Raw genomic sequence first — 144,179 nt, forward strand, 5'->3', positions numbered from 1 at the left:
AGAAATAGGATTTCCAGCATCCGGGGCTTTCCAGAAAAGGGCGCGCCTCGCCCCAGATTCGTGGTGTTTAAACAGTTGGTGGATCCACGTTTGAAGATGATGTAGCCACAGCCTCTGTGGTTTTGTGAGCCAGCAAAAAACAGTTTAATGGTTCAATTAGCTCCTCGAGGAGAGACGCGGTGCTTGAGATCTGCCAAGTAAGCAGCGTGTAGCCTCTGTGGGAGAAAAGGAGTCAGCGACTTCTGTTGAAGATGCTGCTTCCTGCACAGCCAGATGTAGTCTGCCTTTCCTTATTGCTTTTTCCCAATAGCTGTGCTCAGGGGGGATAAACTTTACTTAACCTAATTAATTTTAATCACAGCTTTCAAATCTCATACTGTGAAAAGAATTACAAATTGGAATACATTAATAGAAGCCATAGTTTATGCTGCAAGCTAATCATGAAATGTGCATTTACATTTTCTGCATGAGTTTGCAATTATCATTAAAATAAAAAAAAATCTGTTATGTCCTTTTACATTACCAAAATGCGAACAGCAGATTGAATAGGCTCAGTGTGTGTGTGTGTGTGTGTGTGTGTGTGTGTGTGTGTGTGTGTGCGTGCGTTAAATTGCTAGAAGAATGTCTAAATTTCCAAGAAAGAGATGACTACCTCCATTTGAGTTACCGTGAGACAGGATTGGCAGCGCTCTAGGACGTTTTTGTTTTTTTAAATAACCTTTAAAAGCAAGGACGCTGCAGAAGCCTCACCTGCCTTAACAGGCAGTCCTCCGAGTTCCGTCCAGAGATACATATATTCACATATCTTCATTCTTCCCTCCCCTCGCAGTGATACCACACACATGTATCTTCACTTTGGGGTTCTCTGAAGATTTCCACATTGTCAATATAATATAACTGGTTCCTCAAAGGATTAGAGATAGTTTAAAGAAGACACAGGAAGCATACTCCTAAAATTCTAATAAAAATTAGTTTGGGGCTGGGGTGGTGGTGGTGGTGGTGGTGGTGGAGGTGGAGGTGGTGATGGTGGTGGTGGTGGTGGTGGAGGTGGTGGGTGGAGGTGGTGGTGGTGGTGGAGGTGGTGGAGGTGGTGCATGTCTTGAATCCCAGCACTTGGGAGGAAGAGATAGGCAGATCTTGGTGAATTTGAAGCCAGCCTGGTCTACATAGCTAGTCACAAGACAGCCAGGGCTATACAGAGAAAACCTGTCTTGGAAAATAAAACAAAGCAAAAAAGTTGTTGGGCTGGAAATACAGCTTAGTTGGTAGGAGTTTGTGTAACAAGCACAAAGGGTTCAGTCTCCTGCACCACTTAAAACTGGTTGTGATGGCGCACCGGTGATCCCAGAACTGGGGAGGTGAGGGCAGAAGGTTCGGGGGTTCAAGGTTATCCATGTACACACACACACACACACACACACACACACACACACACACACACACACACACACACACATATACATATATATACATTGTGAGATATATATATATATATATATATATATATATATATATATATATCAATCATGAGTTGAAGGCCAGCCTGGGTCCTTGGATTATAGCACGGGTGTGACTGTCCCCACCACACACACAGGAGACCTAGAGAGTGGCCACAGAGCTTGGGTCTAGTGAGGAAATAGAAGAACAGAACAGCTGGGTCAGGTGGGCTGTGTGTACTCTGACGGAGTGTCATAAACTGCTACATCAACTAGAAAACTCAGCCCCTTGATTTCTGAACAGCGCAGAGGGAGGGGCTCACTCCTCTCAATAGGAGGTTTCTGGAGGGGAGCAGTCCATTCGCAGAAGGAGAAAGCTGCAGTTGCTGGCTTTTGCACACATTGACCACTCATAAACATTTGCACTTGCACACACTGTCAATCAACATTTGCACTCAGACAAGAGGAAGGCTAGGCCAGTTTCCCATGGGTCTGAGGCCTTGATCGTGCGTGACATGTCAGACAGTTCATTCCCTCAGGGCTTCCTCAGTGCCCATTGAGAGAATGACCTTAAATAGTAGGATTTGCACCTACAGTCTTAGGTTTTGACCTGGATGAGTTTTGGTGTTTGTTTGTTTGTTTGTTTGTTTGTTTACTTTTTGTCAACTTGACTCAAGCAGGGATCATCTGAGAAGAGGAACTTCGGCGGAGTTCCTCCATTAGATTGCCTGTAGGTGTGTCTGTGGAGCATTTTCTTGATTGGTGATTGATATGGGAGGGCCCAGACCACCGTGGGCGATGCTACTCCTGGACTGGTGGTCCTGAGTCAGATAAGAGAGCAAGCTGAGCAAACCATGGAGAACAAGACAGTAAGCAGCATTTCTCCATGGCTTCGTCTTTAGTTCCTGCCTTCCTCAACCCCAACGTCATTCAATGACGAACAGTGCTGTGGAAGTGTAGGAAAAATGAACCCTTTCCTTCCCAAGTTACTCTTGGTGGTGGTGTTTTATCACATATTACACATATATAATATACATATATATTCAATATACATATATATTCAACAGTGAATGCCCTGACTTGGATGCCTGGGCCCTTATTTTCTTGCCCCTCTGAATGTTTAACCTGGATGCTGGAGAGATCTAGGCCTGTTTCTGAGCACTAGCTCATTCCAGTTTCTACTTCCTGTCTCTCCATTCTTCCAATCAGGAATCAGCAATCCTCCGATCCTCCGTGCAGGCCCCTGAGGGTCCGCCTAGACTCCGTAGATGAGCGTAGGAGGAGATAGCGAGTGAGGGGGTAAGGCCTGGCTCCTCAGTGTGGTCATCAGCGCAGATATCACTATAGAACTTGTAAGGAATACAGACAGTTGAGCGCAGACTCTGTGTGCATCTCTACAAGTCCACAGGTGAGCCCTGTGCTCGTGGGAACCTGGAAAGCATGGGGGTTGGGGTGGGGCTCCAGAATGCTAGAGGTTCCCAGCCATTGCCTAGAGTTTTAGAAGACCTGGCTTTCCCCCGCGGGTGCCCACATGCTATGCTGTTTTTCCCTGGCCCCAGGCTTAGCGGGTCTCTTCTGAGAGCTGTCCTTGCCACTTTCCTTAAATGTCACGAATCTACAGAAACCATCAGCCCAGCCCGAGTCTCCATCTTATTCCCACAAGCTGGAGGGAAAATGGCATTATGACGACATTTCTACTCCAGCATGGTATCATAAGTTGTGTGTATCGTTTGCACGCTCGGTAACCCTGCAGGCACACCGGGGAAGACGTAGTTAATCGTCTTTCGGTTTCTGACACCCAATGTCAGGCACATCATGGATACCCTAAAAATGCTTATTTCGTAAGACAAAGCAAGCTAAGCCTGGTGCGAGGGGCTTCCCTTTGTCCGTTGAAGTTTAATTACGATGAAATAAAATTACTGCCGAGTCAAAGCATTTGGGGAATCTCTGTAAAACCTTACAACCAAAGTGGGAAAGGCAGATCAAAGGGAAATTAGATGGCAATTAGAGAGAGAGAGAGAGAGAGAGAGAGAGAGAGAGAGAGAGAGAGAGAGAGAGAGAAGAGAGAGAGAGAGAGAAGTGGACTGGCATTTTAATTAGAGAATATTATTCTCATAGAAATGAGGAACTCCCAGGGAAATACTTGAGACCTTAGAGCATCCCCCTCATGTTTCCTCTCCAGCTAACACAGGACCTGCTGAGAGGCTTTGGTCAACGCAGCCAAGAAGAGCACTTAGCACTGTGCTTGCTAACGCTCACCTTTCTCCCCTCCCGGCCCAGCAGGGTTGAAAGCTCACATCTTGGTCAGCATTTGCTGCTGAGAGGTTAGAGGCACCGAAAATAAACTTGCCAGTCTCCGTGCGTGTGAGCCTTCACATGGGAAAATTAATGTTTATCTCGTTTAACAACAATGCTAGTAAAACTGAAAATTTATGACCAGAATTATGCCACAGCAAACAGATACCTTACACCAAAAATTAGGAATTGTCTCGGTTTAGGATTTCTTGGTTGTTTGGCTGCTGGGACCAGAGGTATAGCCAGCACTCACGGTCAAAACCTAGGCATTTCCAAATTTTTAAAAAAGTATTTATTTTACGTGTGTATTTTGCCTGCGTGTTTGTCTGTGCGCCGTGTGTGCCTGGTGTCCCCCAAAGGTCAAAGAGTGCATTGGATCCCTGGAATTGGAGTTAGGGGTGATTGTGTTAGGAACTAAACCCCGATCCTCTCTGTAAGAGAAATAAGTGATCCTTTCTGCCAAACCTGCTTTCTGGCCCTGAGATGTAGGTTCTAAAAATAGAATACACTTCACTTTATGGGATTCTCACTCTACTGTAATTTTTCTCATTTCCCTGGAGATTGATGAAAACCAGTTTGGATCTGTGCTTGGGAACATCTCATTTTAATGACCCTTAATCCACTGGATAGACGCACTAAAGAGCTAAACTAGCTCTCCCTCTCTCCCCTCCCTCTCCCTCTCCTCCCCTCCCCCTCCCTCTCCCCCTCCCCCTTCCTCTCCTCTTTCTTTTTCTGAGACAAGCTCTTGGCTGGCCTTGAAATCACAGAGATCCACCTCCCTCTGTTTCCCCTGTGCTGGGCTTAAAGATGTGCACCGCCATGCCTGGCTTACTTAACTCGGCCTGTGTGTTCTGTTAAAACTGCAAAGCTCGGCTTGTAGAAAAGAGAGTTAGCCTGTCTGTGGTGGCCTTTGCAGTGTGACCTTGGCCTCTCCTTTACAGCATACGCTATGGGGTAGGATTTGCTGGGAATCAGTCTTGCAGCCTTGCCAGGCCAGGTCCCAAATACCAATCAAAATAAAAAAATCTGACCTGAGAAATCGGGAGAGAGATAGAGTGAAAGTGGAAAATAGGAAGAGGAGGGAGAGAGAGGGTGGCTTGTGTGTCGGGGAGAAATAGAGGAAGAAGAGGATGTAGGGATGAGAGAAATGGGGGATACAGAGAGAAAGAGAGAAGCTTTAGCCGCTCAGTCACTCTAGTCTGAGTCTTCCAGAATTATCTCTCAGGTCCTGACCTGAGCCCACTCTCCCTTTATACTCAGATCGGTCTTGAGCCATAGGCTCTAACTCGCACACGTGCATGGTTACAGAGGCTTGTGAGTTGTACCAGGCTCTGTGGCCACTGGAAGTCCATTTTAGTAAAAGCAAGGGGGCAAACGAGAAGCCAAACCCAGTGGCCGTGGATTAATCTGTGCTGATTTTACATCTTTATTGTGTTAAATGTAAGGTTTGGCCAAGTGTGGTTGTGCACACCGTTAAGCCCAGCACCAGGGAGACAGAGACAGCTGGATCTCTGTGATTTCGAGGCCAACCTGGCCAATATGGTGAGACCCTGTCTCTGAACTACCTAAATTAACAAATATAAATACATAAAGTTTACCTCTTCAACAACTATCTAGAGATTAAGGAAGTCCACACTGCTGTGCAGCCATCTCTAGAATCCTTTCTCTCCCCAAGCTGCATCATGGAACCCATCAAATCCAGTTCCTTGCTACGTATGGTGGTTTGGATATGCTTGGTCCCTGGGAAGTGGCACTGTTAGGAGATGTGGCCTGGCTGGAATAGGTGTGGCCTTGTTGGAGGAAGCGTGTCACTGTGTAGGTGGGCTCGGAGGTCTCCTAGTGCTCAAGTTTCACCCAGTGCAGAAGAGACCTTCCTCCGGCTGCCTTCAGGTCAAGATGTAGAACTCTCAAGTTCCTTCTGCAGCACCACGTCTGCCTGGATGCTGCCAATGCTTCCCGCCATGATGATAACGGACCGAACCTGTGAAACTGCAAGCCAGCCCCAGTTAAATGTTTGCTTTTGTAAGAGTTGCCTTGGTCATGGTGTCTGTTCACAGCAGTAAACCCTAACAAGACACAGAGCCCTTCTCCAGCCTCTGATCTTCATAGGTCCCTCCTCTGAGGGGAGTCACGCCATTTTCTCGTGGCTGGCATGTCTTAGACTTCTCGGTGCTTTACAGGTTTACGGACTACAGCATGGGCCAGAGCACCCTTCTTCTTAAAGGCTGGATGATATATCATGATGTGTACCGACCATCTACTTTCATCCAGTGGGCTGACACCTTCTGGTCGCAGGAATGTGGGTATACAAATTGTTATTTGAGACTGCTTCCAGTCTCTTGTCTCTAGATCCAGCAGTGGAATTCTGAATTGTACAATTATTGTCTTAAATTCTTTGCAGCAACTCTGGCTGTAGTTAAGGAACGTAGTAGCTATTTGTAGGAATTTTATCGAACTTTCTTGTTTGATTTGCAGTTTCCCTTTTCTTGTTTCTTACCCCCCCCTTCTTTTCCCACAGGATCTCTTGTAGCCTGGGATAGCTTTGAACTCCTATGAGTCAGAGGACGGGTCTGAACTCATCTTCCCACCTCTATTTCAAGGTGCTGGGATTAAAGAGATGGACCGCCACACCCAGGAAGATCTGTTTGTTTGTTTGACCATCCAGGTAGAAATACAGAAGAGGCCATCTGTGAACTCACTGAATGAGTGCCGTGCTCCAAGACCAGGAAATGAGGTTCTTCTTTGCCTTTTAGGTCAGTGTACTAGATGGTCTCGCATGTCACTAATTAAATTAAAAAGAAAATCAATGAAGTGGCATTTTTCTCAAGTATGGCAAAATAGCTACCTTGACATTTTATAACAAGACAGCCCCAAGTGGCCTCCGGCTGAGGTGAGCACGATCTCTCTGGTAAGGTTTGAATGTCAGTGAGAAAAACGTCATTGTTCCCAGAGCCTGGCCTCCTTCGCCTGCATCACCCTCTGCCCTTCTGGAAAGAACTTAGACTAAGGGAGGGGCTGTCTCCCATTAAAAGCCTGTTTCCATGGCAACTGGCCTTCATCTTCAGTGTAAACCAGGAAATTCTATTAAAGGATCAGCCAGGCAGTCGGCTGCTTCTGAAATGGGGTTTGATATCGGCTCTTGGCTTCACTCACCCGTGCTGCCCAGTGAGCTTTTGGACTTGGCAACCTTGCTTTTGTCCAGTGTGAGGAATTACATAAAACCACATGAAGCTGAGTTTCAGACTGGGTCCTGTGGTGTGCCTTCAGTGTGACAGTGTGAACTGGCTTGCTGGAGAGGAACTGGAGTCAGCTGGAGAGGAGGACGCCATTGGACGCCATTTCATCTTGGCTATGAAAACAACCGTATCCAAACATGAACAAAGAAAGCAAATAACGGAATTGCCTCACACTGAGGATTTACGTGTTTCTAGAAGCATCTTTTATAGCTTCCCCACTATTGAACACTGGGTAGGAAGTTTGGGCAGCTTAGATGGACCAACAACACCAAACCCAGACACTCTTCTTGATGCCAAGGAGCACTTGCTGACAGGAGGAGCCTTGTATAGCTGTCCCCTCAGAGGCTCTGCCAGAGCCTGTCAAATACAGATGCAGATGCTCTCAGCCAACCATCAGACTGAGCCCAGTGGAAGAGATAGGGGAAAGACTGAAGGAGCTGAAAGGGTTTGCAACACAATAACATCAACCACCCAGACCCCCCAGAGCTCCCAGGGATTAAACCACCAACCAAAGAGTACACATAGAGTAATCCATATGTAGCCGCATATGTAGCAGAGGATGACCCTATGTGGCATCAGTGGGAGGGGAGGCTTGATGCCCAGTGTAGGGGAATGCCAGGGCAGAGAGGCAGGAGTGCGTGGGTGGGCGGGTAGGTGGGAGAGCATTCTCTTAGAGATAAAGGGGGAAATATTTGGATGGGGGACTTGCAGAGGGGAGACAAGGAAGTAGGACAACATCTGAAATGTAAATAAACATAACCAATTTTTAAAAAATGGCCAATAACTGCATTATATCTCTCAGCAGGATGGTACTGAGGGAGTAAGACAGTAATATGTGCTAGCAGATGGGCGATCTGAAAACATTGTGCTAAGTGAAAGTGAGAGGCCAAACCTACTTCATCTTGGAACTGGCCTCCATCTTTTTTTTTTTTTTTTTTTTTTTTTGTTTTTGTTTTTTTAACTTGAGTATCTCCCATGTACATCTCGAGTGCCATTCCCTTTCCCGGTTTCCGGGCAAACATCCCCTTCCCTCCCCCTTCCTTATGGGTGTTCCCCTCCCCACCCTCCCCCATTGCCGCCCTCCCCCGACAGTCTAGTTCACTGGGGGTTCAGTCCCAGCAGGACCCAGGGCTTCCCCTTCCACTGGTGCTCCTACTAGGATATTCATTGCTACCTATGAGGTCAGAGTCCAGGGTCAGTCCATGTACAGTCTTTAGGTAGTGGCTTAGTCCCTGGAAGCTCTGGTTGCTTGGCACCGTTGTACATATGGGGTCTCAAGCCCCTTCAAGCTCTTCCAGTTCATTCTCTGATTCCTTCAACGGGGGTCCCGTTCTCAGTTCAGTGGTTTGCTGCCGGCACCCGCCTCTGTATTCGCTGCATTCTGGCAGTGCCTCTCAGGTTCGATCTACATCCGGCTCCTGTCGGTCTGCACCTCTTTGCTTCATCCATCCTGTCTAATTGGGTGGCTCTATATGTATGGGCCACATGTGGGGCAGGCTCTGAATGGGTGTTCCTTCAGTCTCCGTCCCAATCTTTGCCTCTCTCTTCCCTGCCAAGGGTATTCTTGTTCCCCTTTTAAAGAAGGAGTGAAGCCTTCACATTTTGATCATCCGTCTTGAGTTTCATTTGTTCTAGGCAACTAGGGTAATTCAAGCATTTGGGCTAATAGCCACTTATCAGTGAGTGCATACCATGTATGTCTTTCTGTGATTGGGTTAGCTCACTCAGAATGATATTTTCCAGTTCCAACCATTTGCCTACAAAATTTCATAAAGTCGTTGTTTTTGATAGCTGAGTAATATTCCATTGTGTAGATGTACCACATTTTCTGTATCCATTCCTCTGTTGAAGGGCATCTGGGTTCTTTCCAGCTTCTGGCTATTATAAATAAGGCTGCGATGAACATAGTGGAGCACGTGTCTTTTTTATATGTTGGGGCATCTTTTGGGTATATGCCCAAGAGAGGTATAGCTGGATCCTCAGGCAGTTCAATGTCCAATTTTCTGAGAAACCTCCAGACTGATTTCCAGAATGGTTGTACCAGTCTGCAACCCCACCAACAATGGAGGAGTGTTCCTCTTTCTCCGCATCCTCGCCAGCATTTGCTGTCACCTGAGTTTTTGATCTTAGCCATTCTCACTGGTGTGAGGTGAAATCTCAGGGTTGTTTTGATTTGCATTTCCCTGATGACTAAAGATGTTGAACATTTCTTTAGGTGTTTCTCAGCCATTCGGCATTCCTCAGCTGTGAATTCTTTGTTTAGCTCTGAACCCCATTTTTTAATAGGGTTATTTGTCTCCCTAAGGTCTAACTTTTTGAGTTCTTTGTATATTTTGGATATAAGGCCTCTATCTGTTGTAGGATTGGTAAAGATCTTTTCCCAATCTGTTGGTTGGAACTGGCCTCCATCTTAAAAGAAAAAAAAAAGGCCTGAGGAATTGGCCAGAAGCTGTGCCCACACTGCACCGATGTACCAGGAAGGACTCCGCGTCTTGTCCTTGACCAGAGTTCCTCCTACATACTTCCTAGCAACAGTTAATGGGAGATTAGTCTGATCATTTCAGACGTACTTTCAGACCATCATGATTGTGTACCGCCTTGCTTCATGTACCAAGTACCCTGTAGGCTTAAACAGTCATTCAGTTAGATGCCTGACAGACTAGACCCCACCTCACGCATTTCCGTTTCCTATAAAACCTTGTTCTGATGACAGGTCGGGCTGCCTCACCGAAAACTGTCCTGGGGGCTGGCAGTGAGTCAGCCCAAGCTCGAGTTTATAATAAAGAGACTGCAATGTCAGAAATGGCTCGTTGTGGTCCTTTGGAGTTCATGAACATTTCCTGGCACAACAGAAGGAGCTAGACACAAGATTCCTTTAATAAGAAATATCCTGAGTAGGTAACCCACAGATACAGAAAAAGTAGTGTGCTCCACAGGCCACAGAGGGGAGATGAGCGAGAGCTTAATTGGGGGAGAATGTTCTGTTGGGATGTAAAATGCTTTGGAATTAAGATAGTGCAAGTGGTTGAAGATAAGTAATTTCTAACTTAGTTATTATGTTTAAAAAGCATAGCAAGGAGGAAGATAAGGGGAGGTAAGGGAAGATTCCTCTGAGAAAGTGGCATTTAAGTTCAGACCTAAAGATCAAGTACAAGTGACCTGGAAAGGACAGTTGTGACCACTGGCAAGAAGGAAGTGATACTCTGTCATTCAGCAGTGTCTCCATTTTACCCCAAAGATCAAAGCTAGTGAATGGTTACAGGGTGGAGATCAGCCATACTGGGCAGCCAGAGAGAAATTACCATATGCAAATTTGAAATTACCATATGCAAATACAACACAAGATCGCAGAAGGGACCTTGTGCTGCAAGAGTGGTGTTAATTTGAATGCGTGAGGGGAGGACTCACATAGAGGATGTTTTGCTATGTAGTGTGTTTTGCACAGTTAACCACTGTAATTTGAAGTGATTGGAACACCCCATTCAGCTCCCACTAGGCTGGGGAGCAGTGTCTGTCAGGTTTGATGGGGGCTGTGTGAATGCGGCCCTGTGCTTTTCCGCTGCGCTTGTCATCCTGGCCCAGAGAAGCAGCAATGTGGCTTTTTAGTGCTAGCTTCTGGATGCTTGACTTTTGGTTGCATGAAAGTTCTTAGGCAAGATAGGGTTTTTCAAAAGGATCATGCAACATTTACACTGACATAACTGTGTCTGTGGGAGGCTTTAGCTTGTTACAAAAGAAGGAATCAACAAATTCACTCTGAGTCTACTCCCCTATTTCAATGAGTTTTATAGCAGAGAATGAAGGTACTATAAGCAATGTCAAGGGACTAGACACGTCATAACTGGTGAGGTGTTTTGCTGTTTTTAGTTTTTGAGATCTCATACAACCCAGGCTAGCCTTGAACTCAGTATGTAGATGAGGATCACACTGAACTTTGGTTTCTGCAGGCTCCTTCCCTCTGAATGCTGGGATTAGAACCAGAATGCCTGCTTTCTACAAGATGGGGATCAAAACCTGGGGACTAAAAGTCTAGCCATGCATTCTACCAACTGGGTTCCATCCCCACTCCCTAGACATCACCATGGGATCCATGGCAGCCCTCTGAGCTTAGTTTCTGAGGACGAAATTGAGCTGGGTTTAAGACAAGATCAGACTGTGAGGTGGCTGTAGCCTACTAGGACCAGGGCAAATCTGCTTCTACCTGTTAATCCTTCTCAGTCAGCTACTACCTTCTTAGACTTCAAAGCAAGCTTCATGAGGGGCCTGCTGCTACCAGGCACCCTGGAGCGATTTCATGACCGCTGACTTAAGGCAGAACAGCAGGTCTGCGGCAAACCTTTCTGGTTACCAATCGTGAACCCTAAGGCTGTGACATTGTGACTCCATGGCTCTGCCTCATTCCCTTTTCACTCTTTTTCTGAGCACATGCTAAGAAGACAGTTATTATTTAGTAAGGAACAACAAAAGGCACCTATGTGCTTGCAAAGCCCGCTCGAGCAGGACATCCTTTAGAGGAAAGATGTCACGCTTCAACGGGTGATGTTTCTCACCGACAGGAAAATAAGACAATTTGGAACAAAGCCGATAAAAGAAATCTTTGAAGTAGCACATCTTTCTAGATTCCATTAGGCCTTTAAGATATTAAAATAAGACATCCCTCACCCCCGCAAGTAAGCAAAGCCTCGTGTCTGAGCTGTGGCAGCTTCCCTTTGACGAGCCCGCCTCTCGCTCACACATGAAGTAAAACACAGCCTGCCTGAAGTCTTTGTATTTCGGATCAGCTTCCTCTACACTTGTCACTGTGACAGGTTGTTATTTATAGAGAGTGGCGCCCTGCTCAGAGACGCCATGAAGAGCTAAGGATCGATGACAGCAACAATACATTGCAGGCAGCCACGTTGGCTCAGGTGCTGGTTTACTTAGGCGAGGAAAAGAAATGTGTGCCTTGCTTTCTAGGCCTCCCCAAAGAGCTTGCGACACTGGTCTGAAGTCACAAGGGCAGCACACAGTTTGAACTGCAAGCTGACCAGGCCAGTCCTGGACGAGGTAGACTCATCTGATATCCCATCATAGTGGATATTGTGGAATGAGTGGAGCCGGCTTCGAAACCAATCCAGCCTTCCGTCCTGTTCCCAGGCTTTTGACACCAGCCCTTGGCCAGCCTCTCATAATCTACTCAGTGAGCAGTCAACAAGGCTGAAGACAAAGCAAGGTAAGCTTGAGGCAGGCTCCCTGTGTGGCCTCTAGGTCTGCTGTTGGGTTATACGCAGAGGTGCATTTGGCTACACGACTTGCTGGTGTGCGGGTGAGTATTCTGTTGGGGAGTCCGTGCACACATAAGTTTTGTGTCTCAAGGGAAGAAGAAACTAGAATTCGTCCCTCAGAGACTCATCACTGTCCTCCATTCACTTCCCTCAGAGGACACACAGTTCCTGAAGATTTTTCCGTGAATGCGTCCAATGATCAGACCTTTTCTGGGGATATAGAGAGTTTATAACTCATCTTTGCAGAAGCCCCTTGCTCATGTGTGAGTCTACAACAGATTTGATATTTCCCCCTAAAACTGTAAAATCTACCCAGTCCAGTTTAAGGGAAAACATTGAATCCATCGTAAACACACAAGAGCAACCGATGTCCGAGAAGGGGCTATGACAGTGCTATGGATGAGTATAGCATTGCTGGAACGAGACTCCACAGCTGTTGAGTGAAAAACCCCCAAACCATTGATTCTTGCTTCACCACAAATATGATAACTACAGTACACCTAAATTTAAAAGCCAAACAGAGTAGGGAAGTCTCTGGTTAGGTGATTAACTTAGGTGGTAAGTAGGTTAGGTGATTCTTTTTTTTTTTTTTTTTTTTTTTTTTGGTTGAGCCTAGCATTTAACAGGCGAGCCATTTTTATCTCTACGCAGCACGTGAAAAGCACATACACTTAAAAATGGACAAACTGTCTCAACCCTTTTCACATCCAGACCTGTGCATTGCCATAGCCCCCCGCCCCCATTGGGTGCCTTGCCCTGGCCCAGGTAAAAGACCATGTCTCTAGTCTCAGGTGTGGGGAACCTCTGCAGAAGTTGGCCCAAGAGGCTCCAGAGGATCTTCCCCTCCTCCAACAATACAGGCTCTGGCCAGTCCTTTGTGTTGACCAGAGAACTGGAGGATAACCCCCGACACATACACCTTGTTGCAAAATATAGAGAAGCCAAACTGGTACTGGGTGATAAAATTCTCCCACGCTGGCTAGCTTTCAAAGTGCTGGAAATTACATATGCTCTCTGCTGGGTAGAAAGGGCATCAGTGGTTTTACTCAGCTGTGGACCCAATGAACCACAAGAACAAATAAACTGATTGGACAATATGCTCCCACCTATGGTACAGTATAACAACTGGTGTGGGGGTGGGGGTGGGGGTGGAACTGCCGTTTGACTGGACTTGAGACCTCCATGGGAGGGAGTCCATGCCTGGCATCGTAAGCCTGGCATCAATACTTGGAAGTCCAGACCCAACTGTGGAACTACAAATCTTGTTTAACCAAATTGACACAACATCTACCTACCTTTTAAATATCCAGTTTACACTCACAGACTAAAGCTTCTTCTAGCCGTAATCAAAGAAATGTGAATTAAAAACCACAATCAATGAGGAGTTAGGGATCTGGGAGGAGTTGGAAAGATAGTTGATCAAGATGTATTGTATGAAATTCTCAAAAGGCAGACCTAAGCCAAGACACAATAATGTGCCCATTTGAATGGCTATGGAGAGAAAGATGGGGCTGGAGACGTGACTCAGTCACTAAGAGCACTGGTGGCTTTATCAGAGGAGCTAGGGTCAATTCCCAGCACGCACATGGTGTCTCACATGGTGTCTCACACATGATGCACAGACATACATGTAGGCTGTGTGTTGGCAAGGTGATGGAGCAACCAAGTGGGATTATCATCCTCTGTGAGCTTATGAAATTATACAACTACGTTGGGAAGACTTGTGAATTTCCCGAGCACTTAAAGACATACATGCTTATAAGGTGACTAAAAGTCTACAGAGAAAACACGTCTATGTGAAGACAGGTGTATGTTACAAACATGTGATCTGGTTTAGCAGATTGTTCTTTGGTGACAGGGTCCTGATGGGGAGGTGGCAAAGGATGAGAAAAACAGAGCCCTACAGTTCGTGGAGGAAGCATTGCCATCTCATGTGGCATAACTTTCATTTAAACTACGTTTCCCTAAAGCTTTTACAAACATTCTTAGTGTTATGTTTCCTTCCTCCGTTTCTAACCTCTCCCCCAGTTTTCCCGTTTCTTCCTTCATAGCACCTGTCCTACCATCCCCCTTGTGAACTCCTTCCTCCACATGGCTCCTGAGGTTACTTTGGTTTTATACTCACTTCTGGAGATCTGGAGCTCGGATCCACAAATAAGAGAGAACATGGTGCCTCACCCAGTTCCATTCATTCATTTACCTGTGAACCTCACTGTTAGAGCTGAACAGTATTACATTGTGTGTATATGCATTTCATTATGCAGGCATCAGCTGAGTACCACTTAGGCTGCTCCCATTTCCTAGCTTTGTGGCTAGAGCGACAACGGAGCCGGCTGAGTAACCACCTCTGTGCAAGAAACTGCAACCTTTGGGTGTATGCCAAGGAGTGGTACATACCCCCCAAGTCTTCTACCGATCCACTGGCTTGAGGCAAGGCCTTACTATATGGCTTAAGATGCCTCCCACAGAGCTGGTCCCGCCTTAGTTTCCTGAGAGCGCAGCTCATCAGCACGTGTCCACACTTAGCGCTGATTATTATGGTGATTTTCTGTTGCTGTGAAAAATGACAAAAGCAACTTAGGGAAGGAAGCATTTATTTTGGTTTCACAGCTCCAGGTGGCAGTTCATGGCAGGGATGCACGGTGGCTGGAGTTGGAGGCAACTGGTTACACTGAACCCATCCCAAAAGGCAGAGCTCTGCACTCTGGTCAGTTCTGATTCACCGTTAATCCTGTTGCAGCACGCCCACAGGAGCCCCCCTTCTCATTGGACCACCATCCACCAGGGATTCTGTCTCGGTGCAGAACTAGGCTCCCCTTTGTTCTATTACTCCCTTTGGCTTTTCCTTAAAGCCCATCTCAATTCCTTTGTGACACCTTTGAGAACCCTGGTCCTCTGCAGTAGTGAGTCTAACTGCTGAGCCATCTCTCCAGCCCAACGACAGCCTCCAGCATCATGATTATGGTACATCGTGCTAAGTGTCCTAGGAAACTGGTGTCAGCGATTTGTCTGCATAAGGTAAACACCACTGGGCAAACCCACAGCTCAGTCACGCAGAGAAGCCAGGTACCATTCCTACATACCAGCCTGAAATAACAATCTCAATTTTATTAAAAACAAAAATAAATCAAAAAAGCCTCCTTCAGTTACATAGTATGCACAAGAATTTCTGTATCACATCACCTTACAAACAATGCTTGAATGACAGGAGTAAAAGGAGAACTTACTAGCTTGTGATGAGAGGAGTTGAGTGTTAAAGGCCACATACACACACTGCACTCACACCACACACACACACAAACACACACACACAGACACACACACACACACACACACACACAGACACACCACACTCCTCACTCCTCACAGACACACCAGACACACACACACACACACACACACATACACACACACACACACACACACACACACACACACACACACACACACACAGACACACACACACACACACACACACAGAGGGAGGGAGGGGAGGGAGGGAGGGAGGGAGGGAGGGAGGAGGGAGAAAACAAAACCACCTGTAACTTCTGGCTGCAGGAGGAATTGAGCATGACAGAAATTTGAAGGAAAGACTACTTAACACTACTTAAAAAATACTTCAGCGAAAACAGTCGCCCAGTTGTACTAACTTTAAGCAGATGTTTTCAGTATGGCAGGCGACTGTAAGGTAACGTTTTTAACTGACTTTTCTTCAACCCAGAGCACAGCTTCATTGCTGAGGACCACTTCCCTCCACCTTACACAACCTTGCTTCCTTTCGTGGAAGCGAGAACAAAATGCCACTAATGTCTGTGCAGGGACTGTCTGGTCCTTGGACATCAGCTTACAAACCTGTCTGCCTGCTTTCTACTTCCACTGTAGACCAGTAGTGGACATCTGGCTCCTTGGCATGATGGCTATTTGAAGGTGTTATAGGTAGAGACACTGAGGAAATGGTATGGATTTCAAGTATGGCTGGTGTGCTCACCTTCAGGGAGAGCTGGAGCTTTAAAGGTACATGTGGGTGTTGCAATGCACTTAAGGCTGTCCAGGACTACAGTATCAAGCATACACAAGCAACTAACTGCTAGCGATCTTTTGACATCTCCTTCCATTTGCCTGTGAGTATTTTCACCAAGTGACTGCACATGACGATGACAACAAACCTTCCTTTTAGCTGTAGGAGGATCTTGCATCCATGTGATGTGGAATCCTGGAAAGTCAAGAGGCTTTCAACATGCTGCACTCAGAGACCAGAGCCCTTCTGCCGAGTGACAGCTGTGCGCACAGGCAGCAGCGGCAGGGCGGTGTGGTCGCCGTCTCAGTCTACAGCTATATCGTCTGTGCCAGTTTTATTTCACTACTAACGTTGAGCTCAACATTCATGTCACCTAATAGAATTTGGGAACATACTCTTACTGCATACAGAAGGGATTCATTACAAAACTCAGAGGGGGAAAAGTTAATGGAAAAAAGGTTATCTGTTTTAGCCTTGAAGAACACCTTCGAAAGCTTCCTGTGCTCATCTGGAGCAGAGCAGGACATGCTAGATCATGTCTACGGACCATAGCAACCATGCTTTCAGTTCCAAACGTCCTCTTCACAAACACCAACACTATAAAAGCGAAGCTGATGGAGTCGGATTTGAAAGGCATTTATGTACTGGTATCAAAATGTGTCAACATGGACTGAAAAAATAGATCTTAGGGAGTTTTCGATGGTGTTTTATTGTTTCCTTTAAGTTACTTTGAGGGTTGGTAGTAAACTCACTGTTAACAATGTGACTACTCTCTTTGTAAGTGCTCAGCCTCTCAGAAGCAAGGGAGGCAGCAGGAGTCCCAGAAATGGCTTCAGGGGAGCCAAACCCTCTAAATGTCTACGAAAAGTGCACTTGATTCTACTCCTTTATCTTCCTCCTTCGCCTCTCCTGACCTGCCTGCATTGTTCCTTGTTTAATACACAGACATCTAAGCTCAAGCCTTTTTTAGCTGGGCCAATTATTATTATTTTTCAATTTTCTTCAAATATATCATAAAACAATTCAGTAACTGTTGCACGAAGGATAATTGAAGCTACATCATGATCTTTCAATTTCATTTCTACTAATATTAAAAGTCAGAAAAGCTCCTGCTTTCACACAGAATTGAAAATCCTTAGGGCGTAAAAAAGAGCATGTTATTCAGTATCTCAGACGATGCTCAACCTTATGAAAATCAGTAAACTTGCTCTCATTAGACACAGCTGCCACCACTTACCTTTAATATTAACAGGTGGGACTACCTTAGTATTGATCCAGGATGTGTCGGCACAAAACCCTGTCTTTGGACTTAGCCTCAAGGTCTGTCCCTCCGTAATGTACCACCAATTACTTTAATACCCTGTCTTTACGTTGGTGCATGCCATCTATTGGGATAAAATAGCAGGTCTTTTGAGATGAGTGCTATGAGGAGAATCCTTGAGGTCCCACTTTGTATTAGAGAAAGGTCGGTGCCTGCACACAGTAGCCGGTGATGCCCCACCTGTCAGGCAGCTCACACCGGAGCACGCACGTACAGCTACGTTCACTTCATGTGCTCTGAAGCTGAGAACGCTGGCCTCCCAAGCCGCGGGTGCTATCATCTGATGCAGCGAGACAGTGGATTTGATATCCACCCTAAGAAGAAATAACTGACATAACGAATGCAGCAAAGAGAGGCATTTGGCATTCAGAACACGCCAAAAAGCTAACACTCATCAACTGTTATAATGGTTTGTCTTTTCTTAAAAAAGGTCTTTGCATATTTTAAAATTTAACGGTCCCAGAGAATCATGAAGTGCCTTGTCGTTTCTGCTGTTGGCTTCTGATGACCTCTAGTTGTTTTTTGCATTGCTGGTAATAAGTAGAAAGGCTTTTGTTTTCATCTAAAAGCTTTTTATGTTCCTGTACCAGGCGAGATGTATTTTGCTGGTCCTTTTCATCCTGGTCCAATTCTGCAACTAGTTCTTGCCTATAAACAAATCACACAGTAAACATTATGCATGGCAGGGAGATCCACACCGTTAGCTGAAGAATTAGATGATCAGAGCCTTCCCCGTCCCTCTGCAGCTCGAGTGTGCTACTCCAGTAAGGTCCTAGACAGTGGTAGCTACCTCCCCCATCTACTGTGCTCACAGCAGACCCACAGCCTCTCAATGAGCACAAGCCATCAGCGAATAGAGAAACACTGCACTAAGTTTCAGAAAGTTTCATTTGGTACCCTCTTTTGTATAGGAAGGAAGGGAAAAAAAGGCTCAGCTCCAGAAGGTGGCAGTGTCACAGTTCATATACACACGCCAATGTCCTCCAGTCCTCATTCTGAAGTCTCAGTCCATTTACTACAGCTGTAGTGGCACTGACCAAACATCTGCAAGCTAATTCAAGGGGATGCTACCCCACCTAAAGCTCCTTTTTCTTTTGAAAAGCAAGAACAGTACCTCCAAACATTTTCGGGGGCTTCTCATTCTTACAGACAGGTAAGCTTCAAGTCCCTTAACTCTGAGGATATTAAATATTTAGCTCCTAAAGCAAGAGTACTGGGTATAAATGAATAATAACATCTTCTTATTATCAAAAGTAACTTCTTACCACTTACCACTTAAAGTAAGTGTCATGGCGGTGGGATGATCAGTGGGTAAAAGGCCCTGTCACCATGCCTGATGATGACTTCAGTCTTTGGACTCACATAGTGGGAGGAGAGAACAGACTCCCACCAGCAGCTGCCCTGTGACAGGCACACACATGCACGCCATGCTGTGTCCACATCCACTGCCCACATAATAGATAACTACTTACAAAGTAGGACAGGGCAGGCCTCCTCCTCCACATACAAAGTGCCAGAAGGTCCACAGCTACTTCTCCAGCTTTCAGACCATAATGTTCAGCTTCCCCTTCACGGTATTTTTATGGTATAATCATTTAAATTATTATACTATTTTCCCCCTTTTCAAGCTTGTTCTTTGATTATTACATCTTTATCATTTACTTATTACGTGTGCAGGCAGGTGGGTGTGGAGGTTAGAGGACAAACTGGGGAAGATGGCGTCTTCTCCCATCAGTGGGTTCTGGATATGTCAGGCTTGGCTGCAAGCGCCTCTACCCATTAAGCCACCTCTCACTGTCCTAGACTCCATTTCTGAAGCACAGCATGAGTTACTCTGAGCACAAGAAATTTTACTTCAATGCCAATTACTGCTAGAATTCTACTTCCACATACACATTTATATTTTCCCTACAACATTTTAGTTGTCATTCTTTATAAGTCTAAAATTTTATAAGGGTCATGCTTAAGAAAAGTGAACACCAACCTCTTAAAAACAACCACCTAGCTAAAAAGTAAGACAGGAGTTTTTAAAAACAGAAGGCAGGCAGTTTCTATGGCTCTCTGAGAAACGGAGACACAGCTGACTGACATTCCCTCCAAAGCAGTCACAATTACATAACAGAGCCCTGGCACAGGTAACCCTGCTCTATTCAACACACAAGTCTGCGCAGACGAAACGCCTCAAAGACCACCCGGGAGCACTATCTTGCCTTTGGTGGAGAGACTAAACCGTTGTGGTGGTGACTCTGAACAGCCTCTGGCGACATAAATGTGAGCATGTAACCGGCTTATTTCCTTTAGCTATGTGACATTGTTATCAAAATTACATTGGATGAAACCAGTTAAGGGGTCTTATAGTTTAACATGGAAATACCTTTTCTCAAGATCCATATGCATTCATTAATTATTCTTTGAGAAGGGTCTCACTGTGTAGATAAGGATAGCTTTGAACTTACAAAGCTCTGCCAGCTCCACCTCCCAAGTGTTAGGACTAAAGGCATGTGTCACCACCAGCCTGAAGACTGATTTTGAAGTGTGTGTGTGTGTGTGTGTGTGTGTGTGTGTGTGTGTGTGTGTGTGTGCGCGCACATGCACAGAGAGTTCATTGCGCTCAGAGGCTGGAAGAAGGCGTCGGATATCCTGGAGCAGTAGCTACAGATGCCTGAGCTGGCCAGGGCAGGCGTGCTTCGCTGTAAGAGCAACATGTGTGCTCTTTCTTTGCCGAGCCATCCTCTAGCCCGAGGAATTCAGTTTAATGACTAATTTTAGGACTTTTAAGACAAAAATTTCTTAAAGTCTTTTAAAATAATGTTCCTACCTCAATACATTTTAAATCCAAAATGCCAGTATTTTATTTTAACTTAAAAAAAAAAGTATTTTAGCTTTTGTTAGAAGGAAGGGGTGTGGGACTTACTTCCTCTGTAGTAACAATGCGATTTCGGTTTGAACTTTCATATATTCCTGTGCCATTTTACAATGCTGTTCGAACACTGCCATGGATTCTTTGGAGTTTGGGCATGGTGCTAGAGGCTGGAAAGAAAGCAGAACTGTTAAGACTTAAACCTGGTAGAGCGCTTGCCTAGCAAGCGCAAGGCCCTGGGTTTGATCCCCAGCTCTGAAAAAAAAAAAAAAAAAAAAAAAAAAAAAAGACTTAAACCTCCATGTCTACCTAAGGTGACAGCCAAGGCAGAGACTATGACGGGCATTTTTATAGCTCTAAAGCAATGTAAGCGAGCTGAGAAGCCCCAAGACCAATGGTCCGTGTCAAAGCCACCGTGAGCCAGGTTATAACTTGTGAACAAAATGAGGCAAAACATATGGGTGTCAGAAAGGGACGGATAGGGGGAGGGGTGGCAGGGTGAAGGGGCAGGAGTGGGACCAGAAGTGAGCAGCTAAAGTGATCAGAATGCACTTCCTCCTTTCACAAACAGCCCAAAACAGATTCACTGAAAGCTGTTGTGTAAGTGTGATGCTGTGTCCTGGCTACCTCTGTGCTCTCGTCAGCCAGCTCAGAAGGAGGGCAGGTGAGGAAGGCAGGGGAGGGAGGAGGGCAGGGGAGGAGGGCAGGGGAGGGAGGAGGGCAGGGAGGGAGGAGGCAGGTGAGGGAGGAGGCAGGGGGAGGAGGGCAGGTGAGGAGGGCAGGTGAGGGAGGAGGGCAGGTGAAGCTCTGGCATGGTCTTTCCTGCTGCAGAGCTGGAACACACTCTGTGTGTGTGTGTCTGTGTGTGTGTGTGTGTGTGTGTGTGTGTGTGTGTGTGTGGCTTTTGGGGCCACTTGGCAGGAATTTGGCATCGGGCCAGGACCCGGAAGTAAGCTCAGGCAGGAATCTGATTTTGGGCTTCAGGCAAGAGTGTGCCTTTGGCCTAGAACAGGGAGGTGGCTCAGATATCTTGGCCACCCTGACAAGACCCTAGAAACAGTAATCGTGCGACTTTGTTTATTGCCTTGCTTGTTCCTTGACTATTTGTGTGTATTGTCTTTTTGTTAAAATGGTATAAAAGCAAGCTGGGAAAAAAAATAGACCTGTTTCACCCTCAGCACTGGCTGGGATCATACTACAGTGTTGTCTACTGTCTTTTTTCTTTTTCATCCTTGCTCCTCCGCTGGAGAACCTGCTGACTGACTGACTGGCTTGGTCACATGTGGCCTGGCTCCCGAGGTGCTTTACTTCTTTACTCATAAAAAGCATTAGAGTGCATTACTCATACTTTCAGTCACTATGAACCCAAGGGTGCATCACAAATGTCTTCAATGGAAAGGAGATCATGAGCTTATATCTCAGTGCACTAAACACTGAGGGATGGAAACGCCATCTGCCGCAGTGTGACAACAGAGAAGGATTTTAAGAGGACTGTTGGGACAAGAACATACAATTATGTCAATCCTAAACCTAGTTAACTTTAAAAGAAGGAAAAAGAAAGAAAGGCAGATTTTCAGATAGACTCTCTTGAGGTTCAGGATGGCCTCAAACTTGTTTTGTAGCTGAAGTTGACCTTGAACCCCTGACCCTCTTGCTTCTGCTTCCCAAGTACTAAGATTAGAGTTGTGCTCACCATGTCTGGCAAAGACATTTGTGCTGCTTTGATTTTAAAGGTGGGCAACTATAAGCAGAGCTGAGTAGACAGGAACACACTGTGACTGCCATCACCTCCCTCAGGAGTGAAAGCAGAGTTCTGCTTTACCTGCAGCTGGTGATCCAGTGTAAGATACGCCATTGGGATGGAGTTATCCGAGCCATTGGTATCTGGAAGAAAAGCATGCATTTCATTCATTAATTCATGAGTGTAATTACTCACTTGCTGAATGATAACAAGTAAGAAGTATGGGATGTCATTCCTCTCCCTAAATATTATTAAATAAAAGTTATGTTCTTGGAAATGGACAGGGTCTAGTTATGAATTCTGAAACACAGGATCATGTATATTAAAACACAAGCATGGTCTACAATTGAAGTTGGCTATAAACTAAATAGGATACTACATATTAAAGATCATAGGCCCTTGTTTAATTAAAAACAAAAAGACATGACACATAGCCTTTGTATTTTAAACTCAGTCGTAGACGATCCTATGCCGCTCCAGCCCACATTTTTTTCGTCATGTTGTTTACCAGGAGGGTGGGTCAACTATGAGCACCAGTGTACACAAGAAAGGGAAGAACAAGTGTTCTAGATTCTCCAGAGGTTCTTTTCTGTAGGTGCAGATACAGACATGAACACCCCAGCCTGTCTCTCATCAAACACTGGGGAGAGTATATGACAGAAACAACAGAGGACAAAAAGGCATTTAGAACTCTGGCTTAACACCATGTTCCAAACACTTACACTAGTGAATTCAAGCCACCAGCCAATCTTGTCAAAGCACTCAGAGGAAGAACAACTGCCCTCCCACTGACAGACTGGGAGGGATTACAGCAAGGTCACATATGATGACAGTGGAGACACTGCTCGGGGTCCAGCGAAAAGAGCTAAGGAAACTCAATGACCCACTCAAACACTGCTTTCCACAAAACTCAAATGAGAAGAAAATGACAGACCTAACCAAGAGGAGAATGAGCTGTCTTGAAAAGTTTCCTCAGTTAAGCACTTCCCTCCCATAGCTCTCCTCAACCACAGATACTCTGTCCCTCACTGTACCCGCACACAGTCTCTCACAGGTACTTCAGAAGCACTGTGCTTGTTCATGAAGGGACAATCAAGGGACAATCTTTATTGGACTTCATGTCTAAAATCAACAAGTGGCATTTCACTTTCTCTTTTCTGCCTAAATTGGAATTCAGCTTCTAGTTTCTAATATAAACAGCTGGTCACGAGGTAGCATAGTCACTGCGTGAAAGTTTATTTTTATACTTACTCCTTAAACATGACCTCCTCTCATAAATATTAAAACTCACACTTGTTTAGGTTAATTTTACTAAGGCAAAATGTCTGTTTTTTCCAACACAACAGATGTTAGTGCCGTCGTTCCTTTACTACACTCCCTTAGCGTGGTCTGAGTGAGAATGGCCCGCTGGCTCATGTACTTGAGTATCTGGTACACTGAGCTGCTTGGGAAGAATGAGGAGATGCGGCCTTGTTGTGCCTGAGGGTAGACTCTGAGGCGTACCATTTCCATGGTCTGTCTCTTCCTGGCTCTTACTTGTGGATTAGAACGTGAGCTGTCATCTGCTGCTTCAGCACACGGCTGGCTACCTGCTGCCATGTTCTCTGCCATGATGGTGATGGACGCTAATACTCTGAAACTGTAGACCCCCAGTAAGATGCCTTTGTCACAGCAATAGCAAAGTAACTTCGACGTACTTCTTACGGCTGTTTCCCTTTCTCTCTGATATGTGACTGAGAGTATGAAAAGCCACGGAACTATCAGGTCTTATTTAACTAGTCTGCGTCTTAACCACTAAAGCATTTGGCTTGTCTATAAAGTTTGCAGCTTACCATGCCATACTACGGCAAGTTTACTGCTTCTGTGTATCACAACTCTAAGCACGGTCACCACACATGTGTTACATCTTATATTTATCTTTGCAAGGTTCTAAGCACAGAAGAAAGTGAGTCTGTGTCTTGTAAATTCTCCTAAGTTGTGTCTAGATATTGCTATTTCTAGGCCTTGGGGAAAATGTTTCACTTTACACTCATAACAGTGTAAAGTAAAACAGGAGAGTACTCATTTGCTAAGATTTTAAATTGTTATGTTCTTTAGTTTTTCTCTGGAAGTATATAGAACAATTTAAAAATGAAAAGTCTTAATATTTATGCTGTTTATGTTTACACTTGTGGTTTTTTTCCTGGGCCTGGGAAGATAAACGTCTTGATTCATCTGCTCTTTATAACCTATCCTGTGTAGTGAGTGACACATAGCAAAGACAAGCTTCGGTGGGCCTGGGCCCAGGTAAAGCATCCAGTGACTGGTGGGCTGCAGTCTAACTTGGGCCACACGGGTTGAGAAGGATACCTGTACATGTATGTGTAGAAACCGGTGGAGAAGAGACACTTAAAGAGATATGACTTCTTCCTGGGAATAGATGTACCACATTGTTGATTCACATGTACAAATCTAGACTGAAATTAGGAAACCCCGCCAAGGCAATGTTAGGGAGACTAGTCCCTTAGTTTAGGGGATCATCATCACCATCACCATCACCACCATCACCAACAACAACTCAACAACAGCCAACAATAACAACAGCAGCTGGTGTCACCCCAATGGCTAGAGCACTTCACTGTGTCCCACTGGAGAGGGATCCTGCGGAGCTTTGCTACTATTAATGTTTAACTTACCCAGAGGGGAGAGTCCACACCCCTTGCTAAACATAGTTCTAAATTATACGACACAGGGAAAGCAGCTCATTTCATTTTTAAAATGAAACTATAAACTTGACTAAGCCACACCAGGTATCTATAAATACTGAAATAATTTTTTACTTTGTGACGACAGAAAACTAACTTCAAAATTTCAGTTTAATTGGCACTTTGTTTTTCTTTTGGTTTTGGAGACAGGGTTTCTCTGTGTAGCTTTGGCTGTCCTGGAACTCTCTTTGTAGACCATCTGGCCTTGATCTTACAGAGATCTGCCTTCCTCTGCCTCCTGAGTGCTGGGATTAAGGGTGTGCACCACCAAAACCTGCATAACCTCAAATGATTTCATCTTCCAAAGTTTAAGAGACCACCTTCCCTCCTGATGGACTGAAACACAGACCGAGATCTTCCTTAGATACAGTGCTAAGTGTGTGTTAGGCATCACATTACTTCTGCGCGCTCAAGATGAAATGCTATCCTTCCCTTTGGACAGGTATTTTTAATTCGTCATCATGATTGAGCTATTCACACCGGAGTTTTAATAAATTAAAGGCTTTCAAATGTCTATGCATTTGAAATGAAGTCTCTCGTGGGCTATGAAAGGTTGCCAAATGGATTTTTCTCTCACTTGGGCACATATTTTGTGTTCTTAAAAACCAGAGGCTGACACTCGGGAAATAACATCAACAGCTGACAAAAGGGGTCCCATGAAATTTCAAAGCTTCACAGCAAAAGAAATAGTTAGGCTGGGCATGGTGGCCTTTAACCAGCACTTGTGAGGCAGAGACAGGCAAATATCTGTGAGTTTGAAGCCCATAGGGTCTACCATAGTAAGTTTTGAGAGCAGCCAGTAACAAACACACTGTGAGGTCCTACTCTTCCTACAAACCAACCAACTACCAACCAACTAACCAACCAACAAACCACCAACCAACCAACCAACCAACCAACCAACCAACCAACCAACCAACAAACCACCAAGCAAGCAAGCAAGCAAGCAAGCAAGCAAGCAAGCAAGCAAGCACAAGTTAAATACAGTCTATAGAGTGAGGGGAAAAAAACCCCTTTCATGTATATTTAGAATAAAAACAATAGACAAAAACCCTGAAGAAAGCAAGCAGCCAATCAAATCAGTACACAGACTGATGATTAGATAGTTCTTAAAAGATATAACACAAATGGCTAACAACACATGAGAAATGACCAGCACTGATTAGGTCATAGGTCCTAGAGGAGAACCTAATGTTATCTTCTAAAATAACATGCTGTCAATCCGCCTTCTAAATAGTGGTATTTATTCCTATAGATTGCTTCCAACCTTGGCCAGAGACGTGGCAGTAGCTAATGCAGAAAGTGGGGGACGGGACCGGGACTGGTTAAAGTGTTAAGAATCAGTAATTGTGAATGCCCAGTCCTAAGTGGAACAGTTGTATCAACAACCTAAGGCTCAGGGAATATCACAAAAGAGCAGGAAAGAATCTAAGAAGCAGAAGGTCTCCAGGAGGCTGTGAAATGCTGTCTGATGAACAGGGTCTAGGCATTATACTCATGAGTCCAATGCAGCTGTGGCTACCCACACAAGATCAAGCCAGTCAACAAATGAGCATAGATGGGGAAGAGGCTCATGAGGCCCCACCCTTAGCTGAGCAATTGATTGCTGCTGGAGGAAGGGGAGTTATAAGTATTTTTCTTGGAGGGATGCAACTGTTGCTAGGTTGCCCATGCTTGGTATTAGGGGGAACAGTAATTGGATTCAGTGGGCCATAAATAGAAGACACAAAGGTGGAAGGGACATTGGGGACTGGATCCAAAAGGAGAAGGATAATGGTGCTAGATGAGCATGCTCAAGATACATTATACACATGCATCAAACTGTCAAAGGATAAAAGATGCTCAACCTCACTAGTCACTAGGGAAAAACGCAAATTGGAACTTTATTGCAATCACATTTCAGCTGCCAGGAGAGCACCCTATGTCCACTGCTGGTAGAAATGTAAACTTGTCCAGCCATCATGAAATCCCATACAAAAGTTCCCCACACCAATTATACACTCCTGGGTATGTAACCAAAGGACTCAGCTCAATGCACAGCAGTACTTACACATCCATATTTGCTGCAGCTATTCCTAAGAGCAGAGTTATAGAACTCACTGGATACCCAACACTGAGGATAAGGAAAATGTGGCATGGATACACAATAAGAGTTTCCAGCTGTGGATACAACTGGAAACAAGTTGAACTAGTCTTTGAAAACTGTTTGTTTTCTCTCTTTGTGGTTGCTTAACTTTACAGATACATATAATCATGTCTGTATAAAAGACATAAGAGAAGTGAAATTATCTAAGGGGAACAAGGAGGACTAAAGGAAGGAGGATGGGTGAAGAGAGAGGCATGGGGTATGTTCATTATGCATGAGATCCTTTTGTGAAGACGTCCTTACACAACCCAGTCACGTCGAGGAACACACACGGTAGAAGATGAGGTAAAGATGTTGATGGTTACTGTCATCGATATGGGACTGCCGTTACTGAAAAGTCCAACAGGAACGATCATGGTACAAAAGCCACAGAGGGAAGTATAAGAACACATGTTTCTGAACTGGAAAAATCTTTTAGTTTAGTATGTGTGTTTAGTATGTGGGAGGGAAAAACATACACAGGATAAGGCAGCTAGTCTCGGCCATAATACTCCAAGGGCATTTTGAAAGTTACTGCCAAGTAATTGATTTTATAAACATGAAAAATCTAAATAATGACATCATGCTTCTTGTCTTTGTAAAGGTTAATGCCTCTCAAGTCACCCCATTTCATATTAGAAGGAACTAGACTGGTCACCTGTGGAATCATCAGGGGTCCAAGGATGACTGCGAGCTGGCTTCTCTGAGGTTGGTCCTGAGGTAGTGATCATCCTGACACTAGGGCTGGATGACCTACTGCTCACCTGTGAAGAAATGGCAGGAGGAAAAGGTGTCACTTTTTTCTTTTCTTAGAGAATGACAAGACACATCTTCATGTCCAGTGAGAGGCAAAAAGAATCCATTTGTACCAGTAGATGCCTAAGACTCTTGAAAGTGGCATTCTAAGTATAAAATCAACATATATCAAACTCACTATGCATTCGTACATAGCATCTCCTCAAAACCTCTCAGCTGGGATGAAGGTAAGTAGAGGAATAAGGCTCACCAAGCAGAAGTAGATGGGGAGCCCTTAGCTGCCAGTGCAAAGACTTCACAGCCCAGAGCCCTGGGCTGTCTGCTGTGTTGAGAAGAATTAGTAATAGAGCCACCAATTCTTGGTAGGATAAGAAGGCCCGCTAATCCCTGCTTAAAGTCAAGGCTTGGGAATGCTTTGCTCTCTTGGAAAGAAAACTAGCAAAAAATGATAAACCTTCCAACAAAAGCTGAGGGCAAAGAGCATGGTGGCAGACCACTGTGGTGAGCACGTGGAGGCAGAAGCAGGACAATCATGTAAGTCCCTTGTAGGGGGCACTCAATGAGGGGAAGACAGGACCGAGCAGACACACACACACGGAAGTACAAGAAATCAGACAAACCCACATGGTCAGATACGGTCAAATTCCAGAAACTAGACAAGCCAAAAATAGAAGTGGCCTCCAGAGGGAAGTGGCAGCTACAGGTGAAGTGTCCCTAAGTCAACAGATCTGAAATTAGAAATGCTTTGAAACCTGAAACTTCGAGTGCTCCTAAGATGCCACAAGTAGAAACTGTGTACCTAACAAACACCTCATGTGACAGGCGGCAGTCAAAACACAGGCACACTGAAGCCATCATTTAAGTGACCGTATTGTATATTAAGTGATGCACATTGTACAGAGCCAACAACTGCATGTCAAGTTTAGGCCTGGGCCTCATGACCCAGGTGTTCCATCACATACATGCATATATTTCAAAATCTGGGGAGGGGACCCTCAAAATTGGAAACACAACCCATGTCCCGCTTTTCAGAAGAAATATTCAACACAGACACTCACAAACCATGAGCTACAGCCACCACAGAAGCCAGAAGAGTGGGTACTGGCTAGAGAGCGCTGGCAGGAAACTGGAGTAGGTGAAGAGTGTGCTCAGCACAGCGTCTGCAGTGATCGACCTCGCCTCGCCACCCACACACTCCTACCACAGAAACGTCACTCGCGAGAACTCTCTCCTGGTCCAAAGGGCCAAGAAAATACTGATAAAAATGGGCGCTGAAAACCATACTGAAACATACTGAAAACCACTGAGGGTGGGGGCAGTAATGAACTTACCAAACTACCAAGCAACATGGAAATACAACGTAATAGAACCAGAATAAGCAAGAACATTGTTTTTAAAATGCTTGTGCTATTCAGGCAGAGTAGAGGTGTTAAGCAGGCTGGGTACAAATGTTAAAATCTCAAAGGTATTTACTAACAGTAGCTCGGTCTAACTCTTAACCCAGAAAGAGGAAGGTGATGAGAAATGAGAAATGTACCTATTCTACTTCAAAGACATAAGAAGATACAGAAGAGTCTAAAGTAAGATGGGACAATTTTACCAGTAAAAGGAACAAATACAAGCTACAACATTCAAGTACAAAATGAACGAGGCAGAATCCCCAACCATGAGGTGGAGAGATGGCTTGGTGGTTAAAAGTGCTTCCTGTCTCCAAAAGCCTTACTTTCCAGAGGGCTGATGCGGTTCAGAACTCCAGCCCCCAGGGATCTGATATCCTATTCTGGCCTTTGTGAGGACCCGTGCACATGTAGCATGTATATGTGCACATACACAGAGACAAACACATGAGTGAAAAAAAAATTAAAGCCCCAATCAAAGAGTCAGGATGAATTAAATGTGATGCAACAAATCTAATTTACAGAGGCTGGAAAGATGACTCAGTTGTTAAGAGCAGTCACTGCTCTTTTACGGGACCCAAGTCAGGTTCTCAGTACGCACATCAGATGATTCACGTATGCCTGAATCTCCTGCACCAGGACAGCTAACATTGCCTCCTCAGCACCTCCACGCTCCTGCACATCTACACCTCCCATTAGACACAACAGCAAAAATGTGAAAAATTAGAAAAAAAAAGAAGGTAATCAGAAAAGACAAAATAGGCAAAAAAATCACTCTGTTATAGTGACAGAACATCAATAATAGAGACTAATATTAGAAAATATATTTTAAAGCCAAACAAATTAAGCAGCACTGATGTGAGGTGCTCTATGGTGGGGAAAATCTTGGGGATGTAAGCAGGGAGAGGAGCCTCTCCCCAGCAGAGAAGCCCGCATTAAGTAGTCAGCAAGGTAAGGCCCTTCTCCCTTCCCTGGCATAGGTTTCCATAGGCATTTCTCCTGAAACTTCACTTACAGAAAATGATGTGAACCGATCTCCTATACACCAGGAGCTTGGTGATCATCTAAGGGACCTGTAATTCTACCCTATAATCTTGCTTTTCCAAAGAGAAACAAGGAAACAGAAAGGATCTTACCAACCCTGAGCTGTAACTCGAGAGTGACCATATGGTCCACACGGCTAAGACAACTGTAACTGTCCCATCCGCACTCGATGTCTCTGCAGCATTCCGAGAAGCACGTGAGCTTTCCCCTGACAGCTAGCCCTACCATTTTTCCAGCATCAAAACTACAATTCCTGGTTTGGCCCATGCTGATGTCCGTAGAGTCTAGAGGAACTAATTCTTCAGGCTGCTGAGGGCAGCAGTGTGGAGCATGCCTCTGCCCACTCAAGAGTCGCAGCCTTAATTATGTCCCAAGACATAACAGTCAAACGCAGGCACATTAAAGGTCGTGACAAAAGAACACAGTTCTTGAAGTTGTGTCTAGAAGCTAAATGACAACACAGCTGAGATCATGCAGTGGTGTCCAGGTCCGTCCTGCATCACATGGACGATTCCCAAGGACAGTTCCTTGGGTTCTGGTTATATTTATACTCCACTCCTACATAAACTTAGGACTGATATACTTTTCTACTATTACCAAAGATTCCTCCACAATTAACTTCTCAAGGATAGAGGGAAAAACTTGAGTCCTCAAATCTAAAGTTCTCAAAAACAACCTTAACTGTACTTTTTAAAAGTATCTGAAAAAAAGTACAAGGCATAAATAAGAAAATTACATAACATCTGACATTAAAAGCTCAGCTCTGGCTCGCTTACATTAGAGCTCCAAACCGTCATGGAAACACACTTTATAGGCTCTGCTCTTCCAATATGGCTGGTAGAAGCCTGATGGCCTTAAAAAGTGCTCTCCAACTGTTAGAGCTTAGCGACTTTTCTCCTGAAGACATTCCCAGTTTACCCTCTTCTTACAGAGTTCACAGATGCAAGCGCAACACCTGACAGAGATGCCGCATGGCAACCTGGGGCAGCGAAAGAATGTGAGTCAAATGTAAACTCCTGGGGTGGGCTGCCAGCAGGCACAGCGTGTAGCTGGCCTTTGGCTGGAATCTTATCTCTGTATTTATGAACTGGGATGGAAAGTGATTTTACAGACAAAAATAAAGCTTATGCGTTTATGTCTCACTGGAGACCAGAAAATAATTCCATTAAATCAAGAACTTTCATGCTCAGTGCTATTACACACATTTGAAAGCCATTCATACCTTTCAGAATCTTAGTTACTGAAGTCACAGAAGCACAAAACAGAGCCTGGGGCTGCTGTTTGTCTTACAAACTTTAAAGCATAGATGCGAGGGGTTTAAATGGGTACCTTCCTCTACGGCAGTCCTGGGTACTCACAACAGTTCCTGAAATGCTCTTAAATCACATACACTTTCAGTTTGAGATTTGCACCGTTATAGCCTTTTATTTTGTGAGATAAGACCTCACTACACAGTACACTCTAGCTTTGAACTCACAGGGCATCAGGAGCTCTTATCCACTGAGCTCGTCCCTCCCATGCCCACCCCGACACAGAAAGAACAGAGCATAAGATTTAGCTGCTTTCTCAGTGTTACCTGCATTTCCTATCTGGACAGCAAGAATGCTGTCATGAAGACAAAGGAGCATCACCAAGAGCTCTGGCAGGCACATACTCACATCAGCACCTACTGTGTGTCTGTACGCTCACGTTCTGTAGGAACTCCACATAGCAGGTGTCTCAGTGCCTAGTTGCATAAAGACTGGTAAAGCTCAGGACACTTACGGAGCACAGGACACTGTGTGTCTGATTCTCTAAACAATGGTAGCTGTGTCCCTGTGGAGTGGTAGACGTACGCTGGATGGAATCCCAAAAGGGCTCTGAGGTCTACTTTACAGTGTGTCATTGTAGTGAAACAGGAAGGCTCACCTACATGGTTCACAAGTAAAGGAGTCTGGTCACCGGTCTGGAGTCACTATTCTAGTATTTAAAATGGGTTAGCCTGGCTCAGTGATATAATTAATCATTACTGGAAAACTACTTAATGAAATTACAAACAATGTGAAACGTAGCATTCACTAGGATCACTTCAGTGGAAGTTACATGTAGTGTTTTGGTTATTTTGTTTGTTTTTTGAGATGTTAGTCTCAAATTCATCATGCAGAAGAATGAATGGTGACCTTGAACATACTATCCTGCTACCCCCACCTCCCAAGCACTGGATTATCGCCCATCTGGTTCTCCATGTGCTGAGCATAAAGCCCAGGCAAGCACTTACCAACTAAGCTAATCCCCCACTCCTGTACTGTAAGGCAGAACAACGATAAAGTTTATAGTGTGGCACTGAATCTGACCTGCATTCCAAACCCCTTAACAGGGAACTGAAAACATGGTGGAAAATACAGAGACCTAGGTTCAGGGTCCTAATTCTCAGCTGACCCGACTGCAACGAAGTATTCAGTGTCTAGGCTTAAGATACAGGTGGTGTCTACTAAGGGTCTGCCTGGTACCAAAGTCAGTGCTTAACAAACAACAGTATTATCAATAGTGGTTCTCCAACTGTAAGAAAAATTATCAGGTAAGTATGGTCTGATTAAAAGAGACTTGGCTCTGGGGTGGGGGTGATGTTCGCCTAGCACAAAGAAAGTCCTGGGTCTGGTCCCCGACACCATACATAGATAAGATATGGTGGTGGACACCTATAAGCCCTTGGGGGGTAGGGGCAGGAGAATCAGGAGGTCAAGGTCATCTTTTGCTACACGGTTTGAGGCCAGCCAGAGATATAGTAGACCTTGCCTGAAGTCTGGGTGCAGAAAAAGCTCTACTAAGACCGGGCACTTTTGTTGCTGCCAGTCTCCAGCCAGCGGCTGCCAGCAGCACACTGGTAGAAGAAAGCTGGGTAAACTGCTGTTGTGGTGCTAAGGGTTCTCTACGGGGCACCACAGAACATCTCCGAAGAGGCTTTAGAATAAAATTCACAGACTTTGGATGGCTGATTTGGGGGAAGACAGAGGTTCGCTCTCAGTTGCACTGCTGCCAACAGGGGCAATCCCACTGACAGACAGGACAGAACTGCATTTGGCAAAGCATCTGTTGCCTTTCTCACATGTGTAGGGAAGGACGATGTTTATGTTTGGCAGTGACCCTCATACATTAAAGTGGACTTGCTTTGCCTTATTTTCCCAGGGCTGAGCACAACCATTTTTGATACAGATAGTAAATAGGGTTGCTTTTTTCTCCCCAAAGATACTAAAAGGCCAGATACCTTTTGAGTGCTTCCTAAGTGTCCCAAATTAACTGTAAACCATATACACTGTAAGTGGTAAAGAAAGCCTTTTACATATTTGCATTAATATATGTAATTAAGTTTGCTTTGCTTTCAATAGAAAGGGAAGTTTCAAAAAGCCCTACATTTTAATTTATAGGTAAAAGTAATCTTATTGAGATTATTTTTCAAGTCACAAACCCAAGTACACACAAATGGCCAGTTTATTTTTTTTCTTTGAGATGTAATGCTAAGCTTTATTAATAAACCCTTCCTTTTCATGACAACTCTACTACCTGGGCTCGATTTTCTGGTTGGGGTCTTTCCCAAGGGAGAAGACTCAAAATAAAAGTAAAACCAGAAGCAATCTCCCCGAACATCTGCCAATCACTCCAGCAATCCTGGAAAGAAGCCCATTGTAAACCATGGAAACTCATGCCGAGGGCATGCTCCCTCCACAGAGTGAACGCTCTCCTCATGAGTAATCACACGGGTCCAACCCAGTGGTCACCCAGACACTTTCCTGGTGAAATGCTGTCACAGTGCACTAGGATTATTCTTCTATCCTATACTAAAGTACACACATGGCACCTTGGGGTTATAACACTTCAGTAATCTTGAAAGAGGATGCAATTTAAAAACTGGTTATATCAACTATGTGGTTATTGCCACATCAAACCTTCTCTTCCCCCCTTACCTTCCAGGATGGATATGGCAGACAGTTCAGGCCAACGACTGTCCACAGCTACAGTCTGCCCCAATCCCTACATTTCCCTACGTTGAAGGCACTGGACATTAAGGGTTACTCGCCACGTGCCTTGCTAGGTATGTTCAGTGGAAAAATAAGCAAGGCTTAGTATGTGAGCATTCACACAGACGCTCTTACACTAGTTGCTACTCTGTGTCTTAGAGGAGAGGCTCACTGTCCGAGAACACTGGGTTAGAGCTCAGATAACTGGAAATATTGATGGCAACGGTAAACAGAGCTTGGGAGTTTGTGTTCACCAAGACTATAGACTCAAAGGAAATAGCAGATGTTAATTAAATGGGCTGACTAAAAGCCTTTAAATATCAGTGAGGGAAATGGGGAAACTTAAGTCAAATAGAAAGTTCTAAGGTATACCAACACACAGAAAAAACATTACTGAGTAAGTCCAGAAAGGTTTAAATTTAATAATGACTCTAAAGTATACATATAAAGTAATTTATATATCTATATTTTACCTATGTATCTATATTTCTATATTTTAGGATTATATGCGTAAGTATATGTATACACAGTATGGATATATACAGCATGAATTGTCATAAAATATTACCAGATTTAAATAAAGTCAAGGTATTTTTAAATTCTTTTTTTCTTCAGACAGGGTGTCTTTATGTAATACTAACTGTCCTGGAATTTGCTATGTAGATTGGGCTGACCTCAAACTCAGACATCTATCTGCCTCTCAGGTACTGGTATTAAAGGTATGTAACATCATGTACAGCCTATCAAGATATTTTTATGTTTATATATTATAGAGAACTATAAAACATTATTCTATTAGAAACTACAAAGAATTTCATAAATTCTTACAAAAATGAAATAATAAAACTTTCTATGATGAAAATGTATATTTTCTCAAAGTAAATTACATTGATATTTAACATGTATACATGAACCATTATGCAATAATTTTATTACATATGAACACTGTACTCACATGAAAACAAAAAGAACAAAATACCTCATACTTAGTCCTCACTCTGTTAGAAGACATGATAAAAGTGTCTGTCACGATTGGGAAAAGATCTTTACCAATCCTACAACAGATAGAGGCCTTATATCCAAAAATATACAAAGAACTCAAAAAAGTTAGACCGAGGGAGACAAATAACCCTATTAAAAATGGGGTTCAGAGCCAAAGAATTCACAGCTGAGGAATGCCAATGGCTGAGAAACACCTAAAGAAATGTTCAACATCTTTAGTCATCAGGGAAATGCAAATCAAAACAACCCTGAGATCTCACCTCACACCAGTGAGAATGGATAAGATCAAAAACTCAGGTGACAGCAAATGCTGGCGAGGATGTGGAGAAAGAGGAACACTCCTCCATTGTTGGTGGGGTTGCAGACTGGTACAACCATTCTGGAAATCAGTCTGGAGGTTCTCAGAAAATTGGACATTGAACTGCCTGAGGATCCAGCTATACCTCTCTTGGGCATATACCCAAAAGATGCCCCCAACATATAAAAAAGACACGTGTCCACTATGTTCATCAGAGCCTTATTTATAATAGCCAGAAGCTGGAAAGAACCCAGATGCCCTTCAACAGAGGAATGGATACAGAAAATGTGGTACATCTACACAATGGAATATTACTCAGCTATCAAAACAACGAATGAAATTGTGAGGCAAAATGGTTGAAACTGAAACTATCATTCTGAGTGAGCTAACCCAATCACAGAAAGACATACATGGTATGCACTCACTGATAAGTGGCTATTAGCCCAAATGCTTGAATTACCCTAGTGGCCTAGAAACAAATGAAACTCAAGACGGATGATCAAAATGTTTCACCCTTCTTTAAAAGGGGGAACAAGAATACCCTTGGCAGGGAAGAGAGAGGCAAAGATTAAAACAGAGACTGAAGGAACACCCATTCAGAGCTTGCCCCACATGTGGCCCATACATATAGAGCCACCCAATTAGACAAGATGGATGAAGCAAAGAAGTGCAGACCGACAGGAGCCGGATGTAGATCGAACCTGAGAGACACAGCCAGAATACAGCAAATACAGAGGCAATGCCAGCAGCAAACCACTGAACTGAGAACGGGACCCCGAAGGAATCAGAGAATGAACTGGAAGAGCTTGAAGGGGTTGAGACTCCATATGTACAACAATGCCAAGCAACCAGAGCTTCCAGGGACTAAGCCACTACCTAAAGACTATACATGGACTGACCCTGGACTCTGACCTCATAGGTAGCAATGAATATCCTAGTAAGAGCACCAGGAAGGAGAAGCCCTGGGTCCCAAGACTGAACCCCCAGTGAACTAGACTGTCGGGGAGGCAATGGGGGGGGGGTGGGGAGGGGAACACCCATAAGGAAGGGGGAGGAAGGGATGTTTGCCAAATGTAGAAATACTTTTCAAGTTAATAAAAAAAAAAAAAAAAAAAAAAAAAAAAAAAAGTGTCTGTCACGTGCATTTAATTTTAATTAACAGAAAGAAAACCCTTAATGACTGAGCTCCTTTTACATACCTGATTGATTAGAACTCTATGGTAGAGTTCTATGGCCTATACTATAGCATTATCTGACTATTTACAAAGAAGCTATAATGAAGAGACGGGAATTTACAAGAGCACTGAAAAGCTGTAATGACCAGAAGTTCTCTTGAGTTTAGCCATGAGATTAGTACATATTTTCAAGGGATATTTAAGAAAAATATAATGCCACTTGGATACATCAAGTGAAAAGACGTTTAACATTCTCCAGGTGGCCCCAGGAGAACATCTTATTAGGGAGGCATTCTCTCATTAGTAAAGGTAATAACACTAATTATTCACTCTAGAGGACAATGGTAACGATGCTTTATTAAGTTACAGAACAGAATGGTTTCTGAGAAACACATGATGCACTGCTGAACAACATGCTTCCTCATGCAGACCAAACTGAATTAGGAACACTAGTGCTTTTGCAGTTTCCTATGGACTGATGCTCTCAGCAACAATCAACTTCTCAACCACATTTTCAGGTTACCCGCTTTTGCAGAGGACATTAGGGTTCATTCTTGATCTCTGTCTATCCTAGTTGCCCACAGACAGACAATTTGGATGTTAAGTCTTACCTGACCAGGTTCTGTCCCAGTAACAGTCAAGTCTTGGATGGATCTACGCCTTGGTTGCCCGTTGCCTTAAAACAAAACAACAACAAAAAGTAAAACTTCAATCTAGCCAAACAAGCGAGAAGGTGTAACTGCTCAGAGGAAGTGTGGTCTGCTGCTCCTGGGATCTAGGTAACTTGCTGCAGGAAAAAGAATGAGTAAATTTAATGTAAAAACCCACCAAGAGAAAATCTGAGGAAGGAAGAGACAGAGAGGAAGCTAATGCATTAACTCAAGAGTTGCTGGCCCACAACAGAGTATGACCTGATACGATGACACTCCTGACGAAGGAACAGCAGCTCAACTGTCTCCACCATCTTCTGTCATGTGTTTAAATAGATGACTGCTTGGGGGCTGGGGCTGATGACGGCATCTATTTCAAGGGCCTTACGTGACAGTTTCACAGCAAGACAGCTAGCAGGTTGTAGGACACATCTGACTTAGGCTGGCAGCAGTGCCTTGGAGGATGCTTAGGTTTAAATCCTTGCCCTGAGCATTTAACCCCATTAGTGTCTGTCCAAATGCTGTAATTTATCATTAAGGAATAACAGCTCACTTCCCCCTTGGAGACAGTATTCATTCTATGCTCAATACATAGCTTGTTGAGATGGCCTATTATGAACATTAGCAACAGTTAAAAAAAAAAGATTCTATGAGCAAGTCTTCAGCAGAACAGAATGACCTAAACAACAGATTCCCACAGCACCTTTCCTTCCCACAGAGTTGGTTTGTTGATACAGTATGTTTTAACAGGAGAGTTCAGCTGTTAGAAAAGGAAACACTGAGAAACAGCTGGTATAATATTCACAACTCCTTTGACCCTGAGAGTGGGACCATGGAATTCTGCAACTAGTAGGCATCACTCAGAGCACACACACACTAGCAGTTGTACTCTGACGAGCAATGAATCATTTCTACTTTTTACACTTCATGATCCGGGATACAGAAATCTTAAACCAATTAGTACTGTTTAATATCTTAATCCATGTGACTTTACTATTGCTTTACATATAAACTAAATTAATTTTACACAGAATTAAGAATGTTTTATGAAATAACACATGTAATATAAAACTCAAATTTATAGTCATTCTTGAAAGGATAGCTCGTAACTTTTCCCATTTTAGACTGTTTTAAAACTCTTTGTATACTTTGGATTCAAATTTACTTCAAGTTTCAATTTATTCTGTAAGTCCCACATTCTCATTACGAAGTAAAACAGCAAACTGCATTTACTGTACTGACAGCTCCAGGGTACTTAACTATTTCTGTTCCCCAACAGAAAAGATACTGCTATGAGTAATGAGCAATTTTAGGCACATTTCACTCAACACCCTCATCCTAAAATTAGCACATGGGACAGTCTATAAAAGTGTCTGCAACTCTCTTTTCAGATCAGCAACATCTGTGAATCTGAGGAACAACCCATCATGTGTCTATACACCATGACATCGCCATCACAGTTTCCCCAAATATGAGTTCAAGTCTAGCTGGGGGACAGAGAGAAAGGGGGAGGAAAACTGTAAGGAAAAGGATAAAGAAGAGCTGACAGTTAACAAATGCCATAAAATGAGAGTTTTCATGCTACAGCATGAGTGGAAGCAAGCAGTATTAGGCAATACATTTTAATGAGCACGACCACGTCAGAAACCACCTGGCAAACAGCTCAGACAAAAGCAAGAGGACTGCAATCAACAAATACTTGTTGCTCCAATATTAAGTTTAAAAGCCATAATTTAGAAATATGAATATGAAATAACTCAAGCTCCTTGTGTTGCCGATGAAAATTACTGGGTGAGTCCTTAGGAAATTTGAATTTTCAATTTTTTGCACTGAATACTAATTTAGAAATATACTCATTTTACACTTCAAATATGTCTTATGTGTGTTTGTATGTGTGTGTACTCCTGGTATAGCATGGGTGTGGAGGTGGGGGGACAGCCTGTGAGAGGCAGTCCTTTTCCTCCAACCTGTAAGTCTAGGGGATCAAACTCACACTGTCAGGCAAGGCAGCAAGTCCCCTTCAGTCCCTGCTGGGCCATCTCAGTGGCCCTCATTCTTCACGTTTTAAAGTTATTTGATATGTGCACACCTGTACTACATGTGCTCTAGTAAACAAAAAGGCAGGAACCCCTAAGGCAGCATGACATAAGCAATAACCAGCAGTCTGCACATGACGCCCTCAACACTGTCACTGTAAAAAATCCTCAACTTCTGCTGGGCTTGGTAGCACATGCCTGTAATCCTGGCACTTGGGAGGCAGAGGCAGGTGCATATCTGTGAGTTCATGTCCAGCCTGGTCCACACAAGGAATTTCACGACAGCCAGGGCTCTGTAGAGAGACCCTGTCTCAAAAAAAAAAAAAAAAAAAAAAGACAACTTTAAGAATATTTTTAAAATATATCATTGGCAACTTGTGCTATGCACCCTCTTCCAGGCATCAAGGTAAAAAGGAAGGCAGTAATACCAGACACAATCAAAGTCTTTAAAAGGCTGCTCTTTTAACCACGGGTGAGTTCCTAAGCAAGTGTTCAAGTCATTCCAGAACACGTCCAGAGATTACTGCCTGAGCCCCTCACACAGTTCACCCCTGCTTTCACTTCTAATACACTAAAACTTCAAAGTTCTTGTGGACTCTTTTAGACTCTTCACTTCAAAGCAAACTATTATCCTGGAGACCCTTCTTGCCCAACTTATTGAAAAAGTAAGATTTTTAAGTTCTAAATAATAAAAACTACTCATGCATAAGATAAGATTGAAAACACTGTATATATAGCATTTTCTATGTACGCATTAAACTACTGCTTAGCAGTAAACTGAAGGCATAATTTAAAATATGTGCCCACTAGGTTGCCATGAATGTGTTACTAATTTCTACAAATTATGACTTGGAAGGACACCAGATAGGTTTCTCAAAGCAATTAGTAGAGACTGATGATCTCTGCCTTTGAACTAGCTTTATTAGACTACAATTTGAAGCTCAACCCATTTTATTTTCTTCTTTCTTAAAAAAAAAAATTAAATCTTATTTTTTAGACATGGTTTCATCACGCCAACCCCTAGTTGGTAGCCCAAGTAGCTTTCTTTCTTACATGGATGATACAAATAATATATAATGTTTTTGAAAAGCAATGGTACGTAGGGGAAGATTGGGATTTCTTGGTTTGTGTGGACCTGTGCCAGACCTTCTACTACTTCATCATGATGAAGTCATGAATGTCAAACAAGGTAGGAAGGAGATTCGTTTGGAAGGAGGGACTCAGTAAGAGGAAGATGACAGGGGGTGAGGGTAAAAATGAACAAAGTTGGGGTTGGGGATTTAGTTCAGTGGTAGAGCGCTTGTCTAGCAAGCGCAAGGCCCTGGGTTTGGTCCCCAGCTCCGAAAAAAAGAAAAAAGAAAAAAAAAATGAACAAAGTTCACTATCTACACGTATGGAAATGGCAAGGAAAAGACAAATACACTCATATCAAGTCTGTGTGTGAGTTGAAGCAGAGCTGTTACGGAGAGGGGGAGCTTGTGTCAACCATGGACTCTTTCACTCAAACAGCACCGCTGCCCTAGCAATTAGTAGCAGAATTAAGGTAAGCTAATCTCAAGAGGACCCAATGTCCTCGTCTTCCTAAGGGAAGCCCACCCCACAATGGAAGCACTAGGGAGGCATGGAATGCTCTGTCTTCTGTGACCGCAACAAAAGAGTCAAAAGCACCATGTGATCTGAGAGTCAGAAGATCCTGTCTGGGAAGACTCCCCCATCGTCAGATTTAAACCCGTCATCTATGATACAGCTATCCTTTCAATCTAGGTACCAGGGTGAGAAGCCATTGAGATGACTACTCTAGCCAAAAAAACCAAAAAAGGCATTTTACCAGGCTCTCCCCGCTCAGCTCTACTGGCGTTTCAGATTAGCTCCACAGCAGGCTGCCTAGAGCTGTTCGAGGTCGTTAGGTGCATCTGACCTCTGGTCACCGTACAGCACTAGTTCTTGCCCCTCTAAACTATTCTTTCTTGTCTGCCCTTTAGATTTATAAATCTAATTTAGGATTAAATTGCTATCTGTCTAAATTTTTCTGACTTTGTAACATATTCAAGCTTATTACAGCTCTATGTAAATTTAAAGTCTGCCATCTTTTGGACAGTATATTATTCCTCTATGTTATACCTATCAGTAGTGAAATAAAATAATTGCAAATACTTTGCTAATTTCTAAAAAAAAATTATTTATTTCAATAAATAAAAACTAGTGCATGAAAAATGAGTTAATATTTTCGAACTTGGTAACAATGTTATAAAATAGAATATCATTTTAATAATTAAAACATCAGCTATAGTTAAAATGCAATGTTAAATAAGTATTATCATGGGCAAAAGTATAGAATGCTAAAGAATCCATCCAAATTGCACATATGAGAAATATATTCTCCATCAAAATGTTGGGAGTGAAGCGACCCAAGGAAAATCTTTGGTTTTTTGACACAGAGATAAATGACCAATTTAAAAATATCTACCTTGGGGTTGGGGATTTAGCTTACTGGTAGAGCGCTTGCTTAGAAAGCGCAAGGCCCTGGGTTCGGTCCCCAGCTCTGAAAAAAAAAAAGAAAAGAAAAGAAAAAAAAACCTCCTTTATTTTATTTGTCTTGTCCAACTATGTGTGTCCATGTATGTGTGAGTTGTGTTTGGGAACAGAGAAGAGCTTTTCCCACCTAAGGGTCCTGGGGTTAACCTAGGCTGTCAGGCTGAAGGGGAAACGCCTTTACCTGCTGAGGTAACTCCTGGCCAGATGATCATTTACACACATAGAGGGTGCTTATGCCATTTACGTTTTTATTAAAAATGGTGGCCTTTATTCATCTATGATATTACCCCCATAAGATATAAAAGCGTTTATTAACTGATACCCTGAAAAGTCATGTGTGAATCGGGTATAAAACATAGCTTGCTGACCTTCTTCTTAAGAAACTAGCAACAGAGCTAACTAGCTGGTTGACCATACGAAAAACTGACGAGCCTCATCTGGCTTCAACTTTCCGCTCTCCAGGTAGGACAACACTGTGCAGCAGCTCACCCACGGGCCCCCCAGAGACAGGCTGGATAGTGAGGAAGAGGGCCAGGAACAGAAGTTCCAAATAGTTGATCCTCTAGTAAAAGGGACCTAGGTGTTGCTTATCTGTCCCGTCCAACAGGAGAACAGGTAAAGTGGGGTGGTGTTCTCCCTTCTGCTATTTTCCTTTCCCTTGAATCTTATTGCTGGAGATGTGAAATTATGTTTGCAAATTGGTTTCAGTGTGGCAACATACATTTTTTACCCATCTCCCTGTTGACTGCATGAGAGATATCTATGCTTATAGCCTATGAAAATTGGAGCAAGAAGCATTTAAAAGTACCAGGATCATTAATCCAGTTCCACAGCTGTTAACACCAACACAGGTGGTCTATGATACCTGATATGACGATCTCAGGGACATCCAGAATGTTGCCAAATGAAGCGGTTTTACGGTGGCCCCGTTTAGGCTTGGTATAGGCTGAAAAAACACACATGTACAGTATACATGCAAACAACCACACACAGTAACACAGGAAATGACTGCACAACAGAACAGTTCTGAAACAGTCATGTGAATTACATCTCATGCAGAATGGCATGCAGAACTATCTAACTCTTTATCCATGCTTAGGGAGGGATGTTAAAGAGCAAAAACAGTTTCGGAAGTTACATACAATGGTTTTAATTAGCAGGAAAAAAAATCAACAACAAATAAAGATAGACAAAGCTGCAGGACAATGAAGGAACTAAATTTCCAATGTATTCTTAGAACTCTCCTACCTAAGTGAGACCAATGGGATGAGGTGCAGGGAGGGAGGAGGCAGGGCCAGACGGGAGGGGCGGAAGTTAGTAAGATAAGCCACCATGTTTGTGTTTAGGACACAAACAGGAGCAGAAGAGCCTAAGTTAGGTTTCGTGGAGTGTGCTATAAATTAGATTCTGTGATTATCAACAGTTATCAAATCAAAGCATAAAACATATGGCCCTAAGCATATCTACAGTGTTTCTAGTAACTGAATACTTATTACAGTTCTAAAAGTTTAGAGAATATAACTGTTAAACACGAAGGCTGTTGAAAGTGGGAGTATGAACCTTTCAAAGTGAGACAGTTCATTAAAAAACTCAATTACTTCAAATTCAAGGGATGTATTGTCCGACATTTAGGTAGCGGGGGCAAAGTAATTTATTTACGTATGATTATCCTTGAACTGGAAAAATGTCCTTCCTATAACGTGTAATTACAAATCTGTATCTGATTAGAAAAACAGGCTTAGCAAAATCATAAACTATTAGCATAACATTACTTTCCCTTTTCGGGCAGAATCAATATTATGTGTTTATTCTGAATGACACCTGTGAACTGAAATGGATCCCCGACAGTGTTGGGGTATGTCTCTATCTACCAAGACAATTGTGCTTCATGGAGACCAGAAGGCCAGTCGATGGCTGCTGACCTCTACTAAACCTAGCATTTTCTGAGCCTTTACCTGGGGTAGAGACAGCTATTTCCCCACTAATTTCTAGTCTTCCTTTGCATGGACTCTGACTTTACTAATGTAGCAATGTCAGCTATGGCTCAGACCCCTTGTGGCTAATAGTCGTATGTGGAAGTTGCAGAAATCATTTTCAAAAGCTTCTACCCTTCTGCTATCTCCTCTTTCCTGCTACGTGAGCTGTGGAAATGATGACTTGAGCTGTCACATGTAACCTTGAGGACAGAAGTTAAACAATAGAGATTATGACACAGAGACACAGAAACCTTAGCTACCTAAAGATCATGAGGCATAAGTAGACCTGTCTATGTAGGATCGATAGCTTATGTTTAGACACTGTTATCTTCAGATATTCCTTCCTGTATCTAGGCTTTTAGTGCAGGTTGATAAGACCAGTGATTGTGATTAGTTTGGACAAATACAGTACAGTTCATCTGGATGCCACTTTCTACAAAGAGAACACAGATAATCAGAACATTTCACTTAGAAAACAACTAAGCTTTTTCAAAAGTCTGTGTATTTATAAGTAAAAGATATGTAGACAGATCAAGCATATCCCCAAAGAGGAGAATTTATGCATTTTTTTGTTGTTACTTGTTTACACTTCCACATGCTTCAATACAATGTTCATGTTTACAATTCACTCTTGTCTAACACTGGAGGATCAGAAAGAACAAAATAAGACCCAAATTAAATTGGCACCACTAAAATGAAACCCAGTTTAGAAAGGTGCTGGTTCACCAGGTGACGTCACTCGTATTTATTCTGGCCACTTTGTTGTACATTTTAAGAGCTAACAAAATGAAATTTAAACACTATGAAAACCAATGTCTGATGAAACTACGACTTCCTTATTTCATCCTCAAATAAGCAAAGCCTCGCTGGGCCACTCTAGTGCTGGCAGGAGAGAGCACAGACGCACAGCTCCTGCCGCACAATGGTCTGCAATGCTTGTCTCCTGGGCTCAGCACAGAAGCAGTGGGATTACTCGGTCATCGAAAACATTCTGGTATTGGCAGAATTTTGATGTCTCAGAGCTAGTTTATATTTGAGGAGAAATATATTTGATATATTTATTACATTTGACAAACTCTATAATTAGGAAGGTGTATTTCATAATTCAAATAAATTTTAAGCCATACTTGTCTTATTGAAAATTTGAACCAAGTAAATTTACTGCTGGAGGCTTAGAAAACAAACTGTAAACCCACCATCTGCTTAAGAAAGTAGATATGACACAGGCCCCACCCCCACCCCCCCACAGCCCCATTGAAAACAACGGCGAGCCAGCACCAGCACCACGTAGAACCATGGCATTCTCTCTTTGGGCTTGTAGCCCTTTACCTGCAGTCGCCACGATCCTCGCTTCTATTTCAGACATGTCAGCACTCATCCTCTTGCCCTCAGAAGTCGGGGGCAAACTCTCCACACTGCTCCCTCGAGAGGCTCCCAAACTCAGGCGTCCAGAGTCACTCTGTTAGAATTATAGGTCAATCTCAGTTACTGAGGTTCTTTTCGTGTAGAGATCCTGGGCAGCCCAGGACGAAGACGGCGGGTGGCTTTTTATGACGATGGTACTGTTCTGAAAGAGGGAACTTTATAATGAGAGGGAGCTAACATAGGGCGGCAGGCTCAGGTGTATGCCGCTCACAGCAATGAATTCTACATCTACAGCCAACCTGAACAGGATGAAATGGTAGCCTTGTAAGAACTCCTTAACTGCCCCAGAGAACCATAACGTACTCCACACTGTTTGTAGGACCCTTAGTAAGGATGGATCACAGGGAGGAAGGGGCAGGGTTGACAACAGCCACAACCAGGAGAAAGGAAAACAACTTGTTTGGTAAGAAATGACAGCAAAATCTCATGTCTCTCACCATAAGCTGTTTGTCTGGTACAGAAAGAAAACTCAGGATTGTTACATATGAGAAGACGGCAGTAATGCACACTGTTAGCACAATGTTGTGACTACTGGTAAACAAGTCGTGCAGGTTTATTTTTAAGAACAAACCTGTTGCTTTGCCTGGTTTTTCAACAGTTTTGACTCCAAGCGTTTAATAGTGTCGTTTGTGGCAGGGACTTGTTCCATATTTGTGTCACTTTTATTACTGGTATTTGTAGAAGCGATGTCCATGAATGAGCCTAGAAAAGCAGACATGTTTATGACTACAGGTTGGGAGTAATATGAATGCCATATTCAGAAACTGACAAGACATAAATAAAAATATGACTTCCACACCAGTGAAAACACCTGAACGAACCCATTTTAATTACAGACAGCACAATAAAGAATCAACCAGTCTTTTACATAGCTGTGACTAACAATAACCTAAAGGTTTAACCCTGAAGCAGAACTGAGTGTTATCAGCTGAGATGGCAAGACCTGACAATGAGTGAGTTTGAAGGAAGAAGCTGGAACTCAGTTTGAAAAGCATCGTGTCAGTCCCTACCAGACATCAGGTTCTCGATCTCTGAGCATGGAATTAAAGATGAAAACAAATGCTTTCTCTTCCAGTCCCAGGCACTCAGGAGGTGTTAGCAGATACAGCCAAGTCCAAAAACCACACCACAACCAACCAACCCCCAAAATGGCACAGGAATAACACCAAGAACCACAGTTACAAAGATACAAATCTTTAAGGAGTTGACCCCACGTTCCTGAGAAACATGCCCTTTGCCAAGAAGCACAGCAGGAAGGCCTGAGGAAGATGCAGACAAACACTGCAAATGCAATGAGTGCATGAGCAGAGGCCATCAAGGCCTAAGGTGGCTAAGCCCAGTGTGCCACAGGGCCCTAACCGCAACCGTAGCTGTCTTGCTTTTCTGCTCACCCCAAGCTTGGGAACTGGACTTGAAGCTAGTGAGCTACATGGCCAAGGGTCTTAGGCTCTGTCAACCAAAGCCCAAGGTTCAAACCAAGGCAGAGGCTGCAGCTCCAGCTCAGGCTCCCAAAGGTGCCCAGGCCCCGGTGAAGGCCCCATAGGAAAGGCTTCTATCAGATGGGCTGCTCTGACACACCTAACTACACACTATTTGCAGATGACCAGTGGCCTACGCTGTTTTACAATTACTTGAGGCCACATCTGTTTAAAAAGATAGAGAAATGAAAACAAAGAAAGCCTTGGTATTTGAAGAGGTAACCAAGGAAATGGAGATTAATGGCTACACAAAGAAGCTAATGGCCAAACCCTTGGCACTCCAGCACTTACAGCTGAGGGGCAACCAGCAAAAACAAAACCAAGGATAAACCAAGAACAAGCTAGCAATGGTCTCCAAGACATGCCAGCTGCTTGCATTAAGTCTCTTCAGAAAAAAGACAAAAGAAAACACCAAAAAGCAGAATGGAGCTAGTGAAGAAACAATCTGTAGTAGTTTAGCCAGCAGTGCCCACAGAGAAACAGTCAGGAGTGGTGGCGGCATGTGTCTTTAGTCAGAGAACCCATGGTTTTTAGGCTGGACTATGAGTTTGAAGCTAGCCTGAATCACACAGTGAATTCTGGGCTAGCCTGGATACAAAGTGAGACATTATCACAAAAAGATAAAATTAAGAATCAATGTAAGTATTCATGGCAATATCATATCTAATCCTCTAGACTTAACTAAGCAGTAACACTAGCCATGGAAGCAAAGCCTGAGGACCTGCATAGTGAGCGAGGAGTGAGGAACTAAAGTGCAAACAAGACATCGCTCCTTTCTTCACAGCAACGTCATGGGATGGAGAGAGACCCCGAGGTGGCTCTGAGTTGCTCACCTGTGCTGGTGGCTGAGTTGCTCTGCCCTTCATCAGAGTACTGACAGGGGTACTGTAACGGCTCATCAGCTCCTGGAAAGTACTGTAGTAAAGCAAGTCACGATTTAAAATGCCTTCAGTACACGGCAGACCCTGTCACATGACAAGAGCTCAAGAGCATGTCTGCGCCACTGCAGCAGTTTAACATGCACCCGAGGCGGGCACAGCTCAGTTCCCTTAGGCATGGCTGAGTGTGGAGCAACTTCTGTTTTCTGACCAGACAAAGATGATGATAGGTGTTCCTTTTGGAAAATTTAGCTGCAGACAATGCCATGTGCCCACACAAGCACTGAGATGACAGGAAAGAGAATCTCTCTAAGGGGATAGTGGGTCACTGTTCACAGTGCACTGGACTAGATGAGTGACATATACTGCAGATTGTTGCGAAGGCTATTAGCCTGACAACTGGGAATGAACACTTCTGAGTCAGCTTTGGGACATATCTTAAACATTAAGAACATGCCTTATGGAAGAAGCCCTCTTATGAACTGGGGGCATAATGCTAACGTATTTACTGAACAATGAAAGTAAAATTTAGGGCAAGACTTTTTTCAAATTACACAAAACATGAGAGAACAGTTATAATTTTACTTATACAGCCTAAAGTTTAGGTGTATGAACTTAAGCCAAAGCTACCACTTATAGCTCTTGTTTGGAAAAAAATTTTTTTTCAATAAAACAAAAAAAATCTAATATTTGAAATAATTCTAAAGTGCTTAGATTTGTAGAGCAGGGAATTTGACAATTTTTCTGAAAGTTTTTTTTCCTAAGTTAGGATTCTTTAAATCTAGAAAAAAAGTGTAGTTTTTATTGGCATCTAAAAACATACATCAAAAAGCCCAAACAGTAAAACTTAGCATCAATCCATGTCTCTTAAGCACACTGTAGAAATGACTGTACTCTGATGGAGATCTGACAAGCTGATCTAGTTCAGCATGTTATTAATCACGCATACACAGGCACTGCAAAGCTTGGACACTTCTACCAGCATCTCTCACACAGGGGACTCTGGTCCCCAGAAAAGAATCTTGCCTGTAAACATTAGTATAGGACAGCAAGCCCAGGTACCTAGTCTAACTATCTTGCCATTACAGAGAGCTAGATATTTCTCTACAGTAATGCTTTCTCTTCTAATTATATGAGTAATAAGTGCCTCTCCTAACTGATTAACATGGAAAAGCAGAATGCAGAAAACGGCTACCATTCCTTCACTTTAAATGCCAATGAAAAGCTGGCAAATACTGAGGCTCCCTCTAACCCAAAGCCCCCTCAAAAGAAGGATTATACCCGCATCAAGTGAGTCATTATTTTCACAATTTCCTCCATTGAAGGGCGCTGAGAAGGGTCCTTAGACCAACAGCGGGTCATCAAGCTCTCAATGGGCTTAGGCAAGTTTTTGATCAGTGGTGGTCGAGTACCTATAATTGAAAATTAGAGAAAGAAAAGAATTAACTATCCAAAAGGCAGTGCCAAGATTTTTAAAGTTTATTTCTAATAATACGTGAATTAGCATTTTTATTTTTTAGTTTATCATTTGTTGTTTGTATGCATCTATCTATCAATCATCTGTCTGTCTATCTATCTATCTATCTATCTATCTATCTATCTATCACTATCTATCTATCACCAACCCATATATCTATCTATCTATCTATCTATCTATCTATCACCCCACCCACCCACCTATCTAGCTATCTTTGTTGTATCTATATCGATTTTTTTTTTCACACAGGTCCAACTACAGGAAACCTTACATTGAAGTCTGTAGCACACAGTGATAATGGCAGTGAGAACTAAGACTGTTTCACTTGGGCACTTGTGAGGCAGAGGCTGGCAAACCCATAGGTCTCCTTCACCCAGGACTGACAGTGAGACCATCTCAAAAACCAAACCAAACTGTCTCATTCCTTCAACAAGCAGCAAAGGCTAAATCCATTAATTAAGAAAAACAAGTATCTGACTTGAGGAAAGATGAATTTTTAGACTACAAAATTTTCAAATGTGTTTGAAAAAAAATCTTCCATTTACAGAAAATGGCCAAACTGGTGTGACACTCACTGACTTCCTTCAGCTGTAGTGTCACACTCACTGACTCCCCTCAGCTGTGGTGTCACACTCTCTGACTCCCCTCAGCTGTGATGTCACACTCACTGACTCCCCTCAGCTGTGGTGTCACATTCTCTGACTCCCCTCAACTGTGGTGTCACACTCACTGACTTCCTTCAGCTGTGGTGTCACACTCACTGACTCCCCTCAGCTGTGGTGTCACACTCACTGACTCCCCTCAGCTGTGGTGTGTACACTCACTGTGGTGTCACACTCACTGACCCCCTCAGCTCCCCTGACTCCCCAGCTGTGGTGTCACACTCCTTCAGCTGTGGTGTCACTGCTGGTGTCACTCCCCCCTCAGCTCTGCTGTGGTGTCACACTCACTGACTCCCTCAGCTGTGGTGTCACACTCACTGACTCCCCTCAGCTGTGGTGTCACACTCTCTGACTCCCCTCAGCTGTGGTGTCACACTCACTGACTCCCCTCAGCTGTGGTGTCACACTCTCTGACTCCCCTCAGCTGTGGTGTCACACTCACTGACTCCCCTCAGCTGTGGTGTCACATTCTCTCTGACTCCCCCCCTCAGCTGTGGTGTCACATCAGCTGTGGTGTCACACTCACTGCTGTGACTCCCCCCTCAGCTGTGGTGTCACACTCTCTGACTCCCCTCAGCTGTGGTGTCACACTCACTGACTCCCCTCAGCTGTGGTGTCACACTCACTGACTCCCCTCAGCTGTGGTGTCACACTCACTGACTCCCCTCAGCTGTGGTGTCACACTCACTGACTCCCCTCAGCTGTGCTGTCACACTCACTGACTTCCCTCCACACTCACTGCTGTGCTGTCACACTCACTGATTTCCCTCTGCTGTGGTGTCACACTCACTGACTCCCCTCAGCTGTGGTGTCACATTCACTGACTCCCCTCAGCTGTGGTGTCACACTCACTGACTCCCCTCAGCTGTGGTGTCACACTCACTGACTCCCCTCAGCTGTGGTGTCACACTCACTGACTCCCCTCAGCTGTGGTGTCACACTCACTGACTCCCCTCAGCTGTGGTGTCACACTCACTGACTCCCCTCAGCTGTGGTGTCACACTCACTGACTCCCCTCAGCTGTGGTGTCACACTCACTGACTCCCCTCAGCTGTGGTGTCACACTCACTGACTCCCCTCAGCTGTGCTGTCACACTCACTGACTTCCCTCAGTTGTGGTGTCACACTCACTGACTTCCCTCAGTTGTGGTGTCACACTCACTAGTTGCAGTTACCACCTTACAGGATGAAAACTCAATTGTTTATAGTTTTTCAAGATGGTGATAGTATTCTTAATAAGCCTCCCTACTCCAGAGTGGCTTCAGATACATCACAATCTTTTTGTTTATTCAATCAACAATCATTTACAGAACTGATAGAGGAATCACACTGTGTAGGTCAAGGCTCCTATCGTTTCTCATCTATGCTCTAAGATGTAGCATTACAGTTGGTAGAGGAAACTGATGAAACAGCTAAGGTTAATTTGGTGATGGGTTGGTTTAGCCAGTCTACAAATGCTCTGAAGAGTTAGTGTTTGTTCTGGGGTCACGGGAGGACGGTATACAAGTATGTACTGATGGAAGTGATTAGAGGCACATGAAGTAACAGTGACTCTGCTGTTCCCTCACGGAGACTTTCTCAGAGAAACTGAAGTGCCCATTAGTGAAGAAGACTTCCTGGCTCATTTACAGAGGCATCACAGGAGTTATGTGACCAGACACATAAGAACTGAGTCCATGAAGTCACTATGATGTCAGGTAAGAGCACGTACGTCAGTCAGAAGGACCTGGACTCAGGCCCCGGTTCCATCACTGCCTACTTGTGACATCAGTATATGTATATGTTGAGAATCTATAAATGGCATGCATGTGAAGCACTCTGCTGTGCCTTTGACTGTACATAACTACTCCTACCAGAGCAGCTTCGCTTTCTCTCCTTCATGGGAGACTTGTTTCTTAGGAGGAAAGCTTCCCAACTACAGACTTTCTGTTGATTCCCCCAATGTTTCTCTATCCCTGAGAGAGATATACTGCTGGTCTTTCCCTCATCAGTGCAGCTAGCAGTCTTGGCCCTGTGTGGAGGAGTCTGAATTCTCCCCACAGGAAGCAGATTCAAAGGTATGGAGAGCGGTCAAGGAAGGTGGTCTGGTAACAATGTCAGATACACAGGGTCTGTGAGGGAGAGGATGGGAATAGTTTTCCAAAGATGAAATATACAAAATATATTAAAGAAAAGTTTCTTAGACAAACCATTATGAACAGCCCACATGATTCTGAAAGCTGGGCCACCGATCTCATCAAAGGGTTTCCGGCGTGTTATCACCTCCCACAGGATAATGCCCCAGCTGAAGACATCACACTTTTCACTGTAATTGCTACCTACAAAAAAGGCAAGGCAGCTTGAGACCTGCTCCACAGAGTCACAGAACAGCCAGTCATACATTTGAAAAGAATGGGGATTTTGGGCAAGAGACTGTCAAACACACACAGTTAAGCAATTACTTTCTTAAATATTGAATATTTTTACTAAATTAAGTAAATATAAACAATATACTCAAAATCTACAAGAGAAACCAGTTATTGTCTACTTGTTCAACAACATGCACTCGCCTTTCTGCTTCTGTGTATAGACTGATCCCTTTCACCCATATATTTCTTTCTGTAATTTTTCAATTTCCCTTTTAAAAGAAGGCTTATTTCATTTTTATTTTTTATATGGTGTTTTTATGATTTTATGAATGATTTTTTTTCTATATGTATGTCTGTGCACCATGTGTAGCAGTGCCCATGGAGGTCAGAAGTCATTGGGCACCAGGGATCTGGAGTTATAGACTTTTGCGAGCCCCCACATAGGTGCTGGGGATTGAACCTGGATCTTCTACAAGGGTAGCAAGTGTTCTTTGCCTCTGAGCCACTGCTCCTGCCACGCAATTTCTCTTAAGACTGCTCATTTGGGGAATGTAACTCAGGGACTTTTTCATACAAACTGTATGTTCTATGACTGAACTGTATTCTTAACTCCTGTAATTTGTTACGACAGCACTCTTTGTTATCAGAGTAAAGCACTGTTTTAATTTAGTGGCTTAATATATAGTTAAAATTCTTAATTTAAAAACTACAAAGAAAACTTAAGTGATTAAAATTGTGAGACACAAATGAAAACTGAGAAGATTATGAACAAAACTGCACTAGTAACACACCAATATAATAGAAATACCCAAACTACTACCACCAATAAAAATGCACACCCTAACTATCACAATGATAGATCCTTATGCAAAACAGGAAACAATAATATAGAACAGCCATCACATAGCAATCTAACTTAGGCTGCATTTAGGGAGCCTGATGATACCTTTCAGAAATTTAGAAATTTACATAACCTAATACTCTGGGTTTTGTTGTCCTCAAAAGAGAAATGATTGATTACTCTTCATAACAAACAAGCCCCTTTGATTTATTTACTATAATAATATTGTACCATTGTAATGCATAGAAATAAGTGATTGAATTATTAGATATCTACATTATCCAGAAGACATTATTTAATTTTATGTAAAATAGCTTTAGTTTAACACTTGCTTTCTTTTTTTCTTTCCTTCTTTCTTTCTTTTTTTGAGATAGGGTCTCTCTGCATAGCTCTGGCTGTCCTAGAACTTATGATGTAGATGAGGGTGGCCTCAAACTCAAAGAACTCTGCCCATCTCTAGTATAAGACATTGTAATTAGACTTTAGGGAACAATAGTCTTATAGTCAAGCGACAAGCTGCATAGCATTTCCCTCTTTCTTGGGATGGCTAACTTTAAAACAGTAGAAATGTTTAAAATTCACCAACAACTTGAATGCTTAAGAGACTGCTCTCCCAGAGGTCCTGAGTTCAATTCCCAGCAACCACATGGTGGCTCACAACCATCTGTAATGGGATCCGATGCCCTCTTCTTGAATGCATTTTGAGTATTATAGCATTCATACAAATTCACACGAAGTCCATTTCTTTAGCTCAATGTCTCTCACTTAAAAAAGAATTTCGTTTCATTCTAAATATACAGACTAATCTTATGAATCCTGAGTGAGCTATGGAGATGTAGAAGAAAGCAACCTTTAGCTTACCCTTTACAAGTAGATCTCCGTAGCTTATGTGCACCCAGCGACAGGTGGCCATTTTAAGGCATGCTGATTTAAACCTGCTGCGCTCTTTTTTACCAGATAGCAAATCAGAGCAAAGGCCCAGCTCTCTCCTTATTTTGGGTGTATACAGTCTACTAAGAAGCCTCCCTAATGCTTGAACCGCTGCTCCTGGGAAATCCAGGGCTAGGTTCCATTGTGCCTTGGTCATGAACACCTGTCAGCTGGTCACTGTCTTCACCTGGGTCTCTGTGGGGCTTTAAGGACTCCTCACCTAACACATCAGTGGCTAACTAGCTCCTGATCACGGCAGTCTAAAGCATGTTGAAAGAAGGCCCTCTAATGTATTTTCACGCATCTCACATGTTCAAAGCCTTCTTTTACTTAAGCAGCAAAACCACCATGACCACCCAGCATGGCTCTGAATAAGATGTTTATTTTACCAAGGAAACAACCTTGGAGAGTGCTGTGTATGACTCAAAATGTGTACTGTTGTTTCTGAACAGTTCTGAAAGCATCTTAGCCACAGGTGACCCAGTGGACAGTTTCTCGATCACACAGCCTGTGAATGGTGAGGATCGACGGTGCATATGTGTGAATCTGCACAGAAGATGCCAATGTAAATTCTGCCCTAAAATCTGGGGTCTTAGACTATATTCACTGAAGATCCTTTCATGTACTCTCCAGAAGTGACGCTATATGAGTGTTATGAACGCATCCTGGATTTACAACAACTATGGCCCATTACCAACCACGCCATGCTTTTGTGATTGTACCTTCGAACACTTCGGGTGCCATCCAAGCAGCACTCCCTTTATTATTGGTCATGTGTGTCTGGATGTCACAAGCTGTACCAAAATCGCAGATTTTTAGAACTGTCCCTCCTGCAACCAGCAGCAAGCTATTATAAAAAGTTCAAAATTCACAAAGTCAGTAATTGATTTTATAAGAAAACAAAAAATAGTTATGGAACTGGTAAAAGCTAAGTTAAAGAAACACTATTATTAAACTTTTATAAAACATTACTTGGTCACTGTAATAGACTAACATCTGGAGGAATACCAGCAAAAATTAAAAGGCCATAACCTAGAGAACTCGGGGAGAACATCCTATTCATATTGTGATGTCTTCCTCTCTAGTTCCATGATGGTTCCTGACCAAACATCCCTTTGGCTGAGCTCTGTGGTTTCTGGAGTGTAGCACTATAGTGTGCTGAAGTGAGAGTTTGATCACAAACACTTATTACTAAAAGAACAGCACCATTCTACAGGACAAATAATCTAACTGAAGATAAAGTAAAATACATCAACACAGAAGGAAACACTGAATCATGGGTGGCCCTGTGTGTACCAGATAAATATTCTATCACTGAGTTACAGCTGCAGACCAATGACTCTTATTTTACGTCTTTACTTTGGAGATATTTCTCAATGTTTAATCTCAAAACTGTTTCTGAGTTTAGAATGTGTGTGTGGGGGTGGGGTGGGGGAGGTTATTATGAATCCCCTATGGTTAAGACAGTCTAATAAATGCTAGGAATGTTTCCGAACTTCAGCCTTCTAGGTGCTATGATTCAAACACAATTACTAAATAGCAGCCTTTTCCTTACAAAGTTTTACTTTTGATAATAAACAAAAGTAGAGATGGGTTATAAAATGTGCATAATCACACTATAGTAACGTTCAAAAGAAATAAATAAAAACACATCATAATTAGATATCTTATTAACTTCTTGCACGTAATGTTCTACTTAAACTAGAAATCTAGGAAGTGAATTCCCTTTTAATTCAATGTAATTACAATAGGCAGATAAGCCCCATCCCTAATGCTATACTACCAAACACTTCTGTCACATTTCAACTCTTGGATGTATGCATTTCAACAACAAAATTCCCATCACCTCACTGTTCTTGTTTCTCAACGTTTTTAAGGGTTCTTTTGAAGTGTTAGGATTCTCAGTCACTGTGGGGAAATCTGGGCTGTTTACACCTGTACGCAGATGCAGAAATGCTTTTATCCCCTGTCTAAGAATAAGAACACCACTGGTACAGTTCTCCATCATGTCTACCACACGCAGATCCTGTTCCTGTTAGGAATGTAGCAGGAACAGTAGTCAGACTTGTCTCTGCTCTCAGAAAATGATGCAGTTTTCTGAACAATTTTATATACTACAGGTACAAAATGGCACTTATAGGCCACCAGATTCTAATTATTACAGTGTAAAGTTGGCAATAAAAACATCCCCCATAGACAACATTCTAAATACAAGTTTGGATAAACGGCTGGATGATAAAAGCACGTAAAACACAATAATGTAAGCAAGAAGGGAAGTGAAAAGGGAAGTCAAGAGCAACAATTAACCAATTGAACCAGGGATGGCAAGACAAGGAGAGAAGCAATGTCACCCAGCAGAACTTACTTTGGAGGCTTGAGGTCCCTATGAATGAGAGCTTTGGGCTGCATGCTATGCAGGTAGGCCACTCCTTGGGAACACTGTAGACACCAGCTCATGGCATGAGCAGCAGTGTAATAAGGCAATGGTTCAGCACCGTGCAGCACTGTAAGAGAAAGGCACGACAGACTAAAAAGAACTTTACTGCATAATATGAAACAATACAGATGCAAGCACCATCAAGACACACGAGTATCCCTTCACAAATATTCCAGTCCCACTTTTAAACCTTCTCTAGGAAAAAAACTTACTATTTAAACATTTTTAGTAAATAACTCCCATATGGTCATTCAAATAAAGTTAGTATATACTGTCAAACTTTTTAAAATGGTTATTATCTTTCACACAATTACATGAGCTATATGTGATCCTGTTCATTATGAGGGTAGAAGAAAGAAACAGTACCGAGACAAGATGGTCATATCAGATGCTTACAACTGTCCTGTCTATTGTAGCTAAGGAAGTAGCAGTTCTCTCAAATAGAATGAGAGTACTAGACACAAATCAACAGCGAAGAATCCACAGCAGTGGGTGTAATAAATGTGTAGGTAAGATAATGGTAACTTAAAAGTAAATGCTATCAATTTTATAAAGCTCTCAGGGACAACTCAGACATACACAAAGTTAGTATTTTTAAGGTGAGAGCTTTGTTCCACAGCGGTAATTCCAGTATGGAGTTCTGTGTGTGTGTGTGTGTGTGTGTGTGTGTGTGTGTGTGTGTGTGTGTGTGTGTAAACACTGGTAGTTTGAATGGGAATGGCCCAACACACTTATGTGTGAAAATTTGGCCTCTACTTGATGGACCTGTTTGGGAAGGATTGGGCAGTGTGGCCTTGCTAGAGAAAGCATGTCAGTGGAGGCGGGCTCTGAGATTTCAAGACTCAGCCATGCCCAGTATGTTCTATGCCTCCTGCTTTTAGATAGAGATGTAAGCTCTCAATTGCTGCAGCTAAATGGTTGCTGCTACAATGCCGCGCCCTCTGAAACTTTAAGCCCAATTAAACTTTCTTAAAAGTTGCCTGGGTCATGGTCACAAGAGGAAAGTAACTAAGTGAAAGCTGAAGATGCTCTGTGAAGTTTGTTTTCCTCATTTTATGTTTTGAAAAGGAAGCACCATAAAGCAGGCTGACTTGAAGTATGGCCAAAGAGTTCTACAACTGAAGGCTCAAAACTAAACAGACAGAAGAAAAAAGTCTACACACACATACTTTAAAATCTATTTTAAAGAGAACTGTGACTTCACAAACTTTGAACATAATATGTAAACTCAAAAATTTATAAAAATGTCATACATCTTTCTTGGCCTAAGTCCTTAGCACTGAAAACAAAACGAACAAACCCAAAAACCAAAATGACTTGGTCTGAGAGCTCTGAAGATAAATTGTGACTAACAATAGGTAATTTAGTTCTTACTAAAAGCTTTTCAGTTGCTTCACTCTAGTAGCTAAAAGCAGGGCTGGCTGATACTCACCATTATACAACGAGCCTCCCTCAGCATACTCCATCACAAGACAGACCTAAAGAAAATATATGCCGGAATTTACTGGAGTGGCAACATTGTTGGGCCCTCCCTGCCTACAACTTAGTTCAACTTCCTGATTGTCCTGAAAATTACTCTTTTGGCTCCTAACACTAACGGAAGGAAAAGGTATCTGTGATCAAAGAACTTGTCTTCTAGGTGCCGGCTAAAATTTGCATATTACTATACATTAGATAATATCACTAAATTAATATCTATAACCTATAATAAAATATAATATTACACAGGACTATATTATAATTGTATATAAATTTATATATTATACATAATTATATGTGATATAGTATATTATAATATATATTAATATATAAAATGGATCACAAGCTTTTGGGGAACAAAATAGAATTCCAAGACTTTGAGGACCAGTGCTAATAAAGCTGTGCTAGAGGACATGGAGTCTTATAACAAAGTGAGTTATGGGTTAACCTAGGTTGGTGACAGACACGGGTATGCACTACTCCACGACAGCACAGGCTTTTACTCAGATGGGCTCTAGTAAAGGAAGCAGAACCCACTGACTGCTAGCAGGTAGGTAGTTACAGGGCAGAGGAAGGGAAAGGACAGAGGCTCCTCACTGGCCACTGTCAGGTTAGCTAAGGAAGGAAGAAGAGTGGTAACTAGGAATGTCCGGTGATCTGCCTTGGCTAGCATTACATGGTCCATCAGTGGGGAAGGTAAAATTTTGGAAGAACAAATTACATTTTTTCTGGAAATTAGTTTTGAGAATTGTTTACTCAAAAAGAAGGAGAATTATAAACTGGGGTGGCCAAGGCTAACAGGTATCTGAGACGACAACAACAACTTACTGTTTTACAAGGGCTAGAAGCAAGCGAATGCGGGAAGGGTAAGCATTTTCAGAAGTAAAACAACTGAACAGATCCAAACAGCTTCATAAATCATATAAACCGACACACTTGCCACTGTCTCCTACAGGGAGATGAAGAGGGACACTTACTGGATTCAAGCAGGCTCCATACAACTTTACAATATTAGGATGGTTCACACGGGACAACTGCCGGAGCTGTAACAAATTATGGATCCTTAAAGAGTGCTTATGTTACCACGCTGTTCAAATCTTACTGTCACACAGAACATCTGTTTAACTTCTATTACCAGGTAGCAAGCATTATGGCCACCGGCACTGGCAATCGTACAGTTCAAGTGGGGACACAGACATCATCAAATATACGAAGATCGTTAAACAATGCATAAGGTGCTGTAATGGGAGCTAAGAACAAGCCAGGATAAACAGGAAACAAGCCGCCCTAAGTCAGGGCACCGTCTCAGTTATGGTGCTGGCTGAGCCACCCTCACCAGAAGCTGGGGCACTTCCTACAGGTGATCAGTTTACCTATTCTGTCTGTATTCCTGATGTCTTCAGACTCTGAAAGATAGGTACTATTACTTCCATCTTAAATATGAGACCTTGGAGTGGAGATCCAGAGAGGACAAAGCAGCTGTTAAAGATTCTATAGTCAGATCTGAACTTCTGACTGGAAGTACAGTCTTTCTGCATGGTCGCCTCTAACTCCATTTTCTGTCTTGTAGGTGCTGCAGAGAGCTTGGAGGGTGGGGGTGGGGGTACCATTCAGTTGACTAGTATGCCTTAGGCTCTAACTTCAACCACCGCACATTCCAGGTCAATCCCCAGTACAAAAAAGTGGAGAGGAGCTTCGGTGGTAGGAGAGACGGACTGACACTCTAACTTCCCGTTTTAAGTTTCCCTGAGCCAGTAATTACACTAAGGCTTCACCCCAGCTCCATGTTTCAAATCTCTGCACTGTGTCTTTCTCATAAAACATCCTGTTGTTCTTTCTCACCCCTGTCCTCTGCCTTTCCCTTGCTTTCTCCTTTTCTCCACATGCTACTGGCCCATGTAAAGCTCACTAAGGTCTCTTAGCCATTTTTATTATATATCACTTGATAGTTTTCTTTACACTTGATATTCATGGATCTTTCTGCCTTAATAGACAATTAGCTGACTCTCTTTTGCAATGTTGTTTTATGTAACTTTTTACTGTTATGTATTTATTGTATACAAACGCATTCCACCTTGGTAAAACTCAGCATTAACTTCACATAGCACATTATTCAAGCATTTATTTCTGTTTTCTCTGAGTCTCATAAATAGGTGAGGTTTTTGTTTGTTTGTAAGGCATAAACTCAGAAGGATGAAGAGACTCTGCAATGAGGTAACCGTGTACCACTGGAAGTTGACAAACTAGTGATTAGTAATAACTGACCCAGCAGACCTAGACCAAGCATTGAAAACAGGAGAAGCGACACGATTAACTTCACAAAACCTGTTAAGTAGAAGAAACTGAGAAGTAATGAAGCTGATGTATACGGGTTTACTGATAGACTTTCCACAGTAATCACACGAGAGTAAAACTGAACTAAGGCACTGCTGTCTCCAAAGCACCCCAAAGCTATGAGCAGGGCTCACCAGCCACTAAGCAGTGTGCTAACCAGACCTGTGCTGTCATCTAAGTGTCCGCTCACAGGGCTCACCAGCCACTAAGCCCATCCCCAGGGAACAAGCCTGCAACCGCAGCTCCAGGGGCAGCATAAGGCCACAACTAAAGTTAAGTCCCAGGCTGTTATAAAGTCCTCAGTTCTCTTCTAGAGAGAAACATAATTCTGCCAGATGGGCAAGAAGACCCTAGGTAACAACCATTTGAAAAGAAAACCACTGGTTATTAAATAATTCTGGTGCTACACAAATCTCTCATCTGTGTAAGTGGCCAGGCTTGGGCCCGGACCTAAAAGAGATGAAGGATGACAGAGGATGTGGAATGCGTAAGTCTGAAGTGTATTTAAGTTAGTAAAGTCTTTGATGTGCCACAGCTAGCCACACCCTTTCAGTGAAATACTTTTCCTTTATTAATCTAAGTGTATGGAGTAGTTTCTCACAAGAAAGGTGTATTATTTCTACAACATTCTAAGAGATTCTTACCTTTAGGTGATAGGAGAGAATACCACTTTAAAATTAAGATATGATACCTTGAAATAGATTTGGAGTCCATGGATGAGTGCACTTGAATTCATGGAGCGATTCGTGTAAATACACTTCCCCTAACAACTTTTAACCAGAACATAAAGAAAAAATGAAAAACATTCCTACGAAGGCACTACTTTCAGTCCAGTCAAACTGTGACGACCATGTACACAGAAAAATGGAAATTGAGAAATGCTGTGTTTATAATCTTAAGATCAGAGTATCTGGTGAAGAATTACTGGATAGAAATGACGTTTCAGCTTACCTCCACGATGAAAGCCTTCCTCTCAGATTCACTTTCAATCTGTTTAATAGCAACATCTTTTGCTCTCCACTTAGCTTTGCAAACCACTCCAAAAGCTCCTCTCCCGACAACCTGAGTTACAATCAGAAACCCAAAGTCAGAAGCAGACCCAGCTCAACATGACGTAGGCAGTTTTTAAGTTTCATCAAAGGCTTAGAAACCACCATTATTTGAATTTGCTAAGAATAGGCTCTTCATTAAACTGAATGTAAAATGCAGTTTTAATCTTTGAAATAAACCTTTTCGTTCTAAAGCGAAACCAAAAAAGATACAAGAAGACATAAGGCTATTTTTAATCACAGTAGTGGCTCAGAGAAGTGGTTCAGAAAAATAAAAAGGAGCATATATTTAAGAAATTAAAATCAGCTTTCAAATAACCAATTAGGGATAGGGAATGGAGGGAGAAAGGCTAAAGATGTGTATGATAAAAGGCCCACCATGAAGGATATGCAAAATATGTTACTGTCTGTAGAATGACCCCCAATTCCTCACATTGCAATGCCCATTATAAAATGCCTAGGGGAGAATCTAGGGACAGCAAGCAGGTCCGTGGTTGCCTTGAGATATGGATAAAATGGGACTATTGTAAATGGCATCCTGCCAAGGTAATGACATGTTTGAAAGTTGACTGTGATGGCTGACAACTGGGTAAGTTCACAAAAAAATCAATAAATCACATTTCACATGGGTAAGTTCTATGATAGTTAATTAGCTTATTACTTTTCAAAAAAGTATAAAAATACAGATTAACCACATGTCACATTAATGCTAAAACTAATGGCTACCACCTGGGCACATTGCTCTGTCAAGCTCCTCTATTTTTAAAAATATTTGGGAAAATCCAAGTATCTTTAAAAGCAATAAAAACAAGAATGAAAGACTAGCTTGGTATCTGCCAGATCAAAAGCAACAGCCTGCTTCTGTGACGGGCACTAGGTAGCACCTGCATCTCCAACCTCCTACTTCTCTGTATCTAAGTGCCCGGGCAAAGGCCCTTTCCTTAGGCAAAAGTCTACCCTCAATCATTACGTTTTTGTGTACTTTTACTAGTGGGCATCGAGAGAGCGCTCTGCCCACATCCCTCTCCACAGACTAAAGAGGAGGTGCTAATGTTCTTCTCATGTTACACATAAAGCACATAGTTTTAAACCAGCAAACTCTCACTCTCTCAACTCTACACAGGTAACAAACAGTACAGTACAATTAATGGTAGGCAGCCCAACACTAGAATGTCAGTGGTTCTAACGGGTATGACATACTTCATATATCAGGAATCAGTTATATTCCCTTGGTGTGACTCCACTTAAGACACATTTATATAAAACTCAACAACAAAGTTGGGAGTAGCTAGAGTGATCAAAGAGCTGTTCTTCAAAATCTACACTGGGTCACTGCACAAAGGGAAAAGGGGAATGCACTAGGGCAGCAGTAAACATGGGGTACGTGAACTAGCTAGCCATGGCTCCAATTCTAGTTCATAAGTTGTATAAAGCAGTATAACACTTCTCATATTCAATGTTCCCCATAAGATGGGTACAATTTGTTGTGTTTTTCACAGATTAGCACATGTAATCCTTTTCCATTTTAAAGGTAAGTAGTCATAGGGTTGCAACTTACTCACATTACACTGAACGTATTCGGAGGCAGGATCTGAAACCTACAGCTCAGAATTATCAGCACATGCTATGGTCTATACTCAGCTTAAAGGTAACAAGGCTGCTTATAGGCAAAGTCCCAGGAAAGCCTGGCTCTCTTGGAGACTTTTTCCATTTCCTAGTCTTGACCACTCAGAGACCATCTTGTTCTCCAAGGCTCAACAATAAAAAACACTGGTAATTTACTCTCAGAACCCAGTTATTTTAAGACGACCGGAGGACTGGCCTGAGTTTGAATGTGTCTGTCTGTACTCACCCTTACTGCTAGGTGCCCTGCTCACTCTGTCAGGCAAATTCACATCTGAGCTTTTCCGGGCAGCGAAGCAGAGATGCTTACGTCTTCCTCACTGAGTAGCTCTAGAGCTCCTAAGTTATTTCCCCTTTTATCAATGGAGATAAGTGTATCTCAGGGGGTTACAGAAGTCAGGCACTTCCATAAACATTATAAAACACAAAGTTGGGTCTGAATTAATATAAGGAGCCAAAGCACTCATTTTCCTCACAGGAAATTAGCAGTGAACAGGTCCTACAAAGTTTCAACTTCATAGTCATAATCAGCCTAGATACTCTCAGATCAGTCGCCTGTTGACATTATTAACCATGACTGAATGATTATAAAGCAGTTCAATACACTTCAGTCATGTGCCCACAGACTAGTCAGGGTGACTGGTACTTAGTACTCTAAAGAATGACCAATCCCAGTGGTATTTGTATTTGGGATTCTGTACTTGTCATAACTGTGTCGAGTATGCATGACCATCTGTGGTCCACAGGTGCCACCTAGTGATGAAATGACGACTCACTCCGAGCTCCCAACTTAAAACAGGAGAACTAAATGTAAGTAAATATATGATAAACTCTCCTTTGCTATGAGAAATCAATTTCACAAAATAATCTGAATTAAAAATGGTCACATTCCTATCTGAGAACCCATGGTCTCGAGAACTCTCCATTCTCATTTGAGTCATAAGTTACTTCGTGTACACAGTGAAGTTAACAGGTCCTAAATGATAACACGGAAAGGCATGTTGTCAAAGTTGCTGAAATGTCTGTTAGAAATAACTGTCATAGTTTCATAGGAGTTAGTTTAAAAGCATGGAGCCAGTGCTTAAAGAATTATAGTTCTTTAGATCATAAAGATTTCTCTTTTTTCATATGGCATTATTAGGAGTAAAATATTAGCTGCTAAAAGTTAAAAGTAAAAGATTATGTAAGAACTGGCTTTTTGTGCAATGAAAATGAGGCAGGGAAGAAATCCAAGGCTATACAACAAGAGTACTTAGATTTCTTTTTTCTAACACCTTTTTAAAAACATTTAAGAATGCCAAAGGCAAGCACTCACAATATATTAAAGACCTTGGTAGCCTCTCTTTCCTTAACAGGCTTGGAGTTTCAATGGTAGAAAGCAGTTCAACGACCCCCCTTCCCCCCAACTCTTCCCTTAGCTTAGCCAGGGCAGCAGCTTCACAGAATGTGCTTGTAAGCACAGGCAGCTGACAGAGGCATAAGAACACTGATAAAAGAGCACACAGAGGAGGCTTTACCCCAGGCTACTTTGGCCCCAGTTGAACATGACAACGATTCAGAAAAAATCTTGCAAAAGAAACAAGATAAGTGAAATTAAAGTCTGACCACAGGGAGGAAGCTACTGCAGGGAGAGTTGAGACCTGAAATGGATTTACAGTTGCTCAAACACAGACCGACCGTACTGCAAAGTGCAGCTGGATTTCTGAGGATTGAAAAGTGAAAGCCAAGTCAGGAAGCATGAAGAAACATTTCTTCAGAACTGCAAACTACATTTCTTTAATCCTGAAACATTTCTTGAGTACCTAGTACGTCCACCTGCTGAGTTTTTATATCAGAAATGGAAGAAATAAATGTTCTTTAGCTAAATTGACAAATCAAACTGGAGGAAGCCAGTTGGAAGTAGAAAATATGCTATGCTCGAAACCATCTATTTTTTAAAGCATCACATTCAACAGGTTAACTGTTGGAGAAGGGATTTCTGAAAGGTCCCTGCCCTTTCAGAAACAGGAGTGACTGGGATGATCAATCTTTCCTGTCCTGGTCTATCTTTACCACTGCTCTACTGAGGAGTTCAGAGCTTCTTCCCTTGAGTCGAGCCGGTCAGGAATTGCTTTTATAGTAGTATAGTAGTATATATATGCCTTTATAGTAGTATATAGTATATAGTAGTATAGTGGACTTTCTGGAATTTCAAAACCAGGGCTCAGTAAGTTTTGGCAACTTCCATTTCCTTCCTCTTAGAATCCAACATCATAAGATAAAGGCCCAAACTGACGCCCAAACAGCCAGGGGCACTACTCTGCCAGGCACAAATAAGCAACCTTGGATGCCCCTGTTCCGTGTGAGCAATATGTATCAAGGTACATGTTTGGTTTCCACCCAGGAGCAAGGGATTGAAGTGCATATTTTACATATCAAAGCAGACCTGGCCTCCAGGTTCTCCCAGCATCCCTCAGTCTCTACTTGGCATACTCTGCTCTCAACTCTGAGGGGCTGGGATGCCCTTCCCCATGAGGCTCTTTCTCCTTCTTTCTTTCTCTCCCCTTTATTCTCCTTCTCTCTTCTCATGGTGACTTCCTTGGCCTTGGTCCTTGGGGCCAGTGAACTTGCTCACCTCAGAGCAGCTTCCCAATAAACCTGCCTCTATATAATCTAATCTGGCTTGAGTTGGCTCATCTCACCAGTGGAGAAATATCCTGTCACTACATGAAAACAAGTGTGACCCTCTGACACAGCAACTGGACCCCTGGAATGAATTCAAAGAAACAATCAGACAGGTATGAAAAGAAATGTTTATAGTAACCAAGAATAGAGACCAGTGTTAATCATTAGGAGATCAATTAAGAATAATTCCATTTCAGTCTTCTTCTCCAACTCTTTTTCCTCTGTTCAGCTCTTAGACTCTGCTACTTTTTAGGTTATATCTGAGCCCCCTCCTCAGTTTGTGCTCTAAACTCATGACTTCATCCTCCCAAACCATCTTCCCATCCGGGTGTTTTGCCTAAGCTCAGATATACTGAAAACTGCCGTCATAAGTTATATGTACTTTTGGTGGTTTGCATGACAATAGCCTAGCCCCATATTTTCAAGTATTTGAATGCTTGGTCCCTAGTTGGAGGAACTGATGGGCTAAGGAGGACTAGAAGAGATATGTCACCAGGGGTAGGTAGGGGTGAAGTTGGGTTTGAGCTTTCAAAAGTCCATGACAACACCCCACGCCCCCAACCTCCAGTCTCCAACTCGTGGATAGGATATAAATTCTCAGCTACTCCTCCCAAGCTCTGCTAGCTGCTAGCCTGCTGCCAAGCTTCCTGCCACAACGGACTCACCCTCTGAAACTATAGCAATCACCCAATAAACTCATTCTTGTATAAATTACAATCGTTATATTCTGGCAAAGCCTGTGGCTGCTCTGCCTTTGTCCCAAGAATCTACAGAATCTACCTGATGTTAAATTGAAGAGTTTGGACTAATGTCATTGGAAAAGGAGATTGCAAGACCATATAGTGTTGATCCAGTTACTGGACCACTCTTATGCAGATGTACAATAAAAAAGAGCAAGCAGGGGAAAAAGAAACACAAAATGCACTTTGGGGGATAGAGAGAACTAGGAAATATAAGACAGTTTGGTTTGTGCTGAAAAAGATAAGGAGTGGCTGGCCTGATTAGAAATGGAATTAAGAAAGTGGTGCCCCCAGAGCAAGACTCCATTCCGCTAATTCTGCAACCAGTAAAAAGGAAATGTATGAGAAATATCCTAATGCTAAGGAAAGTATATTCAACAAAGCAAAGCATCAACAGATCAAAGCTTGTGCAAATGTAATCCCTGGAGGGAACAGAACTTGACAGCTTCACCAGGATTCAGTCAGGAATAATACAGGAGCAAAGGGATTGTGGGATCCTCCTCTGAGTTAAGGAAGGCTAGAACATCAGATGTGTGGCAGGAGTCCCTGCACTGGACGCTCAGAAAGGCCACTGTGTGAAGCTTATATTGTGATGGAGAAGCCAGGGTTTTGGAGCTGTGGAATGACTGGCTGCTGAGGAGAGATAATGCATCGGAGTTGAGACAGCCCAAGAGAGAGAAGTGTGTTGTAGTCAAGAAAGCCAGAAAGTGTGGGAGACAAGAGACCTTTGACACTGAACATGGAGCTATAGGATTTAGAGTATGCCCTGCTGGGTTTCAGTACTGCTTTGTTACTATGGCCTTTCCTCCCTTTTAAAATGGTACTATATATCCTGTACCACTGTATGTTGGAATTTGTACACTGTGTATGTAGTTTGCTTTTTGAACAGGGGTTATAGTTGAGAGAATGCCTTGAGACACAAGGTGGACATGTTGGATGGTTAGTTAAACAGTGTTGAGACTGTGAAAGACTTTCAGGGCTTTTGAAGTTGATTAAGTGTGTTTTGCATTATGATATGACCAGGGGTTGGAATGTGGTATTTTGCATGAGGATTGTCCCCAGAGGCTCATATATTTGAATGTGTGGTATCTAGCTGGTGGAACTGTTTAGAGAAGTATTAGAAGTCATGGCCTTGTTGGAGGAGTGTCACTGAGGGTAGGGTTGAGATGAGGTTTTAAAAGTCTCTCTCTCTGCCTCCAATTTGTGAGGTAATCTCTCAGCTACTACTCCAGCACCATGCCTGGCCTGCCTGCCTGCTGCCATGTTCCCCACCATGATGGTCATGGTCTTACCCTATGAAATTGTAAGCAAGCCCCCAATACACTCTTAGAAGTTCCTTGATCAGGGTGTCTTTTCATAGCAATAGAAAAGTAACTAAGGCACTAATAAAGTTATTAACTAACAAATGTTAAATACCAACTCGAAGCTTGCATGGCTAGTGCTTTTACCCAATGAGCCATCTCTCTGGCCAGCCCAAGCTCAATCTTGGAACCCACACAAAAAGCAAGGTGCAATGGCATTCAGATACTGCAATCCCAGCCCTCCTACAGTGAGACAGGAAGCAGAAAGAAGACAACGGCCTAGAAGTATGAAACACAGCAATAGAAAAAGAAATGGAGATGGTCTCAAATAAAATGAAAGGCAAGAACTGACTCCTGAAAGTTGTCTCCTAATCTCTACATGTGTTTTGTGGTGAGAATGCGTGCACTTGGGAGCAAATAAATAAATATTTAAACACCGACTGCATTCCCCTTACTTTCAGTGGATCACATTTCCTTTAACCTTATTAAGATTCACAAATTATGTTATTTCTCTAATTATTCCAATTCCCACATTCTTGAGAAACTTTATTTGAAGAGAGTTTATTACAACTTGAGCCATAATCAGATGCTAGTAAGTTAACTTCAGGTGTTACCGTACCTTTCATTGGATTAACACACTGTATGTTCTATAAAGGGCCACACATCCCACAATACAGACACAACAGAATGAGTTTTATTTCATTCCTATGGAATGACCAAACCATGAAGACTCTTACCATTACAGGACTCACTGGTTAAGAAAGTCTATTTCTAGGGATGGAGAGGGCTCAGCAGTTAACAGTGCTGGCTGCAACTTAGGCTTCATTCCCTGCACCTCCACATAGGCTCACAACCATCTAATAACTCCAGTCTCAGGAACTGATGCCCTCATCTCACCTCTGTGGGCAACAGACAGCTATGCGATGCACAGACATATATGCAGGCAAAACACTCATACTGATAAAATAGTATAAAACAACAGAAAGTCTACCTTGTCTCTCTCTCTCTCTCAGTCTTGTAATATAAAACAACACTTTTCTGATGGGGGTAATATTCCTAACTGTAAGAATTAAAAACAAAAAGTTCTTTTTAAAAAAGTGCTAACAGCTTGGTAACAAATTTTATTTTTGTACCAATTGAGACTTTATAGTTTTATAACATCAGATTTTCATGAGAGAAACTAGCCTGTTTACAAACCAAAAACATAAAAGAAAAGTATGCCCATTGTTGGAAGAGTAAATCAATATGGCAAACTGCAGATAGCAACCCAAAGAGTGGCAGAAAAGGCAACTCTTAAGATACATGATGAACTGGCAGAGACAATTACAAAATATTAAAGTCATACTTTATTTGCTACCTCATTGCTAGTTCAAGCTGATAATGTGTTTGCTCTACAAGCTAAGGACTCAAGTTCAAACCCAGAAGCTAAATATAAAACATTTGGTGTAGTGGAACACATTTATAATTCCAGCACTGGGGAGGCAGGGATGGGCAGATCCCTGGGATTCACTGGTCAGCTAGGCTAGCCTACTTGGTGTGTTTTAAGCCAGCAAGAGGGCTGATGGCACTCAAAGAACACAGAAGGCTACCTGACTTCTGGACTCCACAAACATGTGTACAGGCGCATTGACACAGATGTTAACATGCACATAGGCAGCCTAATTCCTTAAGTATTAAATATTACTCTTTTCCTTCATGCAAATAAGATTTAAAAATCTAGCAACTAAACATATGGAAACAGTTGAACTGAGTGTGCACTTAATTTACTATTAAATGATTCATGTTATTGTCTCTAATTCATTATTTAGTTCAGTGACTACGGCTGTTGACCGAGTGTAGCTCTGTTCTACACACAGTGTGAATGGATCGCTGGCTATGCTGCCATCATAGAAAGCTGGACCATGACAGAAAAGCAAAGGCCCCGAAGTCATCAGTTAGGATGCGGTGTCTCCAACTATTCAGAGCTTCGATATCTATTAATAAACCGTCAGAGTAGAACTGCTGACAAGACGGACTTGATAACACGAGTGAAGCTTTGGGCTTTTGCTTTACTACAGGCTTTTAAAGCCTCCCGTAAAATGTCTTCACCACCAACACCTAACTCTCTAGAACTGTAAGGCACAATACATTTCTCCTTAGGTTGTTTTTGGTCATATTTTATCATTTGTAAAAACAACTAATACCACACCTGACCCACTTACCTAACCTCTCCTTTAAATGATCTGTCAGACTGTGTGTTAACCTGCATGTACAGGACACACAAGTAATCCCTGTAGCCATCTCTTCACTGTAACCACTCCGGATGTCTACTGAGATCAGTGGCCACCAATTTCACATACAAGAACTTACTGATTATTTTTTGATTATCCATAACTAACAAATCCATAGACTCGTGTATCCAGGCCCTATAATTTCAGGCCCTCTTCTAGTATCCACTACCTACTAGTTTATAGTCACTGTTAAACTTCTACCTAGTCCCATCCTAGTCTATTAAAGCTTTAAAAACAAAACCTTTTCTGTGTCTCTTCAATAAAGCATAAGCAGACATGTAAAAGAGTAGTTGTACATGCCAATATGCTGAGCTGTGGCCAACAGTTTGGGACTCCTTTACAAAGTAATCTCTATAGATACAGTCTACGTACTTAAGTGGCAGCCCACCAGTGGCGGATACTCATGGCACCTGGCTCTTTATGGTATCTTTTACTCCTGCTTACCATAAGTATTTGTTAATAAAACAGAACAGAAGGAATCAAAACTGGAAGAGTCAGCTCTCATTTCCAATGTAAATTCCAGCTTAGCCTAATTATGTAAAATAACCCTTGGTTTACCACACATTAGAAAATCAGCCGTGCATCCAATTCTTATAATTATGCTGTGATAGTTTTATTTACTGGTTTAACAACTACTTAGAGAACTTTTAGGTGTTACGCACTCTGATTAGAAATACAAACAAGATACTTCACATCTGTCTGAGATGGGAACGCGATTCAGTCAGAATTAGGTGCCACGAAGGGCAACAGGAATACAATGTCCCAAGTTCCTTGAGGAAAGCTCGCTTAGGAAGGAACATTTGTGATGGGACTTGAATGGTGAGAAGGAACCAGTCACGTGATATTTTGGAAGAAGAGCACAAAGGCAGAAGAACAAGTGCAAAGACGACTAATCACTAGTGATATCTTGAACCAATGAGAATGAATTTATTTGGCATGTGGCGTCAACTTTATGTGCCAGTTTAACACTGTGATTCTGAGAAATCTTAGGATTCTTCCATTGCGCCTCAGCTGTACTGTACAGAGAAGAAAATGTTAAATGTGCAGGACCAACTTCTATGTTGGAAATGAGTATTCTGAATCTTTATTCCTAGAATTAGGTCCCACTATGGACACTACAGTGACACTGCAAATCTCATGAGTGAGAAAGTTCAAATCCCAGCTCTATCACTGACTGAGACAAGAGGCTTTTGGCAAACCGAACTCCAAGACCAGTTGTCAGTATTTGTAAAGTGGGATAGCATGTGTCTGTCTACCCAACTCCATTTCCTCAGAAATTATGACTGATGTCTAAGAATGCCTAAACTTACTTTGGAAAACAAGATAATACATGTTGGAAGACAAGGTATTTTATTTTTACAACAGGAATAGATTTCTAATGATTTTGTCCAATCTATCAATGTAAGAGAGAAATCGCAGGTACAAAATGAATGACCCACCTAAATACATTCTGACATAACCAATACAGTGTCTAATTTTCTAAATGTGAGTACACTTTCCAGCAAACCACAGTTTTCTCTTTTTAACCATCCCATCCTCAAGGTATCTGGTCTACCTTCTGACTCTTTTCAGTCAAGTAGTAGAAGGTTAAAACCTGAATGACTTTAAAAGCTTAGTACCCATGCAGATTTCTTAGGCAGAAAGCTGACATAATTGACATGAAAGTGAAGAACTCAGTACTAAGACTGTGACAACCAGCATCTGCTCTCTTAGAAATAAATACGAATCTACTAAACGATTCTACATCTGTCTACAGCGAGATGGCTCCCACACGGCTTCCAATTATCTTTGTGTAATGCCGATTCCATTTTATTATTGTTCGAGAAATGAACGATGCGGTTCTCTTAACTTACTGTTTTGCTTTCTGTGGTGCTATGATTGAAGCCAGAGCCTTGGGCATGGAGGGCAAGAACTCCAATACTGAGCTGCACACCAAGCCATTAGTTTGCCAATTTAAAAGGTGGTATACTTGTCCATATAAAACACTGAAGGCATGTAAGATAGTTTTCCTGTTGGGTCATCTTTCTGTTTTCCTATTTATGATTTAAACTAGAGGTGGAATGTAAGTTGAAATAGCTCTTGAATGCCTATGATGCACCGCTGACTGTACAATCTGTTTAATATGCTCACATGAAGACTATAATGGAAATTATGTAATGGTTTTGCCATCAGAAAGGCCCGAATTAAATCAAGACTATAAAAATAAACTAGATTAAGACAAAACAAATTTCAAAAATGCACCAGCTTTGGATTGAAAGCATCAAGTTGATTATTGTCTCCCTTAGCAGCTTGAAGGCCCTAATGAGGCAAGAATGTGAAAGCTTCAAAGAGTAGTGTGCAAAAAACCAAGGTTGCAAAAATCAAACAAAGTAAGTTTGTGGAAACATGTGGTAGACCATGCAGTACAAGTTATTATTATATAACAATTTGTAGTCTACAAGGACAGCAATTCATAAGAGTAGACGTAAATGCTTATTTAAAAATCTGCGATTCTTGTATACTGACTCACTGAAGTTTTAGTCTTAAAAAAGAATGTTATCCAGGAAAGCTGGATCAACTACCAACTTCTGAAAAAAGGAATTTATCTAAGCTCCAATGGGGGTGGGGGACATATAAAATATTTCCCTCTTCAAAAACAGGCCTTCTTTTAGCATATGACCTTAAAGCAGGTCACCCTTCCTGTCTGGAAGGTTGCTTCCTAACAATGTCAGGCACTACGTTGGATTTTCTGCACACACTGCTTAGCTGGATTTGTCCCACTGATAAACTAGGAATTACCCCCACCTTACAGTTAAGGAAACGAACACACAGAACATAGTAGAAAACCAAGTCACACCGTGCCCTGTCTATGCCACTCTGAACCTCCCTCTGTCTCAAACCTTCCTCTTCCAGCACACTTCTCAAAAGACAAACATGTTCTCAATGAACACACTGATCTCTGGTTAGTTTTTGTGATAAAAGATGTGACTTAGTAGTCCTCCAAGCTAAAGATGTATTTATTGAATATTAATTAGCTTGCAACTTTTAACACCTTACTATAATACTTTAAAAATGAAGACGAAAAGACTACTCAGTCTAGATTTCAAAAAACAAAAACATAAACAAAACAAAAAACCCCCACATTATGGTACAGAAAATGCAGTGCTTTAAAAAAGGATTAAATTCGTAGTAACTGCATGAAAGCATTTCTAATCAAAGCTTTAACGAGTTCTAAACTGCATTTTGAATATAGGTACACAGTTTTTTCTTTTGTAAATATTAAGACTCCTAGAAGTCACTGACCCAACTGTGAATCTGAAAATAGGTGATGCATTGAAGACACTCTTCCAACTGAAGATTTAATTTACTCGGTTTTCCTAACAGCAATTTAGTGTTATAGTCTGCTGTCACGGTAATCACTACTTGCCTCTTCAGAATATGCTACTTAAAACATGTTTTCATAACAGACTTACGTTACTAAAGATGAAATTCATTTACGTTAGCCCAATAGAAGGCAAAACTATCTGCAGTATCAGAGAACGAATTCGGGACCAGGGAAAGCACCGTTCGACGTTCTTTTTACCACCCTGTACCGAGCACGGTCCCGAGCATCCTTTCGAGTCACACACTGCACTAGAACACACACACACACGAACACACACACACACACACACACACACACACACACACACACACACACACACACACACACACACACACACACACACACACACAAAACTATCTTGGCCTCTAACACCACTACCAGAGAGAGCTGAAACCCCGCAGCCACCAAACTTTGCTCAATCTATTTACGGATAATCGAACTGCTGACCACATATGAATCAGTTAGAGAATCACAGATTCAAACTCAACCATGAAGTTCATCGGGAAGCCGCCTCCCGCCCGGGATCGGAGGCAGCGCGGGGCAGCAGGGCTCGGCCTCGCTCACCTCTTCCACCTCGATCTCCTTGTAGTCGATCTCTTCGAAGTTAAGGACCTGCGATGGCGCTTCGATCATCTCACTGGCAGAAGACGAGGAGGAGGACGAGGCGGCGGATGCTGTCGACATGATCTCCCGCGGCGCCCGGGGGGCCGCGCCCGCCCACCGGCCCGCACACCACCCTTCAGCCCGGAGCCCAGCAGCCCAGCCGCCCGGCGCTCCGTGGCGCGGGACCGACCCGGGCCACCGCCGAGTCCCGGCTTCGGCTCCTCAGCGCTTTCCGTCGCCGGGCCCCGCCCACCACACTTCCAGTTCCGGTTTGAACTCGGAACTGGGAGCGAGGAGGCCCGCTTAAGGGAGCGGAGCGGGGAATTTTGTGACTTGGAAAGAGAGAGAAAAGCCAGGTTAGGGGTGGAGTGGAAGAGGGCGAGAGTGGAGCCGTGGGGCCGAGGAACTGGCTTCGCGAGACTTTTGTGAAAGGGCATCAGCTGCAGGACGATACCGCGATACCTGGCGCCGTGACGTAATGAAAATGCGCGATCGGAACTGGCGCGGAACTAGACCGAAGGCGGTTCGGTTGGTCCCGCAAGATCCAGCGGGAAAGATAAAACCTGTAGCTTTTTGCCTATTTCTTTTGTGCCGTGTCATGCCTTCCCCTCCTCTGTTCTGAGCGGTCCGCAGACAGGCCGGGTAGGGTTTGGGTTGTATTCTTTGGGCGCATCCTCATGTTCAGTTTCACCCGTGAGCTGTTGAAGTTTTAAGCTTTGCAAAAATGTTTTCGCGCATTGTGTCTGCTGCTTCAAGCGAATTCCTGAGCTTGTGAGGGATTCGAAATAAGAAGTTAGTGCTCGCCACCCGGAGTAACACCGTGAAGTGTGAGCCCTCACTGATAGAAGTTAACATTGTGGTGTAACACCGATAGCATCTTACGCAGTTCATAAAGCAATCCAAATTGCCTCGCTTTGTCAGGTTCCCGCGACTGCCATCCACAACAGCCCCAAGAGTTTGTTTTGAGAAACTTACCTGCATGCAAAACTGGATGGATCCTTGGATACACCAAGGAAACTAATTTTAAGAGGAGTCAATATGGAGCAAAACTGAAAGAAGAGTCACATTTCATTGTCCTTACCGTATTTATGTACAGCATTTTGGTGACCTTTGAAGGCATTGTCTTTGAAGGACTGATGTCTTTGAGGAGTTGCTGGGGAGTTTTAAAGATCACAGGTGGTTCTGAAGACTACCCAGCAAGATTGCGGTGGATATTGTAAAACCCCACTTTCCAGGGTTTGTTTGAGTTAAGATAACTTAATTGGAAACAAAGTTAATAGTCTAACAGCTAGGAAGCGAGGAAGGGCATAGAGGCTTGAACCCTAAGTAAAGAATCACTGCTAGTTTAACCGAAGATATCTCTATATGAAGGAATGTTGCCTTTGCGTTGGCAATCTTCGTAGCAAGTATTAGTTGTACTGGAATTATGTATTTTAACCTGGCGATGGCTTTCAACTCCTTTCCCTTTTTATGTTCCCATAATTTTTCCTTTCTCTCTTTTAATGCTAGTGCTGTATGTTCATAAAGTATTCATCAGTAGCTTGGCGATTCAAGTTTGAGTGTCACAAGTTAGGTCAGAGAACCCCAAGTACTATCCATATTGTATGACTAGCACAATTTTTAATTTAAGAGAAGTATGACCACACAATTTTTAATTTAAGAGAGGTGTTGAGTTTTAGTTGATTTGACTTGAAGCCAGTGGAACCATTGGAGTTACATTTAGTGACAACGAATGTGTTCTTGAGAATGTGAAGTCCTGAGTTTACTAACAGTGACTGAAAGTAAAGAGAGAGTAGGGATCCCAATTGTGCTATAGGGGAGTTTTCTTATAGAACAACTTAAAATAATGCAAGTAAAAGTAAATTGGACATGCTTGGGGTTGCAAGTAGATCATTGTATTTGACAGGAAGCCATTGTGAGTTACCATTCTCATTTCATAAGTTAACAACAACAACTTTTTAAACGGATGACAAAGAATAGTTTCTTCTTGCTGCACACATTTTCTAGGCACGTTTATCCTGGGTCTTGGCCTTCAGTATCACTGTTACGACTGATTTCTCATGTATTCTAAATATTAAATTTTACTGAGTTTTGGACCTGGTAGGCATCTGTATCTACCAAAAGATGTAATATAAATGCCCAAGCTTGACTATCAGAGTGTTAATTCACCATGAGGCCAATGAACTCCTGGGATCAAACTTTCTGTGTTGGCTGGGCAGATATGGGTTGGGACTTGGGGTTAAGATATTTGAATCTGCTGTTTCACAGGTAATGAAGTTTCTGGTGAGACTCTGACCTGGTTTATGATTTTGAGACAAGGAAAAGTAGGCCTTTGGAAGTGAGAATCTGGGAATTGACAAGGCATATTGATAGGTCATTATTCATTTATCTGCTGTTTTTTTCTAGTTATGAATATTACTGAGATGAACATCATGTGATTAAATCTGGAGTTAGGATATTGTTAGGCAAAAGCTACTCTGGTTTTCTAGCAATTTGACTTTCTCTGGGACAGTTTTAGTTTGCCTATGTTACAAAAAAATGTGCTAATTGCTGTTAAGATGCATGTCTCTTCTCTTAAAAGCACAGGTTTTAGGATTCTGTTATAATCTCTTATTCCAATCTCTGCCACACTCTCTTGAATAAATTAAACTCTCAACTTTAATATGTCTCCCTAATACTAACCTCAATGGATTATGAAAAAATTTAGATGAGTGGCTATAGATTCAATCAACCCTGAAATAACCATTAGTTTATTATTTTCCTTCCTTGGGGTGAAACAATAGAGGAAACAGTTATCCACTGTGGGGCTGGGGGGCTGTAGGGAGCAGGCCTGGAACAAGAGCGGGGTCAAGGCATGTCCAGACCCCAGAAATCTTGTCTTGAGGTTGGCCCTGGCCTCCATACCTCTGAGCACATAGCCCTGTGCCCGGACCTTTACCTCACCAGAGGAGATCACAAAACCCAGAAGCCAGGTTAAATTTCCTCTTCCCTTATAAGGTCATGTGCAGCAGCACCTTCTCCTTATGCAAATGAGGCATCTCCTGCTCCCTGTCCCTGACCACAATGTACACTCACCCCATAGCTCCTACTTACACCCCAAAGGTTTAAATAGCCTTTGTTCCTTCCAGTAAACAAAACAAAACAAAATAAAACAAAACAAAAACTTTCTCCCTGTAGCCAGTCTCCGAAGCGTCTATTCTCTTCACACTGTTTGTGACCACAGAGGTCAGGTTCTTATGAGAAGGGAAACGGTGGGTATTGAAACAGGAACGAGAATAACATCTACCACTGACAGTAGGTCCTAGTGACTAGGAGAATTTGTTGTCACAGAATAGCTTAACTGCTGACCGGCTTACACTTGAAAGTGGAGTCTGGCTTAGGTTGATAAGTGGTTGAAGAAGAATGTATGAACGAGCTTGGATGAACAGTTTGGGGTACTCGAATATGGGGATGGGTAAAGCTCCTTGTGGTGTACTTTGAAAGAGGACAAGGGTTAGAGGCTAGCTTTTCTCAGACCACCATACTCTGGTGAAGACAATGTTATTAAGGTAGGATGGAATACATGTAATATATTTCTTAAACAGTTTGTTACCTTGAAATGTATAATGTTTAGACATTTAGTATGCTGGCCTCTGCTTTACTCTTGCTCTGGGTCCCTCAAATGTTAGGTCTGGCTTTTGGTGCGTGTTTGTGTGTTTGTGTGTTTGTGTGTGTGTGTGTGAGAGAGTGGGGGCGGAGGGAGGGAGGGAGGGAGGAGGGAGGGAGGGAGGAGTGATTTCTCTTTCAATATGCTGGCAGGTTATAGGTCAGGTGTTCATAACTTGGATGTCATGTTTGTGACTTCCCCAGGAATGTCTATCTTATCACTTGGAGCTCAGCCCAATCATTACGTCAGAGATAATGATGCTGTATTTCCTTACCTCCCTACCCTTTCACTTTCTATACATTACTGTTTATTTCTACGTATTTAGTTATCTGCCCTCTTCAGTTATTTTGTTCCTGGCTTATTTTCTGTCCCAGTCTTCTCAACCTTCCTGTTCTAGTTAACATTAACTGTCAACTCGACAGTCTGTAATCTGGAAAATGCCTCCATTGAGTAACTGCCCTCATCAAATTGTCCTGATTGATGTAGGAGAGCCCAGCCCACTGTGGGTGGTGCCACTGCCTAGGTCCTGAACTGCATAGGAAGGCGAGCTAACTATGAGGTAGAGCAAACCAGAAGCTAACCAGAAGCAGTATTTCCGTGTCTTGTCTGGATTCCTGCCTGACTTCCCTCAGTGATGCATTGTGACCTTAGGCTAAATAAAAACTCATTCCTCCCCTGAATTGCTTTTGGTCCAAGTGTCTTATCACAACAACCAAAGGAAAGACTAGAACACCCGCTGGTCAGGATTTAGAGCAGTGCCTGAAGTTCAGTAACCACTGTACCGAAAGTGAATGAGATAATTCCTAATAAATACCGTGTTAATTTATTTCACATACAAAAGTTAACTGGTTATTTCCTAAAACATCATTGGGAGAAGACCTAATAAGCAGGTAAAATAGATGTGTAATTGGCATACCAGTAGTTTATTAATGAAAGTTTGCTTTTAATTTACCTCAGAGTTTTAAAAATGCTTCCTCTCCTAGCATGCAGTAGCCAGTTTAGGGGACTCTTCCTAGAGTTTCCAAACTTAAACTAGATCTCCTTTCCAAATACTAATACTATTTAGCCTGGTTTGATAGATTGCTTGCTAAAGTTTACTATTATCATGGCATTAATGATTGTTTTCAGAGATAACTGGTATTTTAACTAACACTTAAAGTTTTTTTACTCCCAGGCAGGCCGAAGCATCATCCTGTAGATCAACATTTTTGTTTTGTTTTGTTTTGAAAGGTAAAAAGCTACACAGATAAGAACTTGATTTAAAAAGGAAAATAATCTTCATGGAAATAGTATTCTTGAAAAGACACATCCATCAAATGTCTTATTTCACTGGCAAAAATGTCAAGTAAATGTTTTAGATGATCTTTCTCGGGAGACATTACAGAAGCAAGTTGGCTGTTTTCGGGGATAAATAAGATTGTTTCATCTCCCACAGCCTTGGGGAATCAACTCCCCACTTTAACCATGCCATCTACTCTTCATAATTTCAACCAACAACAACCTCCACAGACCCCACCAAAGCCACAGTCAGAGTAAGGGATTGGAGGGGGAGAGGCCCACTCTGCATCCCCCCGCCCCCCTTCCGAAGCACCCCACAGAGTCACAGACACGACACCAAATGAGACATTCCCATCTGAAAGACATCTCTGGGAGCCCAAAGTGCTCTAACAGGGAACCAACTGCCGACTGTTAATCAAGACAATTATTTAACAGACCCCACACACAGTATAGGCCAAGTAACAGAGCCTCTTAATTATGCCCAAAGGCATTCAAGTAGTTAAAGGAAGTACTCTTAACAGGAGACTCAGCCCTGAACAGCGCCTTCTTTCTATCTTCAGTATCCACTTCTTTCACACTGATGAGTTCGGAGAAGAAATACTAGTATCCAGATGCTTAAGGAAGAATTAGAAGTGGAAGAAGGCATTCAGGAAATGGAATGGTGGCAGGCATTCCTTAATGGGATGACTAACCTAAAGAAAGTGCAGACGACAGCCTCAGTGTGGACTATTAAAGCCCTGCAGCTTTAAATCGAGCCTACAATCGAAAAGGAAAAGCAGGTAAACTTTTGATATACAAAGCCAGAGTAACTATGCTAACTAAATATCAACACTATCTGAGCTCTGCTTATTCCTATCGGTGTTAAAATGTTTCCCTGGTGGGACTTACAGGAATTAGTAGGCACCGTAGCAATTATGCTAAATATTAAATATTAAACATCTACCTCTAAACCTTTTAATGTGTAAGAAGTGGTATGTGAAATTAGTACATTTCTCCAAAAAATGTATGACATTGGAAAATCTTAGCATGATGTTCTCTATAGAGAAGCAGAAAGAGGTGACAGGATTCAACAGAACAGCTGGTCACGTCTTATCAATGAGTTAACATTCTCACCCACTACATCTCAGGCAGCTTTTGTTTAGATGTTATTGTCCAGTAAATGTTAACTCTTATGTTAGCTTATTGCTAACATAACAGTAAGTATAGCCAGAACAATTATCTTATTAAGTAATTTGACGATCATTTTGAAGAACAAAAATTTGCCAATTAGATTTTAATCTTGGGTCCATTTTCCTTTTCCCTGAAAGGGAAAGAAATCTAGTGTTGCTGTAAAATTATTAAAAATGCTGTCTTTTTTCCCACACTAGGTCTGGAACCATAGTGCCCCAAGACATCTGTTAGAGATCTTCATCTCAGTCAGCAAAGCGTCTCACCCGCTTTGCTCTATCCAGTATCACACTGTAAAGGCTACTCTCTGAGCCTGGCAACGATCTCTCTACCTGTCTACTTCCCAAGGCAGGCTGCCACCATGCCAGAAACACACATCCCAATTTCGCAGCAGGCTAGCATGTCTAGCCATCACACACTCTCTTGAACTTCAATCGCCACATGAAAGAACACACAACACAATAACCTCTGATCCAATTGATAATATGTAATTTGCTCTTCTAGACGTACAAAGCCCTGTACATATCTATCCCTTAAGAATATTCATAACAACCTGTAAATGTGCAGAGAGGAATCTTAACATCAGCCTCCATGTTCTCTCTCCTGCTTCTCCTCCTCTTGTTCCAGTCTTCTCCCCTCTCTAAAACTTTCTCCTGTCCATCCTTCCTTCTTGTCCAATGGCAGGCCTCATTCTATCTTGTACCTGCCTTCACCTGTATAATGACATCATCCTATAATCTGGCATTAGCCACTTTGTTTCAATTTGTAATATGTTTCTTTATATTCAAGTTTAAGACTTATTTCCAGTTGGTTCCATAGGACTGTGATACGGACACTCTCTTTTGGTTGCAGTCTTCTGTTTTGTAATTTTAGTAACTTGGTTGATTGATTTGTTTAAAGAATAATTTGGCTCTTAATTCCTTCTTGTCCAGATGGCTAGCGACCATATAAAGAGTCAATACTAGTCTTTTCTTGAAAAATTTATATTATGTCTGTCTGTCTCTGCCTTCCTGCCTGTCTGTCTCTTTGTGTATACACAGTGTGCATGGATTGTGGGTAAAGAACAACCTGCAAGTTGATTCCTTCCATCCTGCATGTGGGGCTGAGCATCAAACCCAAGTCACTGAGCACTGTGGCAAGCTCCTCTACTCAATGAGCCATCTTTCTAGACCCTGTCGTTTACTGATCTTGAGAGAGACGCTGGAGAAAGGAATTCCAGTAATCAAACTCCAGTATTGATGAACTCAGTGTCCTAGAAAAGTGTTCAATCATCGACTGGATCGCTGAAAGACATTAACTACCTCGATATACAGAGGAAGATATTTCAGTTTAATCCTCTCTTAGGTTTTTCTAAGTCTCCAAACTGAGTTTTCGAAAATGTTGGAGAGTTAGATTGACAGTTCTAGTCTTCAACTAAGGTATCAGATGGTATCTCTTTGGAGGTATATTGGGTTCCCTTAAGGTAAATGATTGATTGATTGCAATTTTTTTGTTGTTTGAAGAATGTTATTTTGAGTATTATTCTTCCCAAGGAAAAAGCATTGACTTATTTTAGGGGATAATATACTTTGAATTTCATATGATATTTCTTCTTATATGATCATTCACTAATTAGTCAACCAAGTGTACTTGAACCTTGTAGAATAAAATGGAGAGAAGCTTTGGTTTTGGGGGAAGGGATTGAGGTTGAAATGGAAGCAAAGTGAAATATGTTAGAGACCACAATCTCACTAATACCCAGTGGTGACTCAGGAAGGTTTAGGAAGATGATGCTTGCTGCAATGAGTAGACCAAATGCATCGCTAATGGTGGGCATAGGAACCTGGGCAGAGGAGTGTACACATGCTATCACTCATTTACCTCTGAAGTTTGAATCTTTCCATTTCTTCACTCTTCTGATAAATACACCTTTCTGGCTTCTTGATAAATGACAGCTGCCTAAGGTTAGTAAGTTATTATCTTAATCAGAGTTGGATGACGTTCACAGCCTAAAGGCAAATTTAAATTTGAGATTAAATTAAGCAATTGTTAATTAATTGTAGTAAGTTCCTCAAGTACATTCAGGGTCTAAAAGCTTATCAGTCGATAGTCAATATAAACCATCTCTATTAAAGAAAAACAATAGCATATTTTAATTGACATATGATCTTTATTAAACTAACAAAAATAGAGTTGCCTTTGGTCTTAATGAGGTTGCTTAACTAAATCTGCTGCATAGAATTGATTTCTGCCTTTTTCTAAAGGACTCATTATCAACTTTAATAAGCCAGGAATTGATCCATTTTGGAAAACGAAGAATATATTATATCCTAGGTCTCCAACTTAATTTGTAGAGAAATAGATAGTATCAGAAGTGAGAATTCTCCTCCACTGAAACATATTGAACTGGCCCAAGAAATATTTCTGAAACCAGCACAATTTAGCTGCAGAACCGAAATAGGATAGGGAATCTGCACAGACACCTTAGCCGTGAGATACCACTCAATCTAAGACTGTGAAGGACTCAGCAGGCAAAAGGAGAAAGATGCCTCTGTGTTGTAACTTAAGATGCTTTTCTGCTTTACATTTTAATTAGCTGTATAACTTCATATTAAACAAAACTGTTATGCTTACGAATTATTTTTATTCTGGTCCTTTATAACTGAAAAGTGAAGCTTGTGACTGTCTGGCTTTCATAGACAAGAGTCACGTGACAAAGCTACTTCACCCAAATGAACTTTAAGAAATACAGTTCCTATGCAGAGCTCAAGGGGGCTGCTGGGGCTGTTCTGATGCGTCTGTTTCTGGACAGCTCAGTCCTAAGACATTTATTTATTCCTTCAGCAAGCATCATTTGCTGTATACATGCAGTGATAGATAGCATGCAGTAGTCTTCTTGAGTTGTTCAGCCTGGGGCTAAAAAGAAGTCAACAGTTGTATTTTCTCAGGTTTTCTTGTTTTACTCTAAGACATCTTTCCCTGATATAATGACATGATAATTGTCATTACTTGTCTGCTCTAGGAGACAACCACGTGTTCAACATTGATGTTTGCAGATTCAGTTTTTATTTCTACATGTTGGTTTGACTTTCTAGACCAGCGTGCTGGCCACATTTATATCAACTTGACACAAACTTATAGTCATCTGAGAGGAGGAAACCCCCATTGAGACAATGCCGCCGTAAAATCAGGCTATGCACCAGAGCATTTTCTTACTTATTGTTTGATGGGGGAGGCCCCAGACTCTTTTTGGGGACCATCCTGTGCTGCTGATTCTGGGTTCTTTAAGAAAGCAGGCTGGGCAAGCCATAGGGAGCAAGTCAGTAAGCAGCATCCTCCATGGCCTCTGCATCAGGTCCTGTCTCCAGGTTCCTGCCCTGTTTGAATTCCTGCCTTGACTTCCTTCAGTGATGGACTGTCGTCCTGAAGTGTAAGCTGAAACAAACCCTTTCCTCACAAATTGTCTTGGTCATGTTTTTTCATCATGGCATTGGAAGCCATCAACTATATATATATTTTGGGGTGCTACCATTGTGTTACCAAAATCCACTTTTTCCATATAACATAGGTGGGCCATAGAAATGCATGCTCCCCAGATGATGGGCCTTAAGCCAGTGACCTGTGGTATAAACGTTTAAAGAATTCTCAAATCTTTTTCCCTTTTCCAGAATAATTTTACAGATTTGTTACATCTCCTGGGGGTGGTTGGCTTAGCAATTCCTCCTGTGCTGTCTATATTTTTCTGCAATCTGTGCCTCAGGAATTGTTTCTAAGGAGAATACCTAGGAAATCTGTGTTGTACAGATAATCCAGGTAGAAGTTTTGTTGTGTCCTCACAGCTCTACCAAATCTACACAGTGGATAGGAATGTTGTTTCTCTTTCAGGCCCAGAAACTTACGTGCCTTACTCCATGACTGAAATATTAGATGAATGATTGTAATGTACCGGGTATTATATTAGCCTTTAGACACACAACAGTGACAAATAGTAATGATCACTTAAAGTCTTTGCCTTTGTAGAAGTTTAAATTTGAGCTGATTTCCTGTGCTCAAATATTTACATGATATTCTTGCAAGAAATACGTTGTTCTTGCAATATAGTTTACAAATGTTACCTTGGTTAGGTTTCTGTTGCTGTGATAAAACACCATAACCAGAAAGCAACTTGAGGAAGAAAGGATTTAGTTCCATTTACAGCTTAGAAGTCAGTCTATCATGCTGACAGGTCAAGGCAGGAACCTAACGGCAGGAACGGAAGCAGAGCCCATGGAGGAGTTCCGGTCACTCTCTGCTCATGGCTTGCTTAGCCTGCTTTTTTATAACCCCAGGATCACCTTCCTGGGGTGATGACCACCCACCATAGGCTGGACCCTCCCATGTTAATCACTAACCAATAAAATGTCCAGCAGACTTGTCTACAAGCCAATCTGAGGAAGCATTTTCTCAATTGAAAATTGGGTCCGCTCTTCCCAGAGCTCTTCCCAGACGACCCAAGCTTGAGTCAAGCCACAAGGCACAAAGTGGCCCAGCTGTTAGGAAGAGGCTGTGGGTCTGCTTACTGTGTTTGCTTCCCTAAGGTCAGACTGGTAAGGCACTTTCTCTGTTATGCTCCTCTGTAGTAATTGTATTGTGATGGCATGCCTGCTATGTCTCCTTAGATAGCTTTCCCCCTCTGCACCATTGTTCAAGAAGGACTTTGCATCGTAGAATTGTGTTTCAATTTCTATCTTATTACTTTGCTGATGTCTCACCAAGAATAGCATTTCTTAACATTCATATTTCAGTTAAGGGAGTTTCTTATTATAAAATTAAGTATAAAATATCTTGATGAAGTACAAAATGTGTCCAAAACTGAATGTATTTTTTATTAAGAAAAAATGTGGGAACAGGTGAGATGGCCTAGTGCCTTCTTGCCAACTAGCCTGACCTGAACTTGATCCCTTGAACCCAAGTGGTGGAAAGACTGACTTCTACAAGTCTCCACCTTTGCACCATGATACATTTCTGTACACACACACACACACACACACACACAGTAACACTGTAATTTGTTTTTATTAAATAAAAAGAAAAGAAAATAACCAGTCTGGAACACAGCTAATTCGTTTTTTAAGGTAAGATCTTACTATTTTGCTTAAGCTGGTCTTGAACTCAGTGTGTAGATCAGGCTGGCCTTAAACTCATACAGATCCTTCTGCCTCAGCCTCCCAAGCACCTAATCTGTTAAAAACATCAGTTCTTGAACTAGAACCTTAATCTTTTGGAAGAGCAACCAGTGCTCTTAACTGAGGACCTCTCTCTCCAGCCCTAAGCCCCAGTCTTCTTACTACGTTATAGGTATTGGGCGATGAGCTGCTTCAGTGCTTGGGTGTCAGGAGAGGCCTACTGCCCTCTGTAGCAGTGTCTTCTGACAGCGATCAAGGCTGGAAGTAGCATGTGTCCGCCACCATTTCTTTGCTGGTTGTTCAGAAGTACATATGTTAACCAGTGTGTTTATATGTTCTTAAACACATATAAACATGTGTGACATGACCCCAGCACTTCCTAGTTGACTGTGGGGGCAGTAAAGCATTTAGAAAGCGTGAATGATCTCTCAATGCACAGCAATCACAATTTAGTTGAAATTCAGAGGAATAAATGAATCTAAGATAATAGTGACAGCACTGTCCCCTTGTTGCATGTGCTATGTTCTGAACATACAACATGCATGTTTCACTGCACATGCCATTGTGCAAGGAAACACGAAAGCAACCTGAAAGAATTGCAGTGTTTTTACTGTACATTTTGTGTTTTGACAGAAACCCAGTCACATTATTCTAGGAAACAAACACTTTTAGTATTTTCCTGCCACTGTCCTCCTTCATGTAGGCACCAAATTGATGTACTTTTGGATTGTATTGGAATGTTTGATTTTAAAAATCAGTATTTTCATTGTTGGCTCGAACTTCATAAACAGTCAGTAAATGAGTTTTGACTTGAGGTTAGAACAAAATTTCTAACAACCATTGAAATCGCCCCAAAATACTTCTGCTATTTGCACCGTGTGTTTATGCAAAGTAGTGTTCTTAGCAGAGCAAGCAATTGTGATAAGTGTTGAAATGCTGGACTCATATAGTGTATCCTTTGAAAAAATTCTTTGGGAGTTGGAGAGATGGCTCAGTGGTATCAAATATTCAGAAAAGATTTAATTCTTCATGTGAAAATAAGCAACTGCTTTCATTTATAATAAATAGTAAAATTCTGTGTATATCAAAGAATCATCTTTGGAGAAACTAAGTTACGGTTTCCTATCATCAAAATGTTAAATCTAGAATCCTATTTTCATATATCTGTATAACTGGGGTCACATACAAATTTCTTGGGTGAAAACAGGTTGTGAGAAGAAAAAGTTTAAGAAGCCCTGGCATACACAAGGCAAGCCCCTCAGATCCAGTAGGCTTTGGTTAGAACTGCAGGGGAAAGGCATTTTATTCCTGCCAGGACGACTAGGAAATCTGTATATTAGGGCTAAGGATAATTACCTCTGTGACTGCTTGGGGAGCTTGTGACTTGAGAGCAAAGCACACAAAGGAGTTTGTGCACGGATAGAGACAGGGTCTAAGCATCAAAGTCTGAGCACATGGGTCAAGCGCTGCTGGGCAGCCACTCTACACCGTTCAATGAGCTTTAAATTGTTTGAAATTATTTAATTTAGTTTTATGTGTCTGAGTGTTTCGTCTGCCTCTGTATGTGCACCATGTTTGGGTCTGATGCCCATTGACTTTATAAAAGGGGATCAAACCTCCGAGAACCAGTGTTACAGATAGTTGTGAGCTCCTATGTGGGTGTTGGGAGCTGAGCCCTAACTCTGCAAAAGTGTCAATGATCTTAACCAATGAGCTTACCGCTTTCATTTGAGCCTTTTAAGTTCTAGCTGCTCTACCAACACTCCCCTGTTATGTTGCAACTCTAAAATCTTTACCACCCTCAAACTCATGTTTTGAATACTTGTTCCTTTCAGCTGGTGACACTATTGTGGGGGAACCTTTAGGAGGTGGGGCCTAGCTGCTGAAAGTCCTTAAAGGTTTTAGCTTGACCCCTGGTTCCACTCTACTCTTTTTGGACTTCCATGACACAATAATCCTCCCCAACACACTCTCATCATGAACTCTGCCATGTCTTGCACAGTGTGATGAACTGAGACCATCTGAAACCAATGACCAACATCACTTCTCCCCCAACCCCAGAGTTGTTTCTGCCTGTATCCTGTCAGTGTGGTATAAAATTAGCAATATAGCCCCTTAATAGTTTGCTTTCTTTCATGTGAAGTCAAGGTATCCTATAGGCCTTACATAGATTGAACTTCCTGTCATTCTTTCTCCCTCCTCAAGACTCTCAGAGAAGTGGAGTTCTATTTTAAGAACCTTCAGGCTCTTGACTCACACAGGAGGCACTTACACTTTTCCTTGCTGTAGAGCGAAAGTGCCTCATGCTATTGAATCCTCATTTAGATACTTACATGAACGCATACCTAGGAAAATGTAAATACTAGCTAAGTCTACAATCTTGGGCTTCTTGAGAGATAGACTATTCATTCAATGTGTATATACGGAGCTCCTGCAAACATGTTTACACACACACACACACACACACACACACACACACACACACACACACACACACACCAGAACTCTGAGGACTAATATATCCTTGTATATGTATTCTATGGAAGGCTTGATACCCACAATCTGGGCCAGGTGGCACTCAGAAGAATTAAAATCATGACACCTAACCAGGGCTGCATCAGATCTGACTCATGCCTGCCTACTTGTCCAAAAATCTCACTTTGGGATCTGCATCCCTGGTTTATACTAGTCATGCTGGCCTGTTTCCCCTCCTTTAACACCACTCAGAAGCGTTCACATCTTCTGTTTCATCTGGCTATCTTCCTCCCGCTCCTTACCCTATGCGTCTCCTAACATGGTCCCAACTCAAATGGTGCTTCTTCAGAGTGGTGTTACCTATCCATCTCATCCAAAGTGGGGTTCCTTAATATTCTCTTCAGGATCCCTGTGTTCCATTCTGTTTATAATAAATCGTTACGTATGCCTGAACTGGTTTTCTAGTGTGCATTTATCACTTTTCTCATCATCATAAGCCCGTGAGATCACAGACTATTTGTTCTTTCTGCTACCAATTCATCAGCGTCTGGCATAACGCCTACGACATTGTGGGGACAGATATATTTGTCGAATGAGTATTTGGCTTGACCCTAGCGTCTTTAGAAGCTGTGTCAATTCTCTCAATTCCTCTCATTAGTCTCGGGCCTTCTAAGTCAAAGACCCTTTCCTAGCCTTCTTCTTTGGATGGCTCTCCTAGGGTTGTGCTGATACATCAGTCATCATCTATTAATGTAGTAGGTTGTGCTTCAAGCACCAAAGTTGGAAAGTGACTGCAGGGACCCGATGAGATAACAGGAACCAAAACAGAAACACTGCCCTTAAAACTAGAGCGAGAATGGAAAGGAGCCATTCCCTGTTGGGCCTCTCCGGTATACTGAATCCCAAACCCGAGTGTGGACCGAAGAGGCTCGAGCCAACAGTGTAAGGGTGAACGGTGAGACTAAGAGCACATGTCTGTTGGCAGTGGGCTGTGTGTGGGTTGGTGGCAGTTAAATAGTGAGTAGCTGTATCTGCTTACATTGCTGACGTATAACCCACAGAACGATGGAAACCTTGTAAGACTAACCCGGAGGTGAACGAAGCATTGTCATGAACTGTATAGTGTATGACCGTCAGCTGCTGTGCGATTTGCTTGCATTCTGACCCCCCAATTCTGGTCCTCAGTTCATTTTTGAATGGAGTGTAGATCATTCTCTCGATACAGCATACTCTGGTCCTTTTAGATTTCAAATCTTAGAATTAAGAAATTAACTTTCCTCCCCAATATCTTACTTTGGAGATGTTTAAACGTAACTAAACTTTCTTTTTATGTTGTACAGCCAGACATCGTGCCCCCAGATCCTCTCCACAACATTTCACCGAGTCTGTTTTAGTCCATCTCTGCTTGTTATACCTTTACCTACTCAGGACTTCTAATTTGATTTTAAAACTGGGATTTTTAAGATGTTCCTTGGACATAGCTCCAAGTTCCTTGGCTCCTCAATCCTCCTGTCCCAGGCTTCTGGTTTGTGCCTGCTCTTGCATGTACGGTTTCATGTAATTATTGTGTAACTATTGTTCAATTTCCTAAATTGGTACCTTTTTCTTAACTCTTCAGAACTCATATTACCATCAAAAGTTCAATGTTCTACATATAATTTACAGGTCATAAACGTTCAGATATTTAGTATACATACTAAGTGCTTTCACAGTGCAAATAAATGCCTCCATCCCCGTGGATCCACCATGCCATTTTTTAGTTACTCCTGCCATTGTCTTCAGAGCCCAAGGTGGTTCTGTTTCTCATCCTGTTTGTTTCTTCTGACTAGTTTATACTGCTGCTGATCTAGACTAGTTGATGAACTTCAAAATAATCTTCCTTCAGCAGTCACCTGGTCTTCTCATTAGTCACACGGAAATGAAAAACCCACTTCAGAAATTGAAACTCAAAACTTAATTTGGCATGAGCAAGCCAGTCTCGGCTGAGCCAGTCATTCTCAGAACGTTTTGTCATCTAACTCAGTTTCTCTGGTTACACCAGGTACAGAATGAAAACAGGTACCCAGGTGCTGATAATAGAAACAAGGCAGAATTTCCCTGGTTCTTACGTCTTCTGACTCCTCCAAGATCATTCTAAGAAATTCTTACCAATGCTTTGAGAACCTCTCCATATTCTTGCATGGCCTTATTTATTTATTTAATGATTCTTTCAGTCTTCTTTCTTTTCTTTTTAATTGTAAACAGTTTAGTGTAAACACATAATTTATACTGATTGCAGTTTCCCCTCCTCTACTCCTTCCCTTTTCTCCCTAACTCCCCCCAACACAGATCCACCCCCTTTCTTTCTCTCATTAGAAAGAGAACAAGCTTCTAAGGGATGATAATAAAATAATAGTAATAAGCCTAACACATCGGAATGGGACAAAACAAACAGAAAGAAGAGAGCCTAAGCTAAGGCACAAGAAACGGTTACAGATGGAGAGACCGCCCCTTCCCACACTCAGGATTCCTGTAAGGACACTAGACTGAAAGCCATAGTATATATGCAAAGGGTCAAAAGAGTGTAGATGCTTATATAAATAGCATAAATAAAAGTCAAAACAAAATAGAATTTAAAAAGAAATAGGAGAAGCCCGTTGTGACACAAGGAACCTCTAAAGATGCTATCACGTTCGCTTTCTATTGGCCATCTACAGCTGGGCATGGAGCCTACCCTTTAAGAGTAGTCTGTTCCCCGGGGAGACTCCTTGGGAAAACTACATGTTCACTTGCAAATGGTTATCAGTTGGAGATTGATTTGAGGTCAGGAACAGAGGCATGTGTCCACTTCTCTTCTCAGCTCCGGGACCCCGTCTGGTGCAGGGCAGTGCGGGCCGTGCGCACGCTGCCGCAGTCTCTGTGAGTTCAGATGCGTCAGGACAGTTGATTCAGAGAGTCTTGACTTCTTGGTGTCCTCCATTCCTTCTGGCTCTTATACCCTTTCTGCCTCTGTGTTTGTTCCCTTCTGCTGCAGGAGGAAGCTTCTCTGGTGACGGCTGATCTTCTTCACTGACCTTATTAACACGGCCCAAATGGTCCTCCGTACTGGCACTGGCTCATTCCAGGTCACTGGGTTTAACTGTTACTTTCAAAGTCTCTGAAGATGAGTAATTTTCCTGGAGCGTCTTTGGTCTCTTTTATAAATAGAACTTCGGTGGTTGAGTTTCCCTTGTGTTCTAGACATGTGCAGACATGTCCGGGTCTTCTGCGTCCAGAGCTCGGCTCGTCTTATGCTTATTACGAGTTACTCTCCACTGCTAACCCACTGATATGAGTCATAGGTTTTATCTAGCCCTGACTCTTCTAGTAAGAAAACTGTAAGTTATTTAATTGGAAGAAATTTTAACTGGTGAATGTCATGTATACCTTTTCAGTGTACTTCAAAGTATTAAACCTACACATGTGAAATGCCTCTGTATATTAAATTTGAAATCTTCTAAACCATTATTAGCTGTGATTTTTTTTAAGAATAATGCTGACTTGCAATTCATGGCCAATCAAAAGTTTAGCTTCACTTATGTTTGTGGTTTTGTCTGAGGAGTAGCGTTTATGTACATATTTGCAAAACTGATTATATTCTATCCATATTAAAAAAAAACTCATAATAGAAAAGTAAAAAGAACCAATAAGATAAAAAATACTTAAATGTCTTAATAATATCCTAACAATAGAGTTCTGGCAAGACTAAAATAAGCTGAGAATATTATCACTTTCAAAGGTTCTCCCGACTTAGGCAGCTTGTCTGTTGAGGTGTACTGAAAGAAAAAGGAAGAAAAAAAAGGGTACATACTTGTATGAAAGGTGTTTCAGAAATATTCCACTCAAGACTCTGAAGTATGATGAAAGATATAATGACATTTTGAAGCTCTTTGAAGAGAAAACTCGGTGCTTAAATTACGTATAACTTTCTTATTTCTATTTATCGCAACTTGCAATGGCATGTGGAATATTAACCCTGGGTAGGTTTCTCCTACCCTTCGAGGCTCCTCCAGGGTTTTTCTAGCCACTCTTCTATAAGAAGCGTCACAAAGGTCTGGCTGTAAGAACAGTCAGTAAATGTGTTGAATGAAGCCAAGCAGTGAACTGGCGTGAGTGTTCCCATACAAAAGCTGCCCAGGGGCATGTGAGGTGAGGTAGGTTTATTTTAAATATCGATGGATGTGGCCAAATAGTTCTTCAAAACAACAGCAGTGCATTTTTTTCTTGTTGAACTAGAATACCTAAAACTGTATGCAGGCTTATTTAATTTCTTATGAAAAGGTTAATTTAGGGCTATTGTAAAGGCACCCAATTATTCATATTTTAAACAGTTGAGAGGAAAATGTGTTGTGCTGAGAAATGTTGCATATTAAGGCTTTGAGGTTGTTGCTTCTTAAGTTGGTGGCAGTTAGCCAAGGTGGCCAACACCTATAATCCCAGAACTTATGAGGCTGAGTGAGGAAGATTGCTACAGATTTGAGGCTAGCCTGGGCTAGACGGTAAGATCTCCAAACAAACAAACAACCAGACTAAAACTTTTGTTTAAACATTGACCAGACAAAAACAATTTAGGGATTATGTTTTAGATAAAGGAAAGAAGAAATATACAAATAATAGAAAAAATCCAAATACTGGGCAATACAAAGGAGATTAAATGAATAGTGTACGCCTGTGCTCATAATACCATGGGGTCTTACAAGGAATGAAGCACCAGAAAGATGTTCCCATGTAATTAAGGAAAACACATACGTATACAATCCTGTTTTCCTGAAGCTGCAGTTTTTGTATATGCACGTGTGTTTTTGAGCAAGAAAGACAGAGAGAAAACATGGGAGCTACAAATCCAAATGCAATTGTGCTCCCCCCAAAAGTAAAAGGACTGGGATTCTCAGACAGGGAGTCTTTATTTAATACATTAAAAAAAAGAGATTTATTTATTTATTTCATGTATATGAGCACGCTGTCCTTGACACACAGAAGAGGGCATCAGATTCAATTACAGACAGTTGTGAGCCACCATGTGGTTGCTGGGAATTGAACTTATGACCTTTGGAAGAGCAGCCAGTGACCTTTGAGCCATTTCTCCAGTCCCCTAATACTTTTTTTTTTTTTAAGGAAGAAAAGATGAGTTATATGGAAGCACGGTGGGTCACTTGGCAAGCACATAGTTAATCAACGTGCAGGAAGCTTCCAGAATTTTTTCTTTTAGTAATTCTTAGGCTTATAAACTAGGTTAAGCTATGTTGGTGGTTTCTGATCTTGTGGTAGCCATGGACTGTGTGGTTTGCATAGAGGCTTAGGTAGAATTCCTGTAGGTGGAGATGAGGAAGGCAGAGAGCTTGCTGAGATGGGAGTGAGGGGGTTTTCTCTGCCTTCCCTTTTCCTTCTTAATCTTTTCACAGCTCCTAGGGCTCTCAGCAACACAGTTTGAAATACGCTGGTCTCTTCCTGGGATGCCTTTGATTTAGTCCTTCCTGAAGGTCAGAGGGATGTGCCAGTTCTGTGATTTTAAAATACAGAGAATAAAGGATGCCTAGAGGTAACCCCTGAATTCCATCTTGTCTTGCAGAAGACATTGGGATAGGAATCACTCACACCATGCTAGATGTTTCCGGATGCACAATAAAGGGAGGGTGGCTTTTGGTTTGCATTTCTTAGCGTTGGAGTCGTCTCTTTTCACTTCTGATACAGAGGGTGCAGTCTGCACCTATGGCTAGACAACTAGAACTCTCGTTAAGGTAATGTCTGTAAGTCCTCCAGTCGCCGCTCCACCTTTCTTAGTTATAACTAAATAAGCAGCTTTTACAAGTGAAGTTGCTTTATTTTTATCTAAGAATATGTCTTTTCCAGACGCAAGCAACTGAACAAAGAAACTGCGTTTTCTTTAGAAGACTTAATATTTAATAGTGGAATCTGTTAAGAATCACTTTTAGGACATAAATACAATCTATTCACTGTTTTAGGCAAATACTCAAAATTTCAGATTATCTACTCCATTAGAACACTCCTCAGTGTTACATATTGTTATGTTTGGCTTGTTATAATTTATAAAGTTTTGATATAAACACACTAGTTAGTGTGTTTAAAATAACAGAAAAATACCACTACTCACATAAATCAAATGTCTGTCTGTCTTTTAGGTGACTTAATCACTCACCACTCTCTCTTCTTTCTCTCCTTTTCTTTTTCTTTCAAAAAAAAAAAAAAAAAAAAAAAAGACAAACCATGTTGAGGAAGAAAAAGAAATCTCTTTTTTCCCCATAAGGTGGCACTGTGGCTCTTTTAGTTTTTCAAACAATCTGTGGACCCAACCGGTATTTCTCTCCTTGTCTTCCTTCCCCCACTGTTTCCAGGTGATCCTCAATTAGATTCTCATAAAAATGAGAAATAATTTCAAAGGAAACTTGATACTTACAAGTTTGAGGTAACCTGCAAGCAGCTTCAGTTTTTCTGTTTAGCCTTCTTTTCAAGATTTCCCCTATTCCCTGCTTTGCTTTTACAGTAAAGTTTCTTACGCGAACTTTGGTTATGGTTTATGGCATTTTATTTATACTCTTTGTGCTCTATATAATATATTGGTGTACCTAGCAGTCTCTTATGAAGAAGTAACGTATATAAGGAATTCTTGAAATGTTTCAGGAAATAAGCTCAAATATTAGCTAATTGTCTTTAACTAATCCAGTTTTGTGGTGTTTGAATTTTCTCTTTTCTAGCCAACTTTTATATTTAAGTTGATCCGGGTCTCCTTTTTACATTTCTATAGGTAAAAATTAAAGAACATACCTTCATTTATTTTTGAGTAGCATTCATGACATATACGTGTGTGTGTGCATTTATATATATATTTATATAAAAATTATTCATTGGATTACTATTTTTTTAATGCTCATATTCAAAAGTATGTGTCTATATAAAGTTGCTATTTTCCGTCTCAAGGTCCAGAGCGAGCTGAGTTCCAGTCTGCTGGCAGACCACCGGCCTACATGGATCTCTTAATGGTGGCGGCAGGTGCTGGGGACAAAGCGACAAGGCCGGTCTGGTGGGGCTCCTGCTCTGGTGCAGAGTTGGTGTCCAGAGCGAGGGGCCGGCGCCTTTAGCCAGCTTGGCACAGTAAGCGGTCCTTTCTGCCTGCTGCTTGCTGGGTGGCCTGCGGAGCGAAGCCGTGGGGCGTACTGAGGAGGGCAGCAGGGTCGTGGGGTATGGCGGGTCTGTTGGCTGTTCTAACCATCAGGGGGAGGAAAAGGAGGGAGAAAGAGGAGGCTGGGGAGACAAAACTAGAGAGTCAGTAATCACTAGTAAAAACCAGGTAATAGACTGGGCGGCGGCTAGCAGTGGGAAGAACGGAGGATGCGGAGGGGAAACCGGGCGCTAGAAGCCGCCCGCGTTGTGCGGGACTCTGCCGCTCGGCCCCAACTGTGGAACTCCCGGTCACAGAGCACCCGCAGAGGTGGCCCGAAGATTGACTCCAGAGGGCCGAACCTGAGTCCGGGAGCCTGCAAACTGGGGCTGGGGTTCCGGCTGGTGTCCAGCTAGCCCGGGATCCGGGGAGCAGGGCGTCCTGCAACAAAGTCTCTTGCTCGGACACTGCCAGGGATCATCCCTGCCAGGGTGCCCGCTGAGACCCGGAGCTCATAGGGGTTTACAAACCTCACACTAACTTCCATGAATATGCAGAGTGCATCAGAGGGGTGTGTGCCTCCCAGGAGGTAAACGCAAAGCATTCTGCACAAAGAACAGTGCCCAGTCTATACTGTAAATCGATGCTTTCTTAGTGATAAGCACCCCGTTCAGTGAATAGCTCCTGCCAATCCTCTGTGAGGATTTAATGATTATTAATTGTCGAGACACCTTTCACCCGAAAACGGCCTGTCTGAATTGTCTTTCTTCGCAGAGAAGTGCGAATTAAAGTTTCTTTGTTAGGGAGAACAAAGAGAAATCCTAACTATTTTAAGGAGGCTTTAGCGTTCGACTTGGCAAACCGGGTTTTTTTTTTTTACCCCCCAAGAGATCAACGCTCTTTGACTCGCCCCCACTCTGTCACAGCCTCCACAGAGTTGTCTGTGGGACTAGGCTGGTGTTCGTGGGCTGGATCCCTTCTTCTACAGATTAGCATTTTAGAGTTAAGAAGTTTAGAAGCCCTTTAATTCAGCCCTTGACACGGGAGGTAATTGAGATCTGGAGAAGTTAAGGCCATCTTGCAAATTTGTGCCCAAGCCGGGAAGGGTCACAAGGTCTGGGCTCCTTGGAGAAGGGAGAGTTCCCTGTTTCCCCGGTGTCCTAAATTTAAGCTCATCTACTCTTGGTAGCCCAGTACCACTTCCCTCCTTCAAAGTTTGTCAAGAAGGGAATAGCTTCCTCCTTTTCATTAGGAAAAAAAAATGATTTTCTCTTGCTGTCAGCTTCATTCTGACATAGATCAGGAGTGGAAAAGTGTGTGCTATGGAATAGAGTCATTAGTGAATCCATCTCGTTTTTTGTTTCATTTGACAGCAACACATTAAATTAATCCCTGTCCAAAAGAATCACATTAAGGGAGCTGTCAATGCTAATCCCCAGCTCATTGTTGTCGGGGTTGACTTTAATAGGTCGCGCTGACATTTGTTTCTTCCAAAAGACAAGAGACATGTCGGTGACTTCATCCAGACCGGAGAACGTTCCCTTCAGAAAGTAGAGGGAGCACAAGTTTTGCAGAGGGGGATTCTTTGGGTTTCTGGCTTTAGGGTTCCAGCCATTGCTGGGAATGTTGGTTCTCCTTTAGCCCTTTGAGCGGAGATGCTTCTAACAATGAAAGGGAGTGCAGGATCTCTCCCACCAGGAAAACAAAACAAGGCAGCAACCCATTGAAGGAATAAAACTTGGACGTTGTTATTGTTTGTGTACTTCCGGTCTTAAACACCACCCTTCTCTAGAATTAGACTTGATTGTGCTCTAGCTAGAGTTAAGATAAATTAGAAAAAAAGGTTGAGAAAGGACGGATTACATAACCAAGGAAAGACAAAGGACCAGAAGCAGGGCTGAGAAAACTAGAAAAAAAATGTATCAGTCAAGGCTCTGCTGAGGGTGCTGAGAAAGAGAAACATCTTGGCCAGTCTTGGCAGGAATTCAGACAGTGAGAATATAGGAAGCGCAGACATTAGAGAAAATACATTACGCCAATATGAAAACACCCCTTTAGACGACATTCATAAACTATGACTATAAAATGTCCATGTTCTCTCTCCTCTTGCCCCCACCCCCACACAGTGATGTGGATCACCCCGCTCTGTGCTTATGACATTTATGAATTCCAGATCTCAGGGTTATATATCAGCCTTTGTTTGGGCAACTAAGAAAAAAGCAGAGGGTGGATTCAACCTTAAATCATTTAACCTGTTTATTTTTTTTTTCAAATAGGCTTCCCATTTTTATTTTCATAGATATTTGGAAAGATTTTTTGAGAATAGAATGGGAGCTAAAAATTGAGAAGTGGCCATCCATTATTTACCAGGCTCATAGTAATGATTAGTAGACAGGCACTAGACAAAGTGGTCGTACATGTCTTTACTCTAGTAGAAACATGTTTTTTTGTATCGCAAGGTGACATTACATTTTAAATCCTTTTTATCAGGTACAAACTCACCTTTGCCTGATCCCTCATCCCTGGGGGAGGGAAAAAAAATCTGTATTTTCAAGTAAACTTAGTGTAGTTGTGCCTCTTTTTATGGTTTTAAGCACTTTACTTTTACTATATCATTGTCTTATTATTTTATATTATTATAGTTTCAGTTTCCATTTGTTCTTTTGCAGGGGTTGGGGGAGATAATAGCTTTCATTTTATACATATTAGGTGCAAATTTGAAGACATGATAACACAAATCATATTGGCAAGGGCAAAGCATGTGTATTTATTTGGTATAATTATAAGTGACATAGGAAATAGACAGCTAAAGAAAACAGTCTTGTGTTTTTCCTTGTTTTGTTTCTGTTTTATTTTTGAGGATGGATCTCACTTCACAGCTCAGGCTGACTTCCAGCTTATGATCTTCAGTTCCCTGTGTGCTTCTCATAGGCCTGGTTTAATTTGAATGTTTTAAAGCCAGGAAACGTGAGGAAGAGTGTTCATTTGTGGGAAAATATGATAGGACAAACGGAATGTGAGGACAAGGCAATAAACTGGAGAGCACGCCAAGATCTGTTTGTATTTCTCTCACCTTTGGCGATGTGGGTTCTTTTCTCTGAGTATAGGAAAGACACCCTGTGTGTGAGTCTTATGACCTGCGTCAAGGAATGTTGGGAAGTCCTTCCTAAGTTCTGGGAGGGGAAGGTAGGGGAGGGTTAAAGAAAGTTTTCTGTTTATAGGAAAGCTTGGGAAAAACATTTTAAAATACACCCAGGCTCTGTATTTTGCGATAGCAAGTCCTGAACCCTATCTGGAAACTTCTACCTTCAAAGTAACAGTTCTGTCTTTAAAAGACACGGTTTGACTATGTAGCTTAGGCTGGCTTCAAATTCACAATCTTCCGTTCTCCGTGTTCATAGTTCTAGCATGCCAGGTGTGTACCACCATGCCCAGCTTAAAGTCAAAGCTTTTGCAACCTCCACAAAACACAGCTTCACGGTTATCTGTTGAAGCCCATTCCATTTATTTTAATGATCGAACAGATGAGTTTTATTCAGAAAATGGGCTAAGGGTTTTGTAGTCCTAACAAAAAGGCTTAATAGGATCAGCTTTTTTTTTTTTTTTTTTTTTTTTAAAGGACTGTGTATGTCCTCAGACTCTGACGAATGTCAGGGGTCTGAAACCTAAGTCTATAAGCACTTAGGTTGTATGGTGCCAGTGAACTAAGACCCAGCTGACATTTAGAAATTGGTGGACTAGTGCAGATATGAATAGAATGTTAAAGCTCCAGGGACTCCAAAGACAGCATGCATACATGTATGTATGTATGTATGTATGTATGTATGTATGTATGTATGTTTGTATGTATGTACATGTGAGTGTGTATGCACATGCAGGTAGCTGTATATGAAGGCAAAAGGTTAATGTCTGGTATCTACCTTGATTATTTCCTATTTTGGGCTTTTGACTGAACCTGGATCTAACCAGATTTAGCTAGTTTTGGCCTCGGGGTAAGCCTCAGGTAACCCTGCATCTGTTTCCCTGGCACATGCTATAGTCCCGGCACTATACATGGATGTTGAGAATCCAGACTCAAATGCTCATACGTAATTCTGTACATCCTCATATGTAACTCTGTACTTTACTCTTGGAGCCATCTTCCCGCCCCTATACATTTTCCCCTACTGATTCCAAGTCCATTGGAAAGACTGACAACTGTGTTCACTCAGATGACAGCTGTGTAACTTTGGTAAAAGCTTCCCGCTTGCCTGGATACCAAAGTTGCGGAAGGCATTAATAAACAGTAAAGTCCTTTCAGGGGATGGGAGCACTGGGTTAAAGGGAGATAAGAAACCAGAAGGCCGGGCTCCACCAATAATTAATAATGTCTCATGAGGTGGTCTACTGTTTTTTGGATTCCAAATCTCCTTGTTCAATTTCTTGCTGGAGTGAATTCAGACAAAAAAAAGAACAATCTTTAATTTGGTACTTCGTCCTTCAATGTCCTGCGCTGAGGCAGTTAAGATTGCATATTCTTGTGAAAATACGTGCATTCATAATCAGTCAGATAACAATGCTCTCCAGGGTTCTGGTGGGAAAGCAAGAGATCGCATATTCAGATATGTGGCTTCAAAAACCACAGCACAGTCTGAAAGGCTCCCATTCTTCATTTTCAGTCTTTATCCTTAGGATTGAAAGGAAAAACAACACCGAGGACATTTCTAATTAAATACATAATAAAATTAAGCCCAGTACCTACAAGGTAAGGGTTTATGGGGAGAGAGTTTTTATATCTTATGTGACCGGCTAAACTGACAGACATTTTTATACAGTGACAGCATAAGTGGAGTATGCCTTTGATTAAGGCTTAATTGCTAATTCTTGTCTTGCCTCTTGTGCTTGTGCCCGTCTACCATTCTCTGCGTTAGGATACTCAGAGACCATAGAGAAACTGGAGAGAAGTCACGCTGTATTGAGCATAGTCTTTCCTTCCAGGGCACTCTTCCCTTGTCTGAAACACCCCTCTACCCTGCACCTGCACTGGATTCGTTTGCCTTTCTCCAGTACAAAGCTCAGGACCTTTGCATTTCTGAACACTCCCATTTCATTTAAGAGTCTGCTTTGCTAATGCGACTGAATGCAGGAACGTAGACCACTGGGCCACCCTTCCTTTCCTCTGGAGAGACAACCTCTGCCTTGCAGTCTCATTTAGAGGCCGCAGCCTCTTTCCCCTGACTTGCTGCTGTAGGGTTTCCACAGTGGTGAATTCAGCCTGGCCTCCTTACCCCTGATACTCCTGTTAGGGGCTTGGTTTGTAAAATTCCCTCTCTCCTCTGCTTAAACATCTTCATCAGCTCAAGAGAGAGAGCGTTCCTCTGAGCAGAGTAAAATTTACGTTGTCCCGTGTCCCGGGCTCCTCCATAGCTTTATCAGTTGCTTTCTGGACATAGATACTTATGTGGGGCTCCTTGGCTCCGTGTGTGTGTATGTGTGTGTGTGTGTGTGTGTGTGTGTGTGTGTGTGTGCTCTGTGTGTGTACTGTGTGTGTGTGCTGTGTGTGTGTTTTGTTTGCGTGTTGTGTGGTGTGTGTGTGTGTGCTGTGTGTGTGCTGTGTGCTATGTGTGTGTTTTGGTGTGTGTGTGTGTGTGTGTGTGTGTGTGTTTTGTTTGCGTGGTGTGTGGTGTGTGGTGTGTTTTGAGTGTGTGTGTGTGTGTGTGGTGTGTTTTGGTGTGTGTGTGTGTGTGTGTGTGTGTGTTTTGTTTGTGTGTGTGTGTGTGTGTGTGTGTTGTGTGTGTGTGTGTGTGTGTGTGTGTGTTTTTGTGTGTGTGTGTTTTTTTTTTGTTTTAAGTGTTGTATGGTGTGTGGTGTGTTTTGAGTGTGAGGTGTCACTGAATGCATGTGAAGCTCAGAGGGACAACTTGTGGGAATTAGGGCTCTCCTTCTACCACACAGGGTGCTGGGGATTGGATTCAGGGATGTGAGGGTTGCAGCAGGTCCATCTTGCTGATTGATCTTGCCAGGCTCAAATTATTTATACATATAGGTATTTATGCCTATTTTTCCCACTTAGACAGTAAACCCCTTGAGAGTAGGGACATTTAAAAACTTTATGTCAAGATTCTGTACAATCGTGTGCTTGATTGACATTGATATATGATAACAAGCCCCATTTTCAATGTACCCCTTTAAACAAAGGACTTAAGTTCTGGACAGGGTTGCTGTAATACCAGATGGAGAAGGACAAGGTTTTTTTCCCCTGTAATTTTTTTTTTTATTTAAGATTTTTCAAGAATCAATCCTTTGAGGTTCAGGAAAAGCTATTTTAAAAATGTTTTCCAGTCCTGGATCTCATGGGGTGGTATTTTCAGAGTCTTCAAACATCTCTGAATTTTATACCATGCTTTTGTTTAGAGCCCAGACAGCATGGCTGGGAAATTGCTTCTCGGACAGCATCTGCTTCTTTGCACATATCTTCACATAGGTGCTGATAGCCCAGGAACAACACTGTCTTAGCGAACTGGCGAAGCATCTGCTTCCTTGTGGAAGTATTCACAGTGGGACACTTTGCTCCGTGAATAATTGTGTTATCCTTTAAATATTGTCTCTCATAATCCACTGCCTTGGATACTTTCTGTGTTGGCATTTCTGATCGAATGACACTTAACAAACATTCAATAAAGACTTCTTTTCTGCGGTGGGTATTAAAGAGGATGCTGTCATATCATAGCTGAGACCTCACTATAGGAAAATCGAAGGGACAGATCACTGCTATTATCTCTCCTCCAATTAATTCTACCTTCTGAAATACTTAGGTCATTAGATTCTTGGTCTCCTTTAATCTTGAACTTACACACTCTCATTCTTCCTCCTCTTTCCGTGTATTATATTACTGAACCTCCTCATATCTAACTACGACAAACCAGGGCAGGGAAACTATTATTTTGAAATTGCCATCCTCAGTGCCTGGCATCTGTCCTGGCACTGCCTGGACAGTTACCTTAGAGAACATTAGTTTGCCCAAACCGAAGCCTGTTTTAGGCAAAGCTTCTGACGAATCATTAGATAGGAATACAACTTCCCACTATCTCTGGCAAAATGGACCAGAGTCAGAGGCTCTCTTTGTTTAAGGCCTTAATATATTCAACTGTGGTCTGAGGTGATGCTCTTTTTAATGTTAAATGTAATTATAATACGGGAGAGGAAACGGTCTATGCATGTTGCTGGGAAGACAAATGTAGGGTACTTAGCGATTCCAGGCTTATTGTAAAGTTTATTTCTCCTTGTGAAAATGTTGTCAGTTCTAGTAAAACATACGCATACGACCCTCTGGGGACTTTATGAGCATAAATACAGGTTAAATAGTCAGAATGCTGGTGCTTTAAAACGTAAGTGGGTATCAAGGCTTGGAAACAAAAGGATCCTCCTGGTTTCAAAAGGCAGCCAGTTGTGTTCCATTATTCAGAGGTGTATCATAGAAAACACCACACTGTCTTCAAACAGAAGGGCTCCGTATTAACCGTGCTCATAATCCGAAGCAAAAAAAAAAATCAGAAAAAAAGCAATTATTTCCCTCTGTGATTGCTTTCATTTTCTTCTTCTCCACAGGATCCTTTCTTGGTTTTATTTTGTTGCTTTTGACTCATTGTAAAAGTCAAGTAACTAAAATATGATTAATTTTGAAGTTGAAAACTTGCATATCTACTGAGAAAGTCTCTATTTTCCAAAATTGTGAATGATGTTCATGCCACCAATCTACTTTTAATGTACTAGTATTGATCTGCGACATGGGCTTCCAAAATGGCATGCGCTTGACTCCATTTTGTTAGTTTTGCCAATTGATGACTTCACCTTGTGGAGACTGGAGTGCAGCTCAGTGGGACAGCACTTGTCCAGTGTGCCCAAGATCTTGGGTTTGATGCCTACCATTGTTTATAAAAAGCATTGAGATTAATTCAAAGATGGCCATAGATATAGTAGCATGGCAATCGAATTAGAAAAACTTTTGTGTGGTGAGAAAGAGATGAGAAATTAGAGTGATTCTCCTTTGATGTATTTAATCTTTAAACATTTCTGTCATCTTCCAGAAGCTATTTCTGGCTTTACATACTATAAAATATTTAGCAGTGAACTCAGTGAAGGTGTTATTACTTCTCAGATTCAATATTGTCACTCTGTAGCACCACGTTGTGACGGAGAAGGGGTGCAGCTCTGTTTCCTCTTCTCCCACCCCAAGAGTTAATATTTGTTGAGAAGCGACTGTTGACTAGGCTTGGGTGAGAACACACCTAGCTTCTTTGGGAATCCTGACTTAATAGAGCAGGGAGCCTTAGGAAGATTTAAGAAGCTCCCTCGCTCTCTACTTCTGCCCCTTTCTTCCCTGACCCTAAGACTAGAAGGCAGGAGACTAGCAATCAAGGCAAGTCAGGAGAAGGCGCGCCCTGCAGAGAGCTTCTCATGCATCCCCAGCAAGAACAGACAGCATTAACAGCTTGCCACGAGCTTGTTAACGTGTGCTCTACGTATGCTGAAAATAGATCAGGGTGTGTTATTTTATCCTGAGCTGGTGGCATTTTGTAAGACTTAAGTTTCATTTATAAAGGCCCCCAAATATTTGTTCCCATATATTTTCCACGTATTTTCACAAACCCTGTGTTTCCTATGATCTCAGAGGCCAAATTCATCCTCCCAATTTTTATAGAACTAAGTGATTTACATCAGAGTTAGAATGGCTGCATGCTTTGTTGTTTAAGGCTAGATTCATCCGAGAATATTTATAATCACCCACGACATGAGATATAAAATGAGAAACTAGGAGTTATGATCACCGTGACTTATCAAAAGTAGAAATTAAGATTGCCAGATGGTTGAGGCATTAACATTACTTTACTCGCTCTGTTAGACTTCCACCATTTTCACCCAGGAAAATGTTAAGTTGGCAATTCTATTTTTAGCCAACTGTTTAAAAGATTTATTTTGTTTTTAGTTACCCGTATGAATATGTCTTCATGGGGCATGTGCTTGTAGTGTTCATAGAGGCCAGAAGAGGAGGTCACACCCCCTGGCACTGTAGTTACAGGTGGTTCTGAGCTGCCTGACACTCGTTCTGGGACCTGAACTTGGGTCCTCTGGAAGAGCACTAAGTGTCTTAACGTCTCCATCTGCACTAGCTATATTCAGACAGACAGACAGACAGATTTAATTTTATGTGTATGACTGTTTGCCTGCATTCACATATGTATGTGCATGCACCCACGTGTGCGCCTGGTGCCTGAAGAAGTCGGAATAAATAGGGTCAGATGCTCTGGCCCTGGAGTTACCGGAGGCTGTGATACGGGTGCTGGGAATTATAGGTCCTCAAGACCTTCTACAAGAGCAGCCAGTGATCTTAACCACTGAGCTACCTCTCCAGCTCAAATAGCTACCATTTTTAAATTATTATGTGCCAGATATTCAGAGCAATGTATTTTTTGGAACATGGTTAGCCCTTGGGCTGCCGCTTTGTGATGGTAGACTTACCATTTATAAAGATAAGGAAATGGGAACCAAAGAGGTAATATTTCTTGTCTATGAGAGAACTAGTAGATACGAGAGCTGGGATTTGGACCTCGGTACTTTCGCTTTAATGCCTAAGACTTAGCAGCTACCTTAGCCTGCCTTTCCTGTCTCTAGCATTGGTGATGTCTTGGCTAATTTAATGTCTACTGGATACCAGCTAGAGCCATTTGGGAAGAAAGAAACTCAATTGAGAAAAGCCCCCATGAGCTTGACCTGTTGGAAAGCCCGTGGTGGTGCATTTCCACTGATGGTTATTCACAAGGGAGGGCCCAGCTCACTGTGGGTGGCGCCACCCCTGGGCTGGTGACCCTGGGTCCAGTAGGAAAGCAGGCTGAGCAGAAAACAGGGAGCAGGGCAGTTGCTGTCTCCAGGTTCCTGCCTTGTTTGAGTTTCTGCCTGGACTTCCCTCAGTGATGAACGGTTACCTGGAAGTGTAAGCAAAAGCAAACCCTTTCCTCCTCAAGCTGCTTTTGGTTATGGTGCTTTCTGACAGCCCTAGAAACCCTGGCTAAGACAGACGGTCCTAGAGTCAGCTCTCAGATGGTGGTGATATTTAAGGGACTGTGCAAACCACAAAGGTTTGCAATGGCGTTGTGCAGTAAACAACAACTCTTTGGTATCAGAGATCAGAAGCTGAAGACACTACAGTTGTGGACAGCCATTTGTGTGCCTTACATACGGAGCTATGAGAGTAGGGCAATGATCAAGTCGTGATTGAAAGAGAACACGTGGGTGTAGCAGCATCCGCTACCTGAGTGAGGAGTAGGGTAGGGGACACCGTTTGCCGAACACAGATCCGACCTGCGTATGATCTACACGTAATCATGGCTCCAATTTTTTTTTAAAGTAAAATAATTCATCAGATGCACAGAAAATAAAGGGATGGAAGGAGTTATGGCTCTCAGGGACGGACGGAGAGTTTATGATTAATGCCCTGAGGCTAGGCATAGTTTTTCAACCCTGGCTACTGCTGAACTGCTGGAGATCTCAGCAGAAGCGCACTAGGCTAGAGCTATGCTAGCAATCACAGAAACTCCCTTGATGTCCAGCTGTCTGCCGCTTTGGGGAATTACCAGACTAACGATCTCGTGAGACACTTCCAAATGCTGTCATGTGTGAATTGTGTTGATACTTTCGATAGTTTTTCATCCTTAACTTTGTGAATGTGTGTGTGTGCATGTTCATGTATGTGTGTGTGTGTGTGTGTGTGTGTGTGTGTGTGTCCATATGTAGAAATCACAGGGCAACTGGCTGGAGTTGGTTATTTCCTTTCATAACATGGGTCTGCGAAGGTTGTCAGGATTGGTGACAAGTGCCCCTACCCAAGAAGCCATTTTGGTGCATCCTGCATCCTGCATATACTTAAAAGTCCTTTCGAGTATCACACCTAAGTTTTTCTTTAACAACAGAAGAGGACACTCTTCACTGATAATTTACTCATTGGATCCCAGCTGCATTCTATTCATTAAACCTGTCCAGCCTGACAATGTTGGTAAACTTTATCTAGGACCCCTGTAACTAAATCATGGTACCATGAGGAGCTGATAGGAAGGGAGTGGTTCCAGCCTTCAAAGCACGAGGGTAGGAACACACAGCAAACTGAAGAAATGATCGGTACATTAAGACAACTCAAACGGCCAGGACCTGGAGAATCTCACCGTAATTCTCAGTTGTAACTAAAAAATAGTACTTTTTTTCAGTATATATTTTATCTTATGTTTTTTTCCATCATGTATTTTGGATTAAAATAATAGAATCAAAAAGAAAAACACAATGAATTTAGAGAGTGAATATCCTATAATTTTAGAGTAAGTGCAAAATGTGTATTTATTTTCCGTAAGTGTTAATTTTATTTTAAATTTGAAATTAGCTAATTTCCTTGCCTCTTCGCCTGGTGATCTTCCATTTCTTTGCTCAAGGTCACTTGCTTTCACTAATAAATTGGAATTCGGCTTCCCTGTCCTTCAGCCTGAGTTTCTTTTAGTGTTTTTGTATTTTGTTAAAACATTAAGATGGCGGAGGTACCTGTACTGTAGTAAGTACATAGCAAGTATAGCTCGCATAGCAGTGAAACCAATGCTAAATGATAAAGGTGGAGATTTAATAAAGAAGAGGCTTGTTTCCTAATAAAAGAGCACGCTTGCATGATGCACACAAAAAGCAGCAAGCTGCAAAAATAGTTCTAAATCCTTACCTTGTTTCACGAATTTTTGGTAGGTCAGTTCACCTCAACGACAGAACCTCCAAATACATAACAGGGGAAATACTGTGTCTTCTGAGGCAGGGGCAAGGTTGGGCTTTTTTGATTGTCATTTCCACCAAATCAGGACTTGAAGTTCCCTATTGACTGGCATACTGTCTCATTTTGGTGAGAAGCAAGTTACTCAAGCCCTCACAGTGGCGGCACGAAGCAGACCATCTTTAAGTACGATATGTTCTCTTTCTGGTTTTGGCTTTAATTCTACTCTTCTAGACACACGGTGAATTCATTTTCTGTGTTTTCCAGTCATGACAAAATTCACGTTGGAAATACATCACATCATAAAAGGATAACCTTTCTAAAAACCACTTACACGTTTACCTCAAATTCCTGCCTCATCCCAGTAGTCAATTGCTTTTAATTTTTTTAACACCTTTTATTTGCTGGCATTACACACAGTAAAGCCCAAATAAAGGGCATGAACACAGAGGGAGGACTGTGCATGCACTTGCCCAGCTGCTTGCTGTGCTGTGTATCCGTATTTCTTAGACATGATGAAGACAGATATTCATTTCAGGTTAGAGAAGCAAGTGTGAAGGAAGAACCAGAATTGCCTATTCTTGAAATAACATTTTCCCTAGATTAAATGTTTAACATATATTTCCAGAATAGGTGCGTTTCGCCATCAGCATATGCAAGATATAACCATCAGTACAAAGAGTCGGTGCTTTTTAACGTTGGCAAGTAGCCCTTAAATCTGTTTGGCAAAAGTCTGTTTGCTGTACTCCATTTGAATTTTTCCTGTCCTACGAAACAAACCCAGTGCCTGTCCTTTGTTAGTTATTAGACCGCATCTGTTCTAACCTCACAGGTATAGGGGTCAAGCCAAAGAAGTTACTTTTAAACGGAAATATTCCTGGAGATTAATATTGACACTTGTTTTGCGGCTCTCATTACGTTTTCCTTTTAACCATTAGAGGGCACATTCGTTCAAGAGAAATTACACACGAAGCAGAGAAATAAGACAGGAATAGGCTCAGAAGAGGTAGAATTCTTATTTTTAATTTAGCGAAGCTTATTTTCATGCATTTCATCGGCATTTGCACTGTAAGTTATCAGAATTCCTGATAACTTCGAAAACGAATCCTAAGTGTATATAGTTTCATGTAAAAAAAAATATAGCTCTTTCGTGTTTAGTGGCAGGGGCTGCTCCTAGGTGGAGAGCCATGCTGGCCTGGTTGAATTTGACCAGAGGTTGACTGTGATGTGACAAGGGAGGACACAATAAATCACAGCATTTGAAGACCATCCTGAGTTCAAAGGTGCGCATGATTAGGTTATTATAGAGCAAGGGAATGCGGGTTCTCAGACTTACAGTCAGTTAAAACAAACAAACAAACAAACCGGCACCTACGTGTGAATGGAGGAGCTCAGTAACCAAGCTGTGGCTGCAAGTATTTATAACCTTTAAAATCTGGTACAAATTACAGAGAGGACAATAGATGGCCCCAGAGTGAACACAGCCTTTATTTCACCAGAAAGCCTTGACTGAGGTCATAAACTGTGAGAGGGCAGGCAGCTCAAGTGGCTTATGAATGACTGCCCCATCTCAGAATGAGTTCATTTGTTTTCCGTCCTCGGCAAACTCTTATTATTTCTAATGTTCAATCCTTTGCTCTAAAGGCTGCAGGTTCTTAATCTGTAAAAGCTGAAATGGATACTAGCTAGTGTTCAACAATAATACTTTCACTGTGTCGAGTCAAAGGAAACCTTCCAGTGATTAATTCACTAATTTATTTAATAAAATTTATTGAGCACCCACCAAGTTTCACATTCTGAACTGAGTTCTAGGAAATGAAGACAAATATATTATTCTTGGCTTGAGAATACACTTTTTATTGCCGTGTGATTTATGGAGGGATAAATCAGCAAATAACAGTAGTATACAATAACTTTATATATTAGTGGAGAACAGGAAGGAGATTTATCAAACCTATTAGAAAAATATCTCACATATTTTTAAGGGAACTGAGGGGCTAGGAAAAGGATTATTATATACCATCTTCGGCTTGCGACCACAAAACTGCTCTCTTCTTTTTCTTTGGGAGTCAATTATATAATAAATTGTGGTAATTAGTAGCATAAAACAAGGTAATAATGTAATTAAAACCAAAATATTTACTTGCTATAGCAGATACTTTTCTGCATCTTAATTCTGCTCCTTTCAGGCTAATAATGCTCTATAGGAATTTCCGTGTGACTTTTACATCTGGAGGTAGCGAATGAGTGTGTGTAAAGGGAGCTCAGAATTAGGCTTCAATTATGATCTGAATGATGATTTGAGTCTGAGCATGAGCTGTCAACAGACTGTGAGCTGGGAGGAAGAGATAAGGGCTGTGGTAGGATACAAAGTGTATCTGCGTCACTTACTTTTAAGTATCTTTTGTTTAAAAAGAAGTAAGTAACGGTAGGAATTAATTGGTTCAGATCCTTGATTTTAGAGTCATCGCTTGTTTGGAAAGAGGAAGCCTGTTCAAAATTACTACATAACATGCAACAGCAGCAACGTTTCAGGAGAAGGTGGGAAACCTAATTGAAAAGCCGTAGTTTGAACGGTTTGCTTATCACCCTAATTGATAGCAGATGAGACTGAACAACGAAAGTCAGAATAAAGAGACATATGCGGCCAGATGTCACAGGGAGGTGTGAGCCCCTCCAAGGGCGATGCTATTAGGTTTTAGGGTCAGCCTGGTCAGAATTCACTGTCACAAATCAGTCATGAAGTCAACACATATACATACAGTACTAAAATAGTTTAAGGTAGCCATAAAACTAAAAGGAAAAAATGTAGCCTGTGCATATTACAAGATATGGCTCACACAGTCCGGGACTGTAAGAAAAATAATATATCTAAGAATAGCAAAAAATCAGAAAGGTTGTCCAGCACAGGCTATCAGGGTTAGTTTTAGGCACTAGGAGTAGGGAGATTTTCATTTTCTTCAATCTGAGTGAATTAATTGTGTAACAAAGGATATATTTGTATCCACTCGACGTGATATTTATCAGAAAACCTTTCATATTACCTTAGAAGATACAATGTATTCTTGCTGACACTTAATTGACTCCAACATATATTTATTCCCATTTATTCGTGTTTTCTGCTGTTATGTTTACACATTCCCTGAGCGCATTGATGTTCGGCAAGATATAACACAGTCAGTAATCAGTTTATCTCATGAGGGGAACTGGTGGGTTTAGAGACAGATGCACAGACTGATTGAACAATGGATCCGAACTTAGCTTTGCACTTACAGAAGTGAGTCTTTAAGTTAATGTGAAGGGATTATGGACAGGATGTGACCTGGCCATATAAAAGGGAGGAAAGGAATGCAGATTAGAGTCCATCCGGAGTGTGCGACGGCCGTGAAGACTGAGAGACTGTTGGTACTGCCTGGTCAGCCTGGCAGAACAGAAGGTGTGGCTTCGTTAGAAGAAGAGAGTAGACACTCGCACAGCATCCTGGCTCTGTCTCCTTAGAAGGCTGTGTTCCTTCCAGTGAGGAGAGAGCTTGGCCTGTTGATCTGCTTAAGGGGGTTTTAGTTCCCTATTTTCATTTAAGAGACTAGCCTTTGGCAGAGGCAGTCTGGGAGCTTAAGTCTCAGACATCACATCAGCGGCAGCAGCTCAACCGCACTTAGAAAAATTGAATGAGGTGGGTGGATTTTGGTGGCGATTAAGCATGGTTTCCCCATTGCTAGGAAGGGCAAAAACGCCTCTAAACTGATCACTTGCAAAAACCCGGAAAAAAAAACAAACAAACCAAAAACCCCACACTCACGTACAGATATGTGTTATCATAAGCTCTCTGTGGCATCTCTATTCTGGGTCAAAGAGGGTCAAGCTGTAAAAGAAAAAAGATTGCTTTCCTGGTCAGGATTAGCAGTTAAACAAAGGCAAGCCTTCACTAGATGTCACGAAGACAAGCCATGAAATCAAAGTTAATGGAGGAGATCGTGCTCCTGGTAAGTCAGTGAGTTTCTGTCTCCATTTTCTGATTAAACCAAATACGTTAATAGGGGCTTTGTTTTCTTATTTATTTGCCGTTTTATAGATGTTCTTCATTCGGACATGTGGAAAACAGCTTTAATTACTTGTGAATGATTAATTTTCCATTACAATTTTACTAATGGTAAGTAATTAATCAGTCTTTCTATTTTACTTGGAGGGTTGGTTCCCAATCTCTGACTCTGATTTTTTTTTCTCTCCAAACCCAAATGAAAGTTTGTAAATGAACCCTATTTTCAAATTATTCCTTCACCTGACAAACGGAGCTTCTTGAGACAGAACGGTTTCTGATCAACAGTGAGACCGGATTTCCTGTGGCTCACGCTGATGTGTTCCACTTCAAATTATGCAGCAGAGTTTGGTGCGTTCTATTGATCGTCTAGCATTGTTCTCAGTGATTTAGAAGTTAACTGTGCAGTGATCTTATGAGAGTGTGCTGGAGCCTCAAGTTAGCCCACAGTCCTCCGTGCAGCCCGTGGGCAGAGAGCCTTGCAGCCCAGGTCACCGCACGCAGCACGCGGGAGAATGGCGTGCACCACTCCAACGGCCAGCTCCTTCAATTCCGCCTCCAAAGCTCTTCGTTCTGGAGCCTGCAGCTCACATCATAAATGCCTCTTCCCTCGTAAAGAGCTGAGAAGGGAATTATGCAGCGTGCGCTTACCTGAGAAACTAAAGATCATTAATTAGGAAGGTGCTGCTGGGTAACAGGAAATGTTTCATTAGAAAGGTTTCAAATCTAAGAAAGTAATTAATTTCTCTTTGGAAGGTGATCACGTTCTCTCTTCTGGTGCCCTTCACCACTGCAATTGAATGGTTCCAGGCGCCGCGGAGGGAATTCAGCTCCTCTCTCATTAGCCCTCCTAATGTCTCCCTCTTTTCTGTTCCTTTTTTTTTTTTTTTCATCTCTCATTTTGGCACGAGTGGTGCCTTCTAGGGATTTTTGCGGAGGGACGATATTTTAGTGAGAAGAAGTTAAGGAATGTTTTAAAAACGTCCTTCCTTTCTCGGTCTGTATTTTTCTCTCACCTCTCATCCATCTCCCCCCCTTTTGATCCTGCCCCCCCTTTAAGAGAGCAGTTAAGGCAACACTTAACCTTAATTAATTACTGTAACCTTCAGAGTGGTGGAATTATAGATGTGAATGGCCACTCCTGAAGTAAGTAATGCTGTTTCCCTAACGTGCATCTACTATCCAGAGGCCTTCGAAAACAAAAAAACAAAAGAAACAACCAACAACCGAAAACTCCATTTGTTAAAAGGAGTGTTTTTTAATCTTGTTAAAAGGACACCCATTAGGAGAGTTAGACACAACGCATGTGACCAATATATCTACATCTATATGTCTGTGCACCAACACTTGTACGGATGAAAGAGAGCTTCCACTCTTACAAAAAATAGTTAAATTCCAATCAAAGTAAGAGAAACAGGCTGGAGAGATGGACAGCTCAGCAGTTAAGAGCATTCTCAGCACCCACGTGGTGGCTCCCAATTACCCATAACTCCAAATCCAGGGAATTTAATGCCCTCTTCTGGCCTCTGCCTGGCACTCTGCAGGCACAGTGGTGCACAGACGTACATACATGTAGGCAAAACATCCATGTTGTGGTTTTCCCTGAAGTTATCTGTATTTTGATGCTAATTCCACTGCCCCAAGGACAGCTGCCTAGTCATGTACTCAGGAATCAGGTGACTTCACCAGAACCTTCTCCCCATTGAATTTGTAAAGTACAGGTGAAGGGCATGTATAGGATAGACGGAGGCCTGTCATTGGAGGAGAAGGAAGGATGGGCAGGAGAGAAGTTTGAAAGAAGAGGAGGAGACAAGAGGGAGGAGAGGATGAGAAGCCATGGCAGGTGATGTTAAGATTCTGCACTGTGTCTTTATAGGTTGTTATTAATGTTCCTAAGGGATGGATGGTACTGGGCTTTGTATGTTTAAGTGGGCAATTATATCTTACCAATTGGATCTAAGATTATTATGTTGTGTGTTCTTTTATGTGAGGGTTTGAGTGTAGGAAAGTGCGGCTGGGATGTGTTTCCGCCAAGATATCTAGTAGATACCTTGGGGCACTGTGGTGCGGACCTAGCAGGGTAAAAGACAACTATACTCATTTATTTTTATATTTTTACAACAACACATCCATACATATAAAATAAAATAATTCTAAAAATTACTAAAGACGAGAAAGGATATAGTTACACACTTTAGGAAGAAATTCAAGGTGGATGTTAATAATAAGATAGATCAGTACTTGATAAGATTTTCAGAGGCTATGTCATAGTCAATGGTGATTGACTATGAGTATGGACTTATGAATTCATATTTCTGTCAGCGAGTTAAAGTTCAGATTGCATTTGTTTTCAAGTATAAATTGCTCCAGATTGTCTCTTCAAGAATGTGTGTGTGTTTCTGTTTTACCTCTTTTATTTTTGACACTTCCATACCTGTATATAGTCTCTCGTGATCACATCCACATGGCTACACCCTCTCTTATCCCCTCTCACCTCTTGGACCTCTGTGTATTTTCTCTTGTTCAGGTAGCAATCTGTGTTCATAATTTTCACAGCCACATCACACTCAGAAAACATCATGGCGTAGTTCTCTTCTCTGTCCTCTGGCCCTTACGCTGTTTCTGTGGCTACTTCCGTGCTGTTTCTCGGACTTTGGTGGGGGTGACGTTCTATTTAGGGCTGGGTTCACAAAAGTCATATATTGACAGCATTTTGACTAATTGCGAGCCTCTTCATTAAGCTTCTCCTAAGCAAAAAGAAACTTCTCCTCTGCAGAAGAAGCTTGTCTATGGGTATGAGCATCAAGTCACAGACGTTTGAGTTCACGTCCATTTTGCAGAACAGTACTCGATAGCGCCCCTTGTGGCCGTGACTTCCACAGCCATAGGCTTCTGACCAGGTTTACACTGCCTGCCATGTATTCCTTCCAGTGTGGGCTTCCTATCCAATCAGAATGCCGTTGCCTGTTCACATAGCAGTCTTGCTGCTATCACACGAGTGGGCATATCTGGCCTGGCAGGTTGACACTGTAGCCAGTACACAGGGTGGGTAAAACAGTTGATGGATCTTCTCTCCCAGCAGTGCGCTGGCATCGTTAAGTCTGCCTTACATGTGGAGTCAGTATTGCTACAAAAACCACTGTCTCACTTAGCTGAGAATGGAATTTGGAAATGAAAGCAGCTATTGTGTTAGGTAGTTTCCTTTGCTGTGATTAAACACCACGACCAAGATCACTTTTAGAAGGAAATGCTTCTTTGGGCTTAGAGTCCCAGAGGTATGTACGTCATAGCAGGGAGTCAGGGCAACAAGCAGCAGGCATCATGGCTGCCAGAGAAGAACGCTGAGGGCTCACATCTTCAAACCCAAGCATAAAACAAAAGTGAATTAACCTCTCAAAGCCCACCTCCAGTGACATACATGCTCCAACAGGGAAACACCTCCCTATGTGCCTCTAACAGCAGCAGCACCTGGGACCAAGTGTTCAAACATAGACATCTATGGGGATGTCTTGTTTTAAATGTGATGAGGCTCCTTTGGGAAAACCTGTGCATGACCATATGTATGTATATGTATATATGTGTACACACACACACACACACACACACACACACACACATACACACACACATAATCATGAGCTCATGGCGATACTTGCGTTCTAATCCACATTTACAAAGCACTGCACACTTCGTCCTCCATTACCGGTCTGCAGGTTTCTTTTCTGCAGTGAGCTCTGTGGTTGCTGGCAGTGCCAACGCATCCGTCCAATTTGCTCCTCCCTTCAGAGTGCATAACACAGTTTCACGTGCCTTTATCACTATAAAGCAAACCCATGATGACAAGTCTGAGATTTATTTGCAATTCTGGAATTACTTAAAAGTAACTTTTGTTGGGGCTGGGGATTTAGCTCAGTGGTAGAGCGCTTACCTAGGAAGCGCAAGGCCCTGGGTTCGGTCCCCAGCTCCGAAAAAAAAGAACCAAAAAAAAAAAAGTAACTTTTGTTGATTCTTTATTTCTTCCACAGAGTGCATGTAGTTTACTTAAAATATAGTTTGGCTTACTTGTTTCTGTTTGTTCTTAGTCATGGACCTTGTGTTTCCTTCAATTTTGTTGACTTTGAACTTTTAAAATTAGAATATCACTGAAAATGTGTATATATACATATCTATTCATATATATGTATATATGCACACATATATACACATATATACATACACATACACATATGCACACATGTACATACACATATATACACACACATACACACATATATATATACACACATACATGCACACACATATATACACATACATATATACATACACACTATATGCATACACATATGTATACACACATATATATCACAGACATATATTTACATGCACACACATATATGTAAAACACACATATGTACATGCATGTATACACACATATACACATTTATATTATACATGCATATATGTATGCACATATGTATACACACATATATACATATATGTATACACACATATATACATACACATATGTATATATACACACATGCAAGTACATATATACACACATACACATATGTATCACACACATATATAAACATACACATATATACATGCATGTATATACACATATATATTCCACACATATACACATATATACACATGCATATATGTATGTATGTATGTATGTATATAGATGGCTTTGTCTTTTGCTCTGCTCATTTCTCACTATTCCTGTTGCCTCTACTTTGTAGCTGGCTGAGTTTTCCTTTTTAGTTTTTAAAAAGAGCTGTTTCTTTTTTAATTAGCAAAGTAACAGGTCCATTTGTTGGCACTGTCATACGAAATTTACTTCTGTTCATCTTTTTTCTTCACTGAAGTGAAATTGAAGTTTTTCAAGTGGTTACATAAATTTAAAGTCTTTTTCTTGTTGCATTCACTGACTGTCATGACTACTGCTAACTTTTCTACAAGATATGTATTTGTTAAAAGTTTTATTTTTATATCAGATATTATTTGTAATATATGGTACAGATTTCCATCCCAATTTGTCATTCGTCCTTTGATTTTGCTTGTGGTTATATGCTATGAATAAATCAATTTTTCATGTTGAAATACAGGTCAAGCATCTATCATCTGAAAATGTGAAATCTGAAGCATTTGAAACATTTTGATCAGTATATTACAAGTATCATAGCTAACCATACACAAGAATCACGGCAGAAAACATGAAGTACTGAATAAAAATTACATTCAGGATGCATTATTGCACGCATATGAAACATAGATGCATTTTGTACTCAAGATCTATCCTAGCTTGATTTCTGTTGCTGCGATAAAATATTCTTCAAAAAGCAACTTATGGAAGAAAGGGGATTTTTTGGCCTACAGTTCCAGGTAGTAGCCTTCCATGGCAGGCAGGCTGTGGTTTCAGTTACTTGAAGCAGTAACATCCACAGAGAAGAGGAGAGACAATGAATGCTCACTTACTTGTGCTCACCTTAGTTTCTCTATTCACATGGCTCAAGACCCAGGCCTTGGGAATGGTGCTGCCCACAGTGGGCTCACTCTTCCCACATCCATTAATTTAATTAAGACAGTTCCCTACAGGTCAACTCAATGTAGATAACCCCTTATTGATTGAGACTTTCTTCCTTAGGTGATCCTAGATTGTGTCAAGTTCATAATTAATTCTAACCATCACAGAGTTCTGACCTGAAGATATCTCATTGTGAATGGATGTTTTACCAAAATAACACAACTTCTGTTTAAAATCTTTTACCTATTGGAAGACACAGTGGTCAATTAAGGTAGGGTCTCAATGGCCATGTGGTCTTGAAGTGGTTATAGTCATTCAAGCATACTTAGGTCACATACAAACAAGAAGTTGATCAAGTATTCTGGGAGAGCGCATACCAGCAAGGTCATATAGAGACTATGCTTGGGTTCAGAGTTGAAACGTAGGTTCACTGTCTAGCAATGATCATTGTGAGTTAGAAGGATGTGGGGAAAAGAGTATACCATTTAGAGTCGTCAGTTATAGGGACTGACAGAAAACCAGATAGGCTATTTGGACAATTCCATACGTTCCTATTGGATGGAAGTTTGCAGAAGGAAAATTGAATGGAAAATTAGAGGCCATGCTCTGTTGGAAGGATTACATCATAGCTCACATACAGCGTTAGACATGGGGAACGGAAGAGCGTAGAGTTCAAAAAAGAGAGGCCTCCCGAGCTTGGTTTGGAAAATTTACACACAGTCCACAATCTGGCCATTGTGAGTTCACATACATTAATTAGAAAGTGCACGTTGGAACAGAATTGTCCGTGCTCCCACAGACGTACTTTAGCTCTTAACTGAAGGGGAAATAGTTATTGCAACTTCAGATCAGGTCTAAGTTTGAAAACAGATGCCATGAATCTGTGAAGAAAGCAGCCACAAAGACGCCATAAAGAACTTGGCTAAGTCCCTGGGTAGTAGTTAGGTGAGTTTTGAAATCTGAATGCCTTTTCGGACTCCACAATTTATTTCTGTTAGGTTTCACAAGAACAGAAACTTACCTGCCATGCACCATCTCTCCCAAAACCTGTGTAAACAAACACTTACCTGTCTTTGTAATTATTGTTGATAATTTTCATATTTTATGAAGCGTCTTGAAGCATTTTAATTATTATGACAAGCATCTTGCAGAAATACTCTATGATTCTATGAAAATTTCTGTTGGACTTTCTCCATTTTTTGGGGCTATCATATATGAGAACTTATTTTTTTTCTGCCTTCAGAAAGCTTAGTCTCAGACAGTCCAGCCTACACTCAGAATATAAATTTACACTCTCATGGGTGTAAGACAGGGTACTAAAGAGAATCATGATTCAGATGCTGTGTTCTCTAAGGTCGAGCGAGTGTCTAGACTCCCGAGAGCCGGATGTCAGCAGGTTTTGGCACAGCTATTCTCAGTGTAGCAAGCATGGTGAAAGGCCACATCAAGGACTGAAAAAGAGGTGGGAAAGCTGTCCCCTAAGACACAGGAGACCTAGAAAATGTGAAGTGTGGCAGAGACCTCGTGGTTCCCATCTGTTCACAAAAGCCTTGGTGAACTTTTTTTTTTTTTTTTTTTTTTTGATGGTTTCCATTCTCCGTTCCGTCTCGTGATACGTTCTTACTCTTCACTGCATCTGCTACATGCGTTGTATAGCTGAGAGCACACTGCTTCTCCAAGTTCTGGGTACAATTGTACAGCTCACATGTGGCGTTGATAACATCCTCGTGTGGCTAATGCTTCCCAGCTTACGAGGTATTTCACACACATCATTATATCTGATCCTTGCGAGAAAAGGCTGTGATGCAGCTAAGAAGATTTGAATTTCCCAGCAGGTGACTGATTTTCCACCCTGAGTCCACACAGTTTGCATGTTAGAGACGGAACCTGTTCTTCTCACCCAACGTCCAGAGAGATTTCTATTAGTCTTTAATTTGTATTACCAGTGGTTAACGATGACTTTAATATGTGACTTTGGTGAAAGAATACACATTAAGATTGTAAAGAGATTGCACTTCATGCACGATGAAAATGAGGACTGAGGATCCCCTTCCGTTGCTGTTCTGATTTAATTATAGTGTGGTAGGATTTGATAAGCGAAGCTGTTTATTATATACATAACCAGAAAAATCACTTCCTCCCTCCTCCCTCCCTCCTCCCTCCCTCCCTCCCTCCCTCCCTCCTCCCTCCTGACCTTTTACCTTCCTCCTCTCCCTCTCTCTGCTGAGCATCAAATCTAGATCCTCATTAAATCTGTAATCTGAGGTCTTTCCTTTTGAGATCCTGAAAAAAAATATACCGTTTCTGTTTTCAAATGGTATGTGTTTGCGTGCATGCGCACGCGTGTGAGCACTTGTGTATGTGTTTTTTCGAGTATTTGTTTTTGTGCATGTGTATGTGCATGTGCACGTATGTGTGTGTGTTTCTTTGTGCATGTGTATGTGTGTATTTGTGTTTGTGCATGTGTATGTGCATGTGCACGTGTGTGTGTATGTGCATGTGTGTGTATGTGATTCTCTGTGTATGTAGCTTCTGCATGTATGAGTCTGGAAGTTTCTCTGTCTTTTCCAGTGCTGTAACTCTTTCTCATCCTTTCATTGCTCAGTGTTTATGTTTGTCTGACCTAGATCCATTCCTTCAGTAGAGGCTAGTGTGTAATTTTTACTGATAGCTTCGAAAGGGGACAGGGAATATTCTTGAATGGTTTCTGACTGCTGGCTAGCCATAATCACTGATAGCCAAAACAGTCAGTTGCCAGGTATGGCTGTTTGGGGGAGAAAAAACAGAAATTGGAAAAAAGAACTATATCTTTGCAGGTGTGATCCACGATGGAATTTTATGACGGAAGTGAACCAAGTGTACTTTATATTGTCTGCAATGCCATCAGCATGGCTGAGGCTTCCTTCTCGTTATTCACGTTTATTTAGCTCAGAGCAAATAAAAACCAGACCGAAATATTGCATTATATGTAGATTTTGCAGTTGTATTTGACTCCTTTGCTGCTGCCTTAAGAGCTCTGCCTTGATTTGTGCTCCTCGGGTCTCTGCAGCGCCGCTGTCTCAAAGGCCTGTCTCAGTCAGCATTTCCCATTGACAGCAAAGGAGGGAAGTTCCACACGTTGCCACCATTTTTCTAGCTTCAAAGATTTTAAAAACAGGACTTTAGTCATTAGTAAACAGCATACATAGAGACAGATTACCAACAAAGAAGAAACTGAAGTTCTCTGCGGCATGTTGCTGACCTTCTCCTGGGTTTTCCCATCTCCCGCCACAGTGAATGGGGTGGGAGAGTATGTGGAGGAGAGGGTGAGGTGGTCACTAGCACGCAGCACTCCATTGTTCTCTGATCGTGACTGGGATGTACGATCCAGCTCCCGCCTCCGTCACTTCCTGCTGGGACGAACGAGAACTCTGTATTAGGCACTATTCTGTTGCTGTGATAGACTTGTTTGACAGAAGAAGCTTACAGGAGAAAAGATTTATTTTGGCTTACAGTTTCAGAGGGCTCCAGTTTATCTGGAAGATGTGGAAGCAAGGAACAGGAAGCGGGGCTGGCAGCCAGGAAGTAGAGAGATCACATTTCACCTGTGCAAAGGAAAGAAAGGATGGAGGGAGTGGGGAGAAGGAGGGAGGGGAGACGGAGAGAGAGAGGGAGGGAGGGAGAGAGGGGGAGGAAGAGAGGAAAGGGGAGGGAGAGGGAGGGGGAAACAGAGAGGGAGAGAAGGAAAAAGGGAGGGAGGGGGAGGGAAGGAGGAAGAAGGAGAGGGAGAAGGAACGGGGCCAAACTATAAAACTTGAAAGCCTGTTCCCAGTCACGTAGTTCCTTCAGCGAGGTTACGTAAACTTCCCAGACAGTACTACCAACTGACTGGAGACCCAAGTATTCAAGTACATGACCCTCTGGGGGACATTTCTCGTTCAAACCTTGAACTGTGAACCAAGCAAACCCTTCTTTACTGTTTAAGGTTCTTTTGCCAGGGTATTTTATCACCACAACAGGGAAATAAGCCAAGACATCCCCTTTATGGAAAGAAGGTTGTGCCCTAGCCCCCTGCGAATCCCTGGCTCTCCCTGCGTCATCCGAGATTGTAATCCCAAGGCACCGCTGCCGCACTCCATGATAGCATTTCCATAAACGAGGGAAAATGTAAAATTCAATGCGAATTCAGCACCATTCTGAATGCCGGTTCTAACTGTACAGAAGCTCATCACCTTGCACCATATTTGGGCCTGGTTAATCTAGGTAATATTTTATTTATTTGCACATTTAAAAAATAATAAAGCTTATAAAATTAAAAGGTAAACAAATAAATGAGGGAAAAATGTTTCTTAGCAACCTTCTGAAAGGCAATGTGTCTTCCTAAAATACCACACATGCGTAGTGCTAAGACAGTTGAACATGATTCTGCTTGGGGAAGCCCACGCCTGGGCTCTCTGCTTTGCACTACTTTCTGCCAAATGCCTCTCTATTAATCTAAATATGTAACAAACTATAGAAATGATCCCTGAAAGTATAGTCTTTAATCTAAATGTGTAAAATTTATGTTAATTTATATATTTTTTAATAAATCCACCTTTGCTTTATACTGTAGAGTCCTAAAACTTTCCAGGGCCTGGTTTTTCGCTGAGTTAAGGTGCCTAGGAAATTAAAGAAACTTCTCAGGACTCTGGAAGTGACACTTGGAGCTATGCCTCACCACTGATGACTTATACTAATGATAATGATAATAATAATAACAATTTTATTTGGATCTGTGCTCTTGATAGTTTACATGGGAAGTACAGAACACATTGAAAATCAGGTTCAGTTTTTCAAAAGGTTTAGTTTTTAAAAAGAACGAATCATAACTTTTACCTTTTGTGTACTACGCAAATCAGAGGCTCAGACTGACAGTATAGGGTTAAATATTTATTGTAGCCTTTGTTAAAAGGCAAGAGCTTGCTCCTGAGAGTCATGCAAGCCCACACACTCTATGTGCACAGGTGTGGCCCCTAGAAAGATACTCCGTAGCCACTGGACATCATGGGACGGAAGATTTCTCATAGGGATCATATCTGCCGTGGGTGTGAGAGCAACTAGGAAACAAGAGTTGAAACAGGAGAGGGAGGACGGGGGAAAAGCTATCAGTCAGTGTTGCGGAAGTGATGGCTGCACAAATCAGTGTGTGGGAGCCCCACACCGACCCATCTGAGAAGCCAGGTGCTCCAGCTGCCACGGTAGATGGAGCCGCAGAAGGGTCTCTGTGAAGCTGATTTCGTTCTGTGGCCAGCTAAGCAGCAGCCAGTCTGTCTGGGCTACTGTTGCTCAGCAGAGGCAGAAGCTGTCCAAACGAGCTGGATGCAGGGTAGAGGAGGATGAAGGGCCGTTGGGGCTCTACCAGGAACCTCCCAGTCTGACTGTGACTTGTCTGGTTGTGACCACCTTCCGGGAGCGAGGGTTGCTGCTTTAATTCTGCCTTCCAAATTATGTGCCAGTTTCTCTTTTGGTCAGCTTAACTCCAGACCTTCAAAGTTCTCAATTAAATTCACAGAGTATAGGGCAAGACGGGGTTGGGAGACCCCGTTGGACTCTTGAGTCAGAGTTCATTCCTTCGCTTAGAAGCAACCACATTTTAGGAGTGTCATGTGAAGGGTGTTAAGAAGTTCACCCTCTGACAAATATCCCCTTTATTTGCTAACTAGCACTCGCTGATGCCCAGGGCTCATACCGAGAGTCTCTACTTTGAATATGGATACGGAAAATGTGGGACATGTACATAATGGAATACTACTCAGCTATTAAAAACAATGACTCCGTGAATTAGCAGGCAAATGGATGGATCTAGAAAATATTCTGAGTGAGGTAACTCAGTCACAAAAGAACACACATGGTATGTACTCACTGATAAGTGGATATTAGCTTGGAATACCCGTGACACAACTCAGGGACCACATGAAGCTCAAGAGGAAGGAAGACCAAATTGTGGATGCTTCAGTCCTACTTAGAAGGGGGAACAAAATAATCAAGGGAAGTAGAGGGAGGGTGGGAGGGACTTGGGAGGCAGAGAAGAGGGGGAGGGGAAAAGAGGGAGAATCAGGTATGGGAGGAGATGGGGGAGATGTATAGAGGGTCAGGAATTTGAACAGAGCTGTGTAGCCATGGAGGATGGGGAACTGGGGGTAGCAACCAGAAAGTCCTAGATGCCAGGAAAGTAAGAGGCTCACAAGACCACACAGGGATGACATTAGCTGAAATACACCACAAAGGGGAGGGAGAATGTGTTGAGACCATATCCAGAGGTTAGGCATAACCCCCTGGTTGAGGGATGGGGCCACCCACCCATCTCCAAAATTTTAACCCAGAATCACTCCTGTCTAAAGGAAATACAGGGACAAAGTGTGGAGCAGAGACTGAAGGAAAGGCCATCCAGAGACTGCCCAACCTGGGGATCCATCCCATATGCAGCCATCAAACCCATACTCTATTGCTGATGCCAAGAAGTGCTGGCTGGCAGAAGCCTGGTAGCGCTGAGATACAGGAGCCTGAGAGGCTCTGCCAGATCCTGTCCAATACAGATTCGGATGCTCAAACCATCAGACTGATCATAGGGATCCCAATGGAGGAGTTAGGGTAAGGACAGAGGGGAAGGACTGAAGGAGCTGAAGGGGCCTTATCTGGCATCAATGGGAGGGGAGACCCTTGGTCCAGTGAAAGCTTGATGTACAATGTAGAGGAATGCTAGGGCAGTGGGTTGGTGAAGCAGGAGTGCATGTGTGGGTGGGGGAGCACCCTCATAGAAGCAGGGTAAGGGGGAATGGGATAGGAGATTCTTCAAAGGGGAAACTGGGAAAGGGGATAACATTTGAAATGTAAATAGATAAAATATTCAATTAAAAATATTCTATCTATAAAAACTTCCATTCAGAATGGAAAATCTTATGGGAAGAGTCAATATATCAAATCCAATTTGCTTGTTATTTTTTTTTTACACATATCATTTTCTTAATGGCCCAGCATCTGCCATGGGTGAGGTGAGGAAGATGACAACAGTTCAAGTGTTGTTTCAGAGGATAAGGCTGAGTTGACTCTCTTAGGGAAGCCCCAAACACATGCAGGGTATTTAAACAAGAGGGAAGCATGCAGAAGTAAGAGGCACTGAGACAGGGGACAGGGATGTCAAGGTCACACACGTGAAAACAGAGAGGAGGAGGAATGGGGAGCAAGCTGGAGATAGAGAAGCAAAACTAAAGCTTGATTTAAAAAAAAAACATAGTGAAATTCAATTCTTTGTAAGCTAACAAAAATGAGAATTTTATTCACAACAGTGATGAAGTTAGAGTCTATACGAGATGATACTATCCATATTTACTTTTATGAAGTGAGCGGCGGGATCATTTTCATTTTGAACAGGTGTATAACTGCGATCATTTGCTCTTTAGTACCAGACAAGCCAAAGGTGCATTCAGATTTCTCACATTCCACACATATTTGATCTAGCTTTGCTTGCCTCAACAATGGTGCTTTAAGACTTGGGTGTTTAGTGTGTCCCTTCTTTGGCCTTTCCTTTTATTCGTCCCTTCCTGGGACTTTTCTTTAAACAAAATATAATGGTTATTTCTGTCTCCTCTCAAGGCGTAGGACTACTGTGGTGGATTGAACAAGAATGGCCCCATAGACTCATGTGTTTGATGCTTGGATCACAGGGAATGACACTATTAGGAGGTGTGGCCGTGAGGGAGGAAGTGTGTCACCATCGGGGTGGGCTTTTGACATCTCATATATGCTCAAGCTAAGCCTAGTATGGCACAGTCTCCTGCTGCTGCCTGTGGGTCACAACCCTTAGCTCCTCTCCAGGGCCCATGCCTGCCTGCATGCCGCCATGTTTCCTGCTACGATGACAATGGACTAAACCTCTGAACTTTAAGCCAGGCCCAATGGGATGTTTTTCTTTATAAGGATGGCTGTGGTCATGGGGCCGCTTCACAGCAATAAAACCCTAACTAAGACAAGTACTGACAGACACAGGCACCTGCATGTTCTAGACAATGGGCAGTCACTCATACTCGTAATGCTCTCAGATGGGACAGACCAGAGCAAAATAAGGTAAACAGGAGAGATTGACATCCAGGGCATGCAAGTTCCCTGAGTTTGTACATGAATCAGCAAGGTGAATTAATAAGGGAAACGGGCATTTGTTTATACCAGTGGACATTGGCAGTCATCTCTGCTAGGCTGCCGACGGAAGGTCACAGCTCCCCTGCTACAGTGATGGCCAGGAGTGGATGGAGCTAAGAATAATTCATTTTCCTACATTGTCTAGATGGCTTCTACTCCGTGGCAACAGGTGAGTGTCTCATTTCTTCTCCCCCCCCCATCCCTTCCCTCTCCTGAATCTTTAGCTCACTTTGGAACATCGCATGCGCTCTTTCTAAAAACACGCAGGAGCAATAAATCAGCCAGTTAAAGAAGACCCAGCCGGTCCAACACAGATCGATTTCACAGGGAGGTCGATGGGCTGCTAATAGAATTACAACTACCTGTCAAAACAGGGAAAAATATATCTGTGATGGTGACAAAGGGCAGATCAATTTGAGAAGAGGCTTTTTGCTTCTAGAAGCATAGATGTGGAGTCCATGGATGACTCTATAAGTCTGTAATTGTGAGTGGAAACCATCTACCTTAGACGGCTCAAGCTAAGGTTACATCAATGGTTCCGGGAGGACACACTTGATTCTCTCTTTGTCCTAATGGAGTTTGTCTGGTAACTGTAACAATTTGCTTTCTAATAGATTATAACGCAGACCAATTGCCTGAAAGCACACTTTATTAACTCTGTTACCTGAATAAGTTGGTCTCCTCTATTAAATAAGTCACATTCCCACAAACTCACCATTTGTACTCTCTTCAGGCAGGAGTGTACACAGCCAAGGATACCTATCTGGCAAATCTTTGTCTTGTAGGTCAGCTTGGTCATGTTCAGAGACTTTAAAGACAGTTGACCATGTTACTTTTTCTAGCAGTCACTTCTGTGCCCCAGCTCAGTCTCCTGCAAAGAACTCAAGGAAGAGTACAAGGTGCAGTGTGGATCCATCACGAATCAGCACGAGGCTCCTTTAGGTCAGGGATCGTTTTCTTCTTTCTCCCTTCCTTCCTGCCTCCCATCCATCCATCCATCCTCCCATCCATCCGTCTGTCCGTCCATCCATCCATCCATCCATCCATCCATCCATCCATCTATCCGTCCTTCCTTTCTAAGAATCTCTTTAACAATTAATTAAAAATTAATATCTACTAATTTTGAGAAGCACCAAGAATTTTGGAGGAAAACAGACACAAACAAAAGTAACCATCTGCTACACAACAGCAGTAACACGGAAATGAAAAGTTCCTGGGAATGTAATTTACTTAGCGGACAAGACCAGCTTACTTCGGTAACACAGGAAAATGTATATTTAGACTGTTGGTCCCTGTTATCAGAGACTTTCCCCTTTTACCATGCTCGGCAAATGCAAATGCCATGCTGCCGAAGTTCAATAATCCAAGATACATCCGGGTGGCCGTGCAGACAGACGTGAAGACACAGGTACATCTGCGATTCTGCTCTGTCATGAGCTTACTAGAGTAAGCTGCTTAAGCCCTCCAAACCCAACGCTTCCGGTCTGTATTATGGGAATATTAATAGTGCTGACCTCATCTATTTATAATGAGGAGAGAAGGAGCCGGCATGCTAAACCCATTGCTTCTTGCTGCAGAAGGGGGACCTGCTTAACTCTGGGGATCCAGGTGAATATTTCCGTGTCTTAGGAAGTCCATCTCCATGTCCTTGTCCCTCCTGTAGTATGTACCTGGAGGCTCTTACCGCCGGGGAAGTAGGTAAAGTAAGTAGGGAGGTGAAGTAGTATTTGCTGAGCTGTACTTGCTCCCCTGGCCTTCAGGGCCAGTGACCCAGCCTTGTGGGCCAACCTGATCTTACTGATGAGGGCTCTCTTGCACAGGCCCATTTCCACCTCCTCTCCCACTGTGAGTGGGAAGGGAAGGGAAGACACAAACATGAGGGTCGTTCTGTTTCAGAACGTTAGTCGCCAGTGATACATCAAAAAGTAGTACTTTCCGGAAGTCGACAGGAGATTTCAGACTGAACCCTGATCAGGGATGAATTCAAAGGCTGTACTTGGTCATGTAAAGGACCAGGAGCTCTGTAGGTGGCCCCATTAGCAACTTACATCCATATAGATGCCTTTTGTTGGGCCCAAACCTCATTCCTGATTGGGTAGCATTTTCATGAATCGTCACCCTGATGTGGGCCCAACATCAGAGCTACTGCATCACTGCGGTTGCTTGACACAAACAAGTATTGTCCGGACTTAATTTTTATCCTATTTAGTACCTCCCTGCAAAGAACTGTGTAGATGTTCTGGATAGATGTCTGTATTGGTGGTTATGCCGTGACTCCATACTTGGATGCTTTTGCACTGTTACCCAGGGAACCTGTCTTCAACCTCACAGTGGAATGTTAGACCTCATTTTGAGACGAGAGGAGCAGCATGGTCTCCTGGATCCATGCTGGATGATTCAAGTATACCGGGGCCAAGGAAGAGCGCTAAGCGACTTAAACTCTGAGTTCGTCCTTGCATTGATGTTCCTTGTGTTCTCGGGAGGTGATAACGTGGAAGGTATGTTGGAGGGGGTGCCAAGGTCTTAGCTTTGTGGGAGAGCAATCACCTTCTGATCTGTGCCTGGAACCAGAATCAGAGAACATGTCCCCTCAAAAGAACAAGCATATTCTGGCTAGGATCTGGATAGAATGTGGGCTTCCCTCTTTCTGAGGAAAGAACACAGGGATGAAGGAGGCTAGGGTTGGGGGAAGTTGCTGACACTCATATCCTGCTCTGTCTTAGTTTGGGTGATGTTTGGTCTTTACCCTGCCCTGCTCTGCTCTGCCTTAGGTCTGCAGTACAGTCAGTGGGGAGAACTGCTAGGTTGTAAATATTAAAAGACAAAAACAGTCAATCATCATCATCATCAACAACAGCCCACTCTTAAATTTAAGAAGCATGTGGTGCGGTTATTGGTGTTCTGAATCAAAGGCGAGAGACCCTGTGAGGTGCTGTTGTTCCGTAGCCAGTGTAGTCATTCCCTTCGCTGTGGGTTCTCTTCCTGCCACCTCCATCTTGGAGACCTGCTGCGGCTCTCTCCTCTCCTGAAGACTTCAGAGTGTAGAGGGAAGACTGGTCAATTGGTCAGTGGCTCGTCAGAATTGTAAAGGTCGGTGATAATAGGCAACAGCATACTCATGTTTATAAACAGCAGGATGTGACGAAAGCAATTTATCTTGATAAATGTGCTTTAGAAATCTGTTGAGCTTGTTTTGTTTCCCTGAGGCTCTCTGTCCGTCTTCATCCACCCCTCTCCTTTGCTCTCGGCTCCCTCTGACTGTGAGCTCTTCCTTTCCCACTGTCCTCTCTCCTGAGTCTCTTCCTCACATTAGCGCAATGCTCCTGTCTTTTGGATCCCCCGTTATGGCCCCCAACCCCATCATCTTATTTGATTTCATTCTTTATCTTCTTCTATCCCTTATCTCAAATATTTAAATGTCTTTTTCCATTAAGAAAATGAAAGTATTCTTGGTATTGTTACCATGGATTCAGGGATTGCGTTTCTCCTGCTTCTAGATGACCTCTAGCTCTTCCTCAAGGACCTAGCCAATTATTTCTGTAAAAACATAAATCAGAGAGCGCACAGGTGCCATCCCATGTGAGCTCACAAGCAGCACCTCTGTTCCTTGTGCCACACTTTCCAGTGTTACCTCTGGAGGCCCTGAGTGCCCACCGTGCTTGAGTGGTGTATGATCCCCACGGTTCCTGCCATGGCCTGGTCCCCTCAAAACCAGGAATATTGCACTGTGCCTCACCTTGAATCTCATACCAAGACCAGAAGGATACCTGAGTGCTGGCAGGAGGCAGGCTTTTAGAGGGATGAGGTGGCGATGGGGTTTCCAGAGGTGGTGGTTCTGGCCCACAGAATGGTTACGGCCACAGTGTTCAGGAAATAGAGCCTCCCAACACTGTTTTATGGCTTATGTGTAATAATTGCATGCCAATAATGTATAATTTTAAATGTTGTATATACAAATGGAGTATATACACCTTTACCTGTTACATGTACGGATCACTGAAGAAAGTTGATTTCGTTTGTAATGCAGAGTCAAATCCCAAGCCTTTTACATGCCTGCAGGGCCCATCCCTCCCCACCTTTAGACTTCCATCTTCTATACTCTACCTTCCTTGGTTTTGCACTCCAGCCAGACTGTTTTTGTAGGTGGGGTCTTTGTTCACGATGATCTATCCCTCCTGGAACAACACCCCACCCCCACCCTGCCATCTCTACTTCTCTTTCCATTGTTAACCTATTTCTCACAGTGCAGGATCATTTCCTTAGCACACACAGCCTTACAGCATCATCGACCTTTTCTTCATAGAACCGAGGATAAAAGGAGGTAACAGAGGAGCAGACGTGGACCATGATCACAGTGATTCATTTACCTCCGGGCACTCAAGAGTTTATTCTCCTTGTTCCAAGTCTACATGACTCAGGGATCGTGTTTGTTTTTTTATATTCTGAGGCTTCTCAGGCCCAGCATATAATAAAGTAAGTATTCACTGTTGACTGGATACTTAAGTTGTATGAACCATTTCAGTCCCTGCCATAATGCTATAAGGCAGGGGTTGGCGAAGCACCGTTCAGAGGCCAGATTCTTCCCACTGCTTGCCCTCAATGGTGTTTTCTTACAACTAAGCCACGAGGACTGATTTATGTATTGCTTATGGTAGCTCCTGCCACAGTGACAGAAATAAGTAGCTATAAAAGGCCATTTTTCTTGAACATACTAAGGCATTGATGTGGGGCCTTTTATATAAAAAGGCTGCCGCCTACCATAATAAAGTGATGCAGAGGTGTGAGGGCGATCTCGCCATTGCATCTGTCACCAGGCTGATGGTTAGGGCTGATTTGGCTACTGCGTGAAGTGGAAGCTTCTGGATGTGCCATGTGGCAAGCAGACTCATCGTGGTGTTTTGCTGAGGCAAGACCCACAGGAGGGCATGGGATGTTTAGAGAGTATAACTAGGACTCCATGGACAGTGACAGGGTGTTTACATAGCTTGCTGTGCAGTGCTTCATTGGTCAGGAGTCCTTGTTGATCTTTACGTCATTGAGAGAGGCAGGGCAGAGAACCTCTCCTAGTGTCCCAGTTGGTTCTGGTTGCTCCTGCTGCCAATTCAGTGGCGGCCTGGCTGTTTCTGCTGGACCCTGCCACTGCTGCTGAATCCTGTTTGGTATCCTGACACTACTGAACTGGACTGCTGGCGTCCTGACAAAGGAGATTGGAATTATTCCAAAGAACTACTAAACAGGTCCAGATTTCCTTGTCTGATTTAACATCTTTTCTCTCCTACCTTTGGGCAGTGGGGCAGAAGGGAGTCAAAGCATTTGAGAGCCCTTATTAAAAGTAGGCTTTAAAAACATCAAAGCCTACAGTGGTGGTTTGAACTGGAATGGCCCTGATGGGCTCGTGTGTTTGAATAGTTGGTTCCCAGTTAGTGAAACTGTTTGTAAAGGATTGGGAGGTGAAGTCTTGCTGGAGAAGGTACGTCAGTGGGGTAGGGATTTGGGGCTTTAAAAGCTCAGACCAGGTCCATCCAGTCTTACTCTCTCTCTGCCTGGTGCTTGTGGATCAGGATGGAATCTTAACATCACCTTCCATGTTCTCTCCAAGGCTTCTCTGCTTCCCGTGTTCCAGTCTCCTCCTCTTCCTCTTCCCTCAAACTTTTCTCCCGCCCATCCTTCCTTCTCGTCCAATGACAGGCCTCGTTGTATCCTATACCTGCCTCACCTATATGACATCCTACATGTGGACCTGAGTTCAAATCCCTAAACCCATACAGCAGCTGGACACATAGTGTGGTGTCTATGAACCAGTGACTCTACGTGCAGATGGAGGCAGACATAGAAGCACTGGAAGGTCACAGGGCAGCCTGCTTGGAGCATGAGATGGGAAACAAGAAAAAACTATCGCAAACCAGGAGGAAAGTGGGGGCTACCATGAACATGTCCTCTGATTTCACTGTGGCATACAAGTGCCTGTTCTCATACACAGAAATGGACACACACACACACACACACACACACACACACACACACTGCCCACACACACATAGAACTGAGATTCTAAGCCATCACACCCATTTTTCATTCTCCCTACAAGTTGAATCTCCTGGTTGATATAAGTCTAGGAAGGTAGAGTCAATTTACACGGGACAGATGGCATTGGGTAGGGTCTTACAGAAGAGTGGGGATTCTGGGTTGAGCAAGAGAGGATGGCATAGTGCAGGTAGAGGCACAGAAGCTTGGTAAGTTTAGAAGAAAGCTAGTCAGGGTGACAAAATGTGGTGCTGCTAGCTGTGAGGAAAAACCGACTTGAAAAAGCAGGCAGAGTGAAAGGAACTTGCCAGAGGCTTGACCGTGAGCTCCCAAGCCTCTCACCCATGCGCTGCCTGCACACTGTCTATTTCAGTTCATTAGTTTGAACTTTCGTTACAAATATATGCTCAATAAGTCGTCCATGAGTGTCATGGTATTAATACTATATCACAAAACATACAGATATTGACACCATATAAAGTCAAGCTGAAGGGTAAGTGACTTTAAAAGTACCTTTAGTTATTAATGGTTCACAATACCTTTTGGCTTTTGGATAGTGATGTTTACTAGGGGTTTTGTTAATGAATGTGCTTATGTATATTTGAAAATCTTGGAGTTCACTTAGTGATGTGACAGTTTGAAGGTGTCATTTAAGAATATTTATTTTTATTTATTTTATGAATGAGTACATTGTTGCTATTTTCAGACACATCAGAAGAGGGCATCTGACCCCATTGTAGATGGTTGTGAGCCACCATGTAGTTGCTGGGAATTGAACTCAGGATCTCTGAAAGAGCAGTTAATGCTTTTAACTACTGAACCATCTCTCCAGTCTCTTGAAGGTGTCATTTTGAGACTGGTTTTCTGCAAAAAAGATGGCTCCAGTGGTGTCATAGCTGAAAATGATGATGCAGAAGGATGCACAAGGATGGTGCAGAAGGATGCACAAGGATGTAGCAGAAGGATGCACAAGGATGGTGCAGAAGGGTGACAAGGATGGTGCAGAAGGATGCACAAGGATGGTGCAGAAGGATGCACAAGGATGTGCAAGAATGCACATGGTGCAGAAGGATGACAAGGATGGTGCAGAAGGATGACAAGGATGGTGCAGAAGGATGCACAAGGATGGTGCAGAAGGATGACAAGCATGGTGCAGAAGGATGACAAGGATGGTGCAGAAGGATGACAAGGGATGGTGCAGAAGGATGCAAGCATGGTGCAGAAGGATGACAAGGATGGTGCAGAAGGATGACAAGCATGGTGCAGAAGGATGACAAGGATGGTGCAGAAGGATGACAAGGATGGTGCAGAAGGATGCACAAGGATGGTGCAGAAGGATGACAAGCATGGTGCAGAAGGATGACAAGGATGGTGCAGAAGGGTGCACAAGGATGGTGCAGAAGGATGACAAGGATGGTGCAGAAGGATGACAAGGATGGTGCAGAAGGATGAACAAGGATGGTGCAGAAGGATGACAAGGATGGTGCAGAAGGATGAACAAGGATGGGGCAGAAGGGTGCACAAGCATGGTGCAGAAGGATGACAAGGATGGTGCAGAAGGATGACAAGGATGGTGCAGCAGGATAAGGATGGTGCAGAAGGATGACAAGGATGGTGCAGAAGGGACGCACAAGGATGGTGCAGAAGGATGAACAAGGATGGTGCAGAAGGATGACAAGGATGGTGCAGAAGGGTGCACAAGGATGGTGCAGAAGGGTGCACAAGGATGGTGCAGAAGGATGACAAGGATGGTGCAGAAGGATGACAAGGATGGTGCAGAAGGATGACAAGGATGGTGCAGAAGGGTGCACAAGGATGGTGCAGAAGGATGACAAGGATGGTGCAGAAGGATGACAAGGATGGTGCAGAAGGATGACAAGGATGGTGCAGAAGGATGACAAGGATGGTGCAGAAGGATGACAAGGATGGTGCAGAAGGATGACAAGGATGGTGCAGAAGGATGACAAACAAGGATGGTGCAGAAGGATGACAAGGATGGTGCAGCAGGATGACATGCATGGTGCAGAAGGATGACAAGGATGGTGCAGAAGGATGACAAGCATGGTGCAGAAGGATGCCTGATTCATGAACAAGGACTTCATCGCTCGCTTTACTTACTTCACATCTACCACCCCAGCAGTCATACAAAGGTTTTTATCTCAATTTGCCCAGCATGCCTATGCCTTTCCTGCTGTTAATTGCTTGCCACTATGCAAATAAGTTTGAAGGTGGTTTATTCTTACACGGTTACACAATGTGTTCATAAACCACCTAAAGGTGTCGCCCTGGAAAAATGAAAGAAAGGGCAGGAAATTGTGAGTTGACTCTTTGTCAGTTGGGTCAACAATGTGTACCTTTTCTACCGATATATTTCACAGAGCCACCGACAATGTTTACTCCTGAAATGTTACCTGCAAAGGAATGCTTACCTTCCCTGAAAGAGAAAGAGTCTGTGCTTCGTTTTTGAAGACAAATACATCCAGGTTACAGGTCAGATTCTGTCGCCATTGATTTTACTTCATCGTTTTGGGTACGAGGACAATCTGCCTTGGTATTCTTTGGTAGCACAGTGCTTTCCTTACTCCGCTGGCTCTCTGAAAGGCCACTTTAAGGTGCCTGTGGCTTTTCAGATGGTGGTGACTAGTTAAAAATATTTTATATAACCTGCAAACCCACAGAAGCAAGAAAAGTGTCTTAAAGCATATATACAAATGAGTGATTTTGGGCCCCACTCTTAAGTCTTCCAAGTTAGCATGTATATTAAATAGTAGAACTCTTCTCTTATTTTTTAATGTAAATACAGATGGAAACTGTCAAATGTTCTTCTCGGACCCCAGTGGTTTATCGCTTTCCCCTTGGGCATGTACTTGTTATTTAAGAGACCACACTGTTCTGAGCAGAACAAACTTGCCACACAGGACAAGTGATAAGATCAGGTTCAATTTGCTTTGGGGATTATATTTTGTGCTTTGAATCTAGACGCTTTAAGCATTCCCTAAGGTTTTACTGTGTGCATATTCAAGTAAACAAATGTGCTGGTTTTGCATAATATGCGAACAGCCTCATTGTAGCAGCCAGTCTGAACCTCAGGAAGCCCTGGCCTCCTTGCTGTCTGTGCCTTTTGGAGTTCTCTGGTATCTCGGGGCCTTTGTCCTTTGGGTTGGAGAGATGAGAGTCCTAGGTACGAGGAAAGTATTGGGTAATTTAAGTACCTCAGAGTGCAGAGGAGGGCAGTTGTGTTCTACGAGAGACAGGGCAAGTGTTTTTGTGACCCTATTAAAAGTGAAGACTTAAGGGGAAGAATTATTAGCTCCGACTCCATGTTTTAAAAGGAGGAAAAGGAGGAAAGAAAATGAGGAATAACCCCAGGTTCAGAGTTACTTGAGAAGTTGTGCCCTTTGTGAGTCTTAATGAACAATTGCTGTTTCGTTTTGAATATAAGCATATGAAGATAAAGAACTAACCACCGACCTTGAAACAAGGAGACAAAAAAAAAAAAATGGAGCTGGTCACTGAGAAATAGAAGCTGTCAAAACAACCTACCTGGGTGAAATTTAGTGGCCATTTTGGACAAATGTGCTGTGTTAGCTTAGTCTGCAGACCGTGTGCCCAGCGCGTGAGGGACTTCATCCTCTCTTAAGCTTGCAAAATTGCTTTTGAAAGTTCTTTCAGCTCCTTCTATCTTTAGAAAATAATTAGGTACAATTTATTATTTAATTTTATGATTTTTTTTTGCCAATTTTTGGGTTTGCGTGAGTTTAGAAGACAAACATTTAGAAAATTTAAAGACTACTTCGTGTCTGCAAATGGCTTATAAAATGGCATCTCCATTTAAAACCAGACCTTATAGGTTCCCGAGTGGTTATAAACTCCATTTTCTGTCTCAGAAAAAGGAATGTATGGCTGATATGGCTCCCCAGAATGGTAGATTGGAATCTGAACTGAGCTCTCAAGATATGAATGAGCTCTGATCAGTAGTGAGATGGAGCATCTCTTTGGAATTTCAAAACAGGTTGTCCCAAACCGGATTCATTACTCTTCAGTACTAGAATACGGTACTCACTTTAAAGGCAGAGTTGAAAGCGTGGGTGTCTGTGGGTAGATGAATGTGGAGAAGGCCTCTGAGTAGGTTGTGAGTTTTATCTCTTTAGACTATGAAGAGAGAAAGGTGGAGGGTAACTGCCTCCGGTATTGGTCTTTAATAAGCTCCCAGGGGGATCTTGGAATGTGTTTCTTGCAGTTAGCTAGTCACGACTGACCTATGCCTGCCTCCCAACTGGGGAGTCTGAGTGAGCAGAATGAGCCCTGGTGGATACATGTTTCAGAATCATTAGGGTTAGTTTATATGTCTTGAGTCTGTTTAGATAAACAGTTTATGGGCCTTTCCAATAACAGACATGAGGGATGGGTAAGAGTTGATATGGCCATCCTAGGCTTCCTTCACAAGCATTGACCATCAAGACATAGACCCCTGAGCAGACAGCAAACTGGAGGTCACTGCAGAAGCATCCGGGGGACCAGCCCAGTGTACAGATGCAAGGAGAGAATCGTAGTGATAACAATTTCCAACAGATGCTCCCAAAGGTGCCTCAGAAATAAGACGTAAGCACCCAACCGCCTCCATGAAAACTCTGTGTGGCTACTGATTAGGAAAAGCTGTCTCCCCTTTTCTGCTCTTTTCCGCCTTGCCTGTTTCATCGTCGCAAAACAAGAAGGTTGAATGAAGCTTTAGAAATGTAGGATGGATGGGGTAAGAAGATGGGGCAAGATAAATCAAGCTTGTGCATGTGACCTAAAGTGTCTAGGACGTTCTGTGGTTTGACAGTGAACTGAGAAGTTATGGGACGTCCCAAGGTTGCACTCAGGGAGTGGAACTTTGCACTAAGGGACATATTTTTGAAGTAGAGTATGAGACAGAAATACTACTACTACTACTACTACTACTACTACTACTACTACTACTACTACTATAATCTGTGTGATTATAGTTATGTCAGAAATTCTGTTTATTCAATGTCCTGGTCTCAAAGCCACTGTTTAGGTCAGGATTTCCAGAACAAAAGCAGCAGAACATAGGGATGGCACTGTTCTACTGGTCCTGAGACCAAGGCAGGGTTTGGGGGAGGATGTCATGCAATTTTCATCCCTTTCTCTCTGTATAGATGAACAGATTGGAGGCAGAGGGAATGAAGCAGGAGTGTTAATTCTTTGGATATGGAAGGCGGTTTACTATGGTTTAAATGTCTGTGCTCCTTTTAACCCCTCCAATTCATATGGGATCCTATAACCAAGGCGATGGCATTAGGAGAAGCAAGTTTCTGGGGAGTGTTAGGTTGTGGAGGTGGTGCCCCATGATTAAGATGGTGAAACTTCAAACCAAGACCCAACAGAGCTACCCTGTTCCTTTTACCATGCGAGGCCAGAACCAAAGGCCATAACCATCTGCGAGGCATGGGTCCTCACCAGTTTCGTGCTATACCACTGTTGCCTTGATCATAACCACTACAATTTTGAAAATCTGTTCTTTGCTGCTTGTGGCTTATGTGTAGTTCCCCAACTTAGTGTTTAGTTACAGCTTCCTGAATGATCCATTAAGATGAGGTGTGTTTAGTTACATCACCTGCTTCATCAGTGAACTGCACCTGTGGGTGCTGTGAACGTGGATGAAGCTTGGACTTCAGTGAAAGCAGGACGTGTCACCTTAGCCTTTAAATATATTCAGCGTGAAGATAGTTTCTTAGTTAGGGGTTTCTATTACTGGGATAAAGCACCATGACCAAAGCCAATTTGGGGAGCAAAGGGTTTATGTCATTTTACAGCTTGTAGTCCATGATTTAGGTAATTTGGGAAGGAACTCAGTGCAGGACCCTGAAGTTAAGAACCGAAGCAGAGGCCATGGAGGAGTGCTTCTCACTGGCTTGCTCCCCATGGCTTGCTCACCTTGCTTTCTTATAACATCCAGCACCATCAGCCCAGAGATGATGGCCCTTACACATCAATCATCAATTAAGAAAATAGACCACAGGCTTGCCCACAGGTCAGTTTAGTGAGGGGATTTTCTCAGCTGAGGTTCTCTTCTCCCAGATAATTCTAGCTTGTGTCATGTTAGCGCAGATAATTTCTTGCCATATTGCCAAATGCGTTGCTGCCACCATCATTGTATAAGTGAGTAAGGAAACAGGTGCTAGGCACCAGTTTGAATCCTGGGGCCTTTGGTTACTCTAAACCTTGGTGTCCTCATCTAGAAGAGGTAGGGAACTTAACTCACTGGATCACTGCTGAAGAGAATCTTTATAGCATCCCACTGTGGTTCTTGGTACTGATAAGTACTTAGCAGTTGACTGTCAAGTTGCTGTTTTCCTAACATGTGCACCAGCTCTTGTTATTCAGAGTCTTTATGTTCTCTTTCATTGTTTGAACCATCAGTTTGCAGCTTTTGAATCATTGTTCCTGAAGATAATCTAGACTTATGGTCATTTGAGCCTTTGGTCACACCTTTTAAACAAATGCATAGTCCTGTTTTATGTATGGTTTCTGTTTAAAGATACCTTATTGGGCATACATATGTAGATATTGTGTATTATTAGTTTACTGATTTTATACTCACCCTAGAGTTCATTCAGATAGAACATTATGTAGCATATGCTTATGTTTCAGCATTACAGTGGGGACTATTAAAACAGAAAATCAACAAAACCCCGAATGACATTTTTACTATGATGAAGAAGGTAGGGGATGAGCTTTGACCTTAGCTTGGAAGTTGTTTGCTAGGCAAGTTTAATTTTTCAGAATATTGAAGATGTATAAGGACAATTAGAAGAGTTGCATGGCATTTGTTTGAATAGAACATCAACTTTACTCAAATTTACCCCCATAAAATCCATGACCAATGAAAGCTACTCATGTTGGGTGAGCAGCACCTAGTGGTCAAAGGACTGATGATCGGTGCTGCAAGGGACAGTGGCAGGAATGGCAGCTTATTCTATCCTTGGCCAGAGCTTTTACAGAGCTTGCCAATTCTGTCCCATGGGACCTTGCAGAAGCACTCCAATATTCCTTTACAATGACAGTTATTCATATCCTGGAAGACGCTATTGTCTCTCCTTGGACTCAAGAGTAGGTTAAACAGATCCATTTCCTGTCGCTATTCTCCATATGATAATGCTGCAATTGCCCTCCTTGTCCCTGTTGCCCTTCCAGAAGACCTTCAGTATTTCAACATCCTCTTTTTTCCCTTATTTTTAAGACTATACTATAATTACAGCATTGCTCCATTTCTTTTCTTCCTCCCAATCCTTCTCATACACCCCCTGGTTCTCTTTCAAATCCATGGTCTTTATTTTCCTTGATTCTTGTTACACACACACACACACACACACACACACACACACACACACACACACACACACACACACACACACACACACCACAGCATACATCCAGCCAGTAGCATTGTACAGACTGATTGGGAAGCATGCTCTCATGGGTGACCATTTGGTATTGGATAATCGATTGGTATGCTCTTCTCAGGGGAAGACTCTTTTTAGGTGCCTGTAGCCTTTTGTGTAGGGTTGTGGCCCTGTGGGATTTTTCTCCATCCACTGTGGCCTGTCTATTAGCGTCAACTTTATTTGTCTCACGTTTAGGCAGTCCTATCGGTGAGCCTTTATAGGGGTAGCTTTCTGACATTATCAGGATGTAGTCTAGCAGCAAGCTCTCTTCCTCTGGCTATTCTAATATTTCTATGTCTTTTTTTTAAAGTGTGAAACTTTAGACTAAAGCATATGAATGCCAGGTGAGGTCTGACCAGAATTCCTCAGAAACACGATAATTAACTCCCACTTTCTAAATGCTCTCTTTTGCCAATTATTTTCAGAGTTTGAAGGGAGGAGATTGTTGGTGGCCAGACAGTAAATATACGTGCTTCTTAGCATTCTCGTGCCTCATGCATCTAGGCAGGGCCATTTGCCTGTGTGTCACAAGTGGTAGGAGTATTTGCCTGTGGATCATACGTGGCAGTGATATAAGGCACTTGTAAGCCTCATCTAAACTGCCTCAAAGAATTCCCAATAGGTACCTTGGGAGCAACAACATAAAAGCAGCCGCGAGTTCTGAGGGACTATATGTGCAGAGCTGAGAAGAAAAACCATCTCAAACCTGCCCCAAGATGAAACCCGAACTACATAAACACATCTCCAGTTTTTAAAAAAGAAAAAAAAATCCCCAAACCAAAATATAACCCCCCAAACCAGCTTGCCATCTTAACTTGTATCACACAAAACTCATAAAGCTCTTGATAGTCATAGCCCCCTGTCAACATATCCACTGTCGGCTTAGAGGAACTCAATGATATTTTGGGGAGACAGAAGTTCAAATATTTCATTTATTTTCATTAGATTTACTTACATTTTTAAGCTATAGCAAACCCTTTTCCAGCTCTTCAAAAACTTCTGCTACTTTCCCAATCTTGTACCTTCTGCAAATGAATAATTCTTCAAACACACAATTTAACACAAGTTATTATCCAATTCCCTGGACTTGGCATTTTGGCAAACAAGATGCAAATCATATATCTTGTCCAGAAAGATTATTTTTCTACGTAAATTATTCATCAGTGCCGGCAATGTGCGTTTTTCTTTTTCTTGCTTTTGTGTGCTTTTGGTCTGTTCTGACTTGTATGTTCTGAACGCCTCTCCTAAGGATCCCTAACTTTTGCCACTCCGTGTTAGGAGGATAGGAACTTTATCTGACTGTGGAAGCAAGGGTTTAAAGTCTTTAGGAAATAGAATTAAATAAATTAATTGGGGTAGAATCCCTGTGATTGAATACTGGCGGCTTCATGAAGGACAGAACAGAAGACACACACAGGCGCATCTCCCTGTTGATGCTCTATGCCAGGAAGAAGGCCATCAAATTGTCTAGGCCTTTGAGCCATCAGAACTGTGAGCTGAATACATTTCTTTTCTTTGTAATGGTAGCCAAATGCAGTTTTTTTGTTTGTTTGTTTTAATAGTAACACATTGACTAATCAGCTGTTCTTCAATAATCATTACCTCATCTGCTTCATGGATTAAAAATTAAATGCGTTAAAGATTCCTGAGACCATCTCACACGTTCCTTACAGATTCCTCACCCTGGGCAACTAAAATGTAGTTGGTTTGAACTCATTACTAATAAATGCCAAGTCACCAATAATGTGTTGACACTGCATTAAGGAAAGAGTCAAAGCATTTCCCCTCGGTATCGGTTAACCCAGAGCTAGCCCCGGTTTGAGTTCCTTCGCTTTGCATTTCCCCTCGGTATCGTTTAACCCAGAGCAAGCCCCGGTTTGAGTTCCTTCGCTTTGCTCTTCAGGGCTGCCTTTCTGTGGTGTGAGCTTGAATCTGTGCCCACCTAAAGACTGTCTTATAAATCTGTCCCTGTGTACCTGAGTCTGCGCCTGGTGGGTGTGCGCATGCGTGCGTGCACGGTGTGTTTCTGTCCCTAATAAAGGACTTAGCCCCATATTTACTGAGCGGGACAGAAAGTATCCCAGGAGGAAGGAGTGAAGGACGCTTTGCAGAAAATGTTACCCAAGTTTTACAAGGGATTAAGTTACTGACTGGATCTGACTCCATGGACTCAGACCACAAACAGCACCACAATAGCTGTAGCATTGTTTACCAGCCAATATCTGAATGGTGCGTTCAACATTTATCTTGATTAGATTTTATTTTTTTCAGTTATAGCAAATTTATTCCCAGCTCCTTAAAACGTATATTTTCCAATCTTCTGCAAATGAATAATTCTTTAAATTCATTGGTAAATGAATTTATCCAATGCCCTAGATTTAGTTATTCATTTTAGAAGATTGGTTCCAAATCCATTGTTCTTGTTTTTAGCAAATGACAAAGGGGTGGGTGGGGCACATCATCCTCATAGAAGCAGGGGAGGGAGAGGAGGATGGGGGTTTATAGGGCGGGAAACTGGGAAAGGGGATAATATTTGAAATGTAAATAAAAAATCCAATAAAAATTAAATAAAAGTATATATGCATTACTTTGGGTTCAGGGTATTAGCTTAGACTGTAAAATTTCATTCCATGGATGTCCAAGGCAAACACAGTTGGCTGTTACATTGTTCTTTGCAAGGTGAGTTAAGCAAACAGGCTGGGCACACAGTAGGACAGCAGTCTGAAGTCTTAAGAGACCTCTCCAGGTGTATTATTAACTCTGGCTGCGAAGTCCAGTAAAAGTTCCAAGCTCTGTGAATGCAAGAGATATTTTTATAATATTGCATAGCCGCAATCTGTTTCTTTTTTTCCTTTGCCATTTATCTTAATCCCCTAGAAAATATATTTTCTCTTCTTAAGGAAATTCTTGTCAATAGAACTGGAATATACACTCTGGATTCTGATCCTGGGGCTCAGGGATAAAAACTGACACCATCTGCAAAGAAGAATCCTCCACTAGGTTTCCTAAAATCTTCACTGTCATTTTTTAAAAAAAGGTTAAAAGGACTTTGGTGTAGTGGGATCATTGAAAATAATTCTGATTTCAGAATTGGAAGACTCTGGTCTTTCCAGGGCTAAGTTTAATGGTCTTGGTAAAATGCCTCAATTTCTAGTACCTTACTTCAGTTCTGTTTCAGATACCATAAATAGCTGATAATTTCCATCCTGGATATCTCTAGTATTGTGTGATGACTGATGGATAAATTCTGCCCCAGGCCTGGATGGGTACTGCTGTAGGTACTCTCTGCAGGCATATATTTCTCACACCTGACTTCGATAAGGGTTCAACCTCCCCTCTACTCACCACCCACCAGAGGCAGTGGAAAAGAAAGGTTATTAGGATACAGGGGGTGGGGGTGGACCTGTTTAGAAATATTACTCTGGGACAATTCCAATTTTTGTTGTTTTCAGTCCATCCAGTAGTAAACACCGCACATGAATCAGCAGCTTCTGTCCAGTCCACTTGGTAGACACCACACATGGATTAGCAAGGGCAGTTCAATCCAGAAGAAACCACAAGGCTCACCAACTGGCCTGAGTCAGCGGAAGCAGCTAGAAGCTAGAAGCTCATGAGAAGTGTTTTGGTGAGTTTCTCTCTAGGAAGTCTGCAGAAGCAAAGCTCATCAATGAAATGTAAAGTGAACCAATCCATGGATGTAGTCAGTGAAGACTGGCGAGACAGGGCGAAGCCAACCAATGAGGACGCTCTCTCTGTCTGAAGGTTATGTTTATATTCTTTCTAAACATCATGAGTCCTTTTATGTGTTTACTATAGCAAAACATCCTTTTACCTGTGTCTGCTTCAGCAAACCATCCTCTCATGTGTCTGCCTTAGCAGAACATTCCTTCACATGTTTGCCCCAGCAAAACATCATTGTAACCTGAGTCTCCAAAGAAACCAGGAATTTCCACTTTAACTCTCTGTCCCCAACATAAATACTGTGTCTTCCTACAGGAGCCTGTGTGTCCCCTCACAGACTGGAAATGTGTGGTGGCCAGTGGATTTGAAGTAGTTTGCTGCATCTCAGCTGTTATCCTCCTGGATCTCTGCAGGAAGAGAGGAATGCCTCCCATACACTGTTTGGGTCCTATCCTCACTCAAGTCTCATTCCCTAAGGGCAAGAGAGGGCTGTGGCTCCGAGGTGGCACCACCGTTACTTAGTAAACTTGGCAATGAACTTTTCTACTGTCTCTTGTAGATGCTCCTTGAAACAAGTGCTTTAAGATCACAGGGAAATCTCTTCAGGTTGTCTTCAAGGGCATCATTGGCCAGAACCCTGCAATGAGTAGTAAGAATACATACCATTTGTTCCAGAAGGGATTTGGGGAGAAGCTGCAAAGCAATTGTACGTGTATCAATTTGCTTGCTAACTTCTCACACACTGAGAAGAGTTCTCGAGGCTTGGCTAGCCTTCCAGGGAAGCAGGTGTCCATGTTCCTAACGTGAAGTCGTGAAGTCATTCTTTAGGATGTGTGACATCAAACAGCTATTGGGAGCCAGGTGGATTTCGTACACGCCTCTGTGAGTAGGCTCTAAAGACTGAAGACAGGATCATTGAGGACACTGGGGAACCCCAGTACACAGATGGGCACGGCAGCTGAATTAGCAAGCCAGCAAGCTCAGGGGAACGTGGTGTTGATAAAAGATATGACCTATTTGTTTTAAGTCTTCCCATTCCCAACCCACTCTGATTTCAGGACTCTAATATAATCCTTGATCAACTTTGCAAAAATGAGACCACTGAAATCTTGCACACTAAGTTCTCATTTCCTGACAAGCAGCCATTTCATCGACTAGGTAGCTCTGTCCCTAGATATGCTCAATGTGAATTCGGCAATGACAACCACCACTATGACACCTTTAAGAGCTTCTATTAGTTGTTGTTTAGAGCCCTTCACTTACATCAGAGAATTCAGTCCTTCCAGCATCGATCTATGAACATGTGACAGAAATACATTTCTGTGAAGACATATAGCTAGTTCATGGTGAAGCTAAGCTCTAGAACTCAGTCTCTTCATTCCCCAACCCAACTGTGTGCAGTTATTAATGATTCTATACTGCTTTCTTTAGAATAGATGATGATGATGATGATGATGATGATGATGATGATAATGATGATGATGACGATTTTAGTTTTAGAGACGAATTTTCATTATGTAGGTAGACTGCCTCAAACTCAGTATTCTCCCATCTAAGCCTGCTGAGTGCTATGGCTGCAAGTATGCTCCACTGTACCGGCTTTTAGGATACATTAGATGCCCAGTGTGGTGGCCCAGACTGTAATCTCAGTGCCTCAGAGGCAAAAGCAGGAGGGTCACTGTAAGTCTGAGGCTAGCCTGGGTTACCTAGTAAATTTTAGACCAGCCTGGGTTACATAGTTAATTTCAGGATAACCAGGGATATATAAGGAGACCCCTGTCTCAGAAGCAAAACAAAAATAAGTAGACACAGGTTGTATTTATGTATTTATATATATATATACATATTATACATATATACATATATATGAATATACGAATATATATGAAATCATAATGAAAAAGAGGCCGTGAATTTGAAGGACAGCAGGGAGGGATACATGGGAGGGTTTGATGGGTGAAAGGGAAGGGAGAAATGATGTAATCATATTATAACCTGAAAGTCAAATATATTAAAATATATGTGTATGTTTTTCAAGACAGGGTCTCATTATGTAGCTCTGGCTGCTCTGGAATTCCTTAAATAGATCTGGCTGGCCTTGAACTCACAGGTATCTGCCATTCTCTGCCTACCTGGTACGGGGATTGTGCCACTACACCCATCTAACTAGAAACTCTAGACACCTCCTCTCCAGACGGCAGAGTACCTTTCAGCATCCTGGATTTTCAATGCTGAGCTGAGATTAGTTCGCCTTGATTATCCCTTCTAGGGTATTGTAACTCGTCTGTAGGCTCTGCAGAGGGAGACAGAATTATGCAGATCAGATGACAGATCCAGTTGGCTCAGGTCCTACGACAAATCACCAACCCCAGGGTGGGTAACAGCAGGCACACATCTGGAGTCCAGATGCCCAAGGTTAAGGTGGTGGGAGACTTGCTGACTCCTGGTTTGCAAATGGCCGTAGTTCCTTATTTTTCTAATATTGTACGGGAGGGATGGGGAGAGGATGTAGAGCAGGAGGTGGTGGAGAAGGGAAAGGATCTCCTGCCTCGTCTTAGAAGAATGTGGAAACTCCCCCTAAAGAAGGGGTCACTACACGTGTGACCCAGTTTACTTCCTAAGGCCGGACTTGCTATTATTGCATGTCAGTGCTCGAGTTTTAAGGGATGCGAACGCTTGTTCTGCAGCATCTGTTGTCTAGCGTACCCTGGTCCTGCTATGCTCCTTAGTCCCTTTCCTTTTCTCATGGCCCGAGAGTCATTTCATCAGAGTGAGTTGCTTCTAAGGATTTTTCATTCCCACTATGAAATTTTTTACACAGAAGGTAGAGGTGTAGAGAGAGGGTTACAAGGAGAAAAGCAAGGGAGAAAGG

The 144,179-nt window shown here is 42.4% G+C and overlaps 1 protein-coding gene across 1 annotated transcript; it reads right to left on the reverse strand.

Annotated features, from left to right (window-relative positions):
• Window positions 1-16,939: 16,939 nt before the first annotated feature.
• Map3k7 (mitogen-activated protein kinase kinase kinase 7) lies at window positions 16,940-74,228 on the reverse strand. The gene is made up of 17 exons (XM_032904939.1): window positions 73,769-74,228; window positions 61,145-61,255; window positions 58,837-58,902; window positions 57,813-57,858; window positions 56,309-56,447; window positions 54,666-54,790; window positions 52,014-52,142; window positions 48,967-49,097; window positions 47,641-47,722; window positions 45,901-46,031; window positions 45,234-45,363; window positions 42,794-42,874; window positions 37,319-37,383; window positions 27,699-27,804; window positions 22,253-22,314; window positions 20,485-20,600; window positions 16,940-18,218 (listed from the first exon to the last, which is right to left on the reverse strand). The coding sequence occupies exons 1-17, from the start codon at window positions 73,886-73,888 to the stop codon at window positions 18,038-18,040; spliced, it is 1,821 nt and encodes a 606-aa protein (XP_032760830.1). The 5' UTR covers window positions 73,889-74,228; the 3' UTR covers window positions 16,940-18,037.
• Window positions 74,229-144,179: the final 69,951 nt, after the last annotated feature.

This window comes from Rattus rattus, chromosome 1 (genome assembly GCF_011064425.1).
Source record: "Rattus rattus isolate New Zealand chromosome 1, Rrattus_CSIRO_v1, whole genome shotgun sequence".
Lineage (NCBI taxonomy): Eukaryota > Metazoa > Chordata > Mammalia > Rodentia > Muridae > Rattus > Rattus rattus.

Excerpts from the sequence above, each read along its gene's own strand:
- Map3k7 (XM_032904939.1), bottom strand. The coding sequence starts at position 73,888 with ATGTCGACAGCATCCGCCGCCTCGTCCTCCTCCTCGTCTTCTGCCAGT. Across the intron at positions 52,143-54,665 it reads GGCACCCGAAGTGTTCGAAG|GTAGCAATTACAGTGAAAAG; the intron begins GTACAATCACAA and ends CCTTTTTTGTAG. Across the intron at positions 22,315-27,698 it reads GACCCCTGATGATTCCACAG|ATACCAATGGCTCGGATAAC; the intron begins GTGACCAGTCTA and ends CTTTTCTTCCAG.